Source organism: Marmota monax, unplaced genomic scaffold, assembly GCF_021218885.2.
Source record: "Marmota monax isolate L192 unplaced genomic scaffold, Marmota_monax_Labrador192_F-V1.1 WCK01_AAM20220418_F8-fsc00031, whole genome shotgun sequence".
In the NCBI taxonomy this organism is placed as follows: domain Eukaryota; kingdom Metazoa; phylum Chordata; class Mammalia; order Rodentia; family Sciuridae; genus Marmota; species Marmota monax.
This window is the reverse complement of record NW_026695197.1, coordinates 3,101,443-3,245,621: the sequence shown is the minus strand read 5'-3', so window position 1 is coordinate 3,245,621 and position 144,179 is coordinate 3,101,443. Positions and strand designations below refer to the sequence as shown.

General features: G+C 39.1%; 3 protein-coding genes across 3 annotated transcripts in view; all 3 read right to left on the bottom strand.

Annotated features, from left to right (window-relative positions):
• The window catches only part of Ttr (transthyretin), a 7,113-nt gene extending 4,781 nt beyond the window's left edge, over positions 1-2,332 (bottom strand). Inside the window, exons 1-2 of the mRNA XM_046428462.2 lie at positions 2,177-2,332; positions 1,152-1,282 (exon numbers count right to left, since the gene is read on the bottom strand). Of these exons, the coding sequence (XP_046284418.1) occupies positions 1,152-1,282; positions 2,177-2,245 (200 nt within the window). The 5' untranslated portion in view covers positions 2,246-2,332. The remainder of the gene's footprint in view (positions 1-1,151; positions 1,283-2,176) is intronic.
• Positions 2,333-49,491: 47,159 nt separating this feature from the next.
• Dsg2 (desmoglein 2) lies at positions 49,492-96,711 on the bottom strand. Its single transcript, XM_046428319.2, has 15 exons — positions 96,402-96,711; positions 81,475-81,510; positions 77,575-77,709; positions 74,203-74,364; positions 73,934-74,078; positions 72,737-72,903; positions 70,778-70,915; positions 70,475-70,660; positions 65,786-66,051; positions 63,003-63,145; positions 62,479-62,706; positions 57,706-57,933; positions 55,882-56,003; positions 53,949-54,287; positions 49,492-52,341 (listed from the first exon to the last, which is right to left on the bottom strand). The coding sequence occupies exons 1-15, from the start codon at positions 96,444-96,446 to the stop codon at positions 51,319-51,321; spliced, it is 3,363 nt and encodes a 1,120-aa protein (XP_046284275.1). The 5' UTR covers positions 96,447-96,711; the 3' UTR covers positions 49,492-51,318.
• Positions 96,712-113,075: 16,364 nt separating this feature from the next.
• Positions 113,076-142,554, bottom strand: Dsg3 (desmoglein 3). Its single transcript, XM_046428320.2, has 16 exons — positions 142,273-142,554; positions 132,816-132,851; positions 132,172-132,303; positions 131,145-131,300; positions 130,562-130,706; positions 129,743-129,909; positions 128,780-128,908; positions 128,336-128,521; positions 126,010-126,281; positions 124,966-125,105; positions 122,419-122,646; positions 120,699-120,956; positions 118,370-118,509; positions 117,987-118,050; positions 116,387-116,634; positions 113,076-114,183 (listed from the first exon to the last, which is right to left on the bottom strand). Exons 1-16 carry the CDS (start codon positions 142,318-142,320, stop codon positions 113,569-113,571), a joined length of 2,964 nt encoding a protein of 987 aa, XP_046284276.1. The 5' UTR covers positions 142,321-142,554; the 3' UTR covers positions 113,076-113,568.
• Between the last annotated feature and the right edge of the window lie 1,625 nt (positions 142,555-144,179).

Sequence of the window (144,179 nt, the reverse complement as noted above, 5' to 3'; positions counted from 1 at the left end):
GAGTGAGTTAAAAAATAAAATCTCAATTAAAACTGCATGAGGGAAATGATCTTCCTAATGATGGGTGAAGAAGATTCATAAAGTAGTTCTTGGGATTCAATTAAAACCCAACAGAAATTCTTCTCCAGGAGATGAAATACTTCAGAGCTTCTTTTCTGCTTGATGATGAGGGTTTCTTAGTGATGCTTCCTTTGGTTAGTTTGTTTAGGTTTACTAATATGGATTTTGTTTGAAATTCTTGCTAGTGGAGGTAGAAAAGCTCTATGAAAATGGTAAAGTGGTTAATAAAAGGTGAGAAGTCATTTTTCCACACTGATGGGTGATGGAGAGATTAGTCTGTGGCTAGAATTTGCCTTACATGTCCTTCTCCTAGATGTTTTTTTTTTTTTAATTAAGCTTGACAATAGCCAGTTTTGTACATAGTAGGTACAAAAGCCCTGGATTCTATATAAACTCCTCCTAGGTGTCCCCTCAATGTTCTTTCTCAATTCCTTTCTTTTTATTAATAAATTAACACACATTGTCCATCATGCTTAAAATTTTAAGAATTTTTCCAGCATGGATGTCACCTTAGGGAACTTTAGATTCACCTTAGGAATCTGTGAAAATCCTGAAATTCTATATATATTTCTGTATAGTGTGTTTATTGTGCATTTTTCTGGGAATGGCGTCTATAGTTTTCTCTCTTTCTTCAAGTAGTCTGCGACCTGAAAAGTTTGACTCCTGTTAGAGTAGAGCAGCTAGACACTCCATCTTTTTCTTTTTCTTATCATCAGCCCTAAATGATGCTCTGGTCACTTCCAGCTAAGCAAAGCAAGAGGACATCCTTCTCAGGCCATATTTGTCTACATTTTCAATCTATTCATAGGAGTTTTTTTTTTGTGGGGGGTGGGTACCAGGGATTGAACCCAGGAACGTTTAACCATTGAGCCACATCCCCAACCCTTTTTAATGTTTTATTTTGAGACAGTCTCTTGCTCAATTGCTTAGGCCTTGCTAAGTTGCCAAGGCTGGTTTGAACTCACGATCCTCCTTCCTTCGCCTCCAAGCCACTGGGTACTTGTAGGTTCTTTAGCTGGTGATGGAAAAAGTGGAAAGGGTGAATGGAAGGATAGAACCAAATCCCATGGCAGGGTTCTCTGGCAGCTTACCCAGAGGCAAATGGCTCCCAGGTGCCATCAGCCGCCTTTTTGAACACTTTCACAGACACCTCCACAGCAGGACTCCCTCGCACTGCATCTAGGACTTTGACCATCAGAGGACAGTTGGTTTTACCAGTGCCCTGAGAGACATGTGAGAAGTCAACAAAATTAACCAGAATGAAAGGACTTATTCTTTATGGTGTTGGAAATCCACAACAAAGCCGGAAATACATGCTGATCCAATTACCAGTAACATAAGTGTTGACAATTAATGAGCTTTCCCACTCAGTATATTACAGGCATAATTGTTTCCAAAGCAAGATTGGTTTCTGCCTCCAGACACACTGCTATTGACCAGGGACGTGCATAATGAATTTTCAAGGATAAAATGAGCCCTCTGAGAACGGTTGCTTTGTTCAGCCTCTCCATTTGAGTGAAATACTGAAAAGATGCAATGTGTCATAGGACTGAATAGTTTTTCCTGAGGTCGTTTTAATAAGTGGTTGCTATAGTAATTCCCTCTTACTATCTGTTGTCAAATAATGTCAGAGTACTTCCTGGCCCCTTTGGTAGTATTAGTTAATTCTTCCAGAGGATTTAAGAGTCAGATATCTGACTGGAATATTGTTCACCAAACAAACATTAATCAATCCATAAACACATTCAGATTAGCCAAAGGGCCAGAGTATAATCTCTGTAGTTTTTGCCCTAACTATATTTATAAAGGGATGCTTTCAGGAAAATTCAATATTATCAGCTTCATTAAGATGATATCTTTATTTCTATCATGTGTCTGAGGACACTGGTGTGCTAGGCACTGAGACTTAATGCACTAAAGCAACAGAGTAAAGAACACAACAGAGAAAAAAGCCCTAAGCTGTTTTTGAAGTTCAAATCAATGATATTAAATGTAGGTGCTAAGTACCCTTGCCCTAGTAACACAAGCTGGTTGTTAAAGCTGGAAGAAGTCACTTATATTTAATCTAATGTACATCTGCAATGTCCAAAAGGGACTTGACAGAATTAACACTCACCACGGGGTCAGCTTCGGACACAAATACCAGTCCAGCGAGGCAGAGGAGGAGTAGATGGTGAGAAGCCATCCTGTCAGGACCCAGTGGACTTCTGTGATGGCTACTCTTGGTTTGGGGCTTTTATACCCTCTTTTTCCAATCCAGGCTGCTGATCCCTGCCAATCTGACTCTAAACCTGCTGATTCTGATTATTGACTTAGTCAACAAAGGGAGAATAAGTAACCCACACAAATATGAACCTTGTCTACAGAGATTAGAGCATCGGAACATTAGCTCTGTGGAATATTCTTAACTGGTCATTTGACTAGTTGGATCACTAAAACCCAACCTAAACAGAGCAAAATTAGCCTCTCCCTGCTTGACTAATGGAAGCAGCATTCTTGGGATCTTCCACCCTGCTTTATTTCTGTTCATGTTTCCCATTTGCTATTCATTTTTGTCTTTCATTTTAGATGACAGATGTAATTTGTGATTTTTCTTTTTTTTTTTTTTTTTTTGGTGTGTATGTGTTGAATGATATTAGGTTACACTGGCTTAAATAATAGTACATTGGAAAACATCATGGCACTATATATATGTCCATGAGCCAACAAGAAAAACCCTCAGCAGTGCTTCATTCTCAAAAGCATGTTTTAACCAAACAGTCATTTAGTCACTCGGAAGCCCTGCTTAGTGATTTCTCTACATTGAGTGTATATGTGAGGATGTATTCTTCCCAGATAAGGTTCACCTCAACCCAGGGAATAATAGCATATTTCAATTTGGCATTGATGAGCCTGAAATACAGAGAACCAAATCTTTACTGTGTCTCCTCACTGAACATGCAAGAATAAGGATACCCAGCTGGCTTCTGTCAGAGTTAAAATATCTGGAAGGAGGTAGAGATGATTGTTAGAAATAGAAACTAGAGTTGACAACACTCTTCCTCCTGGATGACCTACAAGTCTAGGAATTATAATAATTTGATGATTTATTGATAAGTACCAACTCTAGTATGTATGTGCATGTCTGTGTGCCTTTGTTCATGCATAAATTAAGACAGGTCTTTGTCCTTATAAAGACAAATATATCAGAGATAGAAGACAAACATTTTGGATAAACGCATCTCAAGGATGAGTCCAGTTTGGAGCACTAGAATTGGGGGAACATTCCCACAGCTGACAGAGTCTGGTTGGAAGTTTAATAAGAAATTATGAAAGATAAGAGCTTTCAGGATGTGGGGGAAGGGACAGGAGGTATTCGAGGAATATGGATGGGTGTAGGAGACTCCAGGAGAGTGGGTTAACTGTAGCAAAGGAATAATGAGCAAATCCAGTGGAGAACATTAACTAGGGCTGGAATCCTGTAGCCTCAGAGTCTGAAGACGAAGTAGCAGTGGAAAGAGTTTTGAATTTGGAGTTAGAGGCCATGAGTCATCAGACTCTAGTTCTGCTACTCAGTTTCCTGGACACTTCAGTGAGTTACTTAGTATCTTAGACATTCAGTTTACTCATTTGTAAAATAGAAACACCTACTTTTCTACTTCAAAGGACTGATCTAGTAACTTTTATATGATGATACAAAAGCGTTTTATACACTGGAAACCATGATTCTGCTGCAAAATCACAATTGTAACATGATTTGGTTCAGCATCTAGGCCTAAGGAGAAAATCCTTTAATATCATATGTTGTCATCCATTATCCTCTTGATTATTTCCTGTTGCTCAGAACCTAGATAGAGTCTGTTCCCTGACTGCAAATCCTAAATCTTCAAAAGTTCTTTCACAACCCAGAAATCTTCCACCCATACGTTTTAGTACTACACCCTGTAGAAACTAAGAATTGCCTCCTATAGACCTTGTGAACTGGCAACGCTGGGCTGCCACCGGCCCAGAGACACCAGTGTTTCTTGAAACGGTTTGAAATAAGTTGCTAAAGTTGAAATTGAGACATGTTGCATAAAAATCTGGATTTTTATCTCGTCTTAAGAAATCAGAAAAGATGGCAGCAGTTGGCCATCTTTGTTGGCCAGGACAGCAACCAGCAGCATCTCATTCACATGCCTTCCTTCATGTCAGAGGCCAGGTGATATTTCCAGTGGCACTGTCATACTTGAGGTTCTTTTAATGCATGTCCTGTTTTCCTTGTCTATGTGCCTGCCCAGCCTCTTGAAAATTAGTGTTTGTGATTTGGGATCTTTCAGTAGCAAGTTAAGTAGTGAAATGACAGCTTATTTTCTTTTTGCCAAATAGATATCCCTATTTATTTGAATGCTTTCTCTTCTGATGCCTGGAATCTTCACCAGAACTTTGTCCTTCGGCATTTTCCCATTAGTCAATGTTCCTCTTCAAATGTGATGCACTAAACTGGATACATCATCCAAAAAAAATCAGATCAACTCACAGGACTATGGCAAAATGTGCACCCTTAGGGCATTTCAATTGTAGTTGCTATGACTCACCTCTTCATTATAACACTACCCATTGTGACCCTACGGGCGACAAAGATCTAAAATAACCATAGAGTTTCCATTGTCCTGTGCTTTGCTCATTTTTCCAGTTTAACCTAAATGTGGAAGCTCAAGTTTATCTTGGATTTATCTCATCCAGTTAGTTTCAACTTACCACCTCATCCTATTGACATTATTTAATAGTTGATTCTGTCAGTCACTGAGTTAGAGCACCCTCCAAGCCACATGCCCTAGGACACTTCAACTTGCTTGCCTTCTCCACTGCATTGATCTGGAAATCATTAATAAAATTTGAATTTGAACCAGACAAAGAGGTGGAGAGCAAGTGAGGCAATTCAGAGTACAGGAGGATCCCGAGTCTGATTGGAAAATCATTGATAAAACATATAGAGATAGAGATTATTTTAATATCAAAAGAAGAGAAAATTTGTGCAGAGGATTGAAGACAAATACAGGTAGGCTGCAGTCAGAGCCAGACAGTTTCTAGAGAGGAAGCATGCATGCTTTAGGTGAGAGAACAAGGCTGAGGCAGGAAGGAAAATTGAAAAGGAGAGAAGAAGAGCATTCTTTGTCAAAGGGCTGCTTGTGTGAAATAAATAGCAATGACACATACAAGAGAAGTCCACTGCTTCTTGCCTGAGAGGCAGTCTGTGGATGAGAGAGGGTCATGTGGATAAACACAGTTCCCCAAAAGAGAAGAGAATCTGCCTTTTCCGTGTTTATTTGAATTTCTGAAAGCTCTTCTCAGAGGATGGTGACGTGGGATCTGTTGAGACAGATGAGTTGAGGTCAAGGGTCACCACATTCCTGGAGTTTTAAGTGGTTGCTGTAGATGCTGTGTGAGCTGTGGCGACACTATAGGTAACCAGGATCCGGGGCTGGGAAACCAGAGGAGAATTAGAGCAACATTGAAGCTACAAGTTTAAGTCTTCTCCTCCCCATGTACTGTGTTTCTTCACATTTTGGCCTTGTGGCTACCATCTAGATGTTTAATAGAGGTGAAGAAGACTGATTTGTTAACAACATTCTTCCTCCTCCTTCAGAATATGTGGTGGTTAATGAGCAACTCGGGCCTCTCTTGGTTTAAGATTCTTCTCCCTCTTAATGTACAGCCTCATTTATTATATAATATATTATTATATTTATATTTATTTATATTATAATATTTATATTTATATTATCATTTTTCGTATCACAGATAAACCATTTCTCCTTAACGTGGTTTCTGAGGGTGCATGTCAAACGGCAAGTCAGGGGTCTGTCCACACCGAGTGTTCTCTAACATGACTGTGAATAAGCTGATTAGCCACATGGCTGGTCAAGTACTTGGACTGGGCCTCCCCAGGTGTGGGGAGAGGGGGGGAGGGCAGTGACAGTGTGGGGGCCCTGGATTTTTGTAGGTTAAAGAATTCAATTTTGTCAGCTCCCCTTAAGGTGGATAAGTCCTAAGGGTTTGATTAATGATAAGCAAATCATAAAAGACTCATTTAAAAACCATAATGCCAATTTAATTAATGGTTAGATGGTTGCTAGGGAAGCGAGGAATTGGAGGAAAAGGACCTGGCTGATTTTGTGAAAAGATTTCCTCCAGGCTGTGGGAGAGCCAGAGAAATTTCCTTACCTTGCTGCAGAGAACACGGTTCCCAGGCTGGCAAGGCTGTGTGTGCCTAATCTCACGTGCCTTTCTTCCACGGAGAGTTACATAAACACTGAAAACATCTTTTCCTTTATGTCCCCTGCCTTCCTTGTTTGCCTACCTATGCAAGTTACAGCAAATATTATTTAGTAATTAGTAAGTTAGACCTCTTTTTATTTTTTGGTAATTATGGTTTCACTCCCGTGGTTCAATTTTAGAAGTCATCCTAGTTGAACAGCAATTGAGAACTCCCTGGGATGAGAATCTTCCACAACTGATATCTTGCATGCTGCCAGATCTCATATTCAGGGGCCATATTATCAAGAGCAGTGATCTTAGCCCCACTGCTAGTTTGAGAACCTACCCTGTCTCTATCCGGGACACCCTAATTTGTCTTATTAGCTCAGATGATACCCAATCAAGTCACCCATGCTTTAGTCTACATTTTCAACTGTCTTGGTGATCTTATGTATTTTAAGGACTTTATCCACAAATAGGCATTAGATGCAGTTGGAGTTTTGGATTCTAGAGTCCCTCAAAGCTCACCCACCTACACTGAGGGGGAGATATGCAGACAGAAAAGGAAGTTCAAGACTATTCTGTCTAGTTGGCCCACTTTCCTTGGGCTTCTTTTTGTCCGGCCCTGCATCTCTCAAGCAGCTAGTGTGGCAGGGCAGGCTTGAGGGGGTGTGGCACTTAGATGGGCCAATCTGGCTGTGATCTGTGAAGGATAAGTCTGAACCACCATGATGGAGAAATGGCAGTGAACATGGGGCTGGGGATGTGGCTCAAGCGGTAGCACGCTCGCCTGGCATGCGTGTGGCCCGGGTTCGATCCTCAGCACCACATACGAAAAACAAAGATGTTGTGTCTGCCGAAAACTAAAAAATAAATATAATAAAAAATAAAATTCTCTCTCTCTCAAAAAAAAAAAAGAAATGGCAGTGAACAGACAACTTTCCAATCACATCCTTGGGATGCTTTGTAGCTTAGTACTATTTACAAGAAGTCTGCACTGGGGTTTGGATAAAAACACCAACTAGAATGAAAGAAGATTTGACTGATCTTATCTCCATATCCACTGCTTCCTTAAAATAAGCTGTACTGATTCTGTGGCCATAAGTCAGAGTCCAAGATTCCAGAGTTAGCTTTTGGGCACTTCTAGTATCTTTTGACTTTGGAAGTATGATTAATAAAGAGATAAGCTAAGTTCAACTAATAAAAAGAAGCAACCAGTGAGCACCTTCTGGATATAAGTCAATGTGTTAGCCACTATGGTGGGAGTTATTGAGAGACATACACCTTAGAGTTGCTTGTAACTTAATCATTAAGAAAATACATTTATCCCATTAAAATGGAAAGCAGTAGATGAGGTGGGCAATAATCCACACTAGGAGGAAATGACTTTGGGATCATGGAAATCTTACGTGAAGAGATGAGATTTAAGCTTGATTATCAAGGATAAATATAATCTGCCTAGCAGAAGAGGAGTTATAGTATGTGTAACTCCTTTCCCAGACAAGTGGGGATGCATTTGAGATCCTCAAGTTGATCTGAGTGGAAGGGGAAATTAGTGGCCCAAGTACCTGGAAAACCCCAAACCTAGGATCAGATACTAAGTATAGAATCTGTCAAAAGCATCAGTTTTAAAGGGTGAGACAGATTTAAAGTAGGCAGGAGGTAATGGAATGGTAAGGAGACAAAAGATCAAGCAGGTTAAAAATATGATCAATTTTGAAGCCTGGGATCTGATGAACTCTGGCTTGAGAGGCTTCTGGATACTGTGATTTCCACACACATAAGAATAATTAGACACTTATCTCTCTCTCTCTCTTACACACACACACACACACACACACACACACACACACTCACACTACAGCCCTTTTGCATAGATGGAAGAGATTGTTTCACTTGGAGGTGATGAGCCCAGGGAATTCAGCCATCCAAAGTCCCTCCTAGCAATTCCAAGAACAGAAGGCACCGTCCCTATGTAATGGATTAGAATCTGTCCATACCACACCGAGGTCTTAAGGGGTTCTGTGCATGATAGTTGTTGTTGCTGTTGTTGGCTTTATTGGGCTCTAGAGCCTCTTCAAAGAAGGAATTGCTCTGGGTTGAGCTCATAGGACAGGCAACCTCTCCTAACAAGACATGAAATCAGGAGGAGCAAAGGTACAGACGTGGAAAAAGTGTACCAGGCATGGCCAGAGAACAAGGAGCACAGCGATGCCTCTGTGTGGGTTTTACAGTCCTCGCAGGCTGAGCCAGAAAGAGCTTGGAGCAGATTGTGGAGCCTGTGTAACTTTCCTGAGAAGCTAGTGTTTTTCCTATAAGAAAGAACATGAACCTTTCTGGTAATTTCAGGCTATTTCCCATTACTCTGTTGTGGGGTGAGGAATCCCTTTGGGTACCCTTGTAGGAGCTCCTTGACCATGAATCAAGTGTACTGGGTTTAGGGATCCACAATGGTTAGAGTTGGGAATACATGACCTGCAAAGTCCCTTCCAATAACAAGTCTTTAAGGGGTTTATTGAGATCCTTGAGTGGTAGAATGACCAGTATGAAGAATAGGAAGACGAGCCAGAAGAAAGAGGGAGGCTGGAGGAGGAAATTCTAGAGGCTGAATGGCCACTTAGACGTCTATTGAATCAGCAGGAACTGTTTTAGTCAGCTTTTTTGCCACTGTGACTAAAAGACCCAACAAGAAGAATTTTAGAGGAAGGAAAGTTTACTTTGAGGCTCATGGTTTCAGAGGTCTCAGTCCATAGACAATCGGCTCCATTCCTTGGGACTCAACGTAAGAAAGTATGGCAGAGGGAAGTAGCCCACATGATAATCATCAAGCAGAGACAAACTCCACTCACGAGCTACACACTATATACCCCAAAAGCATGCCCCAATTTTTACCTCCTCCAACCACACCCTACCAGCCTTCAGTTACCGCTCAGTTAATCCCTACCACTAATAGAGTTAAGGCTCTCATAACCCAATCATTTCACCTTGGAATGCTCTTGCATTGTCTCACATGTGAGATTTTTGGGGACACCTAATATCTAAACCATAACAGGATACAACCTGTGGGTCAAATCTACTGGCACTCTTGTCCTTCTGGGGTTGTGGATCTTGATTCTATCTTCACATGCATTTTTTCTATCAATGGATATTAAAAGAACAATTTCTATTAGGTGAAGGCCTGCATATATTTTCTCATACTTTTAAAAGATATATTGCATCATAATATGCACACAATAAAATTCTCCTTTTTAAAGAATACAGTTGAATTTTGACAAAATTCATATATGGACTTATGAAACTAGAACGAAGAGTTAGAATATTTTCCTCTAATAAGTTCCCTTTTGTAGTGAATTTGATTCCCCAACTTAGCCCCTAGCAATCTCTGATTTGCATTCTGTCCCTTTGATTTTTTCTGTTGCACATGCCACATAAATGGAATCAACTATCCCACCCTTGTGAATCTGGCTTCTTTCAGTTAGTATAATTCTTTTAAACATTCATCCATGTAATTCCATGTTTTAGTAACTTTTAATTTGTGAATAGTATTCAAGTGAATGGATATACACAATTTACTCATCCATTCCCACTCAATGGATACTTCAATTGTTTCCATTTTTTGGTGATTATTTCATACTTTTTCAAATGCAAATTGAACATTCTTGAAAAGATGAAGAACATATCTGACAACTGTAGGTTATATATATGAAATGAAATGAGTTGCCCAAGAACTTAGAAATTAAGATGTGGGGGGAAAAAAAAAAACACTACAAAATCATCATGCAATGAGAAAAGAAAAAAAATGAAAAAAAAAAAAAAAAAAAGAGAGAGAGAGAGCCATGCTTAATCACCTTAATCACCTGGAGGTCCACAAATTGTTGGTGTCTGTGGGCAGAAATTAGAAAATATTCAATTTGGATGGAAAAAACACCGCCTCTTTATTTTTATAAATCTGATTAAAATCCAGCATTTCCTTAAAGTATGAATGAAGAAAAAAATAAGAGTCATAATTAGCAGTACCTGTGAATTTATTACCAGTAGATATTATAGATATTTTCATATTACATCTAGTTGAGAGACATATTTGGAAATATCCTTTATGCTCATCACTGCTTTGAAATTATAGATCTGGTGCTGAGTTTTATAATTAATATAGATACATAACATTGCTATATCACAATTTGAAAAAAAATTAAATCGTAGTTTTAGGTAATTAATTTCCTTTGTAATTGCCTATATTTAATTTTATGCAAACAAGTTTAAGGACCCCAAGAGAGAGAAAAATAGTGTCCAAGTCAGCAAGGCTTAACTGCAATCTAATGGACTCTACCAGCATGTGTAAAGAAAATGGCAGTCATCTCTGGTTGACAGTGGAAGGGAAATAAAAAGGAAGTTGTGACATCGGCTTTTTGGATTGAAGATTTAGTTTCATTAGCAGAACTTTCCTTGGAATAAGAAAGATTGCTGCTAAGACTTCCTGTGGAGATATGTCACAAAGAGAACCTCCTAGTCATTCTGATCTGTGTTGACACTTTTCTTCCAACCCTCCCCTTTCCCTTCCTCCATTTCCCTCCTCCTCCCTCCCTCCCTCCCTCCCCCTCCCTCCCCTCCTCTCTTTCTTTCTTCCTTCCTTCCTCCCTCCCCTCCTCTCTTCCTTCCTTTCTATCTTCCTTCCTTCCTTCCTTCCTTCCTTCCTTCCTTCCTTTCTTTCTTTCTTTTCCATTGCTGGGGATTTAATCCACAGGTGCTCTACCACTGAGCTACATTCCCAATCTTGCTAAATTGCTGAGGTGGCATTTGAACCTGCAATCCTCCCACCTTACATTCCCAGTTTGCTGGGATTACACCACTATGCCTGGCTGACTGCTGGATTTTTTAATGGAATATTGCTACCTTAGAGTTCTAAGATACTTCAGTGTTTGTAAACTTGGTCACTGAGAATCCATCTCTGAGATTTCTGATGCAACTATGGTTCTGAGCCTCCACAGTTGACTTTGGACATTGATCAGCCCAGTGAATTAGCAAACTTGCCCAGGTAACGCCCCCCAAAGGGAGAGGGCCAGCTGGGCTTTACCTGGAGACACTCTGACCTTAGTGAGCACCACTCTTGCAAAGTCAACAATAGTAATCTGGGCTGATGGAGAGCCACTGATCATAGACTAAAGGAGTGTGTGCAATAGATAATGTAAATAAGGAGCAGTGCCTGGAGGACAGGGTGTTGAGAAAGATGGAGGGGTTGAAATGTTTCTTCAGGTTAGAACCTCAGAGGATTAGAGAAGGACTCTCTGACAGAAAGACGAAGGCAGTGAATCAAAATAGCAATTGAATAAGTGGAAGATTTCATTTATGAAAAGGGTAGTAACTGAATATTTAAATGCAGAGGCTAAGGAGGCAATGCACATATAACTCAAGTTAGATGTCCCTGCAAAAATTATATGCTTTCTCCAAACATGGTTTTGACCTGGAAGAGATTATCCCGGACAAATGGACCATAAAAATAAACAATGAGGACATTCTTAGGGTGATTTGCTTCACTAGTTGGAGATGGAGAAGGATGACTGGTTTTTCCAGTTGACAGGGTTCTAAGACCTACTAAGTGAACAAAAGAGATTGACAAAGAAACCAGGTGTATACTCCTTTATCCATACAGACACAAACTCCTCCCTCTAATTTCCAAACTTTCTTCACTTGTGCTTATAACCACTTAGATCACTCTCCACCCATTCCTTCCACTGAGTTCCAGATAACTTTAATGCCACTGTGTACCAACTCCCCTTACCCTCAGCCAGTGCCCTGGTGTCCTGTCTACTTCTCCATCGTAATTGGAATGTGGTCTCTCCCAGTAACTGCACTTCTTTTGAGTTTTCTTCAGTGGTACTAGTTCCCTGATCTGACCAAGACACCTTGGAACCCTCGATATTCCTGTTGGGGATTAGCTTGCCTTCCCTCCCAGCCAGTGACCTTCCAGCACAGTCTTCCAGTCAGTCCTTCCAGCACATCTCGCACCAGGCACTCTCAATGCTATATGTCTTGTCTTCTGCCACTTCCCTATCCTCAGTGTCTGATTGCACCATCTGATTGCAGAGTTTCTCTGGAAGGAGGCAATGTGCTAAGTTTGCTTAAGGGAAAAGTGACAAAATGATCTTAATCCTGCCCTAATAAATGCATTTAATTCTTGGGTAGCCCTCTTTGCAGGCTTGGCAATTTTATATCTACACTCATACTTTACTGACTCCTTCTAGCATTTCCTACTTATCTTTTTAGACTTGGGTTAAAGCTGGATGTGGTGGTGTCTTCCTGTAATCCCAGTGACTTTGGAGCCTGAAGCAGGAAGATCACGAGTTCAAGACCAGCCTGGGCAACCTAGTGAGACGCCCATTTCCAAAAACAAGAAGAGTTGAGTTAAACACTTAAACTTCATTTCTTTTGTGAACGTTTCCCTGACTCTCCTGATTCTGTCCCTTGATTCAGAAGAGAGTACATTATTTCTTCTCGGCTACCCCCTATCTTCTATCCTTCTAGACTACTTTGACCTTAATCTTTGTCCTCTTCCAAAATCATCTGTGATCTACTCTTCATTATATTTCTACCCTCCTTCTTCTTATCTCGTCCTATCCTCTATGCTGAAAACAAATTCATGTCACTTCAAGGCAACACCTCCCTCTCCACCTTTCTGCAGCCTTTGACTATTATGCCACCTCTCTTGTTCCTATCCCTGCCACAGGCTGGCCTAGGTCCCTTCTTCTCCTGTGCCATCATGCACAGCTGTACCAGCAGTCTCGGCCCCTTCCTCTTCAAGAATTTTTGAACTTCAAGATATTATTATCATCATCAATTCCAAAAGTGTTCTGTGTCTCCAACCTTGGTCATTAATTCCCAGAGCTGCTCTGTCACCTCTGGGTAGGGGCATCTACCTCTTCTTTCTGGCCCCACCTTATCTTCTGAATCTCCCAGTGCTCTTGCCATCCCAACAGGGCCTCTAGTTGAACATGTCTAAATCTTAGTTCCCAAAGCCTTCTCCCCTTACCCCATCACCCCTTCTCCAAGTGGAATCACTCACTGTTCCCCTGGTTAGTCAGGGCTAGAACCTCAAGAGTTATGCTTTTAATCACTCTTCTTCCTAGCACCAGACTTTAAAAAGTCACATCAATTTGATTTCTCAAGTATTTCTTCTATTTCTTTCTGTTTCCATAGCTGCCAGTCGAGTTCCAACTTTCATTGCTAATCATATAGCCTTTTGCCATTAGGTCCCAGCTGATCTCCTTAATGCTAATCTGTTTTCCATATAATCTTTTCTATAAGCTACTGCCAAATTAATCTTCTTAATGCATACCTCTGATTACATCACATCTCTCTTCAGAAACTTTTTCCCCACTCCCTGTGGTTAGCCAAATAAGTCCAATTGTCCTTTGTCTGACATTCAGAGAGGGCTATGACTTGGTTCTGCTCCATCTTGGTTTATTGCAATGTTCCTTCAAATACCAGCTGAACTGTGGGCAAAGTCCTGTATCAGGCCAGTCCTGTGCCCTCATCCCTTTCCTCATCCATTCTTCCTCACACTGCCAACTGCCCGAAGGAGCACACACCAGGAAAGTGTTGATGAGGGCAGTGTTCATACAAAAGGCCCCATGAGAGGCAGTCACAGAGGTAGAAATCAGAGGCTCTGGAGACATCAGACATGGAAAGTGAGTGAAAGGAAGAGCCAAGGATGACTTGGGTGCTTTCTTTAGCTTTGGAGCATATTTAAGTAGGAAAACTGTAGTTTCTCTAGTTAGAAATATGAAAGAAAATGAATCTAGTCTTGGACGACAGGTGGAGGGTGAGGGGTGGAAATGCAGGCATTTATTTCCAGATGGCAACTCAAAAGGAGAGCCTGGGAGATGGAACTTGGAAGAAAGTGTGAGGTAGAGTCCAGCATTTGAAGGTCACCAACAGACTTTAACAGTAAAAAGTCAATGATAGAATTCTAGGGTAAACCAGCATTCATGGTAAAAGTAAGAGAAGCCTGAAACAGGTTTTCCCAGGCAGAGTTCACTCTCCTGTGAATGCTTTGCAACCCCCACCCCCTGCCATTTTTTTTTTTTTTTTTTTGGCACTGGGGATTGAACCTAGGGGTCTTTTTTCCACTGAACCACTTCTCCAGACCTTTTTATTTTTTATTTTGACACAGGGTCTTGCTAAGTTGCTTTGGGCCTCGCTAAGTCCTGAAGCTGGCTTTGAACTTGCAATCCTCCTGTTTCAGCCTCCTGAGTCACTGGGATTCCAAGAGTGTGCCACCGTGCCCAGCAGCACCCCTCTTAAAACAGTTATGCATCAGAGTTGTTTGTGTTCACAATTTCTCTTTCTTGGAGGCAAGTGTTAGGCCTTCTGCATTCTTGCATCCCCAGCTCCTAGTTCATGGCATGATCTGCCCTATAAATGCTTACTGAATGATTCAATAAATGAATGGAGTTACTCGTGTTCAGCTAGACTGTACTTTTTCCCTCAGAGCACTGAAACTTCCATTGCCCTTTATGTCTCATACCTGAAGTTTCTGACCATAGGTCAACAATTGCCCTGGCGTTTCCTGGGTTCTCCACTGCAAGAGCCAGTCTGACTCCGAATCCCAAAGCTCCTCATTCCACTCTTGATGGTGCCTTCACTTTTCTATCTGCTGGTCTGCACTCACCTCCCGTGGTCGCCCAAGTCACCTGTGGGCTTCTGTATCTGCTTGAGGATTCATTTCCTTATTTTTGAGTCTAATTCAAAGTTCCTTTATTGTGGTTCAGCAGGATGGGCAAAAGGAACCTCTAAAATATGCATTCTAGAAGATAAATTCACCTAACTTACTTAGCCCAGGACAGATTTGAAAACTGGAATTAACTTCTTTATTCTGAATTTGAGTATGAATCTTCTGTTTGGGGGATCAAATGGGCAACAGGGTCAGTTGGATAAATATTGATTTAAAAACTCAACTGCAACTCCTGTGTGAAAGGGGTAGTTTGCATTTTTTGGTAACACCCCCCCCCCCTTTTTTTAAAGCCTTCTAAGCACCTTCCCACTTTCTTACACTAGGATCATAATCAAACTTCTTCCTACCCACACATTTGACATTAGTGGTTCTCCAAGTGTGAGCCTGAGACCAAGAGAATCAGTATTCTCTAGGAACTTGATAGAAACCTAAAGTATGAACACACTGAATTTGGTGCTCTGGGGGTGGACCCTGACAGTCTTAAAGAAGCCCTCCAGGTGATTTTGATGTTAAAGTTTGAAAACCGGTGTCTTAGATGCAACTAGTGCTCAGGAGTAAGATTGGGCCAGGGAATCCGACCTTTTTTTTTTTTTTTTTTTTCTTCCTAGCTGAGTAATCTTGGGGTAATTGCTTAACCACTCTGAACCTTAAATTTTTTCTTTAGAAGATAATATTTGAGTCAGTTATCTTAACAGTTCTGTGGCTCTGTGAACACCTCTAAAGACAATGATGGAAAATTCCCAAGTTAATAGCAAAGGGCTTCAGGGTATTGAAGAGAGGCTGACTGGTGGCCAGGTACATGGCTATCTTTCTACCTTCAACCTTTCTCAGAAAGAAGTCCATTTGGCTAGGTGTCTGAAAGCAAATAGGGATCTCCTTGCCTCCATTAATCAGGTGCCAAAGTTCCAAGTTGAAAGAGGCAAAGCTAATCATTCATGACACATGGGTTCTTTTGTGCCACAGTCTCGAACCTGCAGAGAAAGAACTATTTGCAGATATTAGTAGCTCAGGAAGGCCAGTGCACAAAGATCAACCCAGATTTCAACAGCCAAAGGAATATCCAAACAGTGGCTTAGTGTGACCGTGTTTTAGTTACTTGTAAATTCAATAGAGCGGCTTGTTCATTGTGCTCTCAGTCTGGAGAGTTCAAACTACAAGGTCACTCTGAAAATGAGTGCTGATTCTTGCAGAGAAGAAAACCATGGCATTAGCTGCTTGTGTAGTCAATAAGACTCCTTTGGAACACAAATCAACTTCTATTCTTTTAATGCATATTCATGCCAACACTGTAATTCTTCCATTGGGACAAATGTTTGCATTAAAAAAGAAAAACAATATCAATTTCTCCATAGCTTTATTCGAGTCATGTGTGGCCACATTTGGCTTTTTCCCCATTGCCTAGTTTTTAAGAGGTGCTCCAAAGTCATCATGAAGGTCGGTGCTGATTTGGGCTAATTTGGATTAGTGTTTTCCTAATAGCACAGTTGCAGTCCGCCACCGCATCTGCAACCTCTTGTCCCCAGACATGTGGGTATTGTGGGGCTGGAGCCAGCTTCTGAGAGGTAAGCTGCCCTATCTAGCATCATGTCCCTCCCCTGGAGTCCTTCACTGACTTAGCCTCCATCTGGCCTCAAGGGTGATAGATGCCACATATTAATGCATCTGAACTTGGAGCTCCACATGGTGACTCATGGTGCATTGTTTAAGAAGATCACCTATATGAGTAAGTGGAACATGTCTGTGCATATTTGATTAAAAAAAAACAGGGTCATTTGGATAAATATTGATTTAAAAACTCAGCTGTGACTCGTGTATGAAAGGGGTAGTTTGCATTTTTTGGTGCCATCCCCCTCCCCCTTTTTAAAGCCTTCTAAGCACCTTCCCACTTTCTTACACTAAGATCATACTCAAATCTGTGTACACGCACCAGGCAAAGAAATAATATTTCACTTGAGAGGCAACGTAGTATAGTGGAAAATGCACAAACTTTGTATTTTCAGAAAATCTTGGTTTGACTCCAAGTTTATCACATCCCAGCTGCTTTACCTGGGATTTCTTACACAATCTGAGGCTTAGTGCCCTTCCCTGTTAAACAGTGACAAGAATTGCATATGCCCATTAGGGAGGATTGAATGCAATAATGGATAAGAAGCATAGCACAGTTTATGGCCCATAGAAATTTATAAATATTAATCCAGTCAGGTAGAGGTATATTGGGAAGTTAGCAAATCTACCTTCATTTTCATTATGCAATTTAATCTTCGGCTCTGTTTCTTATAGATACTATTCAGAGAAGTTGCTATCCCATGGCTGTCTGGTTCCAAGTCCCAGCTTTTTGGATAGCAATCATTTTATCATGACACCCTTTAAGACCCATTTTATTTTTTGACCTGTGTGCCAATACCATCAAAAAAGAACATGTAAGTGCATTGGAATTTGAATATATTAGTTGACTTGGTAGTCACCTCTTGGTTTTCGAAGCATGTGGAGATGCAAAGAATTATTATGGCATTGAAGTGATGCTCCTTTTTATTTCAGTGGGTCTCCCCGTGCTGGATGGCAATCACATGTGGCACTTTGTTAAAATAAAGGTAGTGAATTGGGTCAAAGAGGGAGAGGATCTGTGTGGTGTCTGTTGATGCTGTGAGAGGTGATGAGTCTTATTCTCACCTCTTCCTGGCCATGGAAGGGTGGGACTCTGAAAAGGACTGGAGCTAGGCCTTGCTATATACTGTAAGCTAAAATAGAATTGTTTAAATCATATTTTTACATTTTGATTGTAGCTTCCAGCAAATTGGTCGAGGGTGACAGTTGCATCAGTAGCGTTTAAACTTTGCCCTCAGCATTGAACTTCTGTGAATTCAGAAGCTCATTTTTGGAAGACTCAGTGACTCTGTTTCTAAATGGCGGAGCCTGCACTCTGGGCAGCAGTTCCCAGCCCGCCTCCCGCCTACCTGAGTCGGGAGGAGACGAGCATTTGCATGAGCGATTCCAACCTGCTCTAGTACGATCTGGAAATTCTTTTTAAGGTCAAATAAATGCTGAAAACTGAATTTCTATTATTCACCCCTGTAAAAGCAAATCTATGACCAGAAGTTAATAAAAAGTCAGCAATGTCTTGAAAGGACTGATTTTTATACATTAATTTCGTGTGTGTGTTTGAAAAAAAAAGGCAATCTTTTTCTAAATGAATATTACCTCACATGCTTAGGTAAAGGACTGGCCCTTTGCCATACCTGTGTGTCCCCTCTGCCTCAGAGGACCCAGAGATGGTAAAGAAGAGCATGGTGTCCTGGAGGGGAAGCCCTCTACAGTTCCCCTGATGATGCTTGCATTCAGGAGTGCATGCTCGGGGAAGAGTTCAATTAGTGAGTCAAGGCCCATCTGGAGGGTGAAGAGCAATTCTAGAACTTGGCAGTGAAGGAAGTTTCTAGGATAACTTTGTCCTTGAGCAACTGAAACCACCTATTGAGATATGGTGTCAGGAACTGGGTTGATATGCTTCCAACTAGAGGCATGCAATAAAGCGCTTGGTTGGTGGTTCAGAATAAAACTGCTCAGCACACTTGAGAAATAGAGAGGGCAGCAGGACATGGTGGTGGCCTACAATCCCAGCAACTTGGGACACTGAGGCAGGAGGATTGCAAGTTCCAGGCCAGCCTCTGCTACGTCACAAGGCCCTCAGCCCCTTAGTGAGAGTTTGTCTTAAAATAAAAAATAAAAAGGGCTGGTGACTGACCCCTGGGTTTAATCCTCAGTATTGGGGTGGAGAAGGGGAAATTGAGATGTCAGTGTTGGTTAAGGCATCGAAGATTTGTGGAGGAGAGCTTTTCATGACAACAGAGTACACTATTGGAACCAGAGACCCAGAAGTGAAGAAGGAATGGGAAGAGGTGGGTTCTGCCACTGAATGTGCTTGACTCCTGGCCTATGGAGAGCCTGTCTTCATTTTCCATTATCCGTCCTCCTCTCCTCCCTCTCCTCCTTCTCCTTCACATCTTCCACTGGTGCACCCTGCTAGCTTGTTGTCTCTCTTCCGTGGCTTCCTTGTATCTCTACCAGAGAATGCACAGAGCAGGTAGCTCTTCCACAGATGAGCCCAGAGGCAATGTTACCCTTCTTCAGCTGGGTCTGTACTTTTTTCCTCTTTCTTTTTAGTACTGAGGATTGAACCCAGGGGCACTTTACCACTAAGCTACATCCCCTGCCCTTTTTTATTTTGAGACAGGGTCGTACTAAGTTGCTGACTTGGTGAGGTTGGCCTTGAACTTGCCATCCTGCTCCCTCAGCCTCCCAAATCACAGGAGCCTTCCAAGCCACCACGCACAGCTTCAGACCTTTATTCTTTGATTACATAATTATAGAAATTTATTTAGAATGCCTGGCCTGGAAGGTAGGTTAGGGATCACCAAGTACAATCTCCCCAGTTTCCAGATTAGAAACTGAGGTTGGGAGAATTGCAGCATCTTGTAAAGGGTGGACCCAGCAAGCTCAGGGCTTGCTAAGTGTTCAACGCTGCACATTAATTCCTCACAAAAGCCCTATGAAACGGTTACTCTTCTTGTCTCATTTGTAAAAATATTACAAATGAGAAACGCAGTCACCCGATTTAAGCAATTAACCTATGCTCTACCATTAAAGGCCATGCAGATTGTCAGTGAGAAAACTGGAAACACACCAAGTTCATCCTTTTTCTGCTCAGGGTTACTTTTCCCACACCATGAAGAGATCAGTCCACCTCAAGGTCTCTATACTTTCTTTGAGGTCAAGAACTGTCCTTAACTAAAACCATGAAAGCATCATCTACAGAGAAACATCTAGAATTTAAAACAATTGGTGGATGGCACATGCATGTAATTCCAGAGATTTAGGAGACTGAGAAAAGAAGATTGCACATTTGAGGCCAGCCTTAGCAGGGGTGTTGGTGCACGTCTGTGATCCCAGCAGCTTGGGTGGCTGAGGCAGGAGGATTGTTAGTTCAAAGCCAACCTCAGTAAAAGCAAGGCACTAAGCAACTCAGCGAGACCCTGGTTCTGAATAAAATACAAAATAGGGCTGGGGGTGTGGCTCTGGGGGTGTGGTTGAGTGTCCCCGAGTTCAACCCTCAGTAGCTAGGGCAGGGGAAGGTTGGGGATGTGGCTCAGTGACTAAGCACCCTTGGGTTCAATTCCTGGTACCAAAAATAAAGAAAAAAGTAAACAAAAAAAGCTCAGTGGCAGTGATATCCTTGGTTAAATTCCCAGGACTAAAAAATAGATAAAAATTAAACAACAAAATAAATTGGAAGACTTAGAGTTGTTTTAGCTTCACCGAAAAATGAATGGGAGGTACAGAGATAAGATGGAGGAAACCGGATGTGGAAAATATTTGTTTAAAAGAGCCAATTCTCAGTTTGTCCTGCCCTTTCTACACATGAATGGATTATTGTGAAACCTGTTCTCAGTGTCTTAACTTCTTTCAACCAGGCCCTGTTCTTTACCTCCTGTATAACATTTGTTCTATATAACTCACATATGGGCTCAATTCCCCACCCCACAGCTTCCCCTATTATTAACACCTAGTATTAGCATGGTTACATTTTTTTTCCCCCTGAGCCCAGGGGCCCATGCATGCTGGGTGTGTGTTCTATCACTTGAACTGCATCCCCAGTCCTACATTTGTTGTACTTGGTGAGCCCATATTGATAATTATTAATGGAAGATCATTTTTTTTACGTTAGGTTTTGCCAAGGTTGATGGCATGTATTTGCCAGTACAATATCATTCAGAGCAGTTGCTCTGTATTCCATCTCTTCCTCCCTCCCTCCCTCCCTCCCTCTCTTCCTCTAATTCCTGGCCACCTCTGCTTTTCTTGCTTTACTGTCTCCATAGTTGTACCATTTCCAGACACTCTATAGTTGGAATCACATAGTAGACCTTTTGGGTTGCCTTCTTTCATTTAGCAATGTGCTTTTAATGTTCCTACATGTCTTTTCACAGCTTGACATCTCATTTCTTTTAACCACTGAATAGCATTCCATCATGTAGATGCATCACCATTTGTCTATCCATTCACCTATTGAAGGACATCTTCATTTTACTCAAGTTTTGGCATCCGCTACGCCAAAATGTGACTAAAGCTGCTATCGATGTTCATGTGCAGATTTTTGTGTGGTAGAAATATCTTTGTTCGGTAGGTAGAATAACTGGCCCAGCTTTAAGAATAACCTCAGCTTCTCCAATTACATGGATTTGTTTTTATCTGATTTGCTTCACCTAACACACACAGGGATTCCTTTGTAAAGCCAGATTCGTGGGACCCCAATAGACCTCTGATGCAATCACACAAGAGTCTTTATTGCAAGCTCAAGCCTGGACTCACAACCGTTTCCAACGGGTGAGATTTTATAGGTTTTTGGGGATACTCTATGTGTCACAACATCACACAGCAAATAATTTCAAACCACAGGAAAGTCAAACAACAACTCTTAACATTGATTAGCACATTCACTGGCAGGAACAAGTTGGGTAGGGGTGATTGGTCAGTACAAGAGGGGATTCGTTTGAACTGATTGGTTTAAGCCATGAGGGGTGTACGTGCTAAACTACATGGTTTCCCAACATGTTATCAACCACCATAAACTACTGGGGGGTCATCTGCATCCCCGGTATTTTCCCTGTCTCATGCTGATTGGTGGTTGCTAGGGGGTTGCTACAGGTCCTCACCTAGCCTGACTGAGTCAGGGACACCTGGCGCCACAGATCTCTCCTGTTATTTGCAGACAAACAACTCAGCAGGGTAGGTATATGCTTAGGACAAGGGTCATGCCCCCTTCCTTGGACAGGCTTTGCTCTGAGGTAGAGGCTGGTTTCTCAAAAATGGAGTCACATCATTTTCTCATCTTCCTTCCTGGAACATGTATTTCTTCATTTAAAGAGGAATATCCAATTCATTAATATCCAATGAATTGCAGAATTTTGGGATCCTAAGAGGCCCAGATCCACATAATGGCCCCATGGTCCCCAGGTTTAATTAAATTTAGGAGAACTCATCACTCTTAGAGCAGTCAGCTACCGCAGGGGCTTTAACCCAGAGAAAGCTTTCATGTGGAAGATTCTGGAACATTGCAGGCCATTCATAGCACTTTGGCCATAAGCAAGCTTCTTATGAACTTTCAATCCCACTGTTCCTTCTATAGCTGGCTCAGGAAAGGGCTGCTTCTCCCTTGTGACTGTTCTCCAGGGCACAGCTCAGGTTTGGAAGAGCAACTGTGAGAATTGTTAAGAAAGACTTTTAAAAGCTGGGTGTGGTGGCGCTTGCCTGCAATCTCAGTGGCTGAGACAGAATGATTGCAATTTAGCAAGACCCTGTTTCCAAATTAAAAAAAAAAAAACGAAAGAAAAGAGGTGGGGCTGTAGCTCAGTGGCAGAGGGTACCTGGGTTCAATCTTCAGTACTACAAAACAAACAAACATACAAACAAATAAATAAATAAAATTAAGGGTGGGGGCATGGCACAGGGACTCAAGCCACTCTTAACCAAAAGGGAAACTCCTGGATGGTTAGTGTTTCTCCCCTTCCCTGTGGCCATAGGCAGTAGGGCTGTGGGAAATGTCACCAAGTCACAATCACTCTGCTGGCTCAGTTCTGCGATTCTTTCACCTGAGGGCTGAGACTGAAGAGTCTCATTTTCTATTTGCTTCTATTTTCACACAGCCTTTCTTCTCTCGCCTGAGATTTGGTTTTTATTTGCCTCAATAAAAAAGAGCCCTACGAGAAAGCACTCCCCTGGATAGCCATCTTAGTGATGGCAATGCATTTCGTTCTGAGTCATTAGGTTTCTCCTCTTATGATTATTATTATTTTCCATTGTTTTCAATAACCTTTGTTAACGTTAAATGAAAATAAAAATACTCTCCTGAGGCCATTTGAGAATGATTTTCTTGGGTGATCGAATCAAACTTTCCCTTTCTTCAGCTGGTAATATTGGAAATAAAAGGTAGAATTGAAGTGAGTGGAAGAAAACAAAATGGGGCATGTTCTTTTTCCTTGTGATGTGGATAAAGGAGCCAAGTGACACAATATTCTAAAAACCCATGTGTAAAAAGGCATCATCTGTGTGTCTACAATTATAAGCCTGAATTTCTTGGTGCAGTCCAACACTTGGAAACACTGTCATGAAGGGACCTCATCAAAGACTGGGTTGTAGGTGGGCTCAGGGTGGTCTTAGGGATGTTAATTCCTGGGGCAGAGATGCAGGACTGAAGGCCTGCCGGGCAGACCTACCTGCAGAGGCCACAGCTCTAATGTAGGGACAGGCAGGTGACAGGCCAATGCTTGATGGCTGGGCCCTGTCCTCCTCAGTCTAGACAAGGCTGCTGGAATGATCTGTGCCAGGTACAATCAATGTCAGAGCTGTACCCCGATGGAGGTCCCCAACCCTAAAGGATGATTAACAAAATTGATGTGCCAAGGTCCTGCTTACTTTTTATTGTGAAACACAGTTATGCACAGAGTTAAGAGCAATTGGATGCCTTAAACTCATAAATATTCTTTAAAATAATGGTTAAGTCTTTGGATTTTATTTGCAAAGTATATGATGCTGAAATTTTCACTTATGCCTACTGTAGAAATTTAGTTGTATTCCCTGTACTGATAATGACAGCATCTAGCATGTCATATGATGAAAATGACTCATCAAATACAAAATCCATGGATAGGCATCAGTGCTGTTGCCTTAATTACTGCAGATGACTTTCGATTAAATAATACCTGACTAGAGCTGCCACAGAATAATTTAGGATACTAACAGACTTGATATTGTCCTTCTCTGGCATTGATATTGTCCTTCTCTTGATATTTTATCTGCGTTTCAAACTTCCTCCCTTTTGGAATACATTCACATGCTGTGTTCCAGTCAACAGCAGACCACAGATATGTCTGTGGTCTCATCAGAACATAAAGGAGCTGAAAATTCTATTGTCGAGTGACCTCATAGCTGTCGTGACATCATAGCTATCATAACATCAGAGCCCGGGGCATCACTCATGAGTTTGAGGAGTTGCTGGTGTAAATAAACCTACTGAGCTGTTTGCTGCATGAAAGTCGAACCCATATATGAACAGCACATAAGACTTGATCATAAATGACCTTGCTTGGTTTATGTATTTACTATATCATATGTTTTATCCTGTTTCTCTGTTACCCTCTGCTTTCCCAAAGTCCCCAAGACGGCCACCACAACTGTCCCTATTGTGTTTTCAGCGGCAGCTTGAGACAGAGGAAGCATGTTTCTTTTTATCAGGGAGAAATTCCTTTTGACTTTTCCTCTGGTGTGTGAGCCCGGATGAAGCCACAAGGCAGGTCCCTACTGCAAGTGTGGATAGGAAAGCCAGTATCTGACATTTACAGCTTGTATCCACCAGAAAGGAAGAAGGTTCAGGGCAATAGCAATTAGGACACCACCTGTCATGGCGTTTGAGTGCTCTGGAGACTTTAAGGTCTTGTTTAGAAAATGTAAAGCTCAAACCACACTGTGGTCTCACACCACAGCCAACCTGATCTTCAGCCGCTCCTATCCTGGTTGAAGAACAGGTTTTGACGCACCAGAACTATTCTTGAAAACTCGAAATAGGAGACAAACAGGAAGCTGGCACTTCCTTTCTTACTGTGTCCTGTATCCTGCAGCCATTTGTGAAGTAATGGGAGATGGCAGGAACTGGTTGAGAGCTCACTGATAAGGAATGAGAACTCTGTTAAGAAGAGTGAAAGTTATAGGGAAAATGTTGGTAGCAGTAACTGAAGGATACAGAAAATCACATCCCAGGGAAGTACAATGGGCCCTGAGCACACACAATTTCCCTTATCTATAATCGTTCCTCCAGTTGCTCAGGGCCTTTCTCCCTGCTGCAGCTGAAATTTCTCCTGCTATGACTCAGCTAAAATTCACCTGCCTTCCAAAAGCCCGCCAAAAGTAGCTATCTCCTCCCATGAGGTGGCTCTGATCTTTGCTGCGGACTCCTTCCACATTTTCTCTCCACAAAATGCACCCCTCAATGCCTGATTGACTTCACTGCTTAATAAAAGGCATTGCTGATCCACAGAGGTCTGCTCTCCTTTCAGTCATTTTTGCTTATGGTAACATGTTTAAGTCATGAATTGTATTGCTTATCCGAGAATCTGTCCTATGCTAGCTACCGTCGGACAAATGTTTCAATCTATGAATTTTGGATAGAAAATATATCAGGGCCCCTCTTCCTATGACTTCTCATGGCTTTTACTGAATTCAACCCATGCTTTTTAGCCCTGCTATGTGTGGTTGTGTCTAATGACATGAAAGTTATTCTATAGCAGGATTGAAATGTACACACCATGTGCTGGTTGGTTCCACAGTCAGTTTCTGGTGTGTTAGGAATGGTGTTTTACAGAATCCCCCTTCCTCTATGATCCACACTTCAACTCAGATGTACATAAAGTTGACCTTTGTTTATTGCATTTCTGGGGACTAGATGCAGGGCCTCCCACATGTTAAGCAAGTCCTCCACCACTGAGCCACATCCGAAACCCTTTCTAATTTATTTTTGAGATAGGGTCTTGCTCAGTTTCTCAGGCTGCACTTGAACTTGTAATCCTCCTGCCTCAGCCTCCCCAGTAGCTGGGATTACAGGAATGTGTCTCCATACCCATGTTCATTTATTTTCTACAGCTGACTTTTGGAGGCCTTATTCCTATTAGTGAATACGAATAAGGGAATTAGGCCAGGAGTTGGGGACTACTAAACTTGTTGAAGGAAACTTGCAAGAAAACTCTGTCTCTGATGGTTAAAGCAGTCACTTCTGGGTTGTGTTACACTGTTTTGTACCTGCCTCCTTTTTCCCTAAAATGTTCCCCAGTGCAGGGGGAACCTACCCACCCTCTTGTTGGGACAGGCCTCTCCCAGCATGCTGTTCCTGTGAACCTGTGCTACTCTCCTTGGAGAAGTGGCTAATTTCACAAGATCAATGAACTGGGACCTGCTGCTGAATCGCAAGGCCTCTGATACTGCCTCCATTGAGGATTTGGCCACCCTGCTCTCATCTCCTGACCTCATATATATGCTGGTCCTCCTGTCCTTTTGGTACCTCCACACCCCCATCTGGGACCTGTGACTTCCTAAGTTCCATGCTAAGGTGTGAAGGAATCAGGGAGCTGCAGGGGATCTTCGACAGGTTTTTGGAGAATTAACAAGCAGGAGGGAAAATGTCTCTAGAAGTCACTAGAAGGTTGAATAGCAGAAGTGGTGGGCATGAGACAGACCTTGGGGAAACGGAGGACTGACACAGGAGCCTGAGCTGGAAGAGTCCGAAGCTAGAACACTTCCAGTCATTGAGTGGGACTCAAGGGTGGGGAGTAGGAATGGGATACAGGGAAAGCTGAATACTGAGAGCCATCTCACTGTGTCAGTGTGCTTCGGAAGCCCGAGGGCTTGGGGGAAAAGCAGAAGGAAACTCAGGAGAGCAGAACACCTGTGGACCTTCAAAGTCAAATTCTTGAGTTTAAACCCTGGATCCAAGGTCAAAAGTAACTCCATTCTTGAACCTCGCGTTTCCCAGGTGTTAAACAGGAAAATGACATCCTTTCTGCAGCACAATTGTGGAGTGCTCAGAGCAGGAACTTGTGATCACCAGTGTCAGCCCCACTCACCTCCCCGCATTAGCTGCCAAGTGCTGGAGAGAAAAGCAGTTAAAAATGAACCTCCATATTTCCTTGAAGTGCCCCCACACTTTCCTTTGGGTTTTGAAAATCCAGATGATGCATGCATTTCTCACACCTGTTCTCGTTTTTGACCTTTTTTGTTCTTGTATTAAACCAATGGTGTATTTTACAGTTTCTGGCACCTTGAGTTCAGGAAAGGCACGATTTGCTTCTACTCCCAGGTGGGTGCAAGGGTGAAGCATGGTTTGGTGTTCTTGTTGTCTCATTTTTGCCACTAGGTGGCACATCCCTTCTGTGACTGCAGCCCTGCCCTCCCCATCAGTGGACTTAAGAAATAATTGAACTTTACTGATAAAAATAAATTTGAAATTTTTATAAAATAAAATTGAAATTTTGAAATGGAAAAAAAATTTAAGATTTTGAATTGACAGATCATCAAAATAAGAAGTTTCAAAAACAGAATCCTTGAACTTCACACAGTGCACCTGTGCCACTACTTTTTAAAATAACTAATTCCCCTCTCGAGAACACAGGATCATATCATAGATCTTTCTATGTCCCAGACTTAGCCTAATGCCAAGACCAGCAGAGGTCTTTCCAAAAAGTGATTTAAAAATTGAATGTGGAGAAGGAAAAGGTCTATGTGCCTTCATTTCACATGTAAAGTACACAAAAAAAACTATGCAAAATCTTAAGATTGATGCCTCTTTCTATGAAGAGGATGAGAAGGAATTAGCTTGAAATAGCAGCAAGGGGAATTTCAGTGAGACTTTAAGAAGAATTTCAGAGCATAGAAGCTGTGAATTTTGGGAGTGGATATCCAAGGATGATAAGTGGCTCCCTCTTCCACTTTCTCTGGTGAGGAGGTGCTTCCCAATGACATGATGGAGCTAGTTGACCTTCTAAGCTTGTTTCATCTCTCTTTGAGAATATAAATATGTTTTTCTCGCTTATTGCAAATTATTGCTATCATTGCTGTTATTTTCTCCACTGGTGAAAGCACTGACATTTTTTTTTTTTTTTTTTGGTAGACTTGAAAGCATTTTGTAGACGTTTTTCATTATTATGGGTTGGTGTGGATTTCTGTATAGGTAGAAAACCAAACAGCTAGAGAGTCTGAGAAAAGGGTTCAATGGTCTCCCAGTGATTCAGAGACCGAGCTAGTGGGGACTGGCCCAAAGAGCAGACTGTTTTCTTTCAGAGATCATAGGAGTTTTATTATTATGTTTTTATTTGTGAACTTTTATGAGTTTTATAAACTGAAGGAACAAAGAAAACGTATTTTGCTCTGAAACAAAAGAAAGAAGAAAAGAAAAAAAAAGAAAAACCTTCCAACCAACAGAGACTTGGCCTGACCTTTACGGCCCCTGCCAGCCTCAGCGCTGGGGGCTGTACCTTGTAATAACTCTGATCTTCCTGCAGAAGAGGAATGCTAATCAGCCCTTAGCCCTCCTCCATTTGTTACCGGTTGCTAAGCAATAGCTAAAGATTAGCGGATCATAGGTGAATGGATATTTCTACTCTGTGCTTTTGTTTGTAGTGATGAAAAATAGCTCAGGGTATTTGGGGAAAGAAATCCTCTTCGATGTCGTTGGCACTTGGATTGTTATAAAGAGCCCCTCTCTAGCTCAACAAATCCAGAGATTGGAACTGTCAATAAACAAATGGCTTCCTGAGGTCCTAAAGTCTCTCATTCTTAGCTTTTTTTCTTGTTCCTGTCATTATTTCTTTCTCCAGGGCTTAATGTTCAATGATGCAGAAAAACAGGAAGCTTCGCATATTGTGCTACTTCATTAACCCTCAGCTCACTCATCCATAGATGGGGTGAAAATAGGATTCAGCACTGGGATCGCTGTGAGGATAAAATCAGATATTGGGATGAGAAGCACTTAGCATGGGGCCTGTTCAGAGGAAGTAGCCAGGATGCACTGCACACTGTCATTAGTAACACCGTCGCTGTTGTCATGTGTTAGGTTCTCTCTGTGTTTCAGAGGATCATTAATTCCAGAAGGGAGTGCATGCTTATTTTCCTTTTTTTTAGAAGACTGCTCTATGACAGGTTTGTTTGTTTTGTTTTTTGATACTAGGGATTGAAACTAGGGGTGCTTAACTGAGCCACATACCCGGCCCCCTTTTAAAATATTTTATTTAGAGACATGATCTTGTTGAGCTTCTTAGGACCTCGCTAAGTTGCTGAGGCTGGCTTTGCACTCCAATCCTCCTGCCTCAGCCTCTGGAGCTGCTGGGATTATAGGTGTGTGCCACCGTGCCCAGCACTATGACAGCTTTTGACAAAGATGAGAACTACGAAGCAATGAAGGCCACTGAGTCTGAAAGCTTTCTGTAGCAGAGTGTGCAGGGGTGCTGTACCCTCGTGAGCTTCCCCTTTGATTTGCTTATTGGAAAAGTGGGCCAAGTGCAGTGGCAGGTAGATCTAGTCCCTGGGCCTTGTATCCTTGCACTCACCCAAAAGAATTTGGCAGATCTCTGTCTCCATGCTAGAGCATCACTCAATCCATGTGTTGCATGTTAAAGAGTGGATTTTGAAAGAACTGTGTCAGTAAACTTCTGGTCATACTTTCACCCGATAAACAATGCTGTGATAAACATCCATGTACATATGTGTCAGATTATCTCCCGAAGTAAAATTGTAGAAGCCAAATTGAAAGAATCTGATTAGTATTAAGAAATTTTTTAATTGTCGATGGACTTATTTTTGTCATTTATTTATATGCAGTGCTGAAAAACGAACCCAGTGCCTCACACATGCCAGGCAAGCGCTCTACTGCTGAGCCACAACCCCAGCCCAATCTGATTACTTTTTGATCATTAGAATGATCAGCGCGTACACCCAGGTAAAGGTGTTTGTTCTTCACCCTCCTATACCAGGGCCATGTCAGGATGGAGGGAAAAAGACTTGGAGAATTCATTTCCTTCTATGTTTCTCTGCTTCCTTTTTAGTTTCTTTTGATTTACCTTACTCCTTTTCTAGTCCTCTGGTTGGTACTTATGGCCAAACCTTACTGGAGTATGTATGGGGGTGGGGACAATATATTAGTTCCAATTATTGTTTTTATTTTTATTTCACCCCAGCTTTTGGCTGTTTTTTTTCCTGAGTTTTGAGACTTTAAGTCCTGCACTAGCAATAACAGAGTGGATTCGATTGTCCTTTCTTAGAATGCTCCTGATTATGTGGGAATTTTATTTCCCTTAATTTGCAAAGGAAAATCTTGGATTTTGAAAAAATTCCTTCCTCAGAAAAACATGAGTCCTTGTCTATCTCTTTAATAACCAATTTGGCCATACTCTTAAGGAAATCTGAAGAATGCTCTGTGTGTGTGTGTGTGTATGTGTGTGTGTCCTTATGTGTTTACTTCTAACCAAATGGCTTTTTTCAACAAGTGTTTCCATTTCAAATACTCAAAGGCAGGAATGACTGGGCCAGTTAATCTCTATCCTCCCGCTGTAGGTCTTTGAACCAGACTCTCTATTGGGCTTCTAAACAGCCTGCTCTTGGACTAAGCGCCCTCCCTGTCTAATCAGCTGTTGGCTGAGTATGTATGGATGCCGTTCACTTCTTTGTGCTCTGGAATATTGAGTGAGGGGAATAGCATTCAACAATAGCTCTTACTCAGGGATTTCTTTTAAACTGACAAACGGAACAAGGAAAAAGCATGGCAAGAATTGCCCAACATTTTGCAAAAAAGAGTTTCTGAAAATGTCTAAATATACTTACCATAGGACCCAGATATTTAGGTATTTACCCAAAAGAAATGAAAATATATGGCCATCAAGACTAGAACAAGAAGGTGGGAATAGCTTTTATTTTATTTTGATGAAATTAGAAACAACACAGGTATCCATCAAAATGAGGATACGTAACTCTGACATGACTATATGATACAATGCTACTGCCAACAAAAAGAAATGTATGCAGATATACGACACAGGTGAGTCTCAATAGCACTGTGCTGAGTAAACAAAGGTATACGTATTTGTCAAATATGTAAATGTACACTTTAAATTGGGGCATTTCATGGTAGATGACTTTATCCCAGAAGAAAAAATTGTAAACACATCCTGAACTCTAGCTAATGAAATGCTAGTTGTCAGGAGCTGCCACTTAAGAGTTGAGCGCCCCCTAGCTTTGAGTGATGGAAATGTGGAGACTGGCTTCCCTGATGGGGAAGCAGGTGGATCCCCATCTTTGCTCAGCAGAGGAGCAAAGTTTTTCGAGTGGGCTGCCTTCTTGTTCCTTTGTAATATTACCCCTCACCTTTTTTGGAAAGAACATTCCATGGAACCCCCCTTTGTGTGTCCCCCCTATATAAGAATAAGGAATTCAGGTTGTGCTCTCTCTTTCCAATGGACCCCTAAGGTTGAGAGCCGTCACAGAACCCAAAGAAAAAGGTATTTTCTGTGCGTGCCAACTCCAAATTCACCTGGAGTGATCCTGACTGATTTAGTTGCGTGTCACGGCACACACTGAAGTATATAGGGGAGGTGTATTTATGTCTCTGCTGTAATCTAATTTGAAATCCATCAAGAAAAATAATATGGACTGATGGATGGAGAGAGACCTAGAGAGTTGAACAGGTATGTGATAAAGCAAAAATAGTAAAGTGTTAATGGTGGAATCTTGGTGGTGGGAATGTAAATATTCACTGAAAATTATTTCAAATTTGCTTTGTGTGTGAAAAGTTTCCTAAAAGAATGTTGATGCAAATGTCTACGGATACACCGTTGGCCATTAAATTAATGCCATTTAGTTTAATTTAAGGGCACTTATTCACAAGCCTGTAATCTCAGCAGCCTGGGAGGCTGAGGCAGGAGAATCTCAAGTTCAAGGTCAGTGTGGGTAATTTAGTGAGACCCTGTCTCTAAATAAAATAAAAGACTTGGGGATGTAGCTCAGTGGGAGAGCACTTTCCTAGCATCTGTAATGCTCTGGGTTCTATTCCTTGTTTGTTTGTTTGTTGTAAAGGCACTTTGACAATAACAAAAAATGCTATATAAAGCACTGTGTTATGTGCTGAGGAAACAAGAGGAATAAAACCCAGTTCTCAGCTCAGAGGGTTCATGATTTCATAAAGGAGGCTGAAGCGACACCAAATTGTCATGTGCACATACATAGTCAATGGTTTTCTGAAATAGTCTAATTTCAAGTGCTTTGTTTTTAATATAAAGTATTCATTAAGTAAATGGCCCTGAATTATTTTAATTGCTTAACTTTGTAAGACTTTCATAGAAACAAATACACAAGTCAAGTCAAGTCAAGTGGCGAGGTGGAAATCCCTTTTGTAAAATTCTGTCTTCTAGTTTTGGTTGGGGAGATATTATTGCCAGAACCATATTTTGCTCTCTGTTGGTTCTGTGAACTTGTTGACATAACATTTAATATTTACTTTATGGCAGAGGAAAAAAGGGCACTGAGAATACGTGGAAAAATCAATAAAAGAGAAAAAAAAAGTGGTTAATAGTTAACATTCCTGTTGGTTAGAGTTGTCTACTACTTTCCCCACTCTCCTGTTTCAGAACCTCCCACCTCCAGCCCACCCTACTCTACAGTCTGAGGGTTGTTTCTAAGACCTGATCCTGGGACTGTCTCTACCTGCCTCTTCATCCACACCTTCTGCTTCATCCATCCATGGCCTGATCCCCCTCCCCACCTCTAGCCAACCTCACCTGTGTGAGATGAGCCTCTGATCTGGCTGATCTCTCTGTTTACATGATCTCTAATTTTTATGAAAAGGCCACTTCTTAGAAAACCTTCTACATGTTTCTTCTCGTTTTGTCTTGGAGGGGTTGGGGATGACAAAGAGGGACTAATCAAGAGAGGAACAATCTCTCCAATCAGCTTGATGTCTTCTATTTTTTTTTAAATTAGTTACACATGACAGTACAATGATCTTGACATATCATACATTTGAATCAGATGGGGTATAATTTCTCATTTTTCTGATTGTACAGGTTGCAGACTCACATTGGTCATACAGTCACCTATATACATACAGCAATAATAGTGTCTATTTTATTCTGCTGTCCTTCCTATCCCCCCTTCCCCTCCCCTCTCCTCCCATCACTTCTCTCTACCCGATCTAATGTGACACACTTCTTTTTTTTTTCCCCTTCACATTGTCATACCTGTATTCTGGATAATGATGAGGGTCTCCTTCCATCTTGGTGTCTTCTATTTTTTTTTTTTTTTTTTTTTTTTTAATTTTTTATTGTGGGTTGTTCAAAACATTACAAATTTCTTGACATATCATATTCCACACTTTGATTCTAGTGGGTTATGAACTCCCACCTTCACCCCATACACAGATTGCAGATTCACATCAGTTACACATCCATTGATTTACAAATTGCCATACTAGTGTCTGTTGTGCTCCGCTGCCTTTCCCATCATCCACCCTCCCCCCTCCCCACCTCTCCCCTCCCCTCCCCTCCTCTCTCTCTACCCCCTCCACTGTATAACCCTGAGGGTCTCCTTCCATTACCGTGCAATTTACCTTCTCTCTCCCTTTCCCTCCCACCTCTCATCCCTGTTAAATGTTAATCTTCTTCTCCTGTTCTTCGTCCCTACTCTGTTCTTAGTTACTTTCCTTATATCAAAGAAGACATTTGGCATTTGTTTTTTAGGGATTGGCTAGCTTCACTTAGCATAATCTGCTCTAATGCCATCCATTTCCCTGTAAATTCTATGATTTTGTCATTTTTTAATGCAGAGTAATACTCCATTGTGTATAGATGCCACATTTTTTTTATCCATTCGTCTATTGAAGGGCATCTAGGTTGGTTCCACAGTCTTGCTATTGTGAACTGTGCTGCTATGAACATCGATGTAGCAGTGTCCCTGTAGCATGCTCTTTTTAGGTCTTTAGGGAATAGACCAAGAAGGGGAATAGCTGGGGCAAATGGTGGCTCCATTCCCAGCTTTCCAAGAAATCTCCATACTGCTTTCCAAATTGGCTGCACCAATCTGCAGTCCCACCAGCAATGTACAAGTGTACCCTTTTCCCCACATCCTCGCCAGCACTTGTTGTTGTTTGACTTCCTAATGGCTGCCAATCTTACTGGAGTGAGATGGTATCTTAGGGTGGTTTTGATTTGCATTTCTCTGACAGCTAGAGATGTTGAGCATTTTTTCATGTACTTGTTGATTGACTGTATGTCCTCCTCTGAGAAGTGTCTGTTCAGGTCCTTGGCCCATTTGTTGATTGGGTTGTTTGTTCTCTTATTGTCTAATTTTTTGAGTTCTTTGTATACTCTGGATATTAGGGCTCTATCTGAAGTGTGAGGAATAAAGATTTGTTCCCAGGATGTAGGCTCCCTATTTACCTCTCTTATTGTTTCTTTTGCTGAGAAAAAACTTCTTAGTTTGAGTAAGTCCCATTTGTTGATTCTAGTTATTAACTTTTGTGCTATGGGTGTCCTATTGAGGAATTTGGAGCCCGACCCCACCGACTGTAGATCGTAGCCAACTTTTTCTTCTATCAGACGGCGCGTCTCTGATTTGATATCAAGTTCCTTGATCCATTTTGAATTCACTTTTGTGCATGGCGAGAGAAAGGGATTCAGTTTCATTTTGTTGCATATGGATTTCCAGTTTTCCCAGCACCATTTGTTGAAGATGCTATCCTTCCTCCATTGCATGCTTTTAGCCCCTTTATCAAATATAAGATAGTTGTAGTTTTGTGGATTGGTTTCTGTGTCCTCTATTCTGTACCATTGGTCCACACGCCTGTTTTGGTACCCGTACCATGCTGTTTTTGTTACTATTGCTCTGTAGTATAGTTTGAAGTCTGGTATCGCTATACCGCCTGATTCACACTTCTTGCTTAGCATTGTTTTTGCTATTCTGGGTCTTTTATTTTTCCATATGAATTTCATGATTGCTTTCTCTATTTCTACAAGAAATGCCATTGGGATTTTGATTGGCATTGCATTAAACCTATAGAGAACTTTTGGTAATATCGCCATTTTGATGATGTTAGTTCTGCCTATCCATGAACAGGGTATATTTTTCCATCTTCTAAGATCTTCTTCTATTTCTCTCTTTAGGGTTCTGTAGTTTTCATTGTATAAGTCTTTCACCTCTTTTGTTAGGTTGATTCCCAAGTATTTTATTTTTTTTGAAGATATTTTGAATGGAGTGGTTGTCCTCATTTCCATTTCAGAGGATTTGTCGCTGATATACAGGAATGCCTTTGATTTATGCGTGTTGATTTTAAATCCTGCCACTTTGCTGAATTCATTTATTAGCTCTAATAGTTTCTTTGTAGAGCCTTTTGGGTCTGCTAGATATAGAATCATATCATCTGCAAATAGTGATAATTTAATTTCTTCTTTTCCTATTTTTATGCCTTTAATTTCTTTCGTCTGTCTAATTGCTCTGGCCAGTGTTTCGAGAACTATGTTGAAGAGAAGTGGAGAGAGAGGGCATCCCTGTCTTGTTCCAGATTTTAGAGGGAATGCCTTCAGTTTTTCTCCATTCAGAATAATGCTAGCCTGAGGCTTAGCATAGATTGCTTTTACAATATTGAGGTATGTTCCTGTTATCCCTAGTTTTTCTAGAGTTTTGAACATAAAGGGATGCTGTACTTTGTCAAATGCTTTTTCCGCATCTATCGAGATGATCATATGGTTCTTATTTTTAAGTCTATTGATGTGGTGAATAACATTTATTGATTTCCGTATATTGAACCAGCCTTGCATCCCAGGGATGAATCCTACTTGATCATGGTGTACAATTTTTTTTATATGTTTTTGTATCCGATTCGCCAGAATTTTATTGAGGATTTTTGAATCTAGGTTCATTAGAGATATTGGTCTGTAGTTTTCTTTCTTTGAAGTGTCTTTGTCTGGTTTAGGTATCAGGGTGATATTGGCCTCATAGAATGAATTTGGAAGTTCTCCCTCCTTTTCTATTTCCTGAAGTAGCTTGAAAAGTATTGGTATTAGTTCTTCTTTAAAGGTTTTGTAAAATTCTGCTGTATACCCATCCGGACCTGGGCTTTTCTTAGTTGGTAGTCTTTTGATGGTTTCTTCTATCTCCTCAATTGATATTGGTCTGTTTAGGTTTTCTATATCCTCCTGACTCAATCTGGGCAGATCATATGACTTAAGAAATTTATCTATGCCTTCACTGTCTTCTAATTTATTGGAGTATAAGGATTCAAAATAGTTTTTGATTATCTTCTGTATTTCTGAAGTGTCTGTTGTGATATTGCCTTTTTCATCCCGTATGCTAGTAATTTGAGTTCTCTCTCTTCTTCTCTTCACTAGCATCGCTAAGGGTCTGTCGATTTTGTTTATTTTTTCAAAGAACCAACTTTTAGTTTTGTCAATTTTTTCAATTGTTTCTTTTGTTTCGATTTCATTAATTTCAGCTCTGATTTTAATTATTTCTTGCCTTCTACTTCTTTTGCTGTTGTTTTGCTCTTCTTTTTCAAGGATTTTGAGATGAAGTATGAGATCATTTATTTGTTGGTTTTTTCTTTTTTTAAGGAATGAACTCCAAGCAATGAATTTTCCTCTTAGAACTGCTTTCAATGTGTCCCATAGATTCCGATATGTTGTGTCTGTGTTTTCATTTATCTCTAAGAATTTTTTAATTTCCTCCTTGATGTCTTCTATAACCCATTGATCATTCAGTAACCTATTGTTCATTCTCCAATTGATGTATGCTTTTTCCTTCCTTCTTTTATCGTTGATTTTCAGTTTCATTCCATTATGATCAGATAAGATGCATGGTAATATCTCTACTCCTTTATATTGTCTAAGAGTTGCCCTGTGACATAATATATGATCTATTTTTGAGAAGGATCCATGTGCTGCTGAGAAAAAAGTGTAACTGCTTGATGTTGGGTGGTATACTCTATATATGTCAATTAGGTCTAGGTTATTAATAGTGTTATTGAGTTCTATAGTTTCCTTATTCAACTTTTGTTTGGAAGATCTGTCCAGTGGCGAGAGAGGTGTGTTGAAGTCTCCCATGATTATGGTGTGGTGGTCTATTAGACTCTTGAACTTGAGAAGAGTTTGTTTGACGAACATAGCTGCACCATTGTTTGGGGCATAAATATTTATGATTGTTATGTCTTGTTGGTGTATGGTTCCCTTAAGCAGTATGTAGTGTCCCTCTTTATCTCTTTTGATTAACTTTGGCTTGAAATCTATTTTATTTGATATGAGTATGGACACGCCTGCTTGTTTCCGAAGTCCATATGAGTGATATGATTTTTCCCAACCTTTCACCTTCAGCCTATGTATGTCTTTTCCTATCAAATGCGTCTCCTGTAGGCAGCATATTGTTGGGTCTTGTTTTGTGATCCATTCTACTAGCCTGTGTCTCTTAATTGGTGAGTTTAAGCCATTAACATTTAGGGTTATTATTGAGATATGGGTTGTTCTTCCAGCCATATTTGTTTATTTCTGTTACTAAACATTGTTTGTTTTCCTCTTTGATTGTTTCCCCCCCCCCTTTACTGTCCTACCTCCCACTGTTGGTTTTCATTGTTATTTTCCATTTCCTCTTCCTGTAATACTTTGGCTAGGATGTTTTGGAGAGATGGTTTTCTAGCTGCGAATTCTTTAAACTTTTGTTTATCGTGGAAGGTTTTAATTTCATTCTCCATCCTGAAGCTTAATTTCGCTGGATACACAATTCTTGGTTGGAACCCATTATCTTTCAGTGTTTGAAATATGTTATTCCAGGATCTTCTAGCTTTCAGAGTCTGTGTTGAAAGATCAGCTGTTATCCTGATTGGCTTGCCCCTAAATGTAATCTGCTTCCTTTCTCTTGTAGCTTTTAAAATTCTCTCCTTATTCTGTATGTTGGGCATCTTCATTATAATGTGTCTAGGTGTGGATCTCTTATGATTTTGCACATTCGGCGTCCTGTAGGCTTCTAGGATTTGGGATTCTGTCTCATTCTTCAAGTCTGGGAAGTTTTCTTGTATTATTTCATTGAATAGACTGCTCATTCCTTTGGTTTGGAGCTCTGTACCTTCCTGTATCCCAATGACTCTTAAGTTTGGTCTCTTGATGTTATCCCATATTTCTTGGATGTTCTGCTCATGGTTTCTTAACAGTCTTGCTGAGCTGTCTATGTTCTTTTCCAGTTGAAATACTTTGTCTTCATTGTCTGATGTTCTATCTTCTAAGTGTTCTACTCTGTTGGTAGTATTCTCCATTGAGTTTTTAAGTTGGTTTATTGCTTCCTGCATTTCTAGGATTTCTGATTGCTTGTTTTTTATAACCTCTATCTCCCTGTATAGTTGATCCTTTGCTTCCTGGATTTGTTTGCGTAATTCGTTGTCGAAGTGATCTTTCATTGTCTGATTTTGCTGTTTAATGTCTTCCTTGATACTCCAGATCATCTGAAGCATGTATATCCTGAATTCTTTATCTGACATTCCATCTGCTGCAGCTGTTACCTCTTCTAAAGTTGCGTTGACCTGCATTGCTTGTGGTCCTTTCTTTCCTTGTCTTTTCATACTGCTTGCGTATCTTTCCTGCAGGTGCGGGCGGCGGCTCTGCTCTCTCCTTATTCCAATTGGGGTGTCGTGGCTACCACGCCGGCAGGTCACTGGGCCTGTTCTGGGAGCTGGTGGCGGCTCTGTTCTGCCCCTACTCCAATTGGGGTGACGTGTCTGTCGTACCAGCAGGCCACTGGGCCTGTCCTGCTGGTCGGTCGCAGATCTGCCCACCTTTCGGGCACGAGTGGAGGCTCTGCTTTGCCCCTACTCCAATTGGGGTGTCGTGACTACCCCGCCTGCAGGATGCTGGGTCTGTTCCTGGCAAGGGAGGCGACTCTGCTCTGTCACTACTCCAATTAGGGTGGTGTTTGTACCCCGCCGGCAGGCTCCTGGGCCTGATCCGCCGGTCTGTTGTAGGTCTGCCTACCTTGAAGGCGCGGGCGGCGGATCTGCCCTGCCCCTCCTACCACGCCTGCGGACCCCTGGGCCTGATCTGCAGGTTGATCACTGGTCTGCTCACCCTGCGGGCACGGGTGGCGGTTCCGCTCCACCCCCACTCCAATTGGGGTCACGTGACCACCACACCGGCAGGGCCTGATCCGGGCGTGGGATAAGGATCTGCTCTGCCCCTACTCGAGTTGGGGTGACGTGTGTACCACACTGGCAGGCCACTGGGCCTGACCCGCCAGGCTGTCACAGGTCTGTTTACCTTGCAAGCGCGAAGGGCGGCTCTGCCCTGCCCCTCCTACCACGCCCATGTACTACTGGGTCGTGGGTCTGCCCACCTGGCGGGTGTGGGTGGCGGCTCCGCTCCGCCCCCTCTCCAATTGGGGTCACGCGGTCACCACGCTGGCGAGCCGCTGGGCCTGCTCCGGGGGCTGGCGGCGGCCCGGCTCCTTCCCTCTGGCTCGAGGACAAATTGAGGAGACTCGGGTGACTGAGCCTCACCCCCCTTACCAGGAGACCAACTGCTTATGTCACCGCTGGTATTGATGAAGATCTCTCCTCCACCGCTTTCTGCTGACATCAGATCTCTGCCATGTTGGTATCCTATGCGAATGGCAGCATTTCGTTCCCCTTGCCAGGCAACCCAAGCAATGGGTGAGTCCTGACCTGCCCTCAGCAGGACCCGGACCGAGACACAGTTTCCGCGGGCTCCTAGCCCCGGTCCAGGGAAGTTCCGGGAGCCGGAACTCGGCCGCTCCGTGCTCGGTGTAAGCTCCTATAAGTGTAGGCTCCAAGAAGCAGCCCCCGCGGGCTCAGTTCCGGGAGCCGGAATTCGGCCGCTTAGTGTTTGGTGTATGCTCTGATAGAAGCAGGGTCCAAGAAGCAGCCTCCGCGGGCTCCGCAGCCCTGAGCCAGGGCGGTTCCGGGACGGTTCCGGGAGCCGGAACTCGGCCGCTCTGTGCTCGGTGTAAGCTCCTATAAGTGTAAGCTCCAAGAAGCAGTCCCCGCGGGCTCAGTTCCGGGAGCTGGAATTCGGCTTCTTGGTGTTTCGTGTTTGCTCTGATATTAGCAGGGTCCAAGAAGCAGCCTCCGCAGGCTCCGCAGCCCGGAGCCAGGGCGGTTCCGGGACGGTTCCGGGAGCCGGGACTCGGCCGCCCCGCGCTCCGTGTTCACTCCGATAAGATCAGATTTTAAGAAGCCCCCAGGCGCTGAACCCTAGCAATCTGTCTGCAAGCCGCAGGCGAATTGCAGCCTGAAATTACCTGTTCTATGGCTGAATGAGCTGCGGTCAGTCAAAAACAGGTGTGGTGACGTCAGTTTACCAACATGGTGGCTGCTGGCCTCCTCTGTGGTCTGACCGGTGTGGAGAACCGAGATGGACCCGGTGTCTTCTATTTTTGAAGACTTGTTTCTTGCGGGCTGTCTGGGTTTTCAGAGTAAGCTACTTGTAACTACTACCTCTAAAGTACTGTGAGCCTTGGGAGAGCAAGGGCAGGGTCTTATCTTGAAAAAACTTAAAGCCACTAACCATGGCTTTGCACATGGTGAGAATTCTACAAATATTTAATTGAATCTAATTTTGTAAAAAAAAAAAAACAGTCGTCATCATCTATTCTTAATAATCACCCACACCAGACTGATTATGTTAGTTATCAATCCATTGGATAGATTCAGTTTGGGGGTGGAACCCAGACCTTGGATATATTAGACAAGCTCTCTTCTACTGAGCTACACCCTCAGCCCTAAAGTGCATCATTTTTAATAGAACCAAATGTTCATGACTCACCTTCAGAAAGACCTTTTATATTTTCTCTACTTAAAAGAAAGTGGAACAGGGTTTATTAATTTCTGTAATTGGGGCTTCATTTTCTAGGAAATCCTGGAAAATTTAGCTGGGGAAGGCATAGTTAGTAAAGGAAGGTAATAGCCTTTGTGAGTTTGGATTGCTCATGAACTTAATGAACGAATGAATTTTTTCTTCCTTGCTTGGATATTGATCAAGTTTGCCTGTTTTACTGCATATGTAGTGCCATCTTGTGGCCACATAGCATATAACAGTCATATTTACTTGCTGAGATGATGGTTTTGGGATATTTTTCGGGCTTAGATAATGTGCTTCTGTTATTCCATCTTCCCCGCCCCCCCATGCTCGGGATTGAATCGAGGGTCTCATGCAAGCTAGGCAAGCATTCTACTACTGAGCTACACCTCCCCTCCTTATTTCTATAGTCCAAAGGAGTGCCAAACAAAGAAATGTGAATTACTAGTAGGTGAAGATACACATAGTTTATTGTCAGGCCTATTCATTTGGACCTCATCTATCAAGGATTCATTCAGAAGAATTTATGATGCTTCTATTTTGTGCAAATCTGACTTCTTTTATTGTGGTACTGAAGCTGGGGGACAACAAGCAGTCAATACAGATAATAAATAATTGGGTCTGCTTGGGAAGTTGGAAAGGAAAAAAATGCTGATGTCTCCAAAGCCCTTCACCCTCCTCCTCCAAGCTGTTGCCCCAGGGACTGTTCCTCCCTGCAGGGAGTTGTAAATTCATGCCTCCTGGGCTGCTACCTTCCTGCCTGGATCACTCCATCTTTTGGGTCACTTGTCACATGCACCAGTTGGGGAGAGGAGAGAGGCAAGATAAAGGCAGAAGGAGGACATGAGAACAAGGGAATTCTAAAATGAATAAAAGGGGCAAGACACCCCCATTTCTTTGGATATCCAGCTCTGGGTACCCTTCTCTGCGGATATGTCTATTTCTGTCCTTTAAATAAAACTTGCTTTCTGTGCTTGCCTTGGCATTTCTCGGGTGTTCAATCTTCACAACTGGGGTAATGGAACTTGGCCTGGTGATATCAGTATTTCAAGGTCTGTTTTCTCTCCCCCAACCTAGTGTTGGAGGTGGTCCTTGGGGGGCTGGGAATGGCAAAGTTCAAGATTTCTTCAGAAAGGTTCAACTCAAGAGGGGTTGTAAAAGCAAATTTTCTGGTAGAAGCAGCTGAAAACAGTAGATAGGGGCAGTAGGACATCTGGGTCGCATTTGGGTTGCACCCTAACAAACACCCTAAAGGACAGAACAATAAGCACACCTTAACACAGTATGAGCACCTGTATGAACTCTGACAATCCAAGGAACCAGGATGTAGGAAAAAGCTCTGAAGGAAACAAAAGAGACGATGAATGTATTGTAATTCCTAGAACTATGAAGTCCCTGCAGGAGATCAAGATATCCCACCACAAGTGTATTCCTTTAGTATATTTCAAGTTGGTTTTTGTAAGAAATAAAATGGCTTTGAAAAGCTCTCCTTCATAAACAGAGAATGCAGGGGAAGCTTTTTATCAGATCCCTACCCCTCATTCTGCCTGGGAAAGATCTTTCCACAAGAAGACATTGAGGGTCTGATACCTGACCCAGACAGAGAAGACCACAGGGCTTCATGTAGATGGCGAGTCTTCATCTACATCACGAGATGACCCTTGCTTGCCCTGTACCACCTTCCAGCATTCTGCAGCCTGCCCACAAGCCTAAGCCCATCCTTTCCTTAATTTCCACATGAAGTTCAACCATCTTGTCCCTTCTTGAGCCTTATGCTTGTGTATGGTTTTTGTGCTTATGCACAGTAATAAATTTGTATGTTCTCCCTGTTAATCTGTGTATTGTCAGTTCACTTCATAGACTAAAATTATTGACTTCTTAGGAAGAAAAGAGTGAATCAAAAACCTCTCTAAATCCCCAAAGAATCTTTCCACAATTGTAGAAATGTTCTATATTTGTGCCACCAAATGCTAGCCTCTGGCCACACAGAGCCTAGCCATGGAGTATAAGGCTAAGTTCAAATCAAAAATTGAAAAAAGCTGCATTACCCCTCTGGAATCTCCCTTTATCTCTGTTTTTTTTTTTTTTTCTTAAAAGCTACTTTGCCTCACATTAAAATAACCACACAGCTTTCTTCTCCTTAGTGTTTCTATTGTTTATCTTTTTGATCCTTTTCTGCCTCACCTGCTATCTCTTGGTAAGCAGAGTGCCTTTCTTGTAAACAGTACACGGGGAGGTCTTGCCTTCTTATTCACATTGACAAATTGCTTTTACAAAAAGCACAGGTCTTCCCTTCCCCTCCCAGCTCTCTTGAAGTATTTACTTTAGAAAACTTACAACAGTTAGATCCTCTTTTGTCTCTTGGAGATATCCATCTTTAAAAATCAAAAAAGCCTTCCAGCTTTGTAACTGGGACTGCCTTTGTGAAAGACCTGGGCCACCTCTTTGAAAGATAAATATCCAGGAAAATAGCACCCTTATCTCCCGCTCTCCAAGGGTGCCTGGCTCCAAGTTGCTACTAGCTACCTGTCATAGAGACCAAAGAAGTTTTATTATTTCTTTGAATAAAGCAATTAGCAAAAATAATGGCCACCTCAATCACTGAATTTAAGATGAACTATGGTGAACAAATGGTGCTGTCAAATCCTCTTTCTTGAGGACACATTGCCTTTTATCTTGTGTGTGCTTTGCTTGGCTATTCTTAGGGTAAGACTTCTCCCCTATCTTTACAATTTCTTCATGTACTGCTGCTGATGAGCAACACATCTGCCTTAATGCTTATCTAATAATGCAACTTTTTTTTCTTATTTTTTCTCTTCTACCTTTATGAAAGATTTTCTAGGTTGGCAGGACATTTTGTTTTTATATTTTCCTCCACAAAAGCAGACAATTAAACAATAAACCCAAGGAGGAATGAAAAGGTCAGTAGCCGAGGTCAGTGACACAAAAGAAGGCAAAAGAAGGCCTAACCCTAACCCTAAGTTGCAAAGCAGATGAGACCAAGTTGCAGAAGAAGTTGCAAAGCAGATGAGACCAAGAGAAAACAAATACCAAGATGGAAGGTTTAAACTTACCCTAATGAGTCATTGCTAAAATTCTGCTAAAAGTCAGAGATGTCAAAATGATTAAGAAGGCAAGACCTACCTAGGGCTGTTTACAAGCATTGCATTTGGAGCATAAAGATAGAGCAGGAGGGGCGCAAAAGGATCAAAAAGATAAAGCATGAAAACACTAAGCAGAGAAAGATGGTGGAATTATTTTAATTTTAGACAAAGTAGCTTTCCAGACAGGAAGGTAACCAGAGATAAAAGAAACATTCCGTAGTGACAAAAAGGGTCAGTTCATCAGGAATGCACAATAATCCTAAATGTGTTTGTACCTAAGAGCAACACAGTCTTCGTGTTTCAAAGCACAGAACTATCAAGCTAGAATTAAAGGGGAAATAAGCAAAACCCACAACAGATGGGAGAATTTAACTCTTCTCTCAGCGATTAACAAAGAAGAAAAAAAATATCAGTAAGCACAAAGAAGATTCGAACTACATTAAAATAGTAAAATGAACAGGTTTTGATGTGTTAAAGGAGTAAGATTTGCCAGGTGTGGTGGCGCATGCCTGTAATCCCAGCAGTTTGAGAGGCTGAGGCAGGAGGATTGCAAGTTCAAAGCCAGCTTCAGCAATTTAGGGAGGCCTTAGGCAACTTAGCAAGACCCTATCTTAAAATAAAAAATAAAAAGGGTTGTGGATGTTGCTCAGTGGTTAAGACCCCTGGGTTTAATACCTGGTACCCCACCCCCCAAAAGAAGGAAAATTTAATTACTTGGAAATGGTTACCGGAAGCACCTCATTTCCAGACGATGCTAGGCCATCTCATTGCATACATTTTGATGTAGTGGGGACTGGGATGTGATCTGCAGAGATCATCAAAAAGTTCCCCTCCTGATTCCCTGAGGGTGGGGACACAGATCACAGAAATATAACAGGACAATCTTCATGATTCAAGATGTCTTGATATACCCATGAACTCTTCATTAATGTATTCATTATAGAATTGGCTGTGTAGGAGCCCAGAATGTGCTAACCCCAAATATGCCTTTTTACCATAATGATTATTTGGGTTTGATTATTTTGAGAAGTTGCAGACACCAGAGAAGCTCTGAAGACAGAATATACATTTCCATTTTGTAAAGAAGATGTACATGTATGAAGGCAATGTTCCATGATAAGGGTGTCTCCTGTGCACCAGGAAGAAAAGGTGACTCTAAATCCCAAGAGCTCTTGTTGATGAAGAGATGCTGACTTACATGTGCATATCCACATTTACCCTTTTTACTATTTCTAACAGCCTTCTCATAATTTGGCTCCCTCATCCATAAACTCCAACAACTCTCCCTCCCTCTCCCTCTCCCTCCCTCCCCCCCCCCCCCCCCCCCCCCAAGAGGTTATATTGTTAAATTAAATTTGGCAGGGATGAGGGGTGGAAAACGTGTGCTTCCCTTTCTTGAGCTCCTCCATAAAGAACTGCAACCCTGTTTAGTAGGTAAAGGGAAAACCCAAGTTCAAAGTGTACATTTGTAACAAATAGTTGAGTCTTAGCCAATCACAGCAGCCACGTTTCAATGGATTGCAGGTTATCATCTGATTAGACTCTTGCTTAAAGAAGGCAAATGCTCAGCTGTAACCAATCAAGCTGCATCCTAGCTCAATTCCTTTTCCTGTCTGTAAATAATACCTGTTATATCCACAATTTAGCTATTGTGAATTGTGCTGCTATAAACATTGATGTGGCTGTGTTCCTGTAGTATGCTATTTTAAAGTCCTTTAGGTATAGACTGAGGAGTGGTTCCATTCCCAATTTTCCAAGAAATCTCCATACTACTTTCCATATTGGCTGCACCAATTTGCAGTCCCACCAGCAGTGTATGAGTGTAACTTTTCTCCCACATGTCCTTCAATAGATGAATGGATAAAAAAAATGTGGCATATATACACAATGGACTATTACTCAGCAATAAAAGAGAATAAAATCATGACATTTGCAGGTAAATGGATGGAGTTAGAGAAGATAATGCTAAGTGAAGTTAGCCAATCCCCCAAAAAACTAAATGCTGAATATTTTCTTTGATATAAGGAAGCTGATTCATAGTGGGATAGGGAGAGGGAGCATAGGAGAAATAGATGAACTCTAGATAGAGCAGAGGGGTAGGAGGGGAAGGGAGGGGGCATAGGGTAATTAATGATGGTTGAATGTGATGATCATTATTATCCAAAGTACATGAATGAAGACACGAATTGGTGTGAGTATACTATGTATACACTCAGAGATATAAGAAATTGAGCTCTATATATGTAATAAGAATTGTAATGCATTCCACTGTTATATAAAAAAATTAATTAAAAAAATAATTCCTATTGTAGACTGGCTTCTCTGAACCTCTTCTGGTTCAAAGAATGCTGGATTTCTAAATTGTTCTTTGCTCAATCAAATTGTTTATTTATAGTTTTGCTCTGAAAAACATCAACCCAAGTTTTAATAACTCTTTGAGTTGCTCATCTGTTTCTTCTGAGATATTATACATGTTATCAGACTTTATTTTTCTCTTTAATCTGTGTTTTGTTAGAGTCCTAGCTGAGAACCTAGAAGGTTAGAAGAGTATACACATTTATATATTAAATATATTTATTTATGTATTTCCAAGTAATTAAATTTTCCTTCTTTTTGGGAGATAGGGTACCAGTATTAAATATTTAACCCAGAGGTGCTTAACCACTGAGCCACATCCACAACCATGTACACACACACAGACACACAGACACACACACACACACACACACACAAATTCTTACAGCAGTCACTGATATTTTCCCTTATAAACTATGTAAGCAACTAAGTCAGCCTTTCAAGCATTGTAGATGGATTTTATCTCTGATCAGATGTGTGAGCCTTCTCTGGCCAGACACAATGGTTCATTTGGAGTTACTTTCTGGGCAGAGTGACCTTTAATTCTTTAGGAACAAGGCTGCCAGACTTGGTCAAATAAAAATACAATTGTGGTACCTGGTGAAACTTGAGTTTCCGGTAAACAACATGTGGTCCCGACTTAGGATGTTTCCACTTTATCGTGGTCTGAAAGTTATATGCATTTGTTAGAAACTGTACTGTGATGTTCAATGGGGCTAGGGGTATTAAAGGCATTTTTGACTTATGATATTTTCAAGTAATGATGGGACAGAACTGTATCATAGGTCAAGGAGCATCCGTACTTTTTCTTTTTAATTTGTAATGATTTATTGTCTTACAACATAGCAGTCTTTCATTGATAGAAATGAAAAATCTAAACAGGGTCCTGATAAGTAATTTGAAAAGTACTAAAATTGACAATGAGAAAACAAATACTACTAATGAAAACAAATACAAATGGGAAAAAAACAGAGGCAATTTAACTGCCAGGAATATAGGATAAACTGAAAAGAGTGAAGAAGATTGATAAGAGAGCACATGAGGGCCACGCCTGTAATCCCAGTGGCTCAGGAGGCTGAGGCAGGAGGATTGACCGTTTGAAGCCAGTCTCAGCAATTTAGCAGGGATCCTGTCTCAAAAAAAAAAAAAAAAAGGAGTGCCCCTGGGTTCAATCCCCAGTATCCTCCCCCCGCCCAAAAAAATCAGTTAACATGCAAGAATGTTTTAATATTCATCAGGGAAATAGATTAAAACTACAGGTAGGACACAAACCTGTAGATGAGTAATGTTACAGCTTCACAATACTGAATGTCGCAAGGCCACCATCCAGAGAGGACATGGGACACAGCCCCTTAGAGAGCTTGTGGGCAGCATCAATGGAAAGGAACGCACCCAGGAACACCCATTCCACTCCTTGACTGGGAAACCAGATAGCTCCCACACTCCCTCAAATGACAGGTGGGGACAACAATTAGGTGCGAAAGTAGTCAGGATGAGGACCCATGGGACTTGTGGGATGTGGCAGGCGCAGAATCCACATATATTCAGTGATCTCCTGGACCTGATTTGTCATTGTCCTCAAAATCACCTTCCTCCGGCAGGCAGATGTCCAGGGCTGGGGGCAGGGCAGTGGGGAGATGGAGGCACTGGGGCCCTGAGGATGGGTTGAGGCTGTTTACAGTGGTCCCTTCACCTTCTGAATGTAACCCTCAGTGCTCTAATGTTCATTTTTTTTTTTTAATTTTTTTTTTTTAAATTTTTTATTGTGGGTTGTTCAAAACATTACAAATTTCTTGACATATCATATTCCACACTTTGATTCAAGTGGGTTATGAACTCCCACCTTCACCCCATACACAGATTGCAGATTCACATCAGTTACACATCCATTGATTTACAAATTGCCATACTAGTGTCTGTTGTGCTCCGCTGCCTTTCCCATCATCCACCCTCCCCCCTCCCCTCCTCTCCCCTCCCCTCCCCTCCCCTCCTCTCTCTCTACCCCCTCCACTGTATAACCCTGAGGGTCTCCTTCCATTACCGTGCAATTTCCCTTCTCTCTCCCTTTCCCTCCCACCTCTCATCCCTGTTAAATGTTAATCTTCTTCTCCTGTTCTTCGTCCCTACTCTGTTCTTAGTTACTTTCCTTATATCAAAGAAGACATTTGGCATTTGTTTTTTAGGGATTGGCTAGCTTCACTTAGCATAATCTGCTCTAATGCCATCCATTTCCCTGTAAATTCTATGATTTTGTCATTTTTTAATGCAGAGTAATACTCCATTGTGTATAAATGCCACATTTTTTTTTTATCCATTCGTCTATTGAAGGGCATCTAGGTTGGTTCCACAGTCTTGCTATTGTGAACTGTGCTGCTATGAACATCGATGTAGCAGTGTCCCTGTAGCATGCTCTTTTTAGGTCTTTAGGGATTTCTCTCTTCTCCCTCTCCCCCTCCCTAACAAGATCTGGGAGACAGTGTTATCTTTTCTTCCCCTAGTTAATTGCCCTTTTCTTCCCCACTACAGGAAGGAGATGCCTCTTGAGGATCTGGGAAGTGAATATCTCCTTGATTAACAAGGGAATCCTAACAAGTCCTCAGGGCGCCCTAGGACTCCCTACCAGAGCACACCCGGAATACAACCCTTGAAGGGTTCACAGCCTTTGGGACAGGAGTCTCCTGTGTTTCTCCTTTGCTAGCAAAGCAATAAACCCCCCCCCCCCCTTTTTTTTCTCAATACCATGTCCTCATTATTAAATTGGCATTGGGGACAGGGACCAAGCTTTCGATTACAAGGCTTCTGGGGACGTCCTCCTGGGTGCTGCATGGAGGGTACCCACAGGCCTGGACCTGACTGGAGAAGCCGGGTTTGTCCTCTGGGAAGAAATCCTGAGGACTGGCATTTAAGCTGCCCATTGCCTCTGGTCTGTGCCCAGAGCAGGTACTGGCACTGTCATTCATGCTCCAGGAGTTTGTGGATGTAGAAGTAGAGGCTGATCTGGGTCAGGCTGACTCCATTTGGGCTGGTATGAGACGCAGCTGGGACACTGCTCGCGTTAGGGTAGGAGGCCTGGCGCTTCACAAACCACATCCAGTAAACCATTAGGTTCTTCCATCCTAGCTCCTGCTCTGTTCAGGTGCATCTGAACTTTTTTTTTTTTTTTTTTTTTAACCACTGGACAAACATACAGCAAAAAATTACTCACTATGAATCTGAAATTAAAACTAAATTGCGCCTTCTTGTGTTCTACTCTTTCACCCAGCGGCTGAGGAGGCTGAGGCAGAAGGATCACGAGTTTGAAGCCAGCCTCAGCAAATTATCGAGGCCCTAAGCAATTTAGCTAGACTCTGACTCTAAATAAAATACAAAATAGGGCTAGGGATGTGGCTCAGTGGTCGAGTGCCCCTGAGTTCAATCTCTGGTACCAAAAAAAAAAAAAAAAAAGAGGAAGGAAGAAAGAAAGAAATAATGCTCTTCTAAAGAGGCTTATTGCACTAGTTGCAAGTGGATCTAATTAAATAATTATGACTAAGACACCTGTCTTTAGGGTGTGCTCTCCTCTAAAACCCCTATTTTATAAGCATATAGAAGATGTGGAGAAAAGTCCCTTTAAAGTAGTCTTTTTATTTAAATATTTTATGATAATACACATACAAATATAATCTACCAAGGAACAAATGCAAAAACTAATGCAAAGTACCTTTTTTAGGAACAAAGAAAACCATTTAGAACATGTGATTATGTTATATATACACACACGACAGGTTTGTTTTCCACGCCTGCCCCAGGAGGCCTAAGATCAAGTTTTGTTTGTTTTAGGGACATAGGTCATATCTATATTTTCACACGGCAAGGATACTCCTGCATATTTGGCAAAATACAACTAAGACTACAATAAAAACAAAACAAAACAGAAAAATTACCAACTGGAGAGAAAACAATTCTAGATCATGGAAGAAGAGTGGACTTCATCTTAGCCACAGCTTATGATCTCTAAAATATATGCCCTCACTATATACATTTAGTGGAACACATTGTATATTCCTTTCATAATACAATTCAAGTAAAGAATATTTTAAAAAATGTCTATAAAACATTTCAATTCTGGGGTTGGGGGCATAACTTGACAGTACAGTGTTTGCCTAACATGTGAAGCTTTCGATTTGACCCCCAGTACTACCAAAAGAAAGTTTCATTTTCCTAGCAAAATATCTTAAATGTCCAGAAATTAGTCTAGAAAAGTTAAGAAAATTACTTTGTTATTGGAAATAGATATACAAATTATTACTGACATATAAATGTCAGTATATGTATAAATGTATTTTGAACATTTCTAGGAGCAATACAATACAATTTAGGAGCCAAACAACCCAAATCAGGCCAGTTATTATTATTATTTTCAAATGTAATATTTACTACTCATGTACTAAGTCATGACCAGTCAATAACTTTGGGACATCAGAATTGAATCATAATTTGAAATTATAATTATAGGATCCTAGGGTCTTTTGATGTCTTGGGCAACTGAATATAAAAGAGAATGGTTTGTAAAATTCAATTTAATTCCACAAATATTTATTTGACATCCATGCTAGGCACTGAGGACATAAGGTCATGAACCAGGCACTATTCCTACCATAGTAGCTGGTGAGTTTAGCTGCACTATAAAGTGACTAGTAAGAAGATAATATATCCTGAGTTTTTTTTTTTTTTCAAAGCATTTAATTATTATAATAAGTAAAATTATCTTATATTTATAAATTTTGTCCTAGATTTTAAGCTGAATATGAAGCATTCAAAAATGTCATGACTGCTGAGAGACAAGAAGACACGATGCCATTTTTAAGACCATGATACACATGTGCAGGGTGTCATGTATACAAACTATAATGTGTGTTCTTCCCATGTCAGCAATCTAGAATTTCAACATTTTTACACAATTTAAAGGGTTCCAGTCTTAAAGAAAACCAACAATAAAATTGGTAGCCCAGACTGTTGATGTATTTTTGGAAAAATGAGCTGCTAATAATCTGTAAGGTGCAGTCATGGGCAAGAGAATGGGCAAAGTTCCATGTTATGATGGTAGACAGAGACCCAGACAGTTTCTTGGGTTGCTCTGCTGGACGGCTGATGAACTGGATACTTCATATTAATTTGGTAAATTCTCAGAAGCCACATTTCCTCTGTTTTGTTTTACAAATATTGTTTGTATAGCTCACTAAAAGGCACTTCAGAAACAGCATCATCACTATGTCCTCAGTAAATCACAGGGCAACTCTGAAATATAACCCATGGAAGCAGAGAAAAAATTTAAGCTCAATGCATACATGTCTCTGCATGTCTGAAAGGCTTACAAAAGACCAGGGACAAGGAAACCATAGAGCCAATTCCTGATGGCTAAGCTCTGGGTCAGCCTGTGGCTGGTGGCAGCTTAAGAGTACGAATGTTGCACAGTGCTATGCTTGGTGACCCTGGTGGAAGATGTGGTGATGGTAGAATTAGAATGACCAGTTTCCTCTAAACCAAAATTCGACAGAGGGTCAGAGACCCCTGCACCAGAAACCATCATATTTCTGGCCTTCACAGAGGTTTCAATGGGAATTTGGTGACTGGATTGCAGAGTAGAAGCAGGTGTTAGTACTCTTTCAGTCACTGTCACGTTCTGTCCTACTGCCACATTGGGCACAACCAGAGTGGATTGCACCCCTGAGCTTGGGGCAAGGACTCTCTCTCTCTCCCTCACCATAACATACTGTGCATCCTGCAGATGCTGGGAACCCTCCAGAGGATTAGGGACACCTCCGTTGGGCTGAATTACTCTTTCAGTTACCATGACATTACCCTCATTAGCATAATGCTGATCCACCAAGGTGGAAGCTGGAGCATATACCCTCTCGGTCACAATGAGATTCTGGGGCTGTCTAGGACCCAGGATCACAGTGTTTGGTGGTATAGAGGAGCCCGTGGCATAGGACGTTTCTGTCATTATGATATTACCAGAAGGCAAGGGCTCGGCAAGAGGTGGTGCTACCTTTTGACCCTGCCTGGAAGATACAGATCTTTCGGTGACTATTTCCTGAGTTACTTTTTCTGCATTTGCTTCATGCAGAGATTTTGGAACTTGGAAGCTGCTGCCAGAGGAGTAGGAAGTCTCTGAGTTCACCACAGTTTGGTCATAGAGTGACCGTGGAGCTGTATTCATACTTGTGTCTTTAACAGGTTTTTGCCTCTGCTCTATTTCCATATCCATATCTATCTTTTGACCCAAGCAAACTTCAGCGAGTGTCTTGAATTTAAGTCCCAAGTCATCTAAGAAGCGGTCATCTAGCTCTCCTTCAATAAAACTGCAGCAGCCGACGGAGCCATGTAGAGATTCCGTTTCTTCCTGAGAATAAACCAAAAGGCAGTCCTTGGCCATGTGAACGTCATCTTCCTCAGTGTAGGAAGCCACTTTCTAAAATGGATATAATAATAGAGACAAGTCATCAGCGATGACTATTATTTCTGCTCATAAATGCAAAATCTTAAGTCTGATTATAAAGGAAATATCAAACACAAACATCAGAGTACACAGTTTCAACTTTATACTAACTGCTCCTTTTTTAAAAAAAAATTTCCTTTGTTTACCCATGGGTTATTTGGAAATATGTGACTTACAAGTATTTGGGTATATTTTATACATTACTTTGTTATTATCTTTGGTTTGTGAGTGCCAAAGTACTCTGCCTGATTGCAATTCTATTAAATCTATTAAAACTTATTCTATATCACAGAACAGAACTTATTTTATATAAAAAATTTTATTTTATATCTATGTCAAAAGGGATGTGTATTCTACTTTTGTGTCATTGAGTGTTCTACTGATGTCAAGTAGCTCCAGCCAAAATTTGGCAGAGGGCCAGAGACCCCTGCTCCAGAAACCATGCTATTTCTGGAGCCAGTTGATAATGTTGTTAGGTTTTCTATATCCCAGGGTCTCATGCATACTAGGCCAATGCTTTACCACAAAGCTACATCCTCAGCCCTTCCTTGCTGATTTTGTGGACTTGTTCTTTCAATCACTGATGGGTTAAGTTGAACTCTACAGCTATAATTATGGACTTGTGTGTTTCTGTTTTGGTTTCACAGCATTTCAAATTTTTGTTATTAGGTACTGACCTATTTTAGAGGCATTAGGCCTCCAGATGAACTGATCCATTTTCCATTATGGAATAAATATCTCCAATAGTTTCTAGCAATAGAATATGTTCTGAAATACACTTTGTTTCAAACACTTTTATCTTCTAATTCCTAATTCTAGGCATGAGCTTCTCTGGATGTTGTTCTTTGGGTTTTGGTGGTTCTGGGGATTGAACCCAGGGCTTTGCACATGCTAGGCAAGTACTCTACCAACTGAGCTACATCTCCAGCCCCATGAGCTTCTTTAATGCATTTGATCATCTTTGCTATAACTTTCCTCATCATTTTTTAATGAATTCTCCTAACAGTACAGCAGGTAAAATCTGAGCAGACTTAACAGCTTGTGTTTTTTAGGTCAGGTATTCTCTGGCCCTCCCTCCTGGATTCAGGCCTAGGGTTGTGCTTTCTGACCCACTAACATTTGGTATGACTGTGTGATTTGCTCTGACCAATGAAATGCAAGTGTAAAGAAAGCTGAAGGCTTTATGTTGTCATAACCTGCTTCTGCTATTACTCTTTTCCCTGTGTCACAACGATGGCGGCTTCTCAGATACAATCTGCTATTTTTGCATGCAAATTGAAATGAAGCCAACATGGAGCAGAGCAGAGCTGAGCTGACTGGCCAAGATATGAACATAAGTGAGAAAAAAGTCTTTGGGAGAACTTAGAAGATGTGGGGTCATTTGTTATCACAGCATAGTTGAGCTAATACTGACTAATTCAATGAGTATCATTCCTCTTTTCTCATTGCCTATGAACATGACCTAAAAACAACCAAACAGAAAAACCCCCAAATCCCACTTAGATTCATGGCAATGAGTACCTTAAAACCATATTCCTTTCTTAATTATTTTTTTCCTATACATAAAAACCCATCCTTACCTCAGTGAAATAATTTCTTAAGAACTCCTCATTCACTGCCACAGCACCTGCTCGAGCTCCAGCCATGTTTCCGGAAGCCCCTGTAGCTCTTGTGGTCCTCATGGTTTCAGCACCACCCACCATACCTCCTGTTGTCCCCATAATCTGGGTTGCCCCACTAGAAAGGAGGCTTCTATGTTCTTCCCATCTTCCATCCATCGCCGACAAATTATGCTGCGCTTTGGTAAAGGAAGCAGAGCTACTTCCTTTCATGGTGGCTTCCTTGGCCATTGTACCTCCTACTCCATTTCTTACTGCTGGATTCTCCGCATGATCCACTGCCAGCAGGGTTGGCACCACCTGTGAGCAAATACCGTTGAGGACTGAGTCAGAAGGATGGAGAGTCCATATGGTAGATAGAAGCATCTGAGCTAAGTGGGCATAAGGAGGGATAAGCTATTTCCCCAGAAGCTAATCAGGAAAAATGTTTTGGGCTAAATAACTTCTACTTGAGTCTTTTTTTTTTTTTTTTTTTTTTTTGAGATAGGCATTATCATCCTCATTTTATTCTATTTTTTAAAATCTGAGTCTTATAGATATCTCCATTCTACCTTCTTATATTTCATAAGTGATTACAATCAAAGGAGGAACAAAACCCAAACTTTCCTGTATGGTCTCATCTCACTCATCGACTGGCACCGATGACATTTCAATTTTCCTCTAGGGTTTGATGACTTCTGCTGTAGTTATAGAACACTTAATTTTATTTTTAGTTGGATGGATAAAGACTGTTTCCAAGCCTTGCTGCTACTAGGCATAGCCACCTGAGATCTGGTTGATGTAAGTCAAGCCGAAATGGTGTAGGCAACTTCTGGGAAAAGCACTTACAGAGCGATTCTTCACTCTTCTCCCACATGCTAGTTAGGATGTGAGGACAGTAGCTAGTGTCTGGAACATAAGGAAAGTGTGGGAATGGAACTCATCCATGGAGGGATGAGTTCCAAAAAAGAAGGCACCTGGGGCTACATGCTGTGAGATTATCATGTTAATCCTGACCTGCCCACACATATGTCTAAGGAACCATTATTTGAATTCACTAAACACTGACATTGCTGCTGAATCATATCCTGTTGGAAATGGAGCTCATGGCAGATGCATAGAGACCCAGGGTGAAGATGCAATAGAGAGATCAAAGAGATGGCTACTAAATAATTAGGAAAGGGGACTTCACAGCATTTTACAACTGTCACAGGGGTTGGAGGTTTATCTCTGTGTCAGCTGTATGGAGGGGGATGGAAGCAGAGCAGTTCTTGGTTGAGAAAGACTAACCATTTAATATTGGGACCCCTGCTCTACATTCTCTGGGTCACTGCCTGATGCACGGTCTACATTATTATTAGCATAGGATACATCACAGTGCAGTAAAACCACCTCAACTCTGCCCTGGCAACCAACCCCAAGTATGTTGTCCTTTGAACACTTTGTTTAACAAAGCCAAGTGTGTGAGATCTTTAGTGAAAACCAAACCACTCTTGTACTCTCTCACCACAATGGCCAACACAAACTTCTGTGACCTCAAAAGATATGGAGATTTCTCCCTACTAGCAAACAAGCAATCAATCCTGCAGCAGGCACCAGCTGGGTGGCCTCTAAGTCAATATAATTCTGACACAATCTACCTGGAGATAGTGTCAGATTTCACAGGTTGAGGGCAGTTCCCACTACGACCCAGACTTCACTGCCGCTTCCATATGTCTAGATGCTATCACTTAGGAGATGCCAAGGTTTTTAGGAGTTGTAAACCAGGGAATGGGGATGAACACCAAACATATATTTTACAACATCCCAACCACATTACTCTCATGACCAAAAATGTTAGAAACATTCCCCATCACCCAAGGCCCCTTTAAAATCAGAAAAGATGACAAGGAGTATCAGTATCTGATGAACTGACCTTGTCTTCAGGTGGCGCCCCTTCATTATTCCAAGGGTGCAGCATCTCAATAGTCCCAGGTATGGGCGTAAAGCCTTTGGCGCCCTCTCCACAATGGCACATCAGCAGCAGAAGTGGCACAACTGTGCAGAAGCAAAATAGAGTAGAGATCTTAAATTGCAGATGTGATTTCTAAGCTTAAATGGTACAATTTTGGAATTTGCGTCTCACTTCTAAAAGTTTAGTCTTCACTTATTCATAGCCCTATTTTTCTTTCCTTCACCCTGATTCAATCTCCCCAATCTTGTTTTGGGTAAGTAACATTAACGGTTGAGGCAGAAGGAGAGGGTCACATACTCCAAGCCTGTTCATTACAAAGAGACTTGCAGTGGTTACTGGGGGAAATATTGAGACTGGATGAGACAGTACCCAAAGTTGCAAAACCAATTTAAAGATGAAAAAAATTTAAACCATTGTCCAAATTTTTTTTTTTAGTAAATTTACTGTTCAAAATAGTATGTATTAAAAAAGAGCTTAGGAGTGAAAAAATTTTAGTAGAAAAATATTAAAACACTAAAACTGCTATAATACTTAACAAAGTTTTTTTACACAAACATGATTGTCTGAGGTCTCAATTAACCTCCAAATTACCCTAAGTACTGTTTTCTAAAACGATTCTACATTAAAATGTGCATATATATGTATACAAACACATTTTATCTAGCATTCAATATGATACTTTTTTTTTTGGTGTGGTGCTAGGGATTGAACTCAGGGCTTTGTGAGGCAAGCACTCTACCAACTGAGCTATATCCCCAGTCCTCTTATGCTTTATTCTGCATCTGTGAGGAAACAAAGACCAGCTGGGACTGGCTCTCTGGTCAATGCAGTATAGAATTAACCACATCTGCAAGCAGTGTGGGTTAATTGGTCAATGGGTTTCATTTGATTTTACTGTCATTCCCATTTGGCAGTATGATGAACTGAATACTTCTTAGATTCCTTCTCATATAAAATAACTGACAGCATGGTAACTATAGACTATAGCTACTATGTTTAATATAGAGATGAAAATCAACCAGCAGTGATTCAATAGTTTTAGGACATTCGATAAATATTGAGTATCTGTCATGTGTCAAGTGCCACATTAGGCTCCAGAGAATCTGAGATGAGAGGCAGTGCAAGGAATCCCTACATACAGCATGCAGTCCCAGCTCCAGGACCTACCCACACACTTGGTAAACTGAGACAAGTCACTTATCCTTATGTGTCTGTGTTTGTAATTACCCACAACATGGAGATAATGGAATAAAGGTACACTGTAAACTGTTGAGCTGTGCATTCAACTGGACATCTACTAATGGCTTTCTCAGGCTCCTCCTCTCCTTCTGAGATAGCCTTGGAACTGGTGGTCTGCCTGAGTTCAGAGGTCAAATGGAGTGGGACTCCATGACCTTAGTTGGCAGTCCTTTATTCTTTCATGAAAGGAAACTCAAGGGCTTTGGAGGGTAGACAGAGCGGGCAGGCGTGGTTGAGAACAGCCTGTCATTGTTGGGATGTAATTAAGTGCTTGCAGGTCTGGCTACCATTGGTACTGGTGAAGAAGCAAGCTAAGCAGAGGGGATCACGGGAGGCAGAGCTCTGGCAAGTTAAGTCTGAAGAGAGTCCTGCAATAAGTTTTGGTGAATTTATCAATCACCAGTGGGTCATTTCCCTATTTACCCTGAGAAGTGTTCTAGGGTGGTTGAAGAACACCTGTAGAGACATCAATGACTACTTCAGTAACAAACCACTAGTGGGCACTCAAATTACTAACAGAGCTAGGGAATGGCTTTTAAGGCTTACGTAGCAAGAGTAGAAGGGCCAAAATCATGAGAGCCACTGCTGCGGGTCCCAGGCCCACATAGGAGTCATGCTGGGCTTCCACGCAGCCGCTGCCATGCAGACATTCACAAACGGTGAGCTTAAGGATCTGCTTCTCAGGACAACTCAAGCCTTGACTGTCTGAAATCAGGAACTGAATCTCACTCCTCCCCAGCTTCTGTTCGCTTTGTTGCAGCAGCACACTGGTACCTTCAAGGGTAAGAATAGGGAGAAATAGAAGCAGGTGATTACCAAGGAAAGGGAGAAATTAAATCACCGAAAGAATGTTCTTTATTTAGCTCCACTTAGAAACCTTATTTTTCCTTAACTTCTCATGGAATTCATTCTGTGAGCTCCTTAAAATCTGTTTACAGACCTCCAAAACAGTTTAATAGCAAAGATTTGGACACTTTATTTTTGTGATGATTAATTTTAATAAATGTATGTGGTGTATCAAATATGAGGAACACAGTGATGAACAAGGGAGGAGTTCAACATTTTCACTGACTGACTTTATTTTACTATTTCTTAGGAAAAAAACTGAATGGCAATTTTCCAAATATAGACAATAATAGAAAAGCGTAACTCTCATGGTACCCATTCCCAACTTTAACGATTTTCAACAATGTTTTATGATTCCTTCCTTTTTGCTCTAAATACTGTGTATTTGAAATTTTGAACATTTTAAACCTTCAGAAAAATTGCAAGAATATTCCGATCAATATTGATAATACTGTTATGGCTTGAATATGAAGTATTCTCTGAAAGTTCGTGCATGAGACAAAGAAGGGATGGTCAGAAGCAAAAATGATAAGATTATGAGAGCTGAAACCTAATCAGTTGATTAATCCATTTGATGGATTAATAATCCAAAAGGACTAACTGGGTAGTAACTACAGGCAGGTAGGGTGTGGCTGGAGGAAGTAGGTCATTGGGGACAGGTTCTTGGGGATTTTATTTTGTCCTAGGGTCCTCAATCTTTTTCTCTGCTTTCCAGCTACCATGAGCTGAGCACTTCCCTTCACTATACCCTTCTGCCATGATGTTCTCCCTCATCTCAGGCCCAGAGCATCGGAGTTGGAGACCTCTAAAACTGTGAGCCAAAATAAACCTTTCTCCTCTAAGTTGTTCTCATCAGATATTTTGGTTACAGTGACGAAAAGCTGACCAATACATATACCCTTCACTAACTGTTTACATTTTGCATCAATACTTTCTCTCTATATATACATCCATACTTTTTGCAAAAAATTCTATCAGAACTATTTCAAGGTAAGTTATATATAGCATGACATTCTTCAGCACAAACTTTTTAAGGCCAAGGAATATTAGTGCTCTTAAAAAATTATTACTGATACAATAATACTAAGTAATATATATAACTCATTTGCAAACTTTTCAGTTGTTATAAAAATATCCTTTTATAATATCCTACAGATCTCTGTCCATTTTTCTCTCTCTTTTGATCCTGGGTCCAATCAAGGCTAACACATTGAATTTAGTTATTACTGTAGTCCCTGCTTATTTGGAATTTTCCCACTCTCTCTTTGGCTTTTCAAGACCTTGAAATATTTAATAGGCCACTTATTTCAGAGAATGTTCCAGTTTGAATTTGTCTGGTTGTTTCCTCACGACTGGATTCAGTTTGTGATTTTAGAAGACACTGGAAGTGTTGTGGAATACCTCTTATTTTTTAAGTATATGCCTTGGTGATGATTTAAAATTTTTTTTTTTCACACAAATAAAAATAATGACCAGTTTTCACACGAATTAAAGCCATGATTAATTACAATAGCATAAAACTTTTCTGACATATGTAAATGTTTACTAGAATAATTTACTTATAAGGTATGATAGAGAACACAAAGATACAAATCAAGTGTTTTGGTTTTATCTTTGTTTTTGAAGTAAGAAATATTTTAAGCTCCAAGTTTTATGGAATTTGATCTGTATGGTTAGAAATATACTTTTAAAATCATCACAAAAACTCTGGGGAAATGAGGAACGGATGTAGTCATTGGTTTAAGAAATATGGGCTCAGGGAAACAGGGCCTGGAAAAATACAACTAAATTCATGATGGGCTCTGATGGGCTGTGTGGGAGGGGAGGATGGGATTTCCACTCTATTAGTTATCATTGACAAATGAAAGTTGTGACACAAATACAAAAAAGTGTTGATAGTTTCTTTGGGGTGGTGTCTTGCTATGTTGCTGAGGCTGGCCTCAAACTCACTATCCTCCTACCTCAGTCTCCCAATTAGCAGGGATTATAGGATATACCACTTTATCTGGCTCATTAATATATTTTTCTTTCTACTTATTTATTTTCTTTTTTTCACATTTTTTATTGGTGCATTATAGTTGTACATACCAATGGGAATTGTTGTTACATATTTGCACTTGTACACAATATAACAATGTAATTGGGATTTGGCCAATTCATATCCCAGCACCCTACCCCTGACTCCCTGGTCCCTTTCCTCTATGGATCTCCCTTTGATATTCATGAGATCCTGCTCCTCCACTTTTCTATTCCCCTTTCCTTTCTAGCTTCCACATATGAGACCCTTGACCCCTTCTGAGCATGGCTTATTTTGAGATGCATTTTTCTGCAAATGACGTGATTTCATTATTCTCCACGGCTGAATCAATCATTAATTTCTTTTAATTCTAAGTAGTAAGTATAAGACTATATCATTTAAAATTCTCTAGAATTTTCCATATTTAAAAATTTTCCCAGATAAATAAAAAATAAAAATAGAAAGAAGCTATGTATCATGCTAACTGGTCGATCACCTTATTATTTGATCAGGGAGAAGAAAGCCTGAGTTAAAGAAGTCTCTCTCTAAACTGCATCATTATATAATGAATAATCTCAGTGACTTCCTGTTACAACACTGTTAACACACTTCCTTGAGAGTCTTAGGTTCCTATGACTATTTAAAAAAAAAAAAACATTCAAGGACTCATCAAGCTTAAATATGTTTATTTTTAGACAGAAAAGCCACTTAGAGATTTGGAGAGGCAGCACAGCACCCAGGCAGAGCCAGACTGCCTGGGTTGAATCCGAGCTCCAAGTCTTAACCTAGCTGTGGCCTCAAGAAAGTCAGGAAAACTCACTGTGCCTTTGTTTCCCCACCTGTAATATGCTGACAATTGTAAAACCAAATTTCTAAGGTTGTTAACAGCAGAACGTGCTGAAGACTTTGCCCAGCATATACTAAAGTCCATGTGGTTCTCAGATAAAATAAAGGAGTCTTGGGATTCCAAGTTCAATGGAAAACTCATTTACATATCTTGGTCAAGGAAAGACAAGCTGCAGTCAGGCATTCAGTGTAGGGGTGTCGCAGGCCTCTTAGGGTACAGAACTGGTTACTTAATTCAAGTTTTGATGTCTGTGATGAAACTACCAGAAGAAGCCCCCGGACGCCTGCCAATGCAAGGCCCTCACTGGCTGGGAAGTTGTCACAGAGAACCTCAACTAGCCACAAAGGTGACTCATCCTCAGTGGAAAGGCAACCTGAGCTAACCAAGGGCATGGCTGCTTCAGGTGAGCTCATCGATAGAACTTTTGGAATTAAACAGAGGAAAGTTGAAGCAAGTTAAGGACACTGTTTTAATATTTTTGTATTGTCAGGAATTTATTTATATTGTCTTATGTATTTATGTTATAAAAAATTAACCCTATTAGGATGACAGATTATAACTCTAGAATGTGTAATTGGCATTACTGACTTAGACTTGTGGTTTTAGGCTGAAATGTCACTCGTTTGCTATGAAATTACTGAAGAGAATTCTAGGTGCAATATATTTGTAAATTCAATTTACTGGAACTTAGGGTACAAAATCACAGGGAGGATTTACTTGTTAATTTGGATCACTGAAATGTATAAAAAAGGAAATCAAATATACTTAGTTTATATAAAAAGTTTGAAATGTTGACTTGTAAACTGGTCAAAAAATTAATCAAAACCTCTCAAAATGATTATAAACACTTGCTAGACTTAAAATACCATAACAAACCTACAGATTAAGAAAAACTTGCAGATTGTATTTGAAACTTTTCTGAAATGAACACTGATTGTTTAAAACAAAATAGTTTTCTGGATAGAGTTTTTGGCATGTAAGACCACCCTAAAGAATTTCAAAGCTCACATGAACTCGAGGGCTGTGTCCAAGATGTGGACCCATGGGTGTGTCCATTGGTGTGGGGCAGAGGCACATAAGACAGACTCTTTGTCATGTGATCTCCACCACACACTAGCATTTTAACTATGAATAAGTTACTGAACTCTAGTTAAGCTAAGGTTTTCTCACCTCTAATCAGGGAATAATGTTATGGATTAAGGGTTAAATATGGTAATGTACCTGGCACAGAGTAAGTGCTCAAAAAATGTAATTCCCCACTTCAATATATGTTATTTTAGATGGAATTATCATTAGCATACTTCAAGAGTTATAGAAGGCACTTACTATGATTGTTGTGTCTAGAAAAGCTTATCAGAGAAGAGCTTTTGAGACTTCAAGAGCTATTCAGAGAACACCCCACTAACTCTAGCCATTTTATATAAATTTTCATCTTTCCATAGGCATATAAAAGATACTATGTCTGTAGGTTCAGAACCCCATTTTACAAATGCCCTTAAAAATTTTTATTGGAGATATATATTGTGAGAATAAATACAACCTATAAGGATTTTAAATATCTACCATGCTTAATATTTTGATTTTAAGATAGTCCAACAATTCTGCTTACTTTCTTGTCGTATTATTTTCCATTTTTCTGCCATTCCAGGTGGTTCATCAATGATAGAGAAGCTGAATGGCTCACTGTTCAGGTATCCATCAAGGTCCTCTGCAGTAACGTTCACGTACGGCACATTCTCACAGATGTTTTGCACTGGGTCCACCAATGTGGGGCAGTTGTCATTGATGTCTTCAACTGTGATAAGGACGGTGCCAGTGATGGTTTTTCTAGGATAATCTGAACAATAAGAGAAGGAAAAATTATTTCTATTCTGATCATATTGTTGACCACAGTTTGAATTCTCTTGCCACCTTGGTATAAAGAGTGTACCAACCACTTATGACACTTCCTATCCCAGGTATGTCTCATATTCAAGGCCAAGTACTATCTTTAGTCACTGAATAAGTAAGAATATGAATCTTCATCCTTTAGAGAGATTAGATTTTTACATATATTCAAAATAAAAGTTTCTGATGCTGGAAGATAAAATCTAAATTCACATAATCAAGAAAAATGTCTATTTAATAACTTACCGTCTGATATAGCCATAATCTTTACAGTGTATGTACCATTTTGGACATATCTAGATTCAAAATCAGGAATTTTTACAAGTTTAATTTCTGATGTGACAGGATCCACAGAAACCCAGTTGTCTTTATCTTCCAATTTGGCATATCTGTTATAAAACAAACACCAAATTATTTTTAAAATTCTGGACAAATTGGGAATCTCTACAACTCTTTAAAAATTAATTTTCATCTCACATATGTTCTTGTTACAGAAATTTGTTTGGATGTCTTTAATTTCTTGAAACCTGCTTAAACATCTACTAATCCATGAGGTTGTCAGTTACTCTGTAGCCTGTCCTGTAGCTGTTGATCTAATCTCTCCTAAATTTGGGTTAAGCCTTTGGGGAATAACTTAGTAACAGAAAAAGACAGATGGACAAAAGTAGACTTACATTACACTGTTCATTGGGACGTTGTTAATAATTTTCAGGTAGGAATGGTTAAAAGTGGAAACAATGCTGACAAAATGATTTCTGGGTTTCCTTGTTCAAAGCAAAGAGAATAACTGTGAAAAGAGCCAGCTATGGGGAGGCAGGGAAAATGTTCCTACTATATTTTCAGAAATGTGCATAATGAATACCACTTAGTTTAACATATAAAAATACAAATATAAACTAAACATGAGTATCTTGGCTCAACCAATCAAATTGATGATTTGTTTTCTATTAAGTGGTTGTTTAGGCACACAAGAATGGGTGGTTAATTTATGGCAATATTTATGTACTGTGTTTAAAAATTTTTATGTATTATATTTAAAAAAATCCAATCATACATTTGAACTATGCTTTTATGCCTCTTAGTATTTCTATTAGTAGATGATAGTTCATTTGGATTTTCACAAGTACCTCTGAATTTCCTGTGAGAAACTTTAAAACTGGGGTCTACGTGCCATCCACAGTTTCCCTCATTCATACTTAAAAGCAGACTCTTAGTAATAAGTATCACACTTCACGCTGAAATGCCTTCTGTGATCTAACTTTGGAAATGTCCTTATTGCTCTCTGTTGTGAAAATGAGATGCCATTCAGGTAGGAAGGCAGCTCACATGCTGTATCAAATATCCATAAACAACTGCTACAGATGAATAATTATCAGAATAGTATGATAAAGTTAATGATTCTTTTGCTGTCCTCATTAGGATTTCAAAATAAGGGCTGGGGATGAGGATGCAGCTCAGTGGTGAAGTGCTCGCCCAGCATGCACCAGGCTCTAGGTTCAACCCTCAGTAGTGCAAAAAAGAAGAAGCAAAAAGATCTCAAAATAGCAATTACTAATTATTTAGGTGAACACTGGAAGATAATTTAACTTAGCTGTGCCTCCCATTCCTCCTGTAAAATAACAGGTTTGAACTGAACTTTTAAGATTTTTTCTCATTCTAAAGTTCTGTAATTGCAGGTTAAAGAAGCACGGCTCATCATTCTTCCAGGGAGAGCAATAGTTTTTTTGATATATTTATAGCCTTTATTAAAAATAGCAGCCCAAATTTAAAAAAGATTGGTGGGAAACAATTTTCAATAGACAGCCACAAACTATTGGCAGAGAGTTAGAACAATACAATTCTCAGTAGATGGCAGTGAGAATTTTCACAAAGAATGTCACAGAGAATCCTCATTTCTGTAGATTCAGTTAGGGACTGCCTTGTTCAATGCAGAGCAGGGGAAATTAAAACTAGACCACCCAAGTCAGCAGAGGCAGACTGGCTCCTGTGGGGAGGGTAGGCAAAGATGGTCACCAAGACCCTGTATGTAAAAAACAGTGGATGCTATTTCTTAACATTATTTAAAAAAATAATCACTTGGCTGAATTCCATAGGAGATGTGTTCAAAGGAAAGAGATCATTGAAGAACTTTCTCCATTATTTCCAGTTTGGCTACAGTTGGCCATGCTACTAAATACAACGTTGTATGAAGCACTAGCACACAGGGTCATAGGCAGAAGCAGACAAGCTACCAAGCAGCTCTGGCACTTAGGAAGTTGCAAAAGCTGTGTGTCCTAGGCAGCAGGTGGGAATTCTTTAAATCCAACATGAATCCCTGTAATTTTATAAATAATAGCCCCATAGAGAGTTTTCTTTTCTATGGCATGGCTCTCAGAGCTAAGAAGTAAATTTACTTTGAAAAATTTAAAGTATGCAAATCCCAGATGTCACTATAGAGTAGACACAGCCAGGTCCCTTTTAGTACAGGCATGGCACTATGGCTCAGTAAATGTATTCTGAGCAAACGTCATCATCATCAAGACAAACACAAAAAGTCTGCCAATCTCTGAAGCAAAACAGCATAATTCAGGGCAAGATTAATTATTAAGATTTATGTATAAATAAAACTCGATTTTCCTCGTTAAAACATAAGAAGGAAAATTTTTTGAACTAAATTTGTGTAGAATAAATTTTGTGGTAAATTTTATCTGCTACTTTCTCACCTCTCAAGACTCTTCAGAAATAAGAGAGAGTTTAGAACGCATTTTTTTTTTCTGAGTTTTTCCTTTATTGCTTTTTAGGCATCTATAGCCAGAGCTTCTTCTGTGGTGAGCATTCTAGCCTCATCCTCACACACAGGTGGGCAAAGGAAGGGGATTCTGGTGAAAATTCCTCCTCATATCAACTTTGGGAAATTTAATCTATAGCCCTTTGGAGAGTTACAACTCTGGGGTGTAAAGGAATGAAGTACTCAGATTTCATTAAGATATTTGAAAATAGGCACTTAAAGTAACTTAAAATTTGGATTTAAGCTCACAACTATATCTTACTTTACTTGAGCTGGTTGTCCAGTGTCTTCATCAAAAACTTGAAATTTTCCAATCGATAAGCCTTCGCTTGACTTATCCATTCCTTCACTAGCACGGAAAGAAATTGTGCTGCTTCTAAAATGAATGCCTTCTTTCACGTTTTTCACCTTTACTTTGATGGGGATGGATGTGGGCTTATATTTATTCCTAATGGACTTGTGAAAAGCTGCTTTATTGGTGACAATGATACTGAAGTCAAGAGTCTTCATTTGTTCATAATCAACTTCCTAGAAAGGCAAGACCAAAGTTTCTTTTAACAGAGAAAACAACCAGAACATACAGGGTGAGTGTGCGTACACACATTTTAAATGTTAGATATGATCATTTGACATACAGCAAGTACTATTGCATTGAGTATTCCAACTCACATCCATACCAAGTAATTACAAATTCCCTGTCAATCTGGATATTCATAATTGTTAAATATAAGTTTAAGAAGCATTCCCAGTTCATTTTATTAAAGGTCAAGTTTATTTTTAAAAGTATACATTTTTATTTTTAACAATCTAAAGTGATTTTTTTCTGAAATGGAAACATTAATGGACATTCAGTAAAAATTAATATTGCCTAAGAGGTGCTCCATTTTAGTCCAAGGACTATGCATTATATGGTAGTATTACTAGTTCTGTCCCCCAGGTAGACTGACACACACACCAATATCCTAAAAACCCCAGAAGTCCTGAAGTGAAGAAAAAAAAACAAGGCTTTTCAAATTTGTTTAAACAAAGAACCCACTCCCTTCCTTTGTGCACAGTATCTATTAATATCTGCTTTGCTGTTAATTCTATAAAAGATTAGCCTTCTTTCAGATAGTTCTTTGTGAATTATGGCATTTATAATGTCCATTTGATATAATCTCTGTATCACACTCTATCTATATATTTTATGGTCCAATTTTCCCATTTTCATTTTACAAACATTTCTATAGTATATTATTATTTAGATATACTTATTTACCATTCTATTACTAGACATTTTGACCATCTGCAATTTTCGAATATAGTTAATACTTTCTTGAACATTCTTATACAACTTATTTTTCTGAGTGACCTATATAAAAATCACCGAAAGAATTACCTAGTCAAAGTTTATTTAGGCCCTATTCTTTCATTGCTTTTAATTTCTAGTGTTCCCAGATAATTTAGATGCATGTACCATTGCTTGTTTCTTCAAATACATATGTTTACAGGATTCTAGAAAAGCTGTTCACTTCTTTTTTGGGTGATTTATTATGAATTTTGCTTTATTCTATGTAGGGTTTTGTACGGACAATTTATTTTGCCCCCTTTAAAATATGGATCACTATGGTAGGGACAAGGACACAACAACAAATGACTAGAGACAAAACATTCTTTGTGACTTTCAGATCTTTTTGAGAGTTCTTTTATGGTGCTCTTGCACCTGATATGCTGGATTTGATGGCACAATATATGCTAGATGAGACATAGAATCTTCTAGCTGGTTATTATTAGTATTCAAGAGCCAAGACAGTGTAAAAAAGTGAGCTAGGCACTGGGGACATAAAAACACTAGGACACTGTTACATAGTATTTATCATAAATAGCTGTAATGCTCCAAAGAGAATGAAAGAAATTTTCAACATCATGAGCAATGTATGAGGCCAAATGCCTCTATTTTTTACAACTCTATCAACATATTTTGTCATTTCCATTTTTTGCTATTTTCCAATAACATTATGGATTTTAATTTGTTGGTAAAGCTGTGCACATTTTCTCATGTAATGATTTATTATCTCTCTTATATTGTTCATCTCCTCTACCTTTTTTTTCAGTTTTATTCGGGTATAGTTTACAGATAATAAAACTCACCCTAAGTTTACAACTTAGTTTTTTAGTATTTGTTATCATCATTATGATCCAATTTTAAACATTTCCATCATTACAAAAAGTTCCTTTATGCCTCCCTTATATCCCCGGCCCTATGCAATCCCTGATCTGCTTTATCTCGTTTTGCCTTTTCTAGAAATCTCTCATAAATGACATCACAGGATATGATGTCATCATAGAATAGTATTTTGTACCTGGTTTCTGAATAATATAATGTTTTTGAGATTCATCCATGTTGTAGCATGTATCAGTACTTCAGTCCTTTTATTCAATAGTATTCCATTATATGGATATACCACATTTTATTTATCTGCTCATCAGTTGATGGCTATTTGGACTGCTCCCAGATTATTTTGTGGTTAGGAACATTTTGCACAAAAGCCTTTGTATAGACATGTTTTTATTTATCTAGGGTGAATTAATACCTAGGAATAAGATTGCTGGGTCATAGGGTAACTACTGTATGTTTAACTTAAAAAAAAAAAAAAAGACTTACCAAACTGTCATTTTATATTTCCACCAGCAATATATAAAGGTTCTACTTTCTCTATATTCTTCCAATACTTGGTGTTGTCAGACTTTTTGATTGCTGTGGTCTGAATATATGCATACCCATAGAATTTATACACTGAAATCCTATCCCCCAAAGTGATGATATTGAGAGATGGGGATTTTGTGAGGTCTTAGAAACCCTTGTGAATGAGATTAACTCCCTTATAAAAGAGGCCTCTGGGATCTTGCAGGCCTCTTCTGCCACATGAGGATACAGCAGAAAGGTGCCATTATAAGCTAGAAATAGGGCCTTTGCTGGGCACTGTTTATAGGCTACGAAGTTGATGATACTTTGTTATAGCCATCCAAAGACAGTTGATTTTAGCCATTTTAGTAAGTGTATGATGACTATCTCTTATAGATTTTTTTAAAAATATTTTTTCGTTTTAGTTGTAGTTGGACACAATACCTTTATTTATTTATTTATTTTTTAAATACCTTTATTTTTTAATTTATTTTTATGTGGTGCTGAGGATTGAACCCAGCGCCTCGCACGTGTTAGGTGAACACTCTACCACTAAGCCACAACCCCAGCCCTATCTCTTATAGTTTTAACTCACATTTTTCATAATGGTTAATGATATTGGGTACCTTTTCAAATGCGTATTTCTGTGCATCTTCTTTTTTTAACTTTTCTTTTTAGTTGTTAATGGATCTTTATTTTATTCTTTTATTTAGATGCAGTGCTGAGAATCAAACCCAGTGCCTCACACATGCTAGGCAAGCACTCTACCCCTGAGCCACAATCCCAGTCCTCTGTGTATCTTCTTAATCTCATTTCTTTTTGATGGAATCTGATTACTGCCTTTATACTTTGTAAGCAACTATTTAAAAAAAAAATCTTTATTTATTTTTATGTAGTGCTGAGGATCAAACCCAGTGCCTCACATTTGTGAGGCAAGTACTCTACCACCGAGCCATAACCCCAGCCCCTGGAAGCAACTACTTCATATAGCTGAGATAACAAATTTGTAATTCTCTCCAACTGTTGCTTTCATTGTAATGCTGATTTTACTACTTTTCATCCACACTCCCCTTGGAAGAGTGGGTTGAGAATATTTCCAGCACCCCCATCATTCACCAGTATATGATTGCTTCTGTGTATGTTGTTGACTTTATCTCGAACATCAGGCATAGTTGAACCTATAATTGATAACTAAAAATTATGCTATTTTCACATAAGCAGGTGAATTTTTATCTCTGATGATTATTTCTTCCATAATCATAAAATGTGTCTTCCTTTTAAAAACGAGGAAATGTAGTCAATTGTCTTCTGCTTTTAAAGAGCTAGTTTAAATGCATACATTAGTCTACTGATTAGTGAGGCTCATAATTATTACTATGAAACCTCAATTATTTTCTACTCTGATATTGATTGTCCCACTGTTAGATTTTACCTAGATTGTCATATATTGATTTTTATAAAAATTTAGAAACTTCTGGAATCAATTTTTGTCTGCATATAACTTAATGAAATAATATTTTTAAAGCTGCAGTTTTGCATTTCATTTTAAAAATCTGGCAAGGCAATTCTATCATAAACCACTTGCAAGTACATTATTATCGTTCCTTGCTTATTTTGTTTCATCCGTCTTATAATTTTTGTTTAAAAAGTGGGATCTATAAGAACTAAATGTGTAAGACCCTACATACGCTTAATGATTGGATTCAATTTTTCTTCATTGATTCAATGCACAAGAGATTTGTTCCAAAATGTAGCCCCCGAAGTATTAATATTAGAATATACGTAGATTTTTGTTTAAAAGGCAAGATGCTGAGTCCCACCCAGTTAGGCTTTGTGATAATGACACCCAGGAATCATCACTGTTGGCATGTAGCTTTACGAGGTGTTTCTTCGTCACACTTAAGTGTCAAGTTATCATAGCTTCTATTTTTGGATCTTATTAGTGAGGGTTGACTCTACTGTTAGATAAATAGACTGAGAGGTGGTAAGTGAAGGGATACTCAGCAGAGGCACAAGGTCATGGTGTGGGAATGACAGGAAGTGGTCTAGGCAGTGATGACGCTGGTCTCATGCTGTCTGGCTAGGATCAGAGTCCCCTGATCTGAATCTGAACTGTAGTGCAAATACTTGCTGACCACACAACTTGGGCAAGCAGGTATGGCCACTATCTTAAACAAATGTGGTGCTGGCTGTGCATGTAAAGTATTTGTGCTTGGAGCTCAAAATATGCTAGATTCTCTCCTGCAGCAACTTGTTCCACCCTAGTTTTGAACACTCATGACTTACCTTAATAAGGGTCACAATGCCTTCATTGGTCAGGGCATCAGTTTCTATGTGGAAATAACCCCCTTCGTTTCCTGATGCAAATGTAAAATTTGCTAACCAATTATCAGAACCTATTTCATCTGCATCGGTCACTTTTATGCGCATGACTTCTACATTGACTTGATTTTCTTCAATCGTTCCTTCGTACTGCAAAATAAGAACATGTGATTTTTATTCTGATATAATACAAACAAGTTGATATATATATTTTAGTTAGGGCCAAAATATGAATAAATAGGTACATTTATTATAAAAATAAGTTACCATTTCATTTTCCGTTACAGGGATATTGTCATTGACATCCAAAATACGAATCTGAACTTGAGCTTGTTTGACTGGTTTGTCTGTTATTTGTCCATTGCCATCTCTTGCTTCTACTGTCAAAGAGTAGCTGCTGTGTTCCTGCAGAGAAATAAAAGATATGCAACTGGGGTGAAAATGAATTGTTCCCAATCTTCTCTTCTGGTTTTAGTTCACATCACCATTGGGAAACGAACCATAGTATACTTTACTCATAAATAAGTTTCATGATCTGTTGTTTCTATGTTATTTATTTGTAGTCAAGAGCTTTTGAGAAAGGGCAGAAATCCCACCACGTCTTCCAAAGGACTAGCAGAGTTATTGTCAAATTCTTAAATATTGCCATTGGTGGTATTCTCAGAAGACTCTGTTCTTAAACCCATCTATACTAAAGGGGCGCTGTTCAAAATACAGTTCATTCTGCAATGGAAGACGTGGTGGGATTGTATGAAATGTTTTGTTTCCTACCCTATACATCATTCTTAGCTAAAAGGTAACCCAGAAGAACCTAGTCCCAAGAAAAACTTAACCAGTGAGGACAAAACTTGGTGATCTTTATCCTGACTTCCTCAGGAATAGGATTCTTAGAGACTGTGTCCTAGAGAATGACTGTCATTCAAAAAGGAACCTTCTCTTCCGTGTGTGGTCCCCTTACTGTAGCTACATTCTGTGTGGCTGGATTTAAGAAATTTGGCAGCCGCTGCCAGTACACAGAGGTCCTACGTGGGGCAGAACCACTCAGTGAATGAAGGACAGTTGGGGCTCTTGACGAGCCACCTGGCCTCTAATTCTGGCTTTGTCATTTACTAGCTGTGCTGGACACACACTTAATCCCTATGATTCTCAGTTTTCTTATGGGGATAATAACTGGATCTGCCTCAGAGGTTTCCATATGGATTAAATGAGTTAATCCATATAAAGGGCTTAGGATATTACCTGGCCATGGTTAATACCCAATAAATTATGGCTTTTAATCTTGGCTAAACTTTCCACACCTCAGAAACGGTAGCTTATTACAAATCACACCACTAATTCAGAGTAATACTTTTCCTCTCTAGTTTTATGAGAACAGGTGTAGAGCAGAATGTTAGGAGTGATCAGATTCTTAAATTTTACAAAGATCCGGATGGCAAGTTGGCAACAATCCTTCCCATCTGAGCAAAGTTAATTTTCCAAGTACAATACCATACACTTGGATGATGATTTATATTTGAAGACAAAATAGTATTCACTAACATTTTATTCTTATATATTAGGATCTTTGTGCACATAGCATCTGAAAATTCTTTTATTTTCCCCTTTAATTTAAAATTTTGAGTTAGAAATTAAAAGAATGAAAAATTGTTGAGGACAGTCTAGGTAAACTACTCAAATTTCTCTTTAATTTGGGATTTAAAATAATTTTCTCCTTTATAAGGATTTTTATTCCCTAGCCAGGAATCCTGTCTCCAGCCCCTTGCCCTCACCACCTTGATCCCTACAGTTCATTAGAGAACCCGCCAACTGGGAATGCTGTGTCAGGACTCTAGGAAATGGATTTCTAACTAGAGAGGTACTAGAATGGTGTTGTCTTTATGAAATTATCATTTCAACGTAAACTCAAACATTAAAAAATTAAGCTGGTATTTTATATACATATATTTTAATGTGAAGTCCTCCACATCTGGTGCTTTTAAAAAAATATATCTCAATAGGCATACAGCACATCTCAATTTGGATTAGTCACATTTCAAATGCTCAAGAGACTCATATAGCTAATGTCTACCAGAATGGGCAGTGTATCCCTAAAAAAGGATGATTCTTAGTTATCCTATGACTGAGGAATATTGAACGAACTAAGAAAATTCAAAGAAACACAGAGAGGAGCAACTGGAAAGGATAATGAGGAGTTTAAAAGATGAACAACATGAAAGTTTAATTTACCTCTCTGTCCAATGTAATACTGGTTGTATAAATCTCTCCCGTATCTTTATTTAGGTAGAACACTGGAGGATATGCAGGCTCCTGAGACACGATTCTGTAGGAAACCTTAGAATTCATGGTATTGGGCTCATCTGCATCTATTGCGGTGATTTTCATCACAAGTGTATCTAGCATTAGAAATCAAGATGACCAGGGTAAGTCCACTTACGTGTGACATTATATTATTTTTAATTTCAGTTTGTTTCTAAAAGGATTTCAGGTATTTGTCAAAACCACAGTTTAAGCCAGGTGTGATGGTGCATTCCTGTAATCCCAGTGACTGGGAGGTGGAGGTATAAGAATCCCAAGTTCAAAGGGATCTCAGCAACTTAGCGAGGCACTAAGCAACTTAGTGAGAGCCTATCTCTGTCTCTAAAAATGGATGTGGCTGAGTGGTTAAGTGCCTTTGAGTTCAATCCCTGCTCAAAAAAAAAAAAAAAAAAAAAAAAGAAAGCACAGTTTACCACAATCAAAAATTTACTTGAATGAGGAAATAAGCATGAGTAGAATAGAGGAGAAGGAAAACAAGATGAGAGCAAGGCTAAGATTGGGTAATTTCCTGCACAATGCTCTTAGAGGGCCTCATATGTGCTTATTAGCTAATACAGAAAAAGAAGCATGAGCAGCCACTTGATCCTGTTGTTTATCAGGATACAAACATCTCAGGAGAAGTATAATTATTCTTTTTATTTTGATCAAAGAGAAATCTTTCCTTGGAGTTTTCTATAGAGTACTTCATTGAAAAATGTTGTCAAGAAAATTTACAGTAAAAATAATATGTCAGAAGTCAGCAGCTCCATCCAGAGGCCCAAAGCCAGACAGACACCTGTTTTTATATGCAAAGTTTCACTGGAATAGAGCCACCCCCATTTGTTTACATAGTATCTCTGGCTGCTTTCCTTCCAAAGGGCAGACTTGAGTAGTTGCTATGGAGACCTCACCTGTCACATCAGTCTACCATCTTTTCCCAGGGTAAAAAAGATAAGTTTAAAGTCCTTTGAATTTATCATAAGAAAAGCCTTTCGGAACTGAGAGCCACAGGTTCATTTTTATTTGTCCTGTGGGTAAGAACACTCAACTTCTGTTACAGTATGGGATTTAGTGTTTATTTACACAATGGAAATTAAATGGCACTCATGAAAAATAATAGACTCTTACTTGCTGCACTCAACTCTTCAACGGACCCCAGGAAGACTTCCTGTGTGAACACTGGCTCATTGTCATTGATATCAAGAACCTTAATCCGTAGTTCTAAAGGTTTCTCAAGATTGTTTCCTTTTTCATCCAAAGCATAACCCATTAGCTGAAATCATGACATAAATAATAAAATTAACTAACGTAATTGGGTTGCTATAGCATCAAAAATTAAATCATAAGTATTACCAAAAAAAACCCAAAAATACTACCAATAAAATTGTTCTACATACCAGAAAATATGGTGTTTCTTCTCGATCAAGAATGCTAGTAACATTCAGTTCTCCAGTGCTTGGATTAAAGACAAATATACCAAATGGTGGCTCTGTGATCCCTTTTCCAGTGTATTTGTAAGTAATTTTTAGTCCTCTTTCTTCTGCAATATCAGAATGGATCTAACATGAAAATAAGAGATGAGTGTCTCAAGTTAAATTCTTTGTAGTTTACATTGTAAATTAGTGCACAATTTCTGTTTGAAGTTGTCAAGACACTGAAAGGAGGGACATGGCACTAGCATCAGGGAACCTGGGTTCTGATTCTATCTCGGCTGCAGCTGAGTTATGTGACACTGAGTTAGCTACTTAACCTCCCTGTGCCTCAGTTTTCTTATCCTTTAACTGGAAAACATCTGAGTGTTTCCTTTTTTAGGGTGATTGTGAAATTAAGACATAGCTGTGTGCATCTTGCAGGGGGAGGAGATAGATTTTAAATTTGGCACATATGGTAAAAATCGCAGAGTCAAAATCACCCTCATTAATCTATTTGATTATCTGGAAATCATTCCCAAGAGGGATGAAAACCATCAAGTGCTTCCCTACTTAGAATGCCTCAGCACATCATGTTTCTAATCTGCTAGATATTCTGTAGTTACCATCTTGAGATCCTCTACAAGGCAATATCATTTGTATCTTTAAATGCTTCTCTGTGGTCCCCTAATGGTTCCTCATTTTCTCCCTTCACATACCACTAAAGTCATCACCACCATCTGCCTGCCTGGCCAGTTCACTATTATGAAACTTCAGGATTAGTTAGTCTTTCTTCCCTTAGGCTTCCGAACAATGCACTGGGGTTGTTGGGGTTTCAGCTGTGAGAAACCAAAAGATAGCGGATGGGTCCTCCAACCTCCTGCTACAGCAGCTCAGCTCCTGGAGTGCGATGGTAAATCTAGAGCAGTCACATGATCATTTTTCACTGAGCTTCTGCCTGTCCTTTTGCCAAATGCATGCCCATACACAATATACAGATACACTTATGTATGTGCATTTAAATTTACATTATAGTATTTATAAGGATATTCTATGTCTTTGCAGACTACTTGTATGTACTATATAATCCTACCTGGGTTAAAAATAAAACAAAAATCGTGTGGACAGAACTGTTGGTTTGTATACATGTATGTATGCAACTAAGAGTTTATTGCATATATATATATGTACGTGTTATGGTTTATGTATGAGGTTTTCCCCAAAAGCTCATATGTGAGACAATGTAAGAAAATTTAGAGATGAAATGATTGGGTTGTGAAACTTTTTAACCAAATCAGTGCATTAATTCCCTGACAGATATTAACTGGGTGGTAACTATAGGCAGGTAGAATGTGGCCGGAGGAGGCAGGTCACTGGGGGCATGCCTTTGGGGTATATATTTTGTCCTTGTTGAGTGGGGCTCTCTTTTGCTTTCAGGTATGATATTCTGAGTTGCTTTCCTGTACCACACTCTTCTGCCATGATGTTCTTCCTCATTTTAGGAAAATCTACTGAAAGATTGTATGAATTACTGAGAAAAAAAAGCAAGCCAAAATAAAACAAAAAACTAAGTTGCTTGTATGTGTACTGTTATGTTGAGCCATACTTGAAACTCTCCAGATTTTAAGCAAAGCTTGGTGGGTTATGCCTGTAATCCAGTGACTAAGAAGGCTGAGGGGCAGGAGGATAGCAAGTTTGAGGACAGCCTTAGTAAATTAGTGAGATCCTATCTCAAAATAAAAAATTTTAAAAGGACTGGGAAATAATTCAGTGGTACAGTGCCCCTGGGTTCAATCCCCAGTATATTTATATATATATATATATATATATATATATATATATATATATATATAAAGGCGGGGGGCTTTTATATTTAAAAAAATGTTGTTAGCAGACAGGAAACTTTATCTTCTATTTCATAGTCATAGTTTCTCTTGAAAAAGCTCTTCACATATGATCTTTATGAGATTGGAAAGATGAAGGTAAAACCTGGATTTGAACGTATACATTCACATGAATGCTTACTGAGCACCTACTGCACACAGGCGTTGGTCAGGGCACAGGCAGGACTTGGGCGCTCTAAGGACTAAGCCAAGCCTTCGTGGAGCTTACACTGTACTGAAGGAGACAGACGATGAAACAAGCAATGTTGATTCAGCAGTGAAATATGCCATAAGCCAATCTGATACAGGTTAAGAGGACAGAGAAAAAGTGGGTGAGGGCAGAAGGAGGTGACACTGTGTAGAGAATGCCTGATATATGCTAATCTTGCAGATTATCTGTGGGGATCAGATTCCAGGCAGAGTGAACAGCCTTGCAGAGTCGGGGACTGGAATGAGCTTGTGGTTACTTTAAGAGGATGTAGCAGAGTAGGGAATGGGAAGTGATTGGAACTGGGGACAGAGAGGTGGCCTAGGCGAAGCAGTCAATCATATGGGGGCAAGAGGGTTATTTTTTCCATTGCCCTGGGAAATCACTTAAAGGTCTCATCAAGGAGGTGAACATGCTTTGTCTTTTCAAAGGTTTGCTCTGGCCAAATTCTGGAGCATGGGCTGTGTGGAAGGGCTTGGCAAGAGTCAGAGCAGCAAGACAAGATGGGAACACTTTTTGTTACGAGGGATGGAGATAACAAAGCCTCAGACTATGGGAATGGAGTTGAAGAGAAGAGCGCAGAGTTTGGATATACTTTTTGGGTAGAAGTGATAATACTTGCTACATATCAGCCTTTAAAAACTGCATGGAATTATGGTGCCTTTTACATAAATGGGTAGAACTTTAGGAGAGCAGCTTTAGGGGAGCAAAACAACAAGGGTTTAAGTTTGTACAGCTAACTATGAGGTACATTTGTAGGAGGATTATCACATAATTGATTTTAAAAATTGGACCATTTGAGAGTAAAGAGGGAGCTACTACTTATTAAGCTAGGACGACAGGCACGAATCAGGATGTACAGTCACCCTCCCTCTCAGACCTCAGTTCTTTCCACAACTATCATAAACTACTTTTTACCATAATACCCTCTTTGGAGGATTGTAACGCTGTGTTAAGTTACAATTAAATTACTGCCAGATGTCTCAACTCCTAGTTGAATCAAAACTTAAAGTGATAGATATTTTTTGCCAATGATGTTGCATCTTTCAGAAAGAGAAAGAAGATCTCAAAGTTGGTACTTGCTGCTAAAAGTCAGCTCTGCTAATTTTCTCTCTTTTTTTAAGCTCTGCTAATTTTCAAATACATTCTGAATATTAAGAAATTTAGTAATTACATAATCATCCTTAAATTTTAAAGCGGACATAAAAATCCTCTTCCACCACAGTTTTATTCATAGGTGTGTGTTTCATGTTCCTCTTTAGAAGATACCTTGGCAATTGGATTCTTTTTGGACAGATCCTCTCCTTCCCTCAGAGCCACAGGGGCGGTGATCCAGGCCCGCTTTTGCCGTACTAGGTGAGTATGTTTAGGAAGCAGCTGATTTTTGCTTCTGGTGTTTAAGGCCTACAATAATAAAATATTGTCAAAATATTATTACATATCATCGAGCATTTGTGTGAAATTCTATACTTTACTAAAGCTTAAAAGTAGTGCAAATTTTAAGGTATGTTTTACATTTCTTACCAAGCTTCATTTTTTAAAGAGGAATGTACATATTCTAATAATCTCTATAGGTGGTCAAGAGATTATCTCCAAGCCTATAAAGCAGAGAGTTGTGAGGAGGAGGAGGAGGAGGAGGAGGAGGAGGAGGAGGAGGAGAAGGAGAAGGAGGAGGAGGAGGAGGAGGAGGAGGAGGGGGGAGGAGGGGGGGGAGGAGGAGGGGAGGAGGAGGAGGAGGGGGGAGGAGGAGGAGGAGGAGGAGGAGGAGGGAAGAAGATATCCCAGAGTATCCAATTCAAAAGGCCTGAAGAATAAATTAATGGCCTCACCTTACAAATTGACAAGTGAGAATAACAGACCATGTCCAAAAAGTTTTTTCTTATTAGCTAAAAATGAAATTTCACTTTTCCTTGATGGCTTATGAATTAAAAATAAATTACTATCATGCTTTAAGACAAAATGTTTGTAAACTGTTGATATATATGTGAACAAAACTGGTACAACTGCCAGTTAATGAATTTGTTATCAGGAATGTGTAAAGGAATACATCTCCTGTCTCTTGTTTTTATAACTTTAGGTAGAAAACTATTATATAAATTTTCACTAGGGTTTTATAGGTAAGTATGTATTTTATGAAGGAAAAGTTTAATACAGAAGACCTACTATCTTAAGATCAGAAATGATTATTACACTAGGATTATTTTACCATTTACTAAGTTTGTTGCTGTACCTAAACATGTATTTTTTTTTGTTTCAAAATACACTGGTTATCATTGATTTTTATTTGCTTTCATTTGAAAACCTTTTTCTTAATTTAAACAAATATAAATTATATATAAAGAATTATAAATTATGTTAAAACTTTTGATGCATCTATGTTCATTAGAGATATTGGTCTGTCAAAAATTCTCAACAAAATTCTGGCAAGTTGAATACAAAAACATATCAAAAAGATAGTGCACCACAATCAAGTATGATCAAGTTCATGACAGGGATGCAAGGTTGGTTCAACATATGGAAATCAATAAATGTAATTCATCACATCAATAGACTTAATGATAAGAATCATATGATCATCTCAATAGATGCAGAAAAAGCATTCAATAAAATACAGTACCCCTTCATGTCCAAAACACTAGAAAACTAGGGATAATAGGTACTTATCTCAACATTGTAAATGCTATCTATGCTAAGCCCCAGGCCAGCATCATTCTAAATGGAGAAAACCAGAAAGCATTCCCTCTAAAAACTGGAACAAGACAGGGATGTCCTCTTTCACCATTTCTATTTAACATAGTTCTTGAAACTCTAGCCAGAGGAATTAGAAAGACAAAAAGAAATTAAAGGGATACAGATAGGAAAAGAAGAACTCAAATTAGCACTATTTGCCAACGATATGATTCTATACCTAGAAGACCCAAAATATTTCAACAGAAAACTTCTAGAACTAGTGAATGAATTTGGCAAGGTAGCAGGATATAAAATCAAAACCCACAAATCAAAAGGATTTCTGTATATCAGTGATAAAACCTCAGAAAGGGAAACAAGGAAAACTACCCCATTTATAATAGCCTCAAAAAAAAATTGGGGAATCAACTTAATGAAAGAAGTGAAAGACTCTAGAATGAAAACTATAGAACGCTAAAGAAAGAAATTTAAAAAGACCTTAGAAGATGGAAATATCTACCTTGCTGTTGAATAGGCAGAGTTAATATTGTTGCAATGACCATATTACCAAAAGCATTACACAGATTTAATGCAATTCCAATCAAAATCCCAATGACATTCCTCATAGAAATAGAAAAAGCAGTTATGAAATTCATCTGGAAAAATAAGAGACCCAGAATAGCTAAAGCAATCCTTAGCAAGAAGAGTGAAGCAGGTGGCATCACTATACCAGACCTTAAACTATACTATAGAGCAATAGTAACAAAAATCAGCATGGTATTGGCACCAAAATAGACTTGTAGACCAATGGTACAGAATAGAGGACACAGAGACAAACCCCACATAATTACAGTTATCTTATATTAAACACAGGTGCCTAAAACATACTTTGGAGAAAGGATAGCCTCTTCAACAAATGGTGCTGGGAAAACTGGAAATCCATATGCAACAAAATGAAATTAAACCTCTATCTCACACCCTTCACAAAACTCAACTCAAAGTGGATCAAGGATATAGGAATTAAATCAGACACCCTGAACCTAACAGAAGATAAAGTAGGCCCAAATCTCCATTATGTCGGATGAAGCCCTGACTTCCTTAATAAGACTCCTATAGCACAAGAATCAAGAAATGGGATGGATTCTAACTCAAAAGCTTCTCAGCAAAAGAAACAATCAGTGAAGTGAATAGAGAGCCTACAGAATGGGAGCAAATTTTTACCACACGCACATCAGATAGAGCACTAATCTCTAGGATATACAAAGCACTCAAAAATCTTAACACCAAAAAAACAAACAAATAATCCAATCAATAAATGGGCCAAGGAACAGACACTTCTCAGAATATGATATACAGTCAGTCAACAAATATATGAAAAAATGCTCAACATCTCTAGCAATTAGAGAAATATAAATCAAAACTACTCTAAGATCTCATCTCACTCCAGTCAGAATGGCAGCTATTCAGAATATAAACAACAATAAGTATTGGTGAGGATTGAGGAAAAGTGCATACTCTTACATTGCTGACGGGACTGCAAATTGGTGCAGCCAATATGGAAAGCAGTATGGAGATTCCTTGGGAAACTGGGAATAGAACCACCATTTGACCCAGGTATCCCACTCCTTGGTTTATACCCAAAGGACTTAAAAACAGGGACACAGGGACACAGACACATCAATGTTTATAGCAGCACAATTCACAATAGCTAAATTGTGGATCCAACCTAAACACCCTTCAGTAGATGAATGGATGAAGAAAATGTGGTATACATACACAATGAAATATTACTCAGCATTAAAAGAGATTAAAATCATGGCATTTGCAGGTAAATGGATGGAGCTGGAGAACACAATGTTAATTGAAGTTAGCTAATCCCCAAAAAAGCAAATGCTAAATGTCTTCTCAGATATAGGATGCTGATTCATAATGGGGATGGGGGGGCATGGGAGGAATAGAGGAACTTTAGACAGGACAAAGGGAAGGGAAGGGAAAGGAGGGTGGCACAGGGGTAGGAAAGATGGTGGAATGAGATGGACATCATTACCCTAAATACATATATGAAGACACGAATGGTGTGACTCTGCTTTGTGTTCAACCAGAGACATGAAAAATTGTGCTCTATTTGTGTAATATGAACTGAAATGCATTCTGCTCTCATACATAACTAATAAGAATAAATAAAAATTTTTAAAAAAACTTATGATGCAAAAAATATCAAATTTCCTTCTATCTTTTCACTCATTTTTCACAGAATATCCATTGTTAACAGCATAAAGTATATCTTTTCTGAGAACACAGTTGTGCATGTATGCACACGTGGATAAAGGTCCTTCCCTATAAAACGATCTATATTCCCCAGCACTGATTGACACTTATTTGTTTGAGAACAGGCATGTGTAAGGCAACATGGGTTTTAATCTAGTACAACACAGTCAAACTGTCCGCTATGAAGTAAAGCCTCTGAGTCCCAGAGATAGAAATAACCCCTTGGTTCCTTACCTCAAAGTGAAGTCCATTTCCAAAGTTAAAGCAGATCTGTAAAATAAAATTATAGACATGAAAACAGAAGTTTAACCACCATTGCCATCCTTAGTCAAAATGAAATGACATTGAATCTTCCCTTTGCCCTTCCTCAATGACGAGGGCCAGAAGGAGGAATCTGCCTTCTCCTTGAGCCACACTGCCCATTCCAGAAAATGCCTGGAATCTTCAAAAACAAACAAAATAATCGGCCTTGTGAAATTTTAGCCATACCTTGTTTCTTTTCTTCTCACCCTGGTTTTCATGTTCTCTGGGATCCACTTACTTTTCCTCAAGCCCTTCAGGATGAGGTGAGCCTCCCAAGGACCCCCTAGGGCACATACACACCCCTGGCCGGGTTGACTTCTCCATTTTTCAACACTCCACCAACTCCTTTCTTTAATTCTTCGCAAGTAATATTACAATTTGGATTTCATCATCACAGCATTGTACTATTCTAAATACAGTTGTTTCTTTCCAAACTGCCCCATAAACTCCTATCCTGCTTCTGAATTTTGCTGTCATTTCTTTTTAATCTGGGTTAATTGCCTGCAGGCGTCATTGTCTCCTGGCTTCATCGAAATGAGCACTAATCTGGTAGCAGCATGTGGCCATTTATATTTAAACTGAAATTATTCAAAATTGCAGTTCTGTGGCTTAATAGCCACACAGGCTAATGGCTATCATTTGGACGGGGCAGATGGAGAGCATTTCCATCATGCAGACCAGCAGACGGCAATTGTAAAGATGTGAATGATAGGCAGGAGTCTTCATTTTCTTGAGTCTTTGACATTCTTGCCTCACATAGTTTCTGGCTCTCTACTATTCTCATACTGTCCCGGGCAACACTGCTAAGAGAAGGCTGTGGTGACCCAAAGGAATCCTCACATGAATTAGAGTAACTATAAAGGTGGTGGCTCTTTCTAGGGTGTTTACAGTTTGCCCAGGAGAGTACAAGCTGATATTTATTGTGCAGGCAACCATCTGTTAGCATCCGTCCATCCACAGTGTGTCCAGAATACAAATTATGTAGTCTCCTTGGCTTTGTCTCGCTCTTATTGTATCCTGTCATAGCATTCCAAACCTCAGAACCCCACCCGATCACCTGGACCACACTTCTGTACCCACTTGCTTTTACACAATGGTCCCACATTTAATTTGATGGACACTGTATCTTTAGTCAGCTTCTCCTTCCCTCTTTCCCCAAGGAGAGGTGTCCTGGCTCCTTTCCAAGGTTAACCAGCATTTGTGTGCTTTGCTCTCAACTCTTGCTCTACCACATTTATCATGAAACTGGTCCTTCCACTGACCTTTCATCTTCATTTCCCACTGGCTAACCAAGCACAATTAGGTCTTTCTTATTCTAAAGCAGATCCCTCTCTTATTTCCGCTAACATGTAATCTACTGACCCACACCCCTCCCTGACCATCATTCCAAATTGAAATAACTGTCTCTATTTATTGCATTCAGGTCCCCACCTTTCACTTATGTGTTAATTCATTGGAATGTGTCCTTGATTTGGGTTTTCTCAGTCTTGTTTGTCTTTTCCCATCTGCATGTCAGTTCCTTCTCAGATGGGGGCCATCTACACATATTGGTAATTCTCTGGTAAAAAGCATTTGTCTTTTTTTTTCCCTTCCTATTTATTCAATCATTTATATCTGTTTGGATTCATATATTTATTTTATTCTGTGGGTTACAAGTCAATACTATTTTATTTATTCTGTTCTTTAAATAGTTCTAGCTTTGGCCACTGAAATATCTCACAGGTTGGATTCCATGCCCCTGACAAGTCCCCATCTTTTGGGTTTGAGTGCTTCTTCACTTTCCAGAACTAGATGCTCCAGGTTCCTCATGTGTTTTCTTCATTCCTGCCTAAGAATCAGCTATTTTTTTTTTCCAGGGAGTCCTGGCTTCTGAAATTGGAGAATGACATTTAAAAGTCCAAGACCCGGACACAGGTGTAGCATATACATTACAACATGGTTTCCAGCCTCCTCAGCCACTTTTCTAGGGAAGATCAGTAAAGGTAAGAGATTTTCTTACCTTTGTTATTACTATCACACATTCTGCTTTAATTATTTTTGAGAAGCGGTATTATCTAATGGAAAATTCGTGGCTTTGGAAACAGTCACACCTAGGTTCTAATCTTATTTTTTGCCAGATGAGTTGCTGAGAATAACATGAGAATACAGGATACATACGGTGGCAGATGTTTTTGGTGGTCTAGCTAACTGCCATTTCTTCTTATCTTCAGTGTTGCAGAACCCCATTTTGCTCAGGTGTCAGGTAGACCCTGCCTGGTTCATGAGTAATGACTGGTGCATGATAGAACATGGTTGCTCTGACAGTGGTTGGTTTAGGCAGAAACGTGTAAGAGAATTGGGTCAATGAGGGATCTGCAAAAGACTCTCCTCGAAGATAGGAAGAGAAGTATTCACACAGTTTCCCTTTTTAAGCACCCAGGAGATGGCTGAGCAAGGAAGTGGCATGTGGAATGGTTATCGTCATCCTGTGACCGCGAAGGGAAAGCTAACAAAATGGTAGATCAGCTAAATTGAAATAGTGATATTACTGAGTTAGAGTTGATCAAACCTAGAGAGCCACCCTATCTCTATGTGATATTAAATTCTCTTTATATGATATTAAACTTCTTATGTGATATTCTTTTTGTTTAGCCTACTTTGGATTAGGTTTTCTTATTTGCATTTGAAAGCAACTAAGGACACACCCATTTTGCAGGGTTATTGTGCAATTAAAGAAATATCATATCAAGTTTAACTACTGTAGTGACCGAGACTCAGTAAATAGAATTTACGATGGCATTTCCTCAGTTCTAAGTCTTATATGTTAACATTTCTGAAATTTGGCCTTATTCATATCCTCAATTTTCTGAGCCTCTAAAATATGCTAAGTAAAAGAATGTTCTTACTCCATTAGATTCTTACATTCTTATATACAGACAAAAGTGGGCTGTGTAAGAGCCAAAAAGAAAATCAAAACAGGGTCAGGATGGTAGAGTGATTTAGAAGTGTGGGCAGACTCTCAGAAGGCACTGCTTCCGCCTAGTGAAACCTGAATACAATGAGGGAGCATCAGGGAAAGTCCTGCAAAAGGATTACCAGGCCCAGTGGTTGGAATGGCTTTGGTGCGGTCACGGTTGGTTTGATGGAGGGGAGTGTCTCTGTGAAGGTGATGTTAGAGGGAAAAGTCAGATCCTGGTCATGAAGAAGACTTTGGATTTTATTCATAGAGGGCTTCTCAGCTTAGAATGACAGAACTCAAGTTTGGAAAAGCTCTTTCCAGCTGTTGTATGGAGAATGAACCATAAGGAGACAAGAACAAATGCATGGAGACCATGCCATAGTCCCTGCAGTAGTCCAGGCAACAGACAACCCTAGTTTGAACCCTGGGGGATGCAGTAAAGATTGGTAGGAAGTAGAGACTTTCTATGTATACTTTGAAGGCAAATGCAACAGAACTGTGGATGGATTGCCTGAGGGAAAGGGAGTCAAGATGACCCTTAGAATTTTGACTTCCTATTGAGTAAGTGAAGCTTCCAGAGATGAGAAAAAATGGGGAGGCATCAGTAAGGATGGACAGAGGGATGGCATTAAGGGAGGAATGTTACGGGAGGCAAGAGCTGTTTTTACACTCTGTGTAAATAGCCTATCAGTAATGAGTATGGCCCTTAGAACCAGGTTTCAGCTGGAGGTAAAAATGGGGGAGAGGTCAGTGAGTTTTCGTTAAGGAAATGGGATGCAAGAAGATCTCTGTCAAGTGGGTGTATATCTAAGAAGCCAGTGTAAAGCAGACAAGGCTAATTTATGCCATTGGAAATCAAGACACTGGCCACCCATGGGGGTGGGCAGAATCTGAAGGGAGTACCAGAAGGCCAACGGGTGCTGGCAATCTGTTTCAATGTGGTTACTGGTGACAGGACGTTTTCAGTTCGTTGAGGATACAGCACATGTTTTCCTATGTGCACTTTTCTGTATGTATGTTTCACCAAAAAGTTAAAAATGGATGTGCACCTGAAAATTGAGAGTGTCTTGGAGTCTAGGTAAATGGTTCTTGTATTTGCATTTTAGTGACTCCTACTGCAGTAGCCTATTTTCACACACTTAATAAGGCATGAGGAACTCAGAACTCAAATATTTGCTCCACACTTGTACGAAAAAAAATCCATGAGAGTTACACTAATGTTTTGTCAGTTTTAAAACTATGTTTTCTGACTGAGGAAATAATGACTTAGCTACTTCTTTATATAGTAAACCATTTGGATCCTGAATCTCACAGGATACGTTTTTGGTTTTTTTTTTTTATTTCAACAAGTAGTTCAAAACTGAGGGTGATTATGCCCTGCTGGTCCCTCTTCTTCCCCCCACCACTGTGGACACGAGGTTATGTCTGAGACATTGTGCATTGTCAAAACAGTGGGTGGAGGGGAGACAAGTGCTACCAGTGGGTTGAAACCAGAGATGCTGCTCAATGACCTCAAATGCACAGGACAGCCCTGCCCCCCAACAATGCTCCAAATGGCGCTGCAAAGTGCTGAGGTTAAGAAAGCTTGATCAAGCTTCTCTGATTGGAAACTACCACAGTAACCTGGGTCTGACAGTTAGACATCGTGATGCTGTTTATTTCCCAACTGGTCACATATTGCAGGGAATGTGAACAGCCACACAGATGCTCTCTACTTTCTGTTCTCCACCCAGTCCCTGGCACTACTTTTTAACATCTCCTTTCTGTAAGTTGTTGTTTGCTGAGGGGGGATGGAGCCCAGTGCATGCTAGGCAAGGTCTCTAGCCACACAGCCCTGGCCCAGCCCTCTCTAAGACTGAGTGATCGTCCCACTCCAATGTTGTAAAAGGGTTGCCTGCATTGAAAGGGAGGCTGGACGAGATGGAATGTTATTTTTTCTCCCAACCATGAACTCTGTGACTTTTTTCTCTCACAACTTGGTGACAGAAAAATGTCATATGGGATATACCTACAGAGGAAAAGTAAGCTTTTAGTGCCTGTATCTAAAAACATGTTTTTAGATTAAAAGCTTTCAAAAGATTCCCCATTTTATAAGGCTTCTCCTTTCTCCCTCTCTCTTTAAAGTTTTTACCACCGGATCCTGTGCATCTTGTAGAAACTGGTCTTTCTGGCAGCTGGTCAGAAAAAACTTTTTTTTTTGGCAGAGGCATGAAGGAAGGTGAAATATCACTGCAAAACACAATCAATCAATGTGCTCTTTGTTCTCCAGGTCAGCACTTTAGAAATGTTGTCCTGTTCTGAAGTCACTTTGATGAGTTTCACAAGCAGAATCTAAAAGGACTCCTGACTCATTAGATGACAGCTGATCCTGGCTCAGATTCTCTTTCTGAAGTCCTTGGTATAAAGCAGACGATCTTAAAGCGTCCTTCTGTGGTCCCATGATTCCAAGATAAGGTGACCCCTTAAACTTTAATATCTCTGATGAATACATATCCTATTTAGTACAGATGAGATGTAGAGGGATACAAAGTAGGTTAAAGTTCTCTTTGGATTTTAAGGCATTATTATGGCTTATTTCCATTCAACCAGTTATGACTTCAGGCAGAATGTTTTAAAATTCTTTGTTTCTCTCTTTTGCTGTAGAGAAGGTCAAATAAGATACCACCTTGGGGGTCCTTGGCTCACCCCCAACCCGTGCATTCTTTGTTTCTTCCAGAGCAGTAGTATGGGTTAGACCCAGGGCCTCACCCCTGCTAGGCAATCTACCACTGAGCTACATCCTCAGTCCTACCTCCATTCTTAGAATGATTTCAACTTTGGCTGAAGCAATACAAAGAAAATAAAATGAGATAAAGGCAATGGATGCTACTTGTTTATGTCCTCTGGTCATAGAGCCTGATTTGTCTGTTTGTACTGATAGACTAGAGATCTAGCCCTTCATAGCTCTGTAGCCACAAAGTTTTTGGCAAGTTTTGGCAGGATCTCTGTAGTCATAGCAACTTACACATCCCCAAAATTCAAGTGGTCCAGTGCAGTCAGGGTAGATCAATGATTACTCTGATGAATCTGTTGGACCAGCTTTATATTCAAATTTCAGCTACTGAACTTTTCTCCTCTTATTTTTTTTAAGGGAGTGGGTGGGTGGGAAAAAAAATAGTCTTTATAAAATTTCTTATTTTATGAATAAACAGCACAACTTGTTTTGAAAATCCCAGCTTAAATGCACAACGATAAATGACACAGACATTTATATATTCCTATAGCAGTCTCACTCAACAGCCGATTTAAGTCTATCATTATATTTTTCAGAGTTGTGAATTTAACGTATCTCAAAGAGCAAGAAAAGCAGAACTTTGAGCTCTACTTTTTAATTCATGAACTCTGAATCTGAACTTTGGATAGCAAATATTTTATATCTAACTAGCAAAGTATATAATTTATCATCATCTTTCCCCTGTTCTTCAGATGTTCACCTTGAGGTAACAAATGTGATTTTAGGTGAGTCATACTGAGGTTAACTCCAAAGAGGAAGACATTTTCTTTGTTGTCATTTTATTGACTCAGAATTTTAAACATGGTTTTAGCAAGACTGTGCTACACCTGGCTTGTCAGATCATGCTGTGCATTTTTATTTCCAGTAAAGTTTTGTGTAATCACGGACAGCTCCTACTATTTTCCTTGGTGTAGACAGATCAACTAAAGGCCCAGAAAAGTCAACATTATTACTCAGTGTTGATTCCCTTGGCTTCTACATCATCTTTTAAAAAAAGACAGAAGTTGCTAACAAATAGTCAAAAGTAGATCTTTTGATATTTAATATTTTCTACTGATTTTCTTCTAATGGAAAGGCTAGGAGTGATTCTCACATTTGAGTGGCATTGGGTCACCTTGTTACCACCCAGACTGCTGGGTCCCACCCCAGGGTTTCTGGCTCAGCAGGTTTGGGGTGGGGTCCAGAAATGTGTATTTCTAACAAGTTTCCTGGTAATACTGATGTTATTGGTCTCTCCAGGAAATCCTGTGTGTAAAATCAGACTAGCAAGGGAAATTGAGGAAGAAGAGATCCTGGGTAATACAGAAACTGGAAAATGAGCCCTTCAACACTGAGATGTGTGAAAAGACATATTCTAAACCAGAAAATTCAGGAACTGGCAGCTACTACCATCACAAGAAGAGCTTCTATTTAAGAAACATTAATCAACTGCTATAGCATTGTTTTAAACGGTCTTTTCCCTTTTTATCTTTTCTTCTGATTCACGTTTTATGGATCCTAAGCATTTATCATTTTTGAAATACATTTCCCTTTTTTTGGTATACATTTTCTTTAACAGCCACAAACGCTTTTTAGAATCAGGCAAAATATAAGTAAATCTGAAAAGTACATTTCACATAAATTGATACTCAGATACCATGGGCTGTTTTTATTTTATTTTGCTGCAATGTGTTCATGAAAATTATACTAAAAAATAAAATGAAGAAAAACAGAATTTTTCCCCCCACTAAGAAGTTTAAAAAACTCCCAAACTTCAGATTGCCCTTTATCACCATTAGATGGCGCTGGTCTGTCAGAAGGCAACCTCTAGGAAACACCAGAAATTAACCAACAAGACTCCAAGGACTAAAGTGGAAAATAGGCATTTTCAATTGGCTTAAAAAGAGCAGACTATCAAAATAGAAGAGTGGAAAATCAAGGACTTCAGAGCATCTGGGTAATTCCCAAATAGTTTTCCAGGACTCTATCTATCTATAGAGTTAGGTAGATATGGATTTACATTTCTTCTGTTTTTCTTTCATAGAATGATTCGAGCTTGCAATGAAATTAATATTCTAGTACCAAAAGGCCCGAATTTATTGACAATTAACTATAAAACTGCTATGATGGGACGTCAGGTGACAGCTCTGTATTGACAGACAGGCATTTGGTGTCAAACTATTCAACTTCACTCACTGTTAACATTCACTAAATCCAGTGCCTGGCACACAGGGGATGCTCAAAGCAATGTCAAGTTTTCTTTCTTACACTCTTCTTCCCTCACTGTAAGTTCCCTAATTGTGGCAGAGGATTGGCAGTTTATATAGACATAGATTATTGGGCATATAGTAGAAGCATAGTTAGTCATTGCTGAATGTATGAAAGTCAAAAATTTACCAATCTACCTCTCTGAGCATTAAGTATTTCTTCCAAACAAGTGAAATTCAGATCACTATCCCAGTTTTTCAAACATAGAAAGGTACTTTAGCTCATGTTTTTAAAGACTATCTCTGTGTCTAGGACATATAGTTAGTTTACAGATAAATGTTACAAAGATCCTGCTCTAAAGAAGTTTACAGTTTAGTAGGAAAGTCCTCTCTTAACCAAGAGGGATACCCAAGACTCCCAGTGGATGCCTGAAACATTGGACAGTATGGAACTGTATATGTACTAAGCTTTTTTCCTAAGTATACATAATGACAATAAAGTTTTTATTTACAAATTAGGCACAGCAAGAGAGTAACAATTAATGATAATGATAAAATAATCACAACAATATGCCATAATAAAAGTTATTTAACACTTAGAAATTGTTCATATTTGGAATTTTTCATTTAATATTTTTGGATCACAGCCGACTGCAGGTAACTGAACTTCAGAAAGCAAATGGGTAAGAGGCCACACCTCTACACAGAGGTGGAAAACCTTAACTGTGTTGACAACAGCTACAAAAATAGTTCTGGGGAGCTCAGACAAGGCAGAAATTACTTTCTGCTGGTAGGGAGAAGGTGGCAATGAACTTGGCCTTGAATCTGCCTGTGCAGATGAAGGAAAGAAAACGCACAGATCAGAGGCAGCATGCACTGGAACATGGAGATGCAAGGACAAAGAACAAGAGAGCAGTTAGGCACCTAGACGATACAACAGTGGCACGCAGAACAGAAGGACAAGTTGTGCTAAGGATTGTCGCTCATCTTATAGGAGGGGGTGGTGGTGGTGAATCATTGCCAGATTCTGAATAGGGAATTTGTCACAAGCACCTCTGAAAGATTTTTCGACATTAACTATGGTGCAGCATGAAAGGCAGAAGATGGTTCAAAGACTAAAATCAACTCCCACAGGGTGAAGAGGGGGGATAAAAACCAACAACAACAACAAAATAGGGCTGGGGATATGTCTCAGTGATCAAGGGCCCCAGGGTTTCTTCCCCAGAACCAAAAACCAAAACACAAAAACCCAGGGGGTATGTAATGAGGACCAGCACCAGGTTAGTGGCAATGAGTTAGATGGGTGGAGGCAGAGTCTTCGTGGGGGAAAACTTGGCAATGTCTTGCACATGGATAATAGAGGAATGAGCCAGAGGTAGCTAAAGTTTTAAGAGTGAGTGGTTAGAAGGATGCGATTTTCAGAGGATAGATTGCAGAAACAATAAGCTTAGGTGCCGGGGAAATCCTTTGGGTAGGGAAGAGACACTAGACACCAGTTGGCTGGCAGAGAGGCTCAGTGATGCACAGCAGGCTACTGAGGAGTTTGTCGGACATTCACCCATGTGAATGCACATGACCTGCAGGCAGTACCCTCTCATTCCCGAGGTTGCCACCAATGTCTTTCAGGCCTCCCACCTTCCAGTGGTATATCTCCTCTGTCCCTCTACTGCACATCTCTCCACTGTGCTTGCCCAGAAAAAACAGGGTGAGAACTGCTATTGGGTTCCTAGGGATGAAAGAAACCCCCAAAATTGAGGAAGCAAAGGAAGGAGGCATTGGCAGGGATGGTGAGTTCAAAGCCAAGAAGAGATGATTAGCAGTGTTTGGGCTAGGTCCCTTGTCTAATGTCTTAATGAGGACTTTTGGGTTTTTGAAGAATAGATCATTAAGATAAAACAATGGGTACAAAAATGATATAATTGTTTTTTAAAAATATTTTTTTTAAAATAAATGTCTTTATTTTATATTTATGTGGTGCTAAGGATCGAACCCAGTGCCTCACGCATGCTAGGCAAGTGAGTGCTCTACCTCTGAGCCACAATCCCAGCCCCTAATTATTATTATTATTTCTTTTAAGTTTACATTGCAGGGGACTTGAAAGAGCAGTAGGAGGGAAGTGTTTTAGAAGTGAGAAAATCTGAACTGTCTCATCTCTCATCTACATTCACGTTTACCCTTTCAGTCCCCAGTCAGGCAGCAACTGTTTGATGAGAATAATTCACATACTGTTTGTCCCAGAATAGATGCTCAATACTTTTTCTGGAGTGAATGAACATATAAAGGCTTAATCAACCACAAAAGTATATCCATTTTAAAAAGGGAACCTAGTGCCCAGCACAGTGACGCTTGCCTGTAATCCCAGTGGCTTGGGAGGCTGAGGCAACAGGATGGTGAGTTCAAAGCCAGCCTCAGCAACTTAGCAAGGCCCTAAGCAACTCAGAGAGACCCTGTCTCTAAATATAAAAAAAGGGCTGGAGATGTGACTCAGTGGCTAAGTGCCCCTGGATTCAATCCCTGGTCCCCGCACCCCCCCCCCAAAAAAAAGGGAACCTAGAGAAAGTAAGATGAATCCCAAATTAGAACCCTTACTATTTATATTTGCTTATCACTGTTTTCAATGTGGGTGTTACTAGCATTTTAGAGAGGAAAAGTATTCACAAGTGGCCAATGCTTCTTGAAGGCTCTGCAGATTGTAGGTTTGGTACCCCTAAACTTTGGGAACAGAGGACTAGAGCATCCTCAGGCACTGACAACCAAATGTCTTCTTAATCCTTTTGCTGTTTCACAGCCCTCCACTCCTGACAGGCTGTATCTCCCTCCACTCTGCTGGGTGATTTCTGGCTTCTCTGCTTGTCTGATGACAGCAGACCAAGGCCTGAATGCCTCCTTACCTCATTGGTTTTCACTTGGCTAAACTGTACTCATTTAGTCAAATTCTCTTTCTTTTCTTCCTTCCTTGGTTGTGTTGGGGACCAAAGCCAGGGCCTTCTGTCTGCTAAGCATGCACTCCAGCTCTCAGCCACACCTCCAGCTTACCCTTTGTTCTTTTTCCCCTTTATCTCAACCAAAAACAAAACACAAAACACCTTTTCATTTTCTGAACAATTGGAACACCTCCCTACAAACACTCACTTGGCAAGTGTTTTCTGGCTTCTTCTGTGGGCTTGAAGGCCAAAGTCTCATCTCATATGAATTCATCTGCTTCATATTGTATGTTAAAGCAGTGACAGGCTTTCCTAGCTCCTCCAGAGGACCATACACTCTTGTCTGTAGGCCTTTGCCTTTGTTCTTCTCTCAACATACCACATCTTCTCTTTTTCTCCGTATCATTTCACTAATTCATAATTATCCTCAGATCTTGGATGGGATGCCCAGCATTGGGTTGGATGGTAGGCTCCATGGTACTGTGTGTTTCTTTATCAGGACTCTTCTTGTCACTCATTACCCATTGGGAAGCTAGCCATTTCCTTATTGTATCCTTTGCAAGACTATAAATCTCTCGAGGGCAGGGCGTGTCTGGCCTTTTCATAACACCCCTCTTGTGTCTAGCACATTGCCTAAAACCAAGAAGGGATTCTCTTAATACCAGCCATCTACAGTGATTTCTTTTCTGGTGGGCATTCCTCACCTTACTCCTACACTGTGATATAAATCCTGGAGCTCCAAATTTCTCCACCCTCTTCACCAAGTTTTGCATCAAATAGGTGCTCAATGTTCACAATTTGAAATCAAGTTTGGTGTCGTATGATGTATACAAACCAAACTGACAAGATAATCTTTCATCATCTATGGACTAAATATTTGAAAAGTGCCCTCAAAGCTGTTGAAATTTGAAAGAAAGAAAAAGCTCTGATCAAAAAAATACTCAAGTAGATCTAAACCTCATTTATGATTTCAATTAAGGTTTCTAATTTTTATTATAATTTGTCATTTTAAAAAATACCAATCCTTGTGTATGCTATATTCACAAATCAACTATTTTGCAAAATTTAGACAAGTAATTAGATCAACTGAGAATTTTATCAATACATATTTCTGGATCTCAGCCTTAGAGATTTAATTTAGCTCATCAGAGATTTCTAATAATCAGGGAAAATTTGGACCAATAAATGCTCATTTGGATCACAAAATACTTTTCCTTAAATTTGTTATTAAAGAAAACTTCTGTTAAGAATTGCCATTTTCCTGATTCAGGAGGCTGAGGCAGGAGGACCACAAGTTCAAGGTCAGCCTTAGCAATTATCGAGGCCCTATGCAACTTAAACAGACCCTGTCTCTAAATATAATGAAATAAAATAAAATAAAAAATAAAAAGTGGTTAAGCATCTCTGGGTTCAATCCACAGTACCAAACCAAACCAAACCAAAAAACCCAAAACTATTAATAAACAAAGAAAAAATCAAGTAGCATCCTGGTCAGAGTGGTTTCTAGACTATAAAAGCAGCCGTGTGGCTTTTGGTTCCTGATCACAGGAGAGGAAGCTCCTAAGTGGCTGAGTTCTGCTTTGTGGCTTTGAAGTTATATTTAAAAGTTCTAAATCTCAAAATGTAAGTTTCCATCCTGGAGTTGTGGAGGGAGAGGGAGACAGCTAAAACTGGAAAAATTTCTTCAATCCTTCCTAGAATTACCTAGTCAAATTAATATCCTGTGATAACTCTCTTCTTTAGCTTGTTAAATTCTGTTATCTATAACTGAACTCTGACCCAACAGACTGTAATTTATATTCCTTCCTATAGAGAAAGTATTGTTTTCTTTTTTTGTCCCAAACACTATACTTTCAACTTCAAACACATTGGATTTATCCATTATTCTTTGACTAAAGTGTGTGTGTGTGTGTGTGTGTGTGTGTGTGTGTAGATAGATAGATAGATAGATAGAGGATGAGGTTGTGGCTTAGTGGTAAAGCGCTTTACTAGCATGTCTGAGGCACTGGGTTTGATCCTTAGCACCACTTAAAAAAATAAATAAAATAAAAATATTCTGTCCATCTTCTCTCTCTCTCTCTCTCTCTATATATATATATATATACACACACACACATATATATACACACATATATAAAGTTATATCACAAATAGTACTTTCTATAATGAACAGGATTCTGCTCTTGTCTAGTTGGCTATAGTCACTCTTGAAGGAAGAGTCTATTATTGCCCAATGAGGTAAAAATATAAAATTGCTAAAATGAAAAGTTTGCCTAAACAATTTACTCTTTTCTCTGAGTGTACAAATTGGCTTGCTTGATATGCCATTTGAAGACTGAAAGTAATTTCTTTTCTTAGATGGAGAGAATTTAATATTTAACTTTTGAGGTGTGTTAGGTGCTTTGTTAGTATTCTCCTTAGCTAGAAAACATCTAAATCAGAGGATTAGGTCGTGTTGGAAGTCAAAAACAAAGCACAATACTATGACAGAAAATTTTCATTTAAAAAAAAATGAACTTGAATTGAAAATTACCTCAGCAACATGCACAAGACGAAATGAAATAGAGCATGAAAATGAACTTGTCTGCCAAAAGTCTGGAGTTCCTAATTATCATGCTGTCTCAAGTGAAAGTTCATTGAAATATCTGGATTGGAGTTAGTCATGCTTTTTTTTTTTTTCTCTTTTGCCTTAAAAGTCCATTTACCTAGATATATAAAGATACACACACACATATATTTTTTCTCCCTCTCCCTCCACAACTCCAGGATGGAAACTTACCTTTTGAGATTTAGAACTTTTAATTGAGTGAATGTACTTGCATTTTTAGTTTTAATCATTATATAAGAAAACTTTGTATGATTTTGTATCTAATATCTCTGAAATATATATATATATATATATATATATATATATATATATATATAATATATTTATATTTTATATTTGTATATAATCTCTGGAAGATGAAGCCACACCTTTATTAGCACTGTACCTGTCACTTTATCAAAACCCACTTTAAGCCAGGCACTTTTCTTAGTTAAGAGTTCAATCCTTTAACAAACAGAAAACTGAGTTTTACATCTCATTTGATCTTAGAAACCAAATGGAAGAAATCTAGCTTTGGATCTGAACACTGTCTCTTGAGGCAGCCACTGAGGCTGAGGCAGGAGAATAGCGAGTTCAAAGCCAATCTTAGCAACTTTTTGGATGTCTTGAGCAACTTAGACCTAGTCTCAGAAAGTAAAAAGGGCGGGGGATGTAGCTCAGTGGTTAAACGCCCCGGAGTTAAACCAAACAAAGTAACATCTGAAAAACCCATTTGATGCTGGTGGTTCTACACTTTGATTTTCTTCTTTTAAATGAAAAAAAAAAGCCCCCAAATATTACGTTTATTTTTTTTCAGCATTAGGAAATCGTTTTAAAACACTGACTCTGAACACAAAGTCAAAATTAAAGCTAAAATTTTCTTTATGTGAGTGATTTTCTTAACAGCAATGCAGACTTAACAAAAAATTTCAGCACTGTAAAAGACATTTTAAAAAGTGACTAGTTTTAGCTCTTGTTCTGCACTCTAACAATGTAGGTGTTTTCCTGGTTTTTCCAGTTCACTGACGTGTATCACAGGTTACAGAGCCCAAGAACCGAGAACTTTAAGGAACTTGGAAGAAGGCGCGGAGGTGACTCCCTACCGCCTCCAGGATTCCGGTCGGAAAAAGCCTCCTAACAAAGCCCCCATCCCCGGTCAAGGTGCTCCCCGCCCCAGCGCCCACTGCACCCACACATCAGTTAGGAAAGGACACCAGGGCCTGAGCGCAGGGAAGTTGGACAGGTTGCAGCCACCCGAGCTCTTTCCCGCAGCTCAGGTGGGCTCCGGCCGAAGCCACCTAGCCAACCCGTCCCCACCTTCGGGGACAAGCAGCAGCGCCGGGCAGGCGGGTCCTTCCCAGGCGGAAGCCGGCAGATCGGGGCGCGAGGCTGGCGCCCGCCAGTGCACTTCCCGACTGCCGGGCTCGGCGTCTCAGGTCACTGCACTTACCAGGAGAAGCAGCAGCACGCACGGGCGCCCGGGGCTCCTCGCCATCGCTACTTAGCTCCGCCGCGCCTTGGCCTCTGGCCTCTCGCCGCTCCACACCGCCCTCTCCCCGGCGCCCAGCGACCGCAGCTCCGACTCCTCCCAAATCCCGGTGTTTCCTCCACGCCCCGAGGCCTCCTCTGCCTCTCCTGCCGCCGGGGCCTCCCTATCCTGCCCCGAGGCGCGGTTCCAAGTGTACCCGTCCCGAGAAAATGGAGCCCGGGGGCCCGCGCGGAGCGACCGCACGGAGGTGGGGTGTGCGCCGAGGAGGGAGGCGCAGGGCAGACTCCCGCCCCGGTCTCACACGCACCTGGGACCGTGACGTCCCCGGGCAGGGGACTTTGGGTGGCAAGCCCCGCCCCAGTGTTCCCTTTCCTGATCCCCTCCTCTTCGGGAATGGCCTGAAGTGAGAGCTTTCCGGTCACTTGCGGGCCCCTGCCCAAGGGCAAAACTGGCTCAGTGGAAGGGAGACCTGTTGGGGTGCCATGATCGCAACCAGCCGCAGCGAGGCCTGGTCCCCACTACTACGGAAAGGTCCGGCGCTTGGTGAAAGTGCTTTGGGCTCAGATCGCAGAGGGCGCGAAGAGACTGGTGACGCGGGGGACCTGCATGCGTCCTTAAGGCAGCCACAGCCACGGTGTGTGGGGCCCGCTCTCCGGGGCAGAATTCCAGGTGGCATTTTCCTTCTCCTTTCCTGTGGCCCCTTCATTGCTTCCAAAAGGTTTGCGACTTATCAGCTTTGGGGAGAAACAGTTATTAGAAGAACCAAAGGAGTTTAAAGCATTGGCCCTTTAACTCTTTGATGTAGACTAGGAGAAAACTCTAGGTCCTTAAAGAGAAATGTATGCTCTTTGACTTACAAATTTGCCTTCACAGATTGCAACTTTCATAGTCAGAAGTCCCTCTCCAAGACTTATCAGCTTGTGGCCTAGGCAAGCCTCTCTGTGCCTCAGTTTCCAGATTTGTCAAACATGGTTAACAGCATTCAACACACAGGACTGTTGTACCAATTAAATCAGAAGGATCTCTATGAAACTTTCTGCAGTGTCTAGCACTTAAGGATGCTATAAATTCTAGTTGTTAAATTGATAACTATATTATTACAAGCATAAAATGTTAAACTGAACTCTTCTTGAAAAGCAGCGACTGCATGTGGGCACCCAAACACTGGAATCAGCCTCAGATCAGGAAACTTCAAAGTTAAGGGTTAATTGGATAATTGGAGACTAGAAAGATCCGTTTGGCACTATATTTAGCTAAAATAGAAGAGTTCCTTCTGTAGTCACAAGTGCCTCCTTTTGCTCCCCTTTTCCTTCTATCCTTAGCTGTCCATTCCAATCTTGCCAGTTTTCAAAGTTCAGTATGATTACAATCTACTTAGTAGTCCTTTCTTTCCCACTCCCCAAGGATCACTATCTTCCAGCTGAGAAACACATTCTTCTACTTTTGTTTAGAGTTTAACTGCAGCCTGACTCCTCATTCTGTTCTTTAAGTGGTGGTTGGTGAATTAGTTCCTTAACTAACTCAGTACCTAGGAAGGGTTTCTGCTTAGCTCCCCGCTCTACTTCCTATGCCTACAATAGTGCTCAGCACCAGGGCAGAATCTCAACAACCCTGGTTACATAGATGAATCTGGAGGGAAGACTCTTTTAGCTTCCATTCCTTTTTCTTGAGCTATAAGGTGTAGGTGGTAGCAAACACTGGTGATAATTCCTGCTTCCCATCATGATAGAAAAACTCCTAACTAAAGAAAACAGACTATCAAAATATGATCACCAATCATCTCAGGAAGCGATAGATCAGTTCTGTTTATTATTAGTGCTTTTGGAGTTGAAATCTGTGGATATGTATTTATGTCTCATTTTCAAGACTTTGGTTTCTTTTTAGTAATGAAGATAATTGAAGCTTTCAGAATGAGAAATAGTACAAATTTTGTTTCTGTTAGATTATTCAGTTTCAAGATAGTATTCTTTCTGTAACACATTTATCCCAAGGCATTGAGAGTAGATAGCAATCCAATGCCATAGTATGTCATTCTTGAATAAGTTGGACTTAAAAAATTCTAAAGCTTATGACTTAGTAAGTTGAAGGGATTTGTTGAGAATCAGAGAATGCATAGCTAGCTCTCTAGATCTTGACTTCTTTATGCTGAGATGAGAGTAAATCTATTTCATATATCTCTGTGTTGTATAAAATAAACAGACAAATAAATAAATAAATAAAGTGGCCATTACTAATGAAGCACTAATGATTGCTTTAAAAGAAACTGAAGTGTTAATAGGATGTGAAATTTTAACTCACAGATCCCTGCTCCCCAAATTAGTTGAACTTTATGGAAAATACATTTTTCTTAAGATTTTTACAATACATTAGTTCAAACATATTTTGTGCAAATAATTATTTAATACCTAGTTATATTCAAAATATCTACCTGAGTTAATGTTTTCCAAAATGCTTTAATTCCTATATGCAGGTCAGAATAATCTTCAAGTGACTGGCTCATTAGAATCTCCTCTTAATATTATCTAAAACAAACAAAAAATTAAAAGTTTCAGAAAGTCCAATAAAAGTTAACATTTCTTTTCCATGCTCACTGCCTCCTTATTCCCCAAATACCCTAGAATCAGAAATCTTTTTATAAATTGATATTTCTTGGGTAAAAGTCTACTAGATCATTGACCACTTTTTTCCAGTGAAAATCCCAGTGACAATATTATTAGAATTAATGTTTGAGAGGTGAGAGTTAAATATGGCTAGTATTAAAATGCTATCTAAACAGATCATGGCAATATATAGCTGTTATAAAAGCAAGGTTATTGTGGTCAGGAGTCAGAACACTGTTTAATAAAGGGTACACAGAGTTGGGGATATAGCTCAGTGTAAGAGTGCTTACCAAGTATACACAAGGTCCTTGGTTCAAATCCTAGAACCTCAAAAATAAATAAATAAATAAATAAATAAATAAATAAATAAAGGGCACAAAGAAACAGAACAAACCATGAAATATTTTCAAGTAATGTGAGAAGGACAATAAAAGGAATAATCTGGTTTGGGTTTAGTTTCACTCACTTATTCAACATTTAGTTTGCCCCAGCTCAACAAACATTTTTATTTACATTGAATTGGGAATGCAAAGATAATGTAGTTGTTCCTGTATCCAAAGAAACAAAAATAGGTACTTAAAATATATATATATATATATATCTACAGTGGTAAAACTATGTGCAGGATAGAATGTGAACAGTGGAGAGTCCCTAACTCACAATTGCAATACCCAGATTAGAGATGGTTGCTTGGGGCTGGTGTGGTGAACTGATTCTTGAAATATGAGTTATTGTGGGCTACACATTGAACCTGCCAGGGCAGAGTAACTCAAAGCATAGATGCTGTTGGTGAAGAGCTTTGACATGGGCTTTGACATTCTTATCACAATACCACAAATAGGGAATTCTGAAGCAAAAGCTTTCCTTTTGGTGAAAATATATTGAATTTGATATATTAGAAGAGTATTCAATTAGAAAAATCTACCAAACAGTTTGAAATGAGAAGAGAATTGCAAATAGATTTCGGAGGCACAAATAATAACGTAATTTTGTTCCCATCTATCTGGCCATTCTGAATCCACTTCTTATCCTCTGTCTGCTCATAAAATGCTTGTCTTTTGAGTTGTCCTTTCATTCTTTTCTTCTTACTTGATACTAGGCATAATTCTGCTGCCATTTCCATTGTGCAAATCCATCATAGTTTTCTCTAAGATACAAACATTGGGCATCACCATTTGGAGATTTCATGGAAATCTTAAACGGTCATAATAATTTTGTAGGGCTCTCCACTTCAGCTGGATTATTTCTCCATTCTTTTACCACCCTCCAATGCAAGCTTGCTCCTTCCTCCTATACCTAACTCAATCAATGGCAGCCTTGTCAACTTGGTCACCTAAGCCAGGACCCTGGCTGTCATCCTCAACTCTCCTTTTCCCATCCTTTCCATATCAAGTCACTTACTTTTTCAGTTCTCTGGAACTTTGTTCAAAATGATTCATAACAACCGTTGTATAGTGGTGGTTTATGGTTATTTCAGTTAGATCTACTACTCCACCCATTTCTCTTTCTCAAGATTGTTAATTCCATGAGAGCAGAGGCCACACATGGTATTCATGGTAGGCTCAGCCTGTAGTATCCAGAATATACTAGGTGATCAATAAAGACTTGTTGAACCAAGCCCACATATCCGAAGGAATTATTTATAAGTGCAAAAGGAGTATTATTAGGGAAGGTGTTTGGAATATTCACCTTGGATAAATTAGTAGTGGATCTAGTCAGAAAAAACATATGCACATGTTGGTTTGTGTGTGTGTGTTTTCCCTAACAACACTGCAGTGGAACAAAGTTAGCAGATTATGGGTGTGAGTCAGGGTGATAGAGTGGACTGGCTGATAGTGGAGAGGTGTGAGTGTCCAGGATATACATGGAATTAAGTGTGGCCAGGAGGGTAATAGACTGGGAAAAGCTGGAGGAGTTCATGGGCCAATTGAAGACAAAGAGCTCATTACCCTGTTCGTGGAAAAAACGGGAAAGAGTTAACTTTCCCCCTAATCCTGGAGAAGGAGCCAAGAGTTTAGGCCATGGAAGCCCAGATGTGAAAGCCACCATAAGACATTAGGAATTAGGATCCTGGAATTCTAGTGGACTCTCCAGTTGGAGGGACCAAGAAGCCACCTCAGCCTCAGGTGCTGAGAGAGGAGAATTGGCAGACTGAAGGAGGAGGTAAGGTCTACAAATGTGACGGGGAAAGCTTTGTTACCTTCTTGAGTTAGAATTTACTGAGTAATAAAGCTAGAAGACTCCAAGCCCTCTGGCCTAGCACAGAGAAGCCAGCACATCATAATGAACAGTTACCACACTCCTGGGGCAGAAATATCACCCCAGAGAGCAGAGCTGCAGATACCAACACCCCAGAGAAAGAGATAGCCCTAGTTCAGTGAGTCATAGCGTCTCCCAGGGCGATTCCCCACATGCTCCTCCTTATGAGTCAGTATGAGAGGACCCTTGCTTCTGACGCAAAGTCCCTGAGTCTAACTATTTTAAGGAAATTGTTAATGTTCACGAAGTAGAGAAGATTGAAGGAAGATGCAAAAGTTGCAAAACAGGATTTGGTGCAATGGAGAAAACAAAATAGTCTATCCTTGGGCCTAAGTAGAATGCTGAGCACATCTTAAGAGATTTTTTTTTTTTTAAGTGAGTCATGCTAGTTTTTGAATGTGAATATAAAAATGCTGGATTGAGGCATATACAAAACAGTCACCTGCCTGGGAAACCCCAGCTACACCTAGATGTTCCTGGAGATTGCCACTCCCTCCCACTGAGTAATGTCTGAAACCTTTAGCCTAAGGCTCCCTCGGCTGTTCAGTGCCTGTTCCTGGGAGGGTGGCCTGTTAATCCACTACCTGCTATTTAGATCCTAGTCCTACATCACAAATACATGGTGCATGCTCCACCTTGGGGTCTTTATACTTAGTGTCTCTTTTCCCTCGCGGGTTCTACTCCAAAATTCTACAAAATCTATGCTAGATTTTACCCCCTTACAATGTTACCCTCTCAGTGAAGCCCTTTCCTGATGGATGGTTTTTAAATTTTAGTACCCGGATGCCCAGAGGTCCTCCTATCCCCTCCCAGTTATATATTTCTTCTTGGTGCATTGCATTGAAAAAGATGGTGTGTTCTCTTACTATTTTGTTACCATTCCCTAGATTGCCAACTTCCTGAGGGCTAAGATTTTCCTCTGTGAACTGCTATGTATCCAGCACTTTTAAAATGGCTTGATTCATCCAGTAAACATTGGTTGATTGTATGAATAACTTTGCAGTGTTATTTGGGAGAGGGAGAGGAAGAGGGAGAGGGGGAGGAAGACAGAGAGGAGGAGTGGGAGGGAGAGGAGGGAGGGAGGGACTATGTAAGATGAAGACGTAGGGGAGAAGAACAAGAGAGCACTAAATTCCTGGAAGGATATGGATAACTTTCACCAATTTGGGGAGGGGGATCAGTGTGAGACTTTGTTCACTGTGAGCAAAACTCCCCCACTTCAAAATTTGTCAAGGGAAGGTGTTACTAAGACTTGCCTGAGCTGGGTGAAGTTGGAGGAGCTCAGAGGTTAGGGAAGAACATTTCTGTGCTCTTTTCTAAGACTTTTCTTAGCAGAGGGAACAAAGTGAGAAAACAAACAATATGGAAATCCCCCTTTCCCTCTGGAGATGAACAAGCAGGCATTCATTATAGGAATGGGAGGCTTGGGAATGCTGATTTTTTTTTCTACTTGTGATAAATCTATGGCTTTGATTTTGCTGTAGATTTTGTTTATGGGAATTCTTGGAAAGATAAGGGCACCGGTAATGGCCAAGGAAAGAGAGGAGGGAATTCTTGGTTGCTAACAGCGGCCCTGGACTGGAATCCATCAGCAGCATGACAGGACTTGCAGAGTTTTTAACAGACAGGCATGAGGGTGTTTACCCAGAGTGTCAGACAAAACCACTGCGCTAACCCAGTGTGACTAATGAGCTCAGGTAGATAGACAGAAAGAAATCCTCAGAAGCAGAAAAAACAATCAAAAGCAAGCAAACAAAAAACTCTCACTGTTTTCTTGGTTGTTTCATTCATTTGTACACAAATGCCACTCTTATGTGTAACCAAAAAAGCAAAATAGAAGCAGAACATTAGCTTTGCAGAGAAAAACCTAAAAGTAAAACAGGGGGTGGGGGGGTGGGGGGGTGGTTGCAAGATCATTTTGAAATGTTCTGGGACGATGGATTAGAAATGCTTTAGTAGAGAGGTAGAGAGTCTCAAAACTAAATGATTTCCATTCTAAAGGAAAAACAAGGATTCAAAAAAAAATATTGGTTTGAATTTATCTTAAAAATTAGTTTTTTTGGTGGTGTTTTAAAAACTTCAGTACCATACCTGTTAATGCAGTAATTTGTTTATAATGAAGTTCTGAAATTTGTAAATGGCTTAGTTTGTGAAAATGAGTGGAGTAAGTTAGAGATGGCTCACTAATGGTGCTGCTGGCTGGGGTGTAGCTCCATGGTAGTGTGCTGGTCTAGGATGTGCAAGGTCTTGGGTTTGTACTTTAAAATGATGTTACTCATTCGCATTCTGATACCACCTTGGGTGGATAAAGGAGGTGGATTCCATTAGGGAATGAGAAAGGAACTTCAGTGTGAGCTTGTGAAAGTCCTCACATATGCAGTCCTGGAAAAGTTTCAGGAGCCACTACTCTGGAGGCTGTGCTTATATGAGCTGCACTAACTACAATGTTGTTATTCTTGAACTTAAGGTAGATATTATGAATAGCGAATTATTTCTATGTAGTAACTTCACTTTTGCAGCAAAAGTAATTGAAAACCTCATAACAGGATAAATAATAATTTAATCAGTGCAGTCCTATCAACACATACCTGCTGAATTGGAAAGTTGAAGTGGCCTTTCAAATACTGTAAGAGATGAGAACAAAACAAAATGTCTCTAGTGTCCAGCATTTCAGGAAGGTGTTGGTTTCTAAACCTATTTTGTTTGGATTGTAAGTTTTTTTTTTTTTTTTGGGGGGGGCGGTGTTTCTAGTTCTCAAAGTTTTGTCAGATAGAACGATGCTCAAACATCAAGCAAAACAGATGTAAAAATTTGCCTCAAAGGAAACAAAGGGAAAAATTCCTGTGAATAATTTAGATATAGTGATCAGTGACTCTTACCAGCTTGTCTGAAGACATTTGTGGTTAAAGATTTTCTACATAAATCAAAACATTTTTAATACACCTTACTGTATACCTTGAAAGCTGGCCCGTCAGTCAGCTAGACAACTCTGTTGAATTTATGACACCATTTCTAACCCCTCCATTCAAAACTGGTGCAATCTTCTTGAAACTTCTACTGAAATAATATCAGAATAACATCAGAACTTTGAAGAGAGTCACACCCCTTTCATGCAGAATGAGCTACAATAAAGGTAAGTCAGTCAAGAAAGACTTCTTGTGACTAATTTTCCTATGAAGGAGGAGGAAAAAAATCTATCATTGTCTTTCTTTCTTAGCTTTGGGATTAGAACTTCATCTGAAGTAATCTCATGACAATTTGATGAGTTAAGCTGATCTGTATTACAGGGACGACTTAGAGCTGAACAAAGTTAAATCCACACGAAACTTCATGTGAAGAATCGCTCTGTGGTTGACAAGAGTGCCAGGTGACTCTTCATTATTTGGTATTGTGAGAGAGTTAGTCTAGATCTCAGAATTTCCAATAAGTGGAATCTTGAGAACAGTTTATGGATATGAAAAGGGTATAGTTTCTTGTTCTTCATATCTTGGATTTTCACTTTAGAAGTGTGAATAAGCAATTTAAAATCAACCCCCACCCTTCCACAAAAAAAGACCCCAAGTGTGAGATCTGAGTCCTTGGTGTGTTTATGCACACATAGGTGGTCCAATACTAAAAAGTGTCTGTTCCTCAAATTCCCTACCTACTAACTTATTGCTTATGATAATAGAATCTCACTTTGTTTCCTCAGATAATATATTTGAAGAATTAGAGAAATATATTGCAGCAAGGAGGAACAAAGTGCTTTCTGTGATTTATAGATTTAAAGTGCTTACTGTGAAATACTTTCTCAGATGACTTAAAAATTTATCTACTAGTTATGGTCAGATTTTTAAAGGAAGCTGGAGGTAGTGAATATGAAGCCATTAGGCATATCATGTGGTAAAAATAAAGCGAAAGCAGGCAAAAATAAAGAAAAAATTCATTTCTGTTCATTTTAGCTTTTGCACTAGTTTTTTCAAATAAAACTCTTTTTTTCCACCTGAGCAGCAGCCTGGCACCATAAATCATGCAGGAATCTGAAATGAAGCCTGGTCATGTTTTCATGTAGTTAATCACTCTCCTACTAACATTACCTAAAATATATATCCAGCTCCGGTGGTAGAGCACTTGCCTAGCATGTATGAGGCACTGGGTTTGATCCTCAGCACCACAGAAAAACAAATAAATAAAATAAAAAAAATGTATATATCTCCAAGCCAGGTGTGGTGGTGCACACCTGTAATTTCAGTGACTAAGGAGGCTGAGGCAAGAGGATCACGAGTTCGAAGCCAGCCTCATCAAAAGTGAGGTGCTAAGCAACTCAGTGAGTCCCTGTCTCTAAATAAAATACAAAATTGGGCTGGGGATGTGGCTCAGTGGTTAAGTGCCTCTGAGTTCAATCCCTGGTACACCCCCCAACAAAAAAAATAATAAAATAAAATATATATCTCACAGGAGATTGGGTCAATTGGCATCATTCTTTACAGGCTAATTTTCAAGTAATTATTTTTTCCCCAAATCCACTTGGCTTCCCTGTGTACTTGGTGTAAATGACACAATGAGAACTTTGCAATAAAGGAGCTTCTATTCTTCTCATTGCCATGATGTCAGCAGAATGCAATAAAATAAACAACTTACACTACCATCTTGTCACTCTTAAATGATATACACCAAACAAGATAATTTCAAGTCATCCCTTTTGAAGTCTAAATCCACTTTTCCAAGGAAGCTCAGCTGAAAAGTTGCAATCATCTGGTGAATTCTGATCAGTTTGGATATCCTAAAATTAGATATGAGTTAATTCATCTCTATCTGACTGTGCATTCATAGGAACTTCCAGTGCACAGTAGACTAGATGAGACAAGCCTTCTGGCTAAGGGACAAGATAAATAGAAAAGAAATATCATGGTGGCAGTTTGGAGTAGCCGAAAGAGAATTAACCCAGCTAATTCTTGTATGTGCCATTGGTCAATCTCAGTTGAGGTTTCCTAGCCTCTGTTTGATCATCTGTAATGAAATGAAGGTGGTTTGATAGTTCTTATGTCAGCACTCTCAACTATGAGTTTATTTTGAAGATTTAAAGTATAGAAATAAAACAAGTAAAACAACTATTTCTGAGCACTTACTTTGTCCAAATTATATTCCTGTAGCTTTACAGAAACCCCATAAGATAGACTGTTATTATCTCCATAATAATAGACCAGAAAGGGTTTGGAGAGATTGAACAACTTGCCCAAAACCATAACTAGTTAAGTGGCGAAGTTGGGATTAGAATTTAAGAACTGTTAATCTATAACTTAGGACACACAAAAGACAAAACAGAACAAAAACCTTTTCAAGTTTACCTTTTGCTAATCATTAAAATGTAGAGTTATTTCTGATTGAATAGGGGATGGAATGAAATTTAAAATTTTGTGTTAGCTTTTCCAGTAGTAGTTTTGATTTTCTGCAAACTTTAGTAGGGTTTTTTTTTTTCCGACAACTCATCATTTTCTATATCCAGAAACATCTCCTGACTTGTTCTTTTAATGGAGAGATCTTTTTTTTTTTTTCCAGCCAGAGTTGGCAAAGGTAGCAGTCACATGCACTGGCTTGTAAGAGCCCCTGAGAAACTATGAAGAATAGAAGTTCTACTGTCCTATTTGCAGCATAAGCCTTCATGGATGGTTTTAGTCTTTAAAAGGCATATAGCAGCACAAAAGAGGACATTCCCAGGATCCAAGAGGGTATAGATAGAAAGAGGGGCATGTCAGAAAATCAACATGCATCAAGGAATGGTGGCTCATGCCTGTAAACCCAGTGGCTTGGGAGACTGAGTGAAGAGAATCACAAGTGCTAGGCCAGTCGCAGTAATTTAGCAAGGTCTGAGCAACTTACTGAGACCCTGTCTCAAAATAAAACATTAAAAGGGCTGGGGACTCTGTGGTAAAGTGTTCCTGGGTTCAAACTCCAGTACCCCCCAAAAGTGTGTGTGTGTATTTGTATATAATATTTTTAAAAAAGAAAATCAGTCGTAATATAGGGATACAGCTACATCAATGTTCATAGTAGCACAATTCACAATAGCTAGACTGTGGAACCAACCTAGATGCCCTTTAATAGATGAATGGATTTAAAAAATGTGGCATTTATACACAATGGAGTATTACTCAGCACTAAAAAATGACAAAATCATGGCATTTTCAGGGAAATGGATGGCATTAGAGCAGATTATGCTAAGTGAAGCTAGCCAATCCCTAAAAAGCAAATGCCAAATGTCTTCTTTGATATAAGGAGAACAACTAAGAACAGAGCAGGGAGGAAGAGCATGAGAAGATTACCATTAAACAGGGATGAGAGGTGGGAGGGAAAAGGAGAGAGAAGGGAAATTGCATGGAAATGGAAGGAGACACTCATGGTTATACAAAATTACATATAAGAGGAAGTGAGGGAAAAGGGAAAAAAAACGAGAGAGAAATGAATTACAGTAGAGGGGGTAGAGAGAGAAGATTGGAGGGGAGGGGAGGGGAGAGGGGATAGTAGAGGATAGGAAAGATAGCAGAATACAACAGACACTAGTATGACAGTATGTAAAAACGTGGATGTGTAACTGATGTGATTCTGCAATCTGTATACAGGGTAAAAATGGGAGTTCATAATCCACTTGAATCAAATGTATGAAATATGATATATCAAGAACTATGTAATGTTTTGAACAACTAATAATAAAAAAATGAAAAAAAAAGAAAATCAATTGTTTATCAATTCACAGTCGTTGAATAGCTTCTGAGGAAAAACATATAGCAATTTATAATAGCTGAGAGGAAGAGGGAAGATGTAGAAAAGCAAATACTGGTAGATTTACAATTGTCTTATATTAGACAAAGGTGCCAAAAACATACACTGGAGAAAAGATAGCATCTTCAACAAATGGTGCTGGGAAAACTGGAAATCCATGTGCAACAAAATGAAATTGAATCCCTATCTCTCACCATGCACAACACTTAACTCAAAATGGATCAAGGACCTAGGAATTAAATCAGAGACTCTGCGTCTAATAGAAGAAAAAGTAGGCCCTAATCTTCATCATGTGGGATTAGGCCCCAACTTCCTTAATAAAACTCCTATAGCACAAGAATTAAAAACAAGAATCAATAAATGGGATGGATTCAAACTAAAAAGTTTTTTTTTTTTTTTTCCTCAGCAAAAGAAACAATCTGTGAGGTGAATAGGGAGCCTACATCCTGGGAGCAAATTTTTACCCCTCACACATCAGATAGAGCACTAATCTCTAGGGAATATAAAGAACTCAAGAAGCTAAGCACCAAAAAGACAAATAACTCAATCAATAAATGGGCCAAGGACCTGAATAGACACTTCTCAGAAGAGGATACACAATCAATCAACAAATATATGAGAAAATGCTCATCATCTCTAGCAATCAGAGAAATGCAAATCAAAACTAGACTGGGAATTGATTACATGTTTCAATGAATCAACAGTTGGGGATGTCTGCCTTGCTTGAGAGTGAAGTCTGCTCAGACCTGCCCTTTTCATTAAGCCTTACCTCAAGAAGGTTGGTTGGAAACTCTAGGTGTTGTTATTACTTTTTAATTCACAAAACTAGAGAACAGACTCATTAATTTCAAAAACTATATCCACAATGTAAACTAAACATTAGCAAATGTTTCTGATAGTGGAAAGACACTGCTTCAGCCACACCAAGCTGTGAGCTTCCCTGAGGCAGGTAGGAGTGTGTGTGTATGTGTGTGTGTATACACGCATGTGCGCGTCTGTGCTTTGCCTTGGAAGTTGAACCATATAAATCTTATATCAATACTAGACACTGTGGCCATGGGGAGATGTGACTGAAGTTAGTCACACATTTTGTATTTACTGCCTTATTTAAGAAAAGTTCTATGCAACCCGTTTTGATTCTGAAAGAACACAAATAGTTCTGCCTTCCGTGAAAATGATACACACAGTATTTGAATATCAGTGTTTTGCTGATTTTGTCATTACTTGGTGCTCTGTGTTTTCACATAAAAGTTATGGTTTGCTAAGTTAATAATGATAAATTCATCCCACATAAGACATCAGAAGTGTTCTGAGGCATAAAACTTAAAATACTTTGATCCCTTATATTTCAGTGGAATAACAGTAGAAATGGAGAAGGCTTCAAGGAGTAAGAAAAGCATCACAGTTGTTTAAATGTGTCCTTTTCTGCAACTCCTGGAAATGCTGTGCTGGAAAGACCCATTTAAGGCTATAATTTTTGTATCTAGACACATTTCACATGACCTCTTCTAGATAGTGTGCTATTAGCTATCCAAATACATTTTAAAAGTTTACTGGAAAAGATTCTGTGACTTCAGTAACTTATTTCAGTTCTTATAGCATCCAGAGGAGCCAGAATTATAATTAAGTTCAGCTTAAATACTTGGTTCTGCAATTTAAACTCTTTGGTATTTGTTAAATGCAGAAGAAAATGGGTCTTCGTCCCCTGAAAAAATAATGCCATGATTGCTTCAAAATAGCAGCGAATCATGTATTAACATCTCTCTGTTATCTTCATCATCTTCATCTTTTTCCTCTATGTATTTGCTCCTATCACATTGCTTCTTTAATCTTTAGAATTAGTATCTAGGTTTCTAATCCTTTTTATAATTTTTATAAAATTATATTAAATTTCTATTGTGTTCCAATTTTTCATTAAGTCTACTTAAGTCTCAGAGTGGAAAGTAAGCAGATTATTCTGAGGATAATAATTGTTTTTATTGTTGGATGATGGTAGATACACTTTCATATGTGTGCCATATTATTGTGCAACCTGGAGGAGGTTGCTTTGCTTCTCTGAGTCTCTGTTTCTGTGACCATAATCTCAGGTGTACTGTAGGAGTTAAATTGGAGTGTGGAACTCCCTTGGCTGTATGGTAACCTCACCAATGACTTTTTTTTTTCCTGTTCTGGTAACTACCTCCAATAGTGTCTTGTTTTTTTAAGACATGATTCTCTTGACTTTTAATCACAGGATTGTTTCTAGATTTTATTGTTTCACATTTGTCAAAAATAAAAAATTAATCTATAAAAAAGAAAGACACCAACCTGAGAATGGCAAATGTCTTGGTGGTGGAGAATCTCAGCCCATTCTAGACCAGGCAAAGCAGAAATTTCAGTATTTCTCTTGGAAAACACATGGATTCTGGCACCTGGAATTTAAATAATTGTTTGTCTCCTTTTCTTATCAGTTATCCCCCCTCCATGAAACCATCTCAAACTATGCTATTGAACAAGTGTTAAACCATATTATCTCGGATTCAGAATTCGTCTAATAGACCTGGTAATGAATATGAGAAAATGCCAAACTGCCAAGAACAAGAAGGATCCTAAACTTTTACTTGCTTTTTAATTGTTGTTTGCATTGAAGCTTGTCAGTTTAATGTGCTTCTTTTATACCATTATGTGATCTTTGAGGATGTGGTCTCCAAATTGTGGTAAACCGTTTTTTTTTTTTTTTTTTGCCATTTTTATTCCTTAAACTTGCTATGAATAGAAGCTGATAATATTTTTGAACTTTACCTATGTAACTTTCACTTTTATGGAATCGATTTTGAACACTGAGTTAAGCCATCTACCATTCTTTACCCAATATTTGCTTTAATTTTGTTTTCTTTTTCCCCTTACACCCAGGGTCCAGGTCTCATTGTCCAGATTTAAGAAGGAGGAATGTCAGCCAGAAGCAAGTTCTGAAAATCTGAAGAGACTTATTTTTGTTGCATTCCTTAGGAGACATAAGGCACAAGTGCCTCAAACTGAGGCAGATGGTTCTCACCAGTGCCCTGGCATAACGTTCCATCCAGGTAGATTGGAAGCATTACCTTCTCTTTACTCCAACCATCTGAGTCTTCTTAGAATGTCACAATTTTCTCCTAGGAGAGTATTCCAAGGAACCAAATAAACATAAATGATCGAAAGTGTCCAGTCTGTCTGCCCTGACCTCACCAGCACCTTATCCACCCAGAATGATCCTGAGCCCCATGATACTTCCCTCTGTCTGGGAGGATGCAGAAAAGGTATCAGCTAGAAGAAAAATATAAAATACCGTTAAAAATTCATATGCAAGCCATTTCTACATCATATTCCTTAGTAACTCTTCATTATGGAGATTCAGCTTTTACCAAATGGCAAAGGAAGTATTCATTTATTTATTGCCAGTTTTATTATAACAATGGTACACTTCTTGTGTTTTAATATATACTGTTTAAAATGTATAACACATCAAGTCAAAGAACAGTTTAATTGTTTTTCTGTTTAAAACAACTTTTATTTTTGGTGAAAAAATGCAAATACATTTTATACAGAAAATAAACATTTAGGTCATCATAAAGACCAATAATATTTTTAAAATTAAAAACATTTAATTTCAATTTTTCTCTTGATAAACTTTACTATGATGATCTGGTTTTCTCTGCACCTTAATAATGCTTTCTGTGTTGGGGTTTAATAGGCAAAGTTATATTGAATATACCTTTGAGCTTTAAATAAGCATTATGATTGCTAATTTGACCCTCATGCATAAACAGAGTCACTAGTGCATACTCTTAATCCCAGAGTCAGCTTCCACTGGGAAGCAAGAAGCTCAAGAAGTGCAACTTCTCAACTCTCAGCAGGATGCTCCACAGGATCCAGCTCTTCTCATTTCAAGACCTGCACAGTAAAAGCCTCAGTGCAGCAGCGGCTTGACGGGGAGGCTCAGGCTGCCTGCACTTCTGCTTCTGGTCTATTCTATCACTGGCCTTCCTGGTGGTCATGGTGCCAAGGAGAGGGATGAAAAATAGGGATAGCAGCATTGAGGGCTTAGCTTTCCTGTGGGTGTTCTCAGACTGTACCCTTGTAGATTAAACCATAAACACTTGGTTAGTTTACAGTGCATCTGGACAAAAGTATGTAGGTTTTATTATAACCAAAAAAACCCCAGGAAAATTAAAAACTGTATTTTATATACAGTTAGAAATAATGAAGTTGAACAATGACCCTGTAAAGATTCCGTTTAAACCATAACATGGGGAAGCAGGTGAGGTAGGGTGTTCTCTGTGGGGTAAAGGGGTAATATCTTGAACGAATAGAAATGACTGGAAGAACACCATTACCATGAGGGTAACATATGTAAAATATATTCTACACTTTCTCTCACCTAACATTGCTACACTCAAGTATTAAATTGTGGTAGCTGTTAAATTTAGAAGCGATGGTTAAAAAAATAGTTTACATATAATCCCACCTCCACTTCCTTTTTTTTTTTACTAGAAAAGCACGTCACTAATCATTTTCCTGAAATTCTGTTTATAATACATATTCATAAATTTCACCTTGTGTTATTCTAGTTCATAGCTCCTTTTGCTTATAAGAAAAGCTGTGTTTTGTATTTCCACAAAGTCTGTAGACACTGTTTACATAACATCACTCTATGTCATATGTAAATTATACCTACCTAGTGACACTTTCTAAAGAAGGACCCATTTTAAAGATTAACACAGGATTTACTACTGAGAAGTATTTAGGAGGGAGTTCAATGTAAAGTATTTTTTTTGATAGATTCTTTCAAGAATACAAAAATACACAAAATATTATTTACACTAGACTAGAATTTCTTAAACATTCTATGATGTTTCTATTTCAAAACTGTCTTAGTGTGAGCATATGTGGAATTTGTAGATGTAGCAAGTTGAATGCATAAGCCCACAGCCCGTTAGCTTGAGCAAAAGATGCATACTAATGGTTTCCCAGCACCAAAAAGACAGAAAAAAAACTTAACTGAAGTTATTTCTTTTATTCTGAGCAGCTCAAAATGCTTTGGCAAATGCCTCGAGATTCTGAAGTCATTAGTAATAATGTTCTTATATCATTAGTAATGATATAAGAAAAGGCAACAGAGACAAGAATCAGGACTCTTGACTCCAAGTGCTAATCCAGTGAACCACATTTCTGTTCAAAGTGATAAACACCTTTCTTTGGCAATGCAAGCATATACATTTAAAAGTGTTTAGGAAAATTTCCCACCCAATATGATCATAAGATTTTTGAAAAACATAAATGTTTACCACAATTTGAAAAATATTCCAGAATTAGGAGTGATGACACATCCTATTTGAGGAACGAACCAGAATATTTAAATTATAATCATGAACAGTTTATCAGAGTATCCAATAAATGCTAAATTCACACAATGTAGAGAGGTTTGCTGCTATTTTAAGAAATTTGGTCCAAATACTCAGATTCTTCCAGAACGTTATTCTGTTATGTGCTGATCATAGGTGGGAGCAAGGATTTTCTGTATAGAGCATATTGCATGACTCCCGTAGCTCCGTTGGGACAGCTATGTTGCCAGGAACACTGGAAAGGGGACAAATCACCCTTTCTGTCACTATTACATTTTGTGTGAGAAGTGGATCAAAGATTGCAGTGGTAGGTTGCACAAAGGATCCAGAAGCAGAGTAAGACTCCTTTACCAAATAGTTACCATGCTGCAGAGGGTCATGGATGGAAATGGCTGGTTGGACAGACCCAGAAGCGGACCAAGCAGAAACCCCTTGGCTACCAGACAGAGTCTGGCACCTGTCAAATCCTGGCTGCTGGACTTCCATGGTGCCACCACAGGAGTCAATGCCAGAACCCTTGTCTTTAGAGCATGGCTGAGCTTGTTTGGCTTCATCATCAATACCGAGGCTTATCTCTGCAAGTTTTTTAAATTTGGGGCCGAGGGAGTCCAAGAAACTGTCATCCAGATCATCAGCAATAAAACTGCAACAACCCAGGGAACCTATGGGAGAACCCGGGGCATCATCCACGCCTTCATTATCATAGATCAACAAACAGTCATTTGCTTCCTGGATGTCTTCTTCCTCTGCACAGGCAAATGCTTTCTAAAGATGGAGAGGGAGAGAAAAAGACTTCTTAAAAAAAAGAAGAAGAAGAATTTTAAGGAAGATTCTTGAACAATCTATAACTGTTCACAGAACTCTAGGTTGGATTATGACTGCCCAAATTTGGTAATCCATAGAAGTTAAGAAATGTTTTTATATGAACAATATTATTATAGAAATTATCTGGGATTTGGATAATAACAGGGTTGACATTCCGTCAACATTGAGTCTAGCTTGGGCTTATGTTTTAGTTCTCAACTTTAAAGGCACTTGCAAGGATTTAGGTCTACCATAGCAGATCTGTATGATGTCTGGAGGTTATCACCTGACTTCAAGTGAGGGCTTTGTGGATGCTTGTCTGTGTTGGGGTGGTGGCAGTGGAGGTCTCCTACTGTGCATGGAGACAGTGCTCACCCTGACAGAAGCACAGATTCTACAATCCTTGCAGGAGGCTGACTTATAAATAAAATAAAAATACTCTAAAGTGTCCTTACTCAAAATAAGCACTTCCTGCCAACCTTGCCTCAAATATAGTGTCAGTCTTGCTGGGCATGGTGACACATGCCTGTAATCCCAGTGGCTCAGGAGGCTGAAGCAGGAGGATAGCCAGTTCAAAGCCAGCCTCAGCAACGGGAAGGCACTAAGCAGCTCAGTGAGACCCTGTCTCTAAATAAAATGTAAAATAGGACTGGGGATGTGGCTTAGTGGTTGAGTGCCCCTGAGTTCAATGCCAGGTACCCCTCCCCCCGCAAAAATATATATAGTGTCAGCCTTTATCTGCTATCAGAATCTATCACGGTTCTGGTATCAAAAATCTAGGGGTAGGTTCCATCTAAACATGCCTCTTATCCATTAGCCTATGGTTACTGTTGGGGGCGCCCTGCACATGAGCAAAGCACCCCGCCTCAGCCTTGGGTAAAGGGGGTATTGGACTGGCATCACATGCCACACACTGTGCGAAGCAAGTGGCCTTTACTTCCGATAGGCGAGGAAATGCCTCAGCTCTGGGCTTGAGAGTTACCCAATGGGATTGGGCAAACCCCCTTTTGAAACACTATCCCCTGCCTTATTTGGGTGGAATATTCTACCGAATGTCTTTTCCCTAATAAATAGAGGGGTTCCAGGTGCACTTGCTCCCTTTCCAGCACCATCCACCATGGAAGCTGACCCTTAAGGTCGCAGAACAGTCCCACCTCGGCCTGAGAAACTCATGTCCATGTGTTGCATGATTTCTTCTCTGTTTTCTTAGTGTTGCAGCCTGCTCCTCTGAACCCAGTTCATCTTGACAGCGCAGGCAGTTGGTGAGAGGTTACCAAACCAGGGGTAAGCAACCCACCCCCCAAAGCCCTCTCTGTTCCAGCACTCTTGTCCCTTTTCTTTCTTTTTTTTTTTTCCCCTTTTCAATGCTTTATTCACTCAAATCACTCAATACAATTTCACTCTATAGGTTCTTAATCAAGAAAACGGCAATCCTTACTGCTAGGCATTGCAGTAGACATAATCAATTCACAGAAAACGATCTGAGATTAATTCTAAGCACAGCAAAACACACTTAATCATCATCTTTCCAGACATTGATTCCTCCCACCACTGATCTTCAATTCCATTCTTTCCTCTCCTTTGACTTTTGGGTCATTAATTCAGTGGTCATTCAACTCTTCTTTTTTTTTATAATTTTTTTTTTTTTAGTTATTGATGGACCTTTATTTTATTCATTTTATTTATATGTGGTGCTGAGAATTGTGAGGCAAGTGCTCTGCTACTGAGCCATAACTCCAGCCCTGCCGTTCAACTCTTTTGGCCATGGATTTCTTTGAAGAAATGCAAAGAGTACTATCAATCACTCTCAGGAAAATATATGTGCACATGTCTCAGCATGCTTTGTGGTACAGAAAAAGCAAAGCAAACTGCTTTGTATTCAGTGCTGGCATTCTCAAAATGAGAAAGAGTTTTGCCTTTCATTGTCTTTCCAGTTGGGAAAGGAGGGGACACTTGCCATATTTTCTTGGTTTTGGGCTATCTTCCCACTCTTCTTTTTGATTGGTGACCCAAGTTATCTGTATTATTTTGGCAAAAAGAAACCATTTTTTTTTAACATTTTAACATGCCTTAAGAACAATGAATTACCCAACTGAGGTATATCATCAAGTAAAATCAAATGAAAAGAAGATAAAAAAAGCCACACAATTTGCCATCCAATTACCTGAGAAAAGTAGGACTCTAGGAAACTCATGTTCACGGCCCCATCAGTGTAGTCCTTATTGGTTCCCCCCGTGGAATGCCTTGTCCTCATTGTTACTGACTGTCCCGAAGAATAGGTGACAAGTCCCGAGGCTGCTCCAAACCCTGTGGCAGCTCCGGATCCAGTAGCTGCTCCAAGCTTGGTTGTCATTTCCATTCCCGAAATTCCTTCCATGACTGTGCCTCCAGCATATGTATTTGTACAAACTTCTAAAAATAGGGGAGAAAAATTCTTTGACATCTCATGCTGTGAATTGTATTTTTATTTTATTTTTATTTTTTTGTGGGACCAGGGATTGAACCTAGGGCCTTGTGCATGCTAAGCAAGCACTCTACCAACTGAGCTATATCCCCAGTCCCTTATGTGAATTATATTTTTAAAAAAGTGATTTCTAATGTCCAGGAGCCATTGCTATGTAAAGCATGAATGTGGGAGAAAATACAATTATGTGATTAAAGGCTCCAAGAACACCCCAGAGTGTGTTATGTGACAGTAACATAAGAGGGGACATCAGCAGATGAAAAGGTTGAAACCCTAATTTAAAAAGTGTACAGAGGAAATAGTTTTTTGATGACAATGGACAGAAATAGAAAAGTAAGACTGGGGATATAGCTCAGCTGGTAGAGTGCTTGCCTCACATGCAAAAGGCCCTGGGTTCAACACCAGCACCAAAACAAAAACAAAAACAAACAAAAGAAATAGAAAAGTAAAAAGAAAATACTTGGCAGATAGGCATGGAAAGCTTCTAAGGAAGTCCTTGTTTGTTCTCATGAAAAAGAAAAAATTGTAATGTGCAGTTATGTTGGCTCAGTTTGGAATCAAAGAGGAAATATATATATTACGCAATCATGTATATAGTTGATGCTAATTTGGTATTTTGGTGCCTAGAGAAATTTAATGCATTATGATTTTTCTGCCAGATAACTTTACATTATGATTTCATGCATTATTTTTTTTCTAGAGAATTCTGAATATAGTTCTTGCTATGTCATTATAATGGGAGAAGCAGATAAAGACTAGAGCAGCTGACAAAGGCAGACAATTACATATTTGGGGAATTATCATGCAGATTCTGTAGGCTGGACATTTAAAAACAATCTAATGCTAATATGGAAGAAAGAAGAAATTTTACTAGTAGGCCTCAGGTCTTACCTTCCTCTAACTTACATTGTAGTTGTGGAATTGAGATAATATGAATAAAATAGTCACTTGATAAAAACAAATAAATAAATTCAGTTATAAGATAACAAAGCTATCATGTTACGTTGTGACTGAATATAAGAATTAGTAATTGAGCTCAAAATAAATATACTGTTGGTTTGAAGGAAGGAAAAAGGGAAAACAGGATTGAGGATGTGTCCACAGGAGACTTTAATGGCTAATGTGACTGCGATTAAGAACAGACAGAAGTTGGGCTGTGGATACATAGATGTTGGTTACCTTTTCCTTTACATTAACATACACAAATTAATAAAGTAATTTTGAATGTGTCTCATTTTTAAAAAAATCTTTCTCATTTAACCCACTGTTGCTATCAAATAGACATTTGATGTTTACTCACCAGAACTTTCCATGAAATCTGCTCCATTGGCCGTTATAGCTGGTACACAAATATTTGTGATTTCCTGCAAATATTCAGGTTTTCAAAACATAAATACATTTAAAAGCAAAGTAGACTTTAGAGCAATACAGATGAAATGTGGTCCTTTGTTAATGGTAACATTTGTTAAGAGTACCAAATCCTTTCAGGAGTAACCTTATTTTTAGGATTTGACATCTAAAGAGCTAAAATCCTAAAAGATTCTTTCCATTACATCAGTGACTCACACTGGGGTCAAGAAATCTCTTCTTTTTGTACTCCTCTCCCCCCTTTTCTATATCAACATTAAATACATTTTTTTCTCTATGTGATTATGATACATATGTTACAAACAGAACCCCTACCTTGTCCTCAGGTTGGGCTCCTTCGATTCCCCACTGATGAATTGTCCCTTCAGAACCATCAGGAACTGGGATGAAACCACCTGTCACCCCTCCGATGGGAGTTGTCCCACAGGAACAGGTCAGCAGCAGAAGGGGGGCCACTAGTGAAAAACAAGACCAAATAATCAGAACATTTCAATTACTCAAACACCATTTGACATGACAACTGTCAGACATGTTACAAAGAAAATAAAAATTTTAAAATACTTAAGGAAAAATTCCTAATAAAAAGTAAAATTGATTTATACAGAATAAAATGTAGGGGCTGGGGTTGTGGCTCAGCGGTAGAGTACTTGCCTGGCATGTGTGAGGCACTGGGTTTGATTCTCAGCACCACATATAAATAAATAAAATAAAAGGTCTATCAACAACTAAAAAATATTAAAAAAAATAAAAGGTAGTAAATTGAGCATGCTAGAATTTCAAATTATTACAAAATGGAAGGAGACAGGCCAGATCATTTCTCGTTGCAGGTATATTGTTGTTGAAGACACACTTGTTTGATGAATGATAAAGGGGGTTGCTCAGTTCCTCAATCCTTTTCCTGCATAGATTTTTTGATGATTGTGTTTCTTTGTACATATTGAAGCTAAATATATATTGTGTTAGGTGAATGTGGAGATGACTATGATACCTGAATGCCCAAGACTTTAGGTGGGTATGATATTGTTTTAGTAATTTGGTTTCTAATCGGTTCTTAGTAAATAGTACTTGATCAGCAAACACCTTAAGCACCTAGAGAGATGACCCTAACAAATGGTGATGAATGGATTCTTAATTGTGACTTGAGAATGAGTCCCTAGCTCAGAGGGTTTTTTAAAAAAATATTTTTTTAGTTGTATTTGGACACAATACCTTTATTTTATTTACTTATTTTTTATGTGGTGCTGAGGATTGAACCCAGGGCCTTGGTCATGCCTAGGTGAGCACTCTACTGCTGAGCCACAACCCCAGCCCTATAAAAATGATTTTCTTTTCTTTTATTTTTTAAGAATATTTATTTTTAGTTGTAGTTGGACACAATATCTTTATTTTATTTATTTATTTTTATGTGGTGCTGCGGATCGAACCCAGGGCCTCGCACATGATAGCTACAATCCCAGTCCAAAAAATGATTTTCTTAATTGAAAAAAAAAGTGATCTGAGGACATATTTGTTAAGTCTGAGTGATGGTTATATGTATGTTTTTAATAAAATTTTCTGTTCTTTTTTAGTGGTTTAATTGATTCCATAAATCAAAAGAAATTTAAAAGAAGGAATTGAAGTAGAAAGTATCATCATGAAAATTTAGCCCTAAATATCTATGACTCTATAATAAATTGGGGTAGTTATTGTGAATGGATCAAGGATTTCTCTTATTTATACATGAATTTGTCACAAAATTCTTTTAAATAGTGACCTCTTACTGTTTGATTCACAGGATTTTGATTTGAATGAAAATTTCCAGAAATCTGTCTGCTGAATAAAATAAATTTTAATTTTATTAAAAAATAATACATATGTGTAGCTTCCCTAAATGTGTTCAATATACTTAACCCTTAAGTCTTAAAATGATATATATTCAGGTAGTTAGCTCTTTCTTTGAGGAAATGCTGGATTAAACAATAACTTCTCAGAGCCATGCTCTTTTAATGCACATTGTAAAGCTCAAAGTCTATGACAGGCCTGTTTATTTCCCCTAAGTTTGTTTGACTAGGGTTTTCTTTCTATTTTAGAATCTCATGGGACTTGAATATGGAGAAGCATCTTAGAAAGTGCTGGGGCTGGGGATACTGGTCAGAGCTGGAGTGTTAACAAGGCCCTGGGTGATCTTCAACACTGCAAAGAGAAAAAAAAAAAAACAACCACAAAGAAGATAAAGAGGAAAAAAATGCACCATGCTTATGGCCCATGAATATTACTGGCAGTAGGAAGAGAATCTTCTTGATTTTTTGTTTATTTTTCAATGTTGGGGTTTGAACACTAGGCCTCATGCATGCTAGGCAAGTGTTCTACCACTGAGCTACATACATCCCCAGCTTCATGATTTCTTTTTCTCCCTCTTGATTCTCCTGTGCTATTCTAAATGTCTGCATATATGAGTTTCTTTGCTATGTTCATATAGATTGATAGCAAGTGACAAGTTAAACTTTCCAGATTCTTTCCAAAAGAATGCCATTTCCTCCCAGCTATGCGTATAAAATGATTTGAGAATGGCTCTTCTCACATTGCACAGAAGAGCACGGGAAACACAAAGTCTTTGCAAGTGTTGCCACCCTAGTGGACACAGAGCTAGGCGGTGGATACTCACACAGCAACATCAAGAGTCCGAGGAGGAGCAAGCCAATGGCATTAGGTCCCAGTCTTGAGGGCCCATTTCTGTACGTGGGCTTAGGTTCTTTGTCTATGGAAGAAGCTCCACAGACATCCCTGTTGTCACAGTCACAGACTGTCAGAGTCAAGATCTCTGGTGTGTCACACTGCCTGTCCTGATTGTCCGTAATTATGAGGGGAATTCTGTACACTCCAGGAGACATCTTTTGCTGGGCTCTCAGGAGAGCAGAGGTACCTGTAGAGAAAGCCATGCAATCAATAGTAAGAACAAGTATATTCCTTTCTTAAAACGACTTATTTTTGATAACAGTGCTAGAATGCTTTACTGGCACAAACAGAGGGCTGATGTGAACGGAGCAGCAATGAGGGGCTCTAAGAGATCAATTGGGTAAATCTGTCTACATGCCTTCTTGTCCTCTCTGACCCAGACACCCCGTTGTTCCTCACCATGAAGACTCAATCTTGCTCTGCTTTTCTCACCAGAGGATAGGAGATGAGCATGATGCAAATATTAGGCTCCTATACCATGGCATTACTACTTTCCTGTATGTCTACACTCAGATGCATGTGGCCTTCTGAGTGTACGCCTTACCCTGAACTCCATGTTCTTGGGTCTGCCTCATCAACAGTGAACTTCAGCTTTGGCTGCTGCTACTGCACCTGCTCCTCCTAGTTCTCATTCCAGGAGATTATGGCCTGTTGGATGGGATTCCCAGGGGTGTCACCTATTGCCTGACTCCTGAGCACCAGTTGTTCCCTAGTCTCCATGGCAACATTGCCCCTTTCTAAGTGGGATCCCACAGCAGTGCTGCTGTTTGAATCACTCTTGACCTCTCCATGTTCTGTCACATTGGGTCTTGTTCACCCTGTCCAACCATGGTTGCCCTGCCCAGACTCAACTGAGCTGGTTTCCTGTGCTGGCCCTCTCTTAGTGGCATCTTTAGTGACTATGTATCAGGTAAACTCATTTTGAGCCAAATGCTATATGTGTAGTTTGGAGCTAGATCTTTAACCAGCATCAGAAAGGCCCAAGGGCAGAAGGTGACACAGAACAAAATCTTTTTGACTCCGGTGATGGCTGTAATCTATGACTATAGGGCACCACGGACCATGTCCATGAAAGGAGGCAGGACTGGTGTGGGTAAGAGCTAAGGAAAGTGAGTGAGTTTACAAGGGATCTGAAATGGACTGATGGCCAAAATAAAATTCCCCAAAGGAACAGATTTTTATTAAGTCTAACATCTATATATATAAGACTTCTGGAAGACAGAAAATGTAAAACGAGCACAGTAAAGATTAGGAGAAAAGGAATAAATATTCTCCATTGGCTAGTGGGTTTTTCCAGTGCTTCCTGTCTGCTTACTGCCAGCCCCATTAGGAAAACCTTATGTATGGAGAGATATAGACATTTCTCTGAAAAAAAATAGATGCCTGACCCTATTTTTTTTTCTACTGTGGAGGTAGAAATAAATACACTAGAAATATAAAAGTTATTCAATAAAAACCAGAAAATTTTAAGTGGTGCTAACATTTTATCTTACTATTTCTTTTCTGAAGTAGAGGTCACATCTTTATAACAAAGATTTTTTTTTTTTTAATAATTCTTGGAAACCTGCTCTCCAATGAATTCTCATACTCTTCTGGAAACATAAAGAAGTGCAACTTTTATTTATGGAAGCAACTTTCCTCTTACTCACCATTGAGTGCTGTGATAGTCCAAACAACTGGCAACTTCTGCAGTTTCTTTTCCAGTGAAAATGTGTAGGGACCAGGGTATCTGTCCCTTTGCAGGTTTTGAGCAGAGACAACCACAGAAGGTGAGGGACCACAGACTTCGTCCTTCTCCAGGACCACTGGTGGACAATTTTCATTAAAACTGGGTACTTTAACATGCACGGTGCCTGTAGAAGTTTTACCTGTGTATTCTGTAAGAATAACATTTTAAAGTTAAAGAAGTATATCAAATAAATTTGTACCAAAAAGAAGAGAATCGTTCAAAGTTTCTCTTCGTGCAGGTAAATCAGTATATCTTCTCATGAGAAATTATATTTGTTACTGTCAGAAGTAAAGAGATGTCGTCTTATTTCTACAGCTCACAAAAAACAACTTGAAATTTACCAAATTGCCCAGTGTAGCATGGCCTATTAATTAATTAATTAATTTTTTTTTATTGTTGGTTGTTCAAAACATTACATAGTTCTTGATATATCATCTTTCACACTTTGCTTCAAGTGGGTTATGAACTCCCATTTTTAGCCCATATACAGATTGCAGAATCACATCAATTACACATCCATTGATTTACATATTGCCATACTAGTGACTGTCATGTTCTGCTACCTTTCCTATCCTCTACTATCCCCCCTCCCCTCCCCGCCCCACCCCTCTTTTCTCTCTACCCCCTCTACTGACCTTCATTTCTCCCCCTTGTATTATTTTTCCCTTTCCCCTCATTTCCTCTTGTATGTTCTTTTGTATAACCCTGAGGGTCTCCTTCCATTTCCATGCAATTTCCCTTCTCTCTCCCTTTCCCTCCCACCTCTCATCTCTGTTTAATGTTAATCTTCTTCTCATGCTCTTCATCCCTACTCTGTTCTTAGTTACTCTCCTTATATCAAAGAAGACATTTGGCATTTGTTTTTTAGGGATTGGCTAGCTTCACTTAGCATAATCTGCTCTAGTGCCATCCATTTCCCTGCAAATTCTATGATTTTGTCATTTTTTAATGCAGAGTAATACTCCATTGTGTATAAATGCCACATTTTTTTAATCCATTTGTCTATTGAAGGGCATCTGGGTTGGTTCCACAGTCTTGCTACTGTGAATTGAGCTGCTATGAACATCGAAGTAGCAGTGTCCCTGTAGCATGCTCTTTTTAGGTCTTTAGGGAATAGACCAAGAAGGGGAATAGCTGGGTCAAATGGTGGCTCCATTCCCAGCTTCCCAAGAAATCTCCATACTGCTTTCCAAATTGGCTGCACCAATCTGCAGTCCCACCAGCAATGTACAAGTGTACCCTTTTCCCCACATCCTCGCCAGCACTTGTTGTTGTTTGACTTCATAATGGCTGCCAATCTTACTGGAGTGAGATGGTATCTTAGGGTGGTTTTGATTTGCATTTCTCTGACTGCTAGAGATGGTGAGCATTTTTTCATGTACTTGTTGATTGATTGTATATCCTCCTCTGAGAAGTGTCTGTTCAGGTCCTTGACCCATTTGTTGATTGGGTTGTTTGTTATCTTATTGTCTAATTTTTTGAGTTCTTTGTATACTCTGGATATTAGGGCTCTATCTGAAGTGTGAGGAGTAAAGATTTGTTCCCAGGATGTAGGCTCTCTATTTACCTCTCTTAATTTAAGATGCTCAAAAGCAAAATCTATATGGTGTCAAGTTTACTGACTACAAATGAGATCAACACAATAATAGCTTTTTAAGCTATGTTGGTTTCATTTGCAATCAGTGTGTGAAAGATTTCTACTTCTAAAGCTTGAGCCAAAGTAAATAAAAAAGTTGATTTATTTTTATTATCTAAAATATAAAATTTATATTTTATATTTATCAGAGAAAAATTTAAAATCTTGATAATTGAAAACAACAGAATAAATATCTCTTGATGGTGAGATTATTAGTCATGTCTGCTGTTACTCTTAATGCTTTTTCCAGTTTCCCCAGTAGTGTGTGTGTGTGTGTGTGTGTGTGTGTGTGTATATATATATATATATTATAAATAAATAAATTTGGGGGCAGGGGTTCTATTTTGGTGTTGCTTATTACATTGACCAAAAAAAATTTTATTCTTGAGGAAACACACAAAATCAATGAGTATTATTTTAAAACATTTCATTAAAAGAAGTCTTATTGTTCAATGATATGCATAGAAGGTCTCTGTGGGTAACACACAGACTTCACTTTTGAGTTGAGCTTCCCTACTAGGTTTTCCATAGGAAACTGTATTGATTCTCTGAAACCCAGAAATTTCTGTAGGTGAAAAATTCCTCCCTCAACCACAGGAAGGTCAGAGGGAACAAACAGAATCAGTGGTGACACAAACTCCACTGAGCAGCTGAAATTCTCAGTCTTTCTCTTAGAATAGGTTACCCAAGACTTTGAAGTCCACAGCCTCTGAAATAATGATCTTTATCTAGTGACAAAGGAAGTATGTGAAATAATTACAATCAACAAGTCACAAAGAAATGTGAACTGCACAAGCATTTCTCTAAAATCTATTGGAATATTTTTCTTACCATCTATGGCCAGAACCTCAGCTGTGATTGTGTTGTTAATGATGAAAGTAGAATCCCGGTCAATGTTTTTGACAAATTTGATTTCAGCCGTTTTTGAATCAATAGTTAGCAGACCACCATAATTATGACCCATGACATATCTGTTTTATAATAGAAAAAACAATAGTTTTCTTTCAGACTTGAAATGTTGTTTAATAAAAATGACTCATTTATATTTAATATATTCATGCTTAATATAAAACTTTGAAGTATAGGCTTATAAAAAGTTTCAGAAAATTATCATGACATGCATCAACCATATTTTTGTAATCCTTATGTATAAATTAGCCTGGTTACTCAATTTAAACACCTGTGCCCTTGTTTTTTTTATTTTTTAAAAATTAATTAATTTATTTCAATTAGGTATATATGACAGCAGAATGGATTTTGATTCACTGTACACAACTGCAGCACAACTTTTCATTTCTCTAGTTGTACATGATGTAGTGTTGCACCATATGTGCAGTCATACAAGTACCTACGGTAATGATGGCCATCTCAATCTGCCATCTTTCTTGCCCCCATACCCTCTCCCTTTCTCTCCTTCCCTTTTGCCTTGTTCTTTATAATATAGCCATTGCATCATACTCTGATATTTTAGGCATTTATACCTTTGTATATTCCTTGGAATCATGTGCAATCATGTTTTATATGATTGAAGTGTAGTGTTCTGATGAATTTCTAATCTTCTCTAAGACTCAACTGGAAGTCTCTGTGAAACCTCTTCTTGATCTCTCTTGATGGACTAGGCTATTCTCTTCACTTCTACTTTATACTTATTTCTGTTCTTAGCACAGTTTAGTCTAATAATTTATTTTTATTCTAATATTTATTCTAATTAAATATTATTCTAATATTTCTGCATGTCTCTTCTCAAGTTATCCAGGTCCTTATCTTCATCACTTTTGTATATTTTTGGCACATGATTGTCTGTGTATTATGTTGGGGTGGTTTATAGATTAAAGCTAGACCTAGGAATAACACGATTTCATAAAATAGTCTTACCTGACAGAGGAGGCAGCTTTGCCAGTGTCTTCATCAGTGGCTTGATATGTTCCCAGGACATAACCAATCAGTTTTTTACTACTTATGCCTTTTTGCACAGTGAATATCTTCGAAGAAGGGCGGAATGAAATTCCTTCTTTGACATTTACGACCTGGACTGTGACTGGGATTGACTGAACTCGATATTGAGAGATTATGGACCGGTGGAATTCGGCTTTGTTTTTGACAGCAATACCAAATTGCATGCTTTGCATTTGTTCATAATCGAGAGGCTGGAGAGAAAATAAAATTCGAAGGAAGGAAGTGTCACAAACACAATCCGACAAACCTAGCAGAGGACAGAGAGCTTGATGTGAGAGAAAAGATATAGGATTCTATATCATGAGATTCATTTTGGTAACTGATATTTACAAAGCAGGATCCCTCCGTTTAGGCTAGCAAAACATTACTGTAGTCTTTTTAGGTTGTGAGGTACAGGGGAAAGAATCCTAAATTTGCTGTAGTAACAGAGTGTGAATCTGGGTTCTGCTATTTAAGTGCTGTGTGGCTCAGGGCACAATACTCACCTTCTCTGAACCTCAAGTTTTCACATCTAAAAACAAACCTTATCTCATCAGGTTGTGAAGACTGAAGCTGTCTAGCTAGAGGCAGCAAGGCCAGGATGGAGGACAGGTGGGAGGAAGGTTGAGGGGAGGATATTTTAAAGGATGTTCTACTCAGTCAGGTGTTTGGCTGTGTGTTGTCAGGAAATGTCACAGTTCAAGGGAAAGACCCAGGTTTCTAGTTTGGGAGACTGAACAACACCCATACACGAGATAGGGAACATCTCATTCCCAGGCAGTGCTAGAAGTTTATAATAGAACACTTTCAAGTGGGGATGGCTGTGGCACAGTATGAAAAGTAAAGTCATAAGGAACAGTTTGCAAATCTTCTAGCAGTTCCCTTGTTAAGGGCCTGGGGAACATTGTGAATCTGTCATTCCACTGGACTTAAGGAGTTAATAAGAAAGCTCCCATATGGCCCAAAGTCCTGTCAAAGAATGTCACCAGATTGTCTTTATTTTTTCTGGTTTATACTATATCCAGGCAGAAATATCCTTGTGTGTCACAGGGAAGCCTGTTAAATGCAAGCTTTACACAGTTATCTATTTTTTTTTTATCTTGAAGGTTTTGTTCATCCATTCCTAATTTCTAGACACTGTGGTTTTTTTTCTCCAATCATTACAGCTGCGACATTTAAACCAGGTTGACAAACGTGCAAGCCACAATTGTGTGTATTCTCATCCCTTCCTAACTTCAACTTGATTGCAGATAAAGAATTTCATTAATGGAAGAAATGTGCTTTGCTCTCTTGAGCTGAAAGCATGCCCGCCCATACGTGTTGTTAGGCAGTAGCCATCAATGAGTGGTGAAATGCAAGGGAAGGTCCTAAAGTGTTCTTTAAGTTTCTTTAGGGTCCTTCTTTAAACTATCTTAAGAAATCAAATGGTGGCAGTTAATCTGTAGAAAAAAATGCAAGGAGCTATTTTTAAAATGTGTCACAAGAAAAGATTTAATGGGACTGACTCTTGACAAGGTCCACTGAGGTCAATGTGAAATTAGGAATTATAGCTATAAGTGTCTTCATCTGTCTGGGAAGGAAGATTTCTTTAGCGTGCAGGCACACAAGGTAAATTCTGACCAGCTCTTGACCCCAGTCACACTTTAACATGGGATTGACTTGTAGATGAAGCCCCCCTAAATAGGATGACCCCTATGACAATTTTGAAGAGGACCAACTAAGGTCAAAAACTCCAGGTGAGAAGGAGGAGTTGAACACCTGATTGGCAAAGAGTACAGAAGGTGGTCCCCAGCTCTCCTGGTCAACATCAAACAGTAATGAACTTGGAGACAGCTTTTCTCCTTTGTCATTCTCTGCGTGGAGTCAGCCCACTCTCTCTCTCTAGGACATGCTTCCTGCTTAAGCTTCACTTGCTTTTACTTTACTTTCACCGATAATAAAGTTTTCTTGCATGGCTTTTGGTGTCTGACTTTAAGGTTTCTTGCATCAGAACGCAAGAACCAAGGTTTGGAGTTTCGGCTCCCTGCTTTCCTGGGACACATGAACTCTGTAAAGTAGGAAGGCTTAGAAGGAAATAAACCAGCATGTTAAGAGAGACTGTCTTTAGGAATGACCCTGTCACGGGATTTTTAAAAGTCTGTCTACTTTTATGCATTTTCTGTTGTGTATAATGAAGTGGCATTATTATTAATAAAGTTTGTTTGCAGAAGTGATGATTTTGGTCAGTTCTGAGGATTTCTACCCATGAAGGCAACTCAGGCTTTACCTTAACCACCTTCAGGATGCCTTCGTTGGTTGTGGGATCAGTTTCTATTTCAAACCATTTCCCTTCATTTCCAGAGGTAAAGAAATACACGGCCAGCCAATTATCTGTGTACTCTTCATCCCAGTCTGTCACTTGAAACCGAAGCAAGTTCGAATTTAAAGCATTTTCTTCAATACGTGCCCAATACTGAAAAAGAGAAAAGCAGGATTTAAGAATCACATTGCTAGATTTGACCTATAAGGATTATAGTTATTTTAAATGGCATTAGTCATTATCTCTCAAATTATGTATTGCCTTCCTTCTAGATCCCAAATATTTTCATGAAGCTTATTTTTAAAGGAAAGCTCAGAAACTTTAAGAGCCAACAAGTAGGCAAATACTGCATTGGGATGGCAAAGTATTAAATAAATGTCAACACAATTCTTGAAGGAATAATGGGTTTACCTGAGATTCTGTAAACGTTGGGAAGTTATCGTTGACATCTTTCACTTTAATATTACATTTACATTGAGTCGACAGCCCTTCACCATCTCTGTCTGCACCACTCACAACCAGACTGTAGCTGCTAACTTGCTGAATTTGGAAAAAAAAATAAAGACGTATTATCAATCTTCTAAGAATGTGAAAGGCCGTTACTTTCTTTCCACGGATAAGCCAGTGGAGACATTGAAGTTCATGGTCCCTGGATCACAAGCACTATTAGCTCTTCTTGAAAAAGGAAGTTTGTAGGGCTAGAACAGTTCCCATTTTTGTAAACTTCTGATGTCATTGAGTCTGGTGGAATGATGATGTGAGAAAAGCTCATTTATGGGGCTTCTCTGCTAGTCTACTGGGAAAACCATTTGCATGAAAGCAATATGGGATCTGACATGGCAGCCTGTGTCATGGAGGCAGATGTGGTGGTGGGAGGGGATGGAAAGAAAAGCCGAAGGAGACTCTTTGGTATAAACATCAGAGAAGGCTTGATTCCAGATAGAAATATCTTCCTCCATCTAAGAGATTTACTTTCTCCATTTTCTGAGAAATTGGCCACGTGCTTCCTTTGTGCATGTAAGCCAATGGCTTCTTTTTTTTAAATATTTATTTATTGACACAATACCTTTTATTTATTTATTTTTATGTGGTGCACACATAGCAAAGGAAGTTACAATGGCTTCTTTTACTGTCATTTTAACTTCCTTTGCTATGTGTAGGGTGCATTTGATTGTGCAGCAGGTCACAGGTACACATTTCATACCACCAGATTCACACCCAAGAAGGCAAACCATGTCCCTAGGTTAGCTCTGGTAAGTGCTGGCACATTCTTTTCCTTTGTCTTTTTATTCTCAGTTAAAATAGAGTCACCTCTCTTGGGTTTCTTAAAATCAAATTCTTTATTTTTACATGCTTCCAAGTGACTTTCTTTACCTCTCGATCAACAGAATTGGTCAAAGTTCGGACTTCTCCAGTATTTCTGCTTATGAGAAACATGGACATGCTTGAAGGTTCCTGGGAGACAATTTTGAAGGCAATTTTCGAGTTCAGATTGTTTGGTTCATCTGCGTCTGTGGCATTCAGTATCATCACCAGTGAGTCTGCAAATATAGGAAAATATTCATGAAAGCATATGTAAAGGTTGACATTATGTTCAAATTAAATATTCAACACAGTTTCACTTTGTTTTTTTTTAATATTTTAAAAACCACCCATACACTCAAAAAAATTGCATATCACTTGTGATAGCTTTCTCTCTTAACTAGGTAGAACCTGCTGCTTTCCATAAAAATCCTCTGATTTTCCTAAGCCCTGGTTTTGTGGCAGTTGAGACCATTTTCTGTATCGATTTCTTCCCTTAATGGATGGTCTTATATTTCTCCCCATTTCCCAAGTTATCCAAATAATGCAAGAAAGTCTCTGCCCCTTATAACCTAAAAAAAGCTTAGATCATGCATTCAGGCTGCCTGAGGATGCCCCCCTCAGCTTTGTGACTTCCTGATACTCATGTAAATTATGTATGAAGAATAAAATACTATCAACCTTATAACAGGACTACAATCTAGAAACACAATGGTGCTGGGTAATCAGGTGAACTACAACATTTTCAAAGGAACAAACAAATTAGCTTGATCCTTTTTTAATTACTGAGGAAACTAAGAGAATAACTTATTTTCTATGAATGACACCATAGTGATACTTGTATTTGAAAAGCAGATGAATTAGAAGTGGTAGATAGCATAAAAGACTTACTTGAAGCACTATTTTCTTCAATTTCACCCTGGAATATGCTTTGTGAAAACACTGGAGGATTATCATTAATATCTAAAATTTTGACCGTTAGTATAAGTGGTTTTTCTACATCTTTTCCTAAGGCATTTAGAGCTCGACATGTGATCTAGAAACAGAAGGAAAATGTTCATTATTACTCTAAAAACTTACGTTGCATATTATTAGAACTTGTATACCTAAAGTCTCTGCTGGCATGTACAGAATTTTTGTGCAAAGAAGAAAAATACTTCCCTAAACGGTAGACAAAATGGAAAAAGATGCCTACTCTTGCCATGGGGCAAATTGTCCCTTCCTCCAGGCTAATGTCTCCCAGCAGGACAAAGCTCCTGGCAGGCTGTGTGCTGGAGTCTGGCCCTCACTCTTGTTCTCCATTTAGGTATTCCTTCAGGTGCACAAACCATCAGTGGACGCTCTTGGTAGGGGAACTGATGTTACTTGTTATTGAATTGACTCATGTACTCATAAATTCACCAGTAGAAGAGCCACCTTCTAAAGCCAGGAAGTACAGGGAGAATGTAGACTGATGTTGAAGACACAAACTTACCAGGAAGCTTGGTGTTTTCTCTCGATCAACTATGGATGTTATGTTAATATCACCAGTGTTTGGGTCAACAACAAAGATTCCAAAGGGGGACTGATCAATTCCAACTCCAGAAATTCGGTAGGTTATTTTCTGGGTTGCTTGAAAATCTGAAGAAATCTGCAAACAAAAATAACCCGCTGTTGGTAAGGTGATGATCATCCCTCAGGTCTTTTCCTCCCCTCTGCCTTCCTTTCCCTCCATAGTTCAGTCACCTGTTTCCTTAGTCCACTTTCTGATACTGTGGCATTTACTTTTTGTCTTATCAGGTAGTAGGAATAGGAAATAAAGTCATGTAGTTGCTTCTGCAGACCAGCATGGGCCAATATGTGCTCATCATTGTGACTTTTAGAATATTTACTCAGATTGTGGCCACAACGGTGACAGTAAAATGTTAAGAGAAGGTCAAAGGCACTTAAAAAAGCCAATTGACAAGGCTAGGTCCCTCCTTACCTGATAACATTAGAAAAAGAAAGATTTTTTTTAGCTTAAAGAGGACGAAATGGAGAGGAAGAAAGAGAAAAGAATCATATAGTAGGTGTTGAAAATATGCATTAAAATTATTTGTTTGTTAAGTTTTAAAATGGGGGCTATTTAAAATATGTACACAAAGTTAGAACAGTATAATGAACTTGATACATTTCAGCACTCACCTTCACCAATTATCCATGCATGGCTAATCCGATGTTTACCACCAACCATATTTCTAATTGTCTTATCTCTATTTTTTTTCTTTATTTATTAAATCTGGATCCAAATAAGCTTAAACACTAAAATTAGTCAGTATGTCTCTTAATTCCATTTTGTAATTCTAGAAGCCAGAGTTCCTTCATTTTTCTTTCTAATTTTTATGTTATTATAATTATTGTACTTTTTTGTTGGATATTCTAGTTCTTTTGTTTTATGGACATTGGGATCTCTATATTATTTTAATTTACATGTAATGCATTTATTTAAAAAAAATTCACACGTCTCTGCTGATATGATTTACCTTGGCAATTGGGTTTCTTTTTGAGTTGTCTTCTCCTTCTCTGCAGGGTTTGGCAAATTTCACCCATTCACGTTTGTGTCTTCTTCTGGTTTGTTGCATTGCTGTCTCGTCTTCTTCATGTTGTCCTTTCGTCTTATGCAAAAAGGAATTTCATTTTTTAATGCACATTGTTGGCAATTTTTACTTTTAATATTGATTATGAACACCTGTGTTGAGGAATGCCCTATGTTTCAAGGTAACTAAGACTGTTAGATGTTCAATTTGCTCAACCCAATATTTTAAGGAAAAAAATTAAGTAACTAAAATAATTACAAAGTTATATGACTTCCAATATTAGCATTTTAATCATATTTTTATATTTTTTAAAGGCTTCACAATATCTAAGTGTTTTAGATTCATAGGATTTGACCTGTTGGGTTGTTTAAGGCGAAGAAAAGAATGCATGACATAAATCAAAAGAATAATATTAAAGATGATCTTTTTCTAAGTATTGTTGGTGTGGTCACTAGAATTTTAATTTCATGTATTTTCACAATTAAATTATCAAATGATTTTAAACATTAAATACTCATCTTTCCTAAATACAATTTTAAGTTTTAATATTAAACTTGTATTTAAATTGCAAAAAAGTTTTCATACTTTACCTCTATTCGCAATTCTCCATGAACCAACACCACCACCTGTAGACATTTAAATAGAGTCAAATTATATGAGTTCTTAAAATAAGTAATTATATACAATGAATTATCCTAATTATTTCATTTTCTTGTTCATGTTATAGTTTGTTTCCATTTTTTAAAAAGTAGTTTTGGAGAGGTGGTATTTAAAGCATAAATTCCCACCATGAAAAGGAATGCTGCTTTCAATGTAAACAAGTTCTTCCAGTTCTTTAACCTGACTACAGAATTTTAGTAATGTAAGAAGGACTTTGCAAAACTATACTAACAACCAGTTGCAGCAACCAGATATTCTATTGTGGCTGTTCTCTGAACAGTTCCCAGAAGCTATGGAAGGTATTTCTTCTTTTTTTCTTTTATTTGTTTTAATTAGTTATACATGACATCAGAATGCATTTCGGTTCATTGTATATAAATGGAGCACAGCTTTTCATTTCTCTGGTAGTATATGATGTAGAGTTGCACCATATGTGCAGTCATGCATGTACCTAGGGTAATGATGTCCATCTCATTCCACCATCTTTCCTACCCTTATGTCCCCTCTTCCCCTCTCTCCTTTGCTCAATTGAAGTTATAGATAAGCATCCACTTATCAGGGAGAACATTCGGCCAACTCAAAGTGGATCAAGGACCTAGGAATTAGACCAGAGACCCTGCAACTAATATAAGAGAAACTAGACCCAAATCTTCATCATGTCGGATTAGATCCTGACTTCCTTAACAAGACTCCTAAAGCACAATAAGTAAAGAATTAATAAATGGGATGGATTCAAACTAAAAAGCTTCTTCTCAGCAAGGATACAATCAACAATGTGAAGAAAGAAATCACAGAGTGGGAAAATATCTTTATTATATGCACATCAAATAGAGCACTAATTTCCATGATATATAAAGAACTCAAAAACTCAACACCAAAAGAATAAGTAACCCAGTCAATAAATGGGCTAAGGAAATGAACAGATACTTCACAGAAGGAAATATAAAATTGGTCAACAAATATATGAAAAAATGTTCAACTTCATTAGTAATTAAAGAAATGCAAATCAAAACTAATATTTCATCTCACTCCAGTCAGAATGGCAATTATCAAGAATACAAGCAACAATAAGTGTTGGCGAGGATGCTGAGAAAAGGTACACTAGTACATTGCTGGTGGCACTGCAAACTGGTGCAACCACTCTGAAAAGCACTGTGGGGATTCCTTAAAAAAATCTTGGAAGGGAACCACCATTTGACCCAGCTATCCCACTCCTTAGTCTATACCCAAAGGACTTAAAATCAGCATACTATAGTGACACAGCCACATCAATGGTTATAGCAGGTCAATTCACGGTAGCTAAACTGTGGAACCAACCTAGATGCCCTTCAGGAGATGACTGAATAAAGGAACTGTGGTACATATACACAATGGAATATTACTCAGCTTTAAAAGAGAATAAAATCATGGCATTTGCAGGTAAATGGATGGAGTTGGAGAATATCATGCTAAGTGAAATAAGCCAATTCCAAAAACCAAAGGCCAAATGTTCTCCCTGATAAGTGGAAGGCATTGTTTCGGGAAACAAGTAAGAAAGTAGTCACAGAAGCTGATTAAAGACCATCACCTATCCAATGGCTTGCAAAAGCAAACCATATTAGCTTAAGTTATAGAACAGTTTCTTTAGCTGTACAAGAGTCAAAAGAGTATAATGGAATTACTGAAGTCAGGCAAACTGCTCCCACTCTCAAGAGCATATGGGACCATCACATGTACAATTTTCCATATTGCTTACCACCAGGGATTCATCCCTCTTTCCCCTCCACTTAAATATTACTCATCTGTTAAGGTCTGTGTTCAAATTCTAAAATGCTCCATTAAACTCTTTTTACTGATGTCTCCTTTTTTGAGTTTGTGCAACTCACATTCTATACCATGCAAGTTAGCATTTTGGTTTATCATGATTTATTATTTTTTTTTACTGTTCTATGTGCATTAAAAAATTTCTCTGTTAAGCCAAGAGAATTGCAAATTTTCAAATTCCGTGCTTTTATCTTACTATTTTTTCCTTCAGCAGATGTTTAAGCATTATTTGGTGATCCACTGATTATGTGACCTAAAGAGAATTTGGTAGGAAAATGACTGTGGAAAACCAATCAGAAGAAAAAAAAAAGAAGACTAGTAATAGTAGTTAATGTTCATTATGTGACTTTATTAATTTTATTCGTAAAGCTTTACCCTTACTATCTTGTTTAATATTTGCAGAAGTCAGTGTGGAAGGAGATTCTATTGTTATAATCCTTATTTTATGGATGAAGAAAGGCAGCCATGAGAGAATGAATAATTTGCTCCAGCCACTGGCCCTGGTAGAGTCAGGATTTGAACCTCAGCAGCCTGACCTCAGAGTATGTACATCAGCACTAAACTAGATTCTAACCAAAGTTGGCAGAAATACATAGGAAAAAACAAAAAACAAGCAAAAAAAACTAGTAGTGGGAAGAAAGTTACATGATAGTCAATTTAGGTTTCTATATGGCTAAAGGCTAGGGTTGCTCCTGAAACAACATAAATTTATTACATCTTTTATTTTTTTATTTTCAAAGGTTATAATGAAAGGGCAAGTCCAAGTCTGAACCAAAGGATTAATCATGTCAATCTTAGGATGTCCAGACTCTTCCATTCTAAACCTTTCAACTGAAACTCTGGTTTCAAAGAGTGTGTGTTCAAATTTTCCTGAAAAAGAATCATTATAACATGTCTCAAAATGATTTTTACAACATCGTTGTTCTTTATTAGCAAGGTAGTGATTGAACAACTCCTTCCTCAGATCATAAGTGGAGAGACTCAGCCACACATGAGGGGAAGGATGAGCCAGGCACATTGGCCTTTACAGGAAAATCAGAGTCATCCAGAAAATATGAATCACGTCTGTCCCAGCCCCAGAGAGGAGGATTCTTCTAGTAGGCAGTACAGAACAATTTATATTTTCCTGGGAAGCAAAAGAGATACAAAGCCCAAACTATGCACAATTAACACTATAGACAGATGTTTATTTATTTATTTTTCTATGTTTTTCTAGTATCAGAGTGCTGAGAAAGGTTATTCTAAGTCTTTACTCTTTCCTGTATTTTTTTTAAAGTCAGATCACCAAGAATGTCTCTAATTTTATGAAACATTGCAAAACTGTGATGCTTTTGTTTTTTTCTTTTTGCTTTTAGGAATAAAAGGTAGTTGGTAAGACACGTTTCTGAATATTGCTATGCTTCTCAGATATTAGAAATCTAATCACAGTCTCATATTGTTTAGAATAGTATTTTCTAAAAAATATTATTATGAACAATGTTATTTTTAGTTAACAAATACTTATACAATGGGTAATTATTTAAGTTAAATTGTTAATATAATTAATTTTATTAAACAATTTATAAAATTATTTATAAAATAAGTTGTGTAAACTTTTTACATACAATGTTGTTTGAAATAAGTATACGTTGTGGAATAGCTAAATTGAGCTAATAAATAAAATATATAGTTTCCTGACAACTTAAATCAATTAAGTTTTCTCTTTTCATAACATGGATTGGAAGTACCAATGTGGAAAAGTATTTCTTATCTTGAGAACTTCTGTACCTTTCTTTTTCACTTTTGTTTCCTGATTATTTGTAAATTTTGATTATATGATTTTTAGAGTACTGATACAGACTAAATAATTTGGTATAGATAGGAATTTAAGTACATATAAGCAAACCTGATCATTAAGAAAACATATAAATAAAGTAATTTAATATTCATGTACCCTATTTGCTAGTGAGCATAATATCATTATTAATGTTTCAATTGAATTTAAGGATATGGGTGGCTAGATTTTTATAGACCGTTTGTAATGACACCTGATATTTTACTTGGTTAGGCCAAGATTTTGACTAGAATTACCTCAGACTTTAGTGTGAGGATTATTAGATTATGATCAGATGCAGGAGGCTAGTCCAGCTGGGCTGAGCCATGACCACTCTTTCCTTTTATTTTATTAATGTGTTTGCATAAAAAGTCCTGAAATCCACATATGATGGTGGTTTTATTTCTATAATTGGTCAGAAACAGTGATTGTGAGTGTATCAGATCACAGAGATGGTTCCATACACAACTGATGAATAAATTATATATACACAATTTGGAAGATGTGAGTGCTTCATCTTTCCTGATTTCTCCCTGAACAGATGCTCCTCAACTTATGTTGGAATGATGTCCTGATACACCCACTGTAAGTTGAAGATATCATTAAGTTGTATATACATTTAATACAGCCACCTCACTGAACACCATGGCTTATCCTAGACCACCTTAAAGATGGTTGGAGCACTTACATTAGCCTACATTTGGGAAATTGTCTATTTCAAAGCCTGCTGTATAATTAAGTATTGTATGCCTCATGTAATTTATTGAATTCTATACTGAAAGGGAAAAACAGGATGGTGGTATGGGTGTGCTTTCTCACCAACATAAATTGAAAATTCATGAGTTGAACTATCATTAATTGGACTTATCTGCATTGAATTTTTCAAATTTAAGAACCCCCAAACATTCTAATAAACTTTGTTTCCATCAAGACAAATTATTTTACTGAATCAAAATTATATATGTTCATTACTTAGAAACTATTTACTTTGGATAATTCAAATTTCCAATAACAGATTTGTAAATTCAATTAAATTAGAAAGTTGAACTTTGCATTATGATGGAGATACTAAGAAAATCAAATACCCTTAGATATACACAAACATTCCTTTAGAATGCTGTTCAGGATGCCGCCTAGTGTGGCAAAGCAAAACTGGACCCCGATCCTGAATTTGAATCCCAGTTCCAGCCCTGTACCAATTGTAAAACTTGGGGACATTACTTCATCCTCTGTTTCCTCTTCTGTAATATAGGTATCTTACTGCCCTTATACTTGTGAGACTTTAAAAAATTAATTGATAGCCCTAGCCCATCCTGGCCCATAGTAGGTGCTTAATAACTGTTAAACAGAACCAGGTGTGATGGTGCATGACTGTATTCCCAGCAGCTTGGGAGGCTGAGGCAGGAGGATCCCAACTTCAAAGCCAGCCTCAGCAAGTTAGTGAGGCCCTAAGCAACTTAATGAGATCCTGTCTCAAAATAAAAAGTAAAAAGGGCTAGGGATGTGACTCAGTGGTTAAGTGCCCTGGGTTCAATCCCTGATATGCCCGCCCCCAAAAGACACTTTTGTCACTAAACCAAACCAAAACAAAATGGAAGGGGGGAAAAAAAAGCATAGAAGAGCTACTTTGACTAATATGGGTCATCTCTGACAAGGCGCATAGGAACACTTTCTTTCTTGAGCAAAGAGAGCTCCACTACACAACTGTGTAGGTTGTTCCTTGCACAACTCCAGGGGGTACTGTTCCCACTGTCGTTTATGGGAACTCCTACTGGAGTTGTGCAATGCACAACCTGGACAGCTGCCCAGCAGACCTGTAGGAAAAACGTGTGTATTAGATAGATTCAGTTTTTTTAATCATATAATTATGGATAGTAACCAATTGTCTATATAATTTTCTTGTGATGAGTTTCCCAAAACAAGCTCTCACCCTAGGCTAGCAGATTGATTCTTTACCGGGAAGAAATGGCCAAAGGCTAAGAGGTTTATGAGAAATCTCATGGACACTGTGTGTTCTAGTTCCAGATGAAAACCAGTTTCAGGTATGAAGCAAGTGGGAGTGCTAATTGGTAGAAGTAATCACATCTTTCCTGACTCTGCCCAAGTCAGGCAGGGCCGGGCAGAATCCGTTGACAAGGTTATCCTTATTTTAGAGTCTTAACTTTTGGAAAAGTTCTGTAGGAAACTTATCTTCATATACTTATTAGTACTGAAAACAATTGTTTTATTAGTTAAGAAAAGATTTTCCTTTTGTTAAAATGGGCCATTTAGCCTAAAACCCTTTTTCTAAAAATTTAATTTTTGAATGTTTTATGGAAAAGGTGGTTGAAGATCTTTCTCCTGTATTTAGAACACGATCTACTCTGAACTTGATGCTTAAATTCCTTCTGTGTCTTTAAAACAACTGTATTAAAAATCTTTGGGTTTCAAACATCTCTATTAATTTTACAGTGAGTAAAGCTTTATGTAATATAATAACATGAAATCAGATGGCTCATTATTCAAATATTTACAGGAATGCTAGATGACAAAATGTGTTTTGGATATTTGTGAACTGCAAAACAGTGAACAATGGTTTCCATTGAAGACAGAACTTTTAAGAGGTTTGTCTCTTAAAAGAGTCTTTTTATCTCTGAGGGTAAAGCATTTTCAACTACAAATCTTTTCCTAAAATTGTTTATCATTTTGTATTATGTGAAATATCAGACAAGCATAAGAAATAAAAAATAAGACTTTTTTTTTTTTAAAAGAATAAGCTGGTATTCTTCATGCCTTCCCCTTCCAAATAATTAATTCAGAAGACAATAGCTGAAATTTTGTGAAAAGTTTCACATTTGAAAATATCCTTTTTCCCCGTATCATTATATTCATTTAAAATATAGCTATTATTTTTTTTCTGTCAAATTTCAAAAATATTAATTTCATAATTAATTTAAAAATTTGGTGGTTTTTAAAAATATCTGAAGACACAATATTGAGAAGATGTCAGGAATTATCACTATTACTACAATATTACAAATGATAAATATTAGATTCTTACAAAGCAATTTATATTTCTCATAGCACTTTTTTTGCACACTTTCTGCTTTATTCTCACTATGGCCATTTTAAGTCGTCAGAGGGTGGGGTATATTATTCTTACTTGACAGTTGTGGCCACCAGGCGTGGAATGAGTCAGTGGAACAGCTATAGATCCAAGCCAATGACTTAGTTGCTCTATCTCACCTTACTAAGCCACCCTTGTAAGGTCATTGAATGGCAGAATTTCAAAACCTCCAGATATGTCTTCCAACCTTCAGACCCCACCCTTCAACAACAAAAGGTGAGTGTTCTCACTCAACAGTGCTTTTGAGAACATTGCTTTTTTCCCATAACCACACTATTTCAAAACTTTGGGTGGTTCCCCATTTCTGAAAGGATTACGTTCACCTTCACAGAATGTACTTTTCAACCTCATCTTCATCTACCTTTCCAATTCATGTCCGGATTCTTCAACACAAATTTTTATTCCAGTCAAGCTGTTGGGTCCATTGCCTCTAGGCAAATACCATAATGATTCCTGTCTTTGCTTATGTTGGTCTGAAAACAGAAGATATCTTCCTTGGACCCATCTCCACTTATCACATCTCAAATCTCAATGAATTCATGGAACCTTATTTACCACCCTCACTCCTGACTGACACTGCCTTCCACTAATAACATCATAGTAGGCCAGTACTGTCTAATAGGAATGTAATGAGAGGCACAAAGGCCAGCCAGTCGAATAATTTAAAAATTTCTGATAGTCACATTAAAAAAATTCAAAATGAATTTTAACAATATATTTACTTAAATGACTATATCTGAGATGCTATCATTTAAATGTTATCAAGAAAAAAATATTTGTTATGTATTTTACATCCTTTTATCATACCGAGTCTTTAAATTATGATGTGTATTGCACACTTATAAACACCTCTCACTTCAAACCAACCACATTTCTAGTGCTTAATACCCACATGGCTACCATATTGGTCAGGTCAGGTCTGGATCACTAATTTTAATATTTTGTGTGAAGTTATACTATAGTTTAAATTGGTGTGTGTGTGTGTGTGTGTGTGTGTGTGTGTGTGTGAAATTTTCCTGGGTGGAGAAAAATGTCTTCCATATCACAGTTTCCCCCATGTCACTAGCATTATAAGAGAACTGAAAGACGTTTAGGCCTTATTCAATCATTTATTCATTCTGCCAACAACTTTGTGTCCTCTGTAAGAAAGTTATTAAAGATGAAGCAACAACCCTGTTGTAAGAATTTCACAGTCACCGTAGGAAAAGAGAGGTGACTAGAAGTCAAAGCTCTCCTAAGCCATGGTGAGCCAACTCTACATTCTTATCACAACACTCTTCTCACATCCCTGGCCACATGACCTCTGACTTCTTGAGCTTTGTCCCTAACTTGGTCATCTGGTTGATCAGGCTACCTGCAGTTCAGTCCAGAAATTTCCCATCTGAAAAGGTGGAGCAGCCATGCAGCTATCACATTCTCTTTACAATATTCTTGGGTCAGAAAAATTCACTAGATACCCAAAGCAGTTACATTGTCATAATAGAAAGAGTCTTAGGAAGGGATGGCATTCATTTTCTGACTGTACCTTGTCTGGAGAGGGAAGGCTGGGGATTCTACCACATAAGGCATTCTGTTAGATAACTTGTAGTTTTTAGAAAGTTTTTTTTTCTTGAGATCAATTTCCCTGTAACTTCTGGAAGTTCCTTTATTTCAATCTTTTGAGATGAGGAAATGAAATGAGCTGATGCCTAGGCCAATCACACTTACCATGGACAAAGCGGAATTAGCATTAGGAATCTTTCGATATTCATTTATGGTTATTTTGCTCTTTGGCAGTCTTCATGTAGCTGATAATGCTATGACATATCTTTTTTTTCCTTATTAATACAATATAGTTAAGGTATAAACCAGTCTGTAACATCTAGGCTCCTGTTTTGCTACTTAGATTTCACTTCTCTTTTAGACCACACTCTATCAAACTTTCCCAATCATCACAAATATTACTCTCCTGAACATTTTTACATTATACAATGATTCATGTCTTCCCTGCCCCCTGCAAAAGGATGGATATGATTTGCACACGGTGGCTAAACATAGAAACTGATTTCTTAATAATCCCCCAACTTCTCTAAAAGCAAAATCACTTTGATTTTAAGTCAACAGTCCAGCGCCTCACACATGCTAGGTGGGTGCTCTACCACCTAGCCACAACCCCAGCCCCAGTTTTCAACTATTTTTAAAACATGTCAGGTACTAAAGTCCAGGCATGTAGAGATCTTAGTCATATGCTTTAGAAGAGACACGTAATCTTGGAAAATAGAAGGGATTCTCGTGTGTTTTACTTTGTGTGTTTAAAAAAAAAAAAGAATAAGAGCATTACTTTGAGGAAAATGAATGTACTGTGAAAAATATCATTGGAGATTAGGTCTACTTAATTGGTTAACTTAAGAAATACTGAATGGTTACTTTAAAATCCAACAATGGTTACTCGAAATTCCTTTCTGGTTTACTTTTCTTTGTAAAATACAGCACTGAAAAAAAAAAAACACAAAAAACAAAAGGAGGCAATTGAAAATTTTGGCAGTTTCATTTTATAACCTTTAGTTCCATTGTTTTTGTTTAAGAATTTGATAATAGGGATTTAGCAATCAAATGTAATGTACTCTAGCAAGAAAGGGAACAAGGAAAGTTGGTGATTATTATCAGAAAATAAGACAGGACTTACCATTAAAACGGCCAGAGCCCCTGTGGTTCTGGGGAAAAGCCAAGCCATAGTTGGTCTCTGATTTCCCTGGTGAGCTAATTCAGGAGATCCACTGTGGCTGTCCTCAGAGCTGTCTGCTTGTGATGTTTGCAAAAGCCCTGTCTCTGCTGTCTGCCCAGGAGTCTACAGGTGGCCTGTTAGGCAGTTCCTCCCCACCCTAACCCAGGGATTGGTCCCAACAGAAACACTTGCATCACTCTTTTCTCCCAGGTAAAAACTCGACACACCTCATTTCCTCCAGCAATGAAATCCTTTGTTGGAAGCTGAAAGAAAAGCTCACAGGCTAAAGACAAAGTTGAACGGGAAGGTACCAGATGAGTGATAATTAATCAGAATGTGGAAGTGTCGCGGCTAGCCCTGACCACCCCGAAGAGAAGTTACGTGACTTTTTGTGGTTACAATTGAAACTGAAAAAACAAAACAAGACATACAAAATTCCCCCAAAATCTGCATGTGGAGAAGTATGTGATTTCAGACTGAGTATGTGTGGGTACATCTAAAATTAAATAGAATATTTTAAGTAATAATGCATTTCACTGAAAACATCTGAAAATACAGGGAAAAATCATGTTAAGCAATTGTTAATGTAGATTCCAAGTAAAGCAATTAGAAATAAAATTGAAGGATCCAATGGTACCATGTATATATGAGATGTAGAAATCATGCACGGCAAAGTCAGATCTCTGATAATACTTAAATGACATCTTTCTCATTGTACTTCTTTTAATTTGTGAATTAAAAACAAACCAACAAGCAAACAAACAAATTGATAGTAAGGTGGGTTATCTTTGTGTTGTTTTAATTATTTTCCCCAGCAGTCAACCTGCCTGTTTCTGCATACGTCTAAGCTCCTCAACTTTTGGACTCTACCCCAATTTAGGGTGGTGGGGCAAAGCTAGTAACATCATTTTTAGTTAGTTTGCTTTTAACTTGGCAGTTAAAATCACTTTTAAAAGTTTCAAAATATCCAAAGAATTTTGGTTGGTAAACGATCAATTTTATCTTTGAAAATGTGTATTGCATCAGGTTTTAGAAGCTTTTTGATTTCAGGGACTCTATTTGGACAGAAAGCCCAGGAGTTGGGAAAACGTCTTGGAGGAAAAATTTAGTTTTTGTTTCTTTTAAACTTTGAAAAAATATACAGCACATAAACTTTATCATTTTTAAGCACAAGTTTGGTGTCGTTAAGAATATTCACATTGCTGTGCAATCAACCATCACCACCATCTGCCTCTAGAAAAGTCTTGTTTTTGAAATAAAGTTTTTGTGGATAAAATGTTATTGGAGCACACCGTGACCATTTATTTTGTTTTGTGAATGGCTGCTGTGGTGCTACAAGACAGAGTAGTTGGACTCAAGACAGTGTGGCCATGCTTCATCCCCAGCTCTTTTTAGTTTGACACAGGGTCTTTTTTAATGGCTTAGAGTCTCATTAAGTTGCTGAGTCTGTTTTTGAACCAGGGATCCTCCTGCCTCAGCCTCTCAAGTCACTGGGATTATAGGTGTGCACCCCTGCAACTGGCCAACGCCATATATTTTAAATAACATTTGTGACAAATGTGTGGGGTGTTGAGTCTAGAAGAAGATGAGTGAATCTTTAAAATCAGTTTCTGCTTAGAAGGAAAACTTCAAGAGATTATGTTTGACATTTATTGTGGAGTTCCCTCCAAATTCCATAAACTTATATTATGCCGTTTTGGATAAAATCAGAAAGTGAACAATGACTGAGTCCTTTCCAAAATGGAAAAGTTGGGGCATGAGACAAAGTTTTGAGAAATTAATAAGTGATTTTTCTGTAACTAGACTAGTGGGCAAATATGAGTGAATGGAAGCTGGGACAAGTATTACTGAATTTATTAATGATTTGT

Bases quoted from the DNA above. Each gene is read 5' to 3' on its own strand.
- Dsg2 (XM_046428319.2), bottom strand. From the start codon at position 96,446: ATGGCGAGGAGCCCCGGGCGCCCGTGCGTGCTGCTGCTTCTCCTG. The intron at 70,916-72,736 runs GTAAATTAAACT...ATTTCTCTGCAG, and splicing joins GTATTACATTGGACAGAGAG to GAACACAGCAGCTACTCTTT. The intron at 66,052-70,474 runs GTAAGTCATGAG...TTGCCTTTCTAG, and splicing joins GCATTGTGACCCTTATTAAG to GAAGTTGATTATGAACAAAT.
- Dsg3 (XM_046428320.2), bottom strand. From the start codon at position 142,320: ATGGCTTGGCTTTTCCCCAGAACCACAGGGGCTCTGGCCGTTTTAATG. The intron at 129,910-130,561 runs GTAAGTCTTTTA...CTATATTTGCAG, and splicing joins TGAAGAAAATAGTGCTTCAA to ACTCACTGGTGATGATACTG. The intron at 128,522-128,779 runs GTAAACCCATTA...TCTCTTTTTCAG, and splicing joins CAACGTTTACAGAATCTCAG to TATTGGGCACGTATTGAAGA.